Below are 144179 nucleotides of genomic sequence, written 5' to 3'. Positions count from 1 at the left end.
GGGAGGGCAGGCTTTATATGTGCTGAGCCAGCTGCTCAAGATGATGCCTTGGCAGACACCATATAACTCAGCTCAGTGGAAGAACCATGTACAGTGTTTTCGCTGACTAGATAGACAATAGACAATAGGTGCAGGAGGAGGCCATTCGGCCCTTCGAGCCAGCACCGCAATTCAATGTGATCATGGCTGATCATTCTCAATCAGTACCCCGTTCCTGCCTTCTCCCCATACCCCCTGACTCCGCTATCCTTAAGAGCTCTATCCAGCTCTCTCTTGAATGCATTCAGAGAATTGGCCTCCACTGCCTTCTAAGGCAGAGAATTCCACAGATTCACAACTCTCTGACTGAAAAAGTTTTTCCTCATCTCAGTTCTAACCGAGATAGCACACAACAAAAAAGCTTTTCACTGTACGTCGGTACATGTGACAATAATAAACTAAACTAAGCCCATCCTGGTCCATATCTATCTTAAACAATCTATGATTGTGCCTTCATGGTAGCCATATTTATCTGCTTAGCAGTCATGCTTTCTGTTTTAATTTTCAGTATGAAAATCAAGCAAAAGTAATGGGCCATTGGGGTACCAGTGGATTGCTGCAGCATCCGATGTATTCTGATGCGATGGGGAAAATGCGACTTTCAAAAAAAGCTTTCCACCCTCTGAAAGGCTGGCAATGGGATGGAAAGTGGACCATCGACCCAGAGCATTGGTATGTTGGTTTTTATCCCTAATGAGCTTTGCAGTTAGTGTAGAGCTTTGCAGATGATGTAGAAGTGAATCCCTCAAGGGCAGCAGATGGTGCTGCTGCCTTACAGCTCCAGCACAGCTGGTTCAGTCCTGACCTCTGGTGCTGTGTGGTGTTTGTGTGGATGTCCTCAAGGTGCTTCAATTTCAAATCTCATCCGAAAGATGTGCTGATAGTTGATTAATTGGCTTACAGTATGTGTCACCCTTAGTGTGGTACGTGGATGGAAATTGGGGTAGAGTGGATGATTACGATACCAACGTATCCTGTTGAGCAAATGGCCTCCGATATTGTAAAACTGAAGTATGAGTTTCAAATTATCCCACAAGGTTTTTTGAAAAAATTAAGTGAGCTGTGATTTCACCAAATTGTTCTTGATGCTGTGATCAAAATTGGCCCTCAATCATCACTTAAATATTGCAGCCACTCTTCATCACATTGCTCTTGGTAGGATCGTATTTTGTGCAAATAGATTGCTGTATTTCCTGTGTTTAAACTAATGACCATAGTTGCTTCACCCATGAACATCCTGAGCCCAGCAGTTGCTAACAAACACAATGCACCTTGTGCTCTTTCAAGTTACTTCATATGATTCCTTTTCCTGTTGAGTGAGTGCTCTGATGTTGCAAGTTAGAGTTAAATTGCAGCTCGGTGGTGACCATGAGCAAGTGACATGATGAATGTGAGGTGTGATTTACATGTGAGAAAACACTAGTTTATTCCTCTCTTTACAGCTTGCTGTTTGATTCTGATGCTGGGCACACTGAATTTATAGATGATGTTTATGAAAATGAAACTCATCTAGCTGGAGGAGACTGGAGCCCAGCTTTCGAACTGTTTACTGATGAGGTAGGTGTTTCACAAGTCATTTTGTATTGTTAAACATCAAATGTATGTCAAGATGTCCAGTTAGTTTTCTTATTAATTGGTCACCATTATAAATCAAAACTTGACTAATTGGGATGAAAATTAATCTTCTCAGAATCCTTTTACTTTCTAAATTATTTAGGCATATCAAATCTGTAAATCTTTACATGCAGATGCCACAATCTCAATGGTAAATGGCCAAAACAAAATTTGATTATATGTTGCTGAGTTTATGCAGAAAGTATCTCTGTGGCTTAGAGAAGTTTGCTAATCTGCTCCAAGATAGTTACAAACATTTTTCAGTTGTCGATATTTGATTTCAGACTTGCACACACAATCTCCATCCGACAAGTGCCTCAGACACGTCCTTCCAGGTCACTGCCAACTCAAAAAGATACTCCTACCAGTAGAAATAGAAAGGAGACTTGTATCTTTTCAACTTAGATATATAAGGGCAGGAAGCCCATGATTCCTGCACCTCAACCCTTGCCGTTTCAGTTGTTTCCTTGGATATGATGATCATTTTAGGAAGCATTATCTGTTCTGGAGTATGGCATAACTTTTTTTTCAGAAAGGGAATAGACACTTATCGATAGACGAGATTGAATGTCCTGAAGGATGGGAATGGAAGGAAGAATGGGATATAGATTTTTCTCGAGCAGTAGATGAAGATGGTAAGTTGGCACATGTCCTGTGAGACAGGCATGTTTTGCAAAGTTTTGTAATGTTCCCTTCTGTTTCGTAGTGTGTAGATCAGGTTAGATTAAAACTGCCCTCTCAGAACTCGCCCCTTGCTGTCAGAACCTTTCTAGTTTATCAGCGCTTCTTGCTTCAACCCTCTCCCAGCTTCTTTAGACTTTAGTTTAGTCTTTAGAGATACAGCACGGAAACAGGCCCACCGAGTCCGCGCTGATCAGCGGTCATCCCATACACTAGCACTATCCTACATTCTAGGGACCATTTTACCGAAGCCAATTAACCTACAAACCTGTACATCTTTAGAGTGTGGGATGAAATCAGAACACTTGGAGAAAACTCCAGATGATACTAAGTTGGGGGGTAGTGTGAATTGTGAGGAAGATGCAATAAGGCTGCAGGGTGACTTGGACAGGTTGTGTGAGTGGGCGGATACATGGCAGATGCAGTTTAATGTAGATAAGTGTGAGGTTATTCACTTTGGAAGTAAGAATAGAAAGGCAGATTATTATCTGAATGGTGTCAAGTTAGGAGGAGGGGGAGTTCAACGAGATCTGGGTGTCCTAGTGCATCAGTCAATGAAAGGAAGCATGCAGGTACAGCAGGCAGTGAAGAAAGCCAATGGAATGTTGGCCTTCGTAACAAGAGGAGTTGAGTATAGGAGCAAAGAGGTCCTTCTACAGTTGTACCGGACCCTGGTGAGACCGCACCTGGAGTACTGTGTGCAGTTTTGGTCTCCAAATTTGAGGAAGGATATCCTTGCTATGGAGGGCGTGCAGCGTAGGTTCACTAGGTTAATTCCCGGAATGTCGGGATTGTCGTATGTTGAAAGGCTGGAGCGATTGGGCTTGTATACACTGGAATTTAGAAGGATGAGGGGGGATCTTATTGAAACATATAAGATAATTAGGGGATTGGACACATTAGAGGCAGATAACATGTTCCCAATGTTGGGGGAGTCCAGAACAAGGGGCCACAGTTTAAGAATAAGGGGTAGGCCATTTAGAACGGAGATGAGGAAGAACTTTTTCAGTCAGAGAGTGGTGAAGGTGTGGAATTCTCTGCCTCAGAAGGCAGTGGAGGCCAGTTTGTTGGATGCTTTCAAGAGAGAGCTGGATAGAGCTCTTAAGGATAGCGGAGTGAGGGGGTATGGGGAGAAGGCAGGAACGGGATACTGATTGAGAGTGATCAGCCATGATCGCATTGAATGGCGGTGCTGGCTCGAAGGGCTGAATGGCCTACTCCTGCACCTATTGTCTATTGTCTATTGTCACAGGGAGAAAGTACAAATTCTGACTGTTCCATGAAGATTGGAAGTACACATTTTCTATTCCTCACTTCACAGTCATTTCACCATTAGAATAGCAGTATCTAGTCCAAATCCAAGTGCTCGAGTATGAGATTTAGCTTCCAAACGTGAGTGCAGTACTGAGGGAGAGCTTCACTGTTGGAGATGCTTCCTTTAAGTTGAAATGAGACATTTTTTCATCTATTGGAGCTAAGTTATCCCATGGCACCATTTCATACCCCAGGTATCTTGCTCACAATATTTATTCTTCTAACTTTAAGACAAATTACATGGTCATTCTGATGATGATTGTGTGGGAGCATGATATGAACAAATTGCATATCTCCTAGACTAGTTTTGATTTGGACGCCTTTAAGGGCATTGCAGAAATGCAAAAATGTTTGTTCTGAAAGACCCACTGTGTTGCTGCTGTAGCTCAAACTGCCTCTGGGCCTAAATACTATTTTTACCCCGCCCCTTCCTTTGCCTTCCCCAAAATTCTGGCTGTTTTGCAATCCAAACTTGACGTCTAACCAAGACTTCTTGATTCATCTCATGCTTTCCCATCTGTTGCATCTTCAGGAATCCCGTAACTGAAGTGCCAACAAAGATAATTTGCTGGATATTCTGTAACGTGTTTTCTGCCTCTTGAAGGATGGGAGTATGGAAGTGTTATTCCACCAGACAAGATGCCGAAGACGTGGAATCCCACTGAGAAAGCCTATCACACGCACAGACGTCGCAGGTGGATACGGAAGCGGGCCTTGAAGATCATCTTTCGTCCAGTTAAGGTGCAGGATCACCGGACTCGATATTAAAATTTAAAACTTATTCATTGCATTAATTATTGCATTAGTTCAGCATTGTGGGCCAGATGACCTGTTCCTGTGCTGTACTTTCCTGTGTTTTGTGACCCATGTACTCTAAAGTAGCATTGGGAATTTGGACTGGGGTTCCAGGCTTTTAGATTATAAGCTGAGACCCTGTCTGCACCCTCAGCTGAACACAAAATACTCCATAATACAACTTGAATATCCCAACACCATCCAAAGAAGGGCAAAGGAGTTGCCTCCCCAGTTATTAATCCCCCCCCCCCCCATCTTTAAAGTATTATTTGATTTCTGTTGGTGGGACATTACAGTATACAAATTGACTAATCTGTTTCCTGCAGTGCAACAGTATCGTGATATACTCGACAGTGAAGCATTTCGGAATGGCCTGATATTGAGTTTGATGATTCAGTCTTTCTCAGCATTACATCTGAGGCTGGATATTGTTCAATTCACCAGTGTAACATCTCCTTAATCTGGGACTCTTCTTTGCAACTTGATTTGGATTTGTGGAGTATTCAGTAGTCCTTGTATACTGAAATTTATTTTGGGGGGATCGTGTTTTTAATGGTTAGGGTTCCCGCTCCCCAGGAGACTGTCAGTGTCTACTACTTGTGATTTACTTGTAAAGCTCAAAATGCAACAACCATAAACATTTTCAGAAAATTTCCAAACACACAATTTATCTTTCTCCCTTTGCCTGTGTTGAGAAGAATTTCAAACAAAGATTGTTCTATCAGTTTATATAATGCTGCTTTTAATTCATTAGAGCACTAAAATCCAAGAGCTTATAATTTGAGGATCTGATGTATGACAGAAAGAAGACTTTGATCCTGATGGCTGGGAATATGCCCCTTTATTCGGTTGGAAGTTCCATGTGAAACCGAATAAGGGAGATATTTATCGTCGCAGGCGTTGGAGGAGGAAGATGGTCCCCATGGATCAAGTGGGCCCAGCAACTATTTTCAGACTGGAGGGCTCTTTGGTATGTTTATTTGCGTTTGTGTAATTTGAAAAATTTTCATGATGAAAAGGGAAGCTGACACTTGACTGCAGCAACAATAGTTGTGTGAGGCCAACCAAATATTTTGAGATTCATTGAGGGCTATCCAGAACTGAACATGGGGGCGGCGCAGTGGTGTAGCTGGTAGAGCCCTGCCTAATGGCGCCATAGGCCCAGGTTTGATCACGATTGTGTGGAATTTGCATGTTCTCTCTGTGACAGGGTGGGTTTCCTCTGGGTCCTCCACATGCCAAAGACATACAGGTTTGTAGATTAATTGGCCTCTGAAAATTGTTCCTGGTGTGTAACTAGAGGGCATAGGTTTAAGATGAGGGGGGGAAAGATTTAAAAGAGACTCGAAAGACAATTTCTTCATGCAGAAGGTGTTGCGAATATGAAACGAGCTGTCAGTGGAAGCATGGAAGTGATTAAAATAGTGACTGTTCAAGACATTTTGACAGGTGCAAAGGTAGGAAAAGTTTAGATATGGTCCAGACTCTAAAGGCAGGCAAATGGACTAATTCTAAAACTTGGTTGGCATGGATGAGTTGGGCCAAAGGGCCTATTTCCATGCAAGACGATTCATTGAATCTCTGGCTCTTTTTCTTTCAGTGTCATGAACCCCTGAATGTGGAGGAAGATGAGTTTGTGGTTAGAGAGAAGCCAAATGAAAAAAACAATCTTTATGGATCAACAGCGCCTTACGTAACATGTCTTCTGGACCGTGAGTTTAAACTAGTTCATATGTCAGCTATCATTATTCAGCAATTTTGCCGCTGGGTGACAAATTCAATCTCACACCGGAGATTTAAGCACAAAATTCCAATCAACTCTCCAGCACAGTACCACAGTGCTACCTTGAATGTGACACTACAGTTTTTCACTGTACCTCGGCACAAATGGCAAATTGAAAAGCTCACGACTTTGAACAATTTAGGAACACTATAAGCTCTCCCTGTCCAGTATTTACCCCACAACCAAGGCTGTCAAGACAGGTAACCTGGCCATTACTGCAGTGTGTAAAATGACTGCCATTTCCTGCACTGCATTTTTATATCGGTTTGTTGACTATGAAAAATGTTACCATAACTAGAGTTTGTAAAAGTAACTGTGGAAATGTAAATCATGTTCTTTTAAAAAATAAAAATAAATCTCTTGCCTATTTATCTCTTTGCTTGGGTCTGAAGCGTAGTTGTCCCCAAGGCTGACCCAAAGGCAGTGTGGAGAGGTGAGTTACTGAGGATTTCTTCGGCGGTGATGAAATTCCTTCTGTCTTGAAACAATACAAAAAAGCAGGGGCAGAGTTGGTCAAACATTAAGTTACATTTTTGCACAGATCTTTTTTAATTAATTGAGCAGAAATTGATAATTATTTGGAATTTTCTGCTTGGATTGGGTAACGAGTACATCACAAGCATTATTCAAAGGTTGAAGTAGTTTCCTCAAATTCAGTAGATTTTGAGGGTAGAAATGATTGCTTCATGGTGACAGGGAGAACCCAAATGACCCTCCTGACCGGTGTTATTTTCCGTCTTTTCTTGCAGCTCCCATGGCTTTCCAGTTACGTGGCTACATCTATCAGGCAAGAGGTTTGCTTCCCATGGACAGGAGCAGCCTTGCAGGTTAGGACATTAATACAGAGTATTAATGCACCGTAGCAACTATTGAATTGTAGGCGTAGGTATATCATTTGAGAGAGAGAGCATGCATGTGCGTGCCGTTTACCGTAACACAGGGAATTGTTTACTTTTTATGTTTTAACAGAACGTGTATCTTCAGGCACCTACCTCTCTGTGTGTGTTTTTAAAAAGAAAATGCCAGGCACATCTTCTTTAAACTTTCCCCCTCTCGTTGTCTAGCGAGGCCCCTTACTATTTGATATTTCCAACCTGGAAAGTAGACTCTGACTATCCACTCTACTGGGTTTGAATTTGAATTTTGTTTCAGATCCTTATATCCAGATGTCATTCTTGTACCAGAGCAGAAAGACTGATGTTATCAAAGGGACAGTGAATCCAACATGGGACCAAACGTTGATAGTTGAGGACATTGAAATCTATGGCAACATTAGAGACATTGCTGAAAACCCGCCATGTATAATGCTGGAGATGTTTGACAGCAATCATATGGTAAGTTACATTTTTATAAGAATTTGAAAATGTTTTTCTATATTTTGACTCAGCACGTCAGGCAGCATCCATGGAGAGGTGATGTTTCGGGTTGGAACCCTTCCTCAGTGTTGTCCTGTTGAGTTATTCCAGCATTTTGTGTCATTCCTTGGTAAACCAGCATCCTTGTGATAGGATGGAACTGCAGATGCTGGTTTATACCAAAGGTAGACACGTGGCGCTCGAGTAACTCAGTGGGTCTGGCAGCATCACTGGACCGAAGAAAGGTTCCAACCCGAAACGTCACCTGTCCTTTTTCTCCAGAGATGCTGCCTGACCCACTGAGTTACTCCAGCACTTTGTGTCTATCCACAGTTGCTTGTTTTTGTATCTTAACTGATGCTACTACTTTGGACCCCAGTTCCAATGGCTAGAAAAATCACCCCATTCACATGTGCTGACAGATCTCCTGCAGAGTGGCCTGCATCAGGTTGACAGATGCAATGCTGTGTAATGGCTGCAGAATCACACCAACCATAACAGATGAGCTAAAGGTAGACACTACCTGCAGTTGCATGAGGCACTCTGTAAATAGTACGGTGTTGACTGAGGATTTGAGTTAGTGTGTCTCAGTCTTCTGACTTCTTACTCCCTTGCACTAAATGTAATAAATGCTGATTGAAGCCAAATGATCAGCAAAATGGCTAATAAAGAAAAGTTCCCGAGTCATGCATTTGTGATTTGCCTCACCTATTGGGCATTTCAGATACATATGCTCACCGGCTGTGTAATACTAATGTATGTTCTTGCCAGTTGTGCAGTTCCAGTCGCGCAATGCAGTTACACAGCCAGATCCATGCCCAGTAATTGCAGCTTGCATGTCCATGTAATTTTATTAATTGACTATTCCTAACTGAGAAAAGTGGTAACTTCGCCCCTTCACCTCTGGAAAGAATAACTTAAGCTAATTATGACCCTCTGCTTATTGATGACTGCAGTCTTAACTTGGGTTTCTATTTGATTGGAATAACCTAACCTAACAGGAACTGAGCAACAAATTCCCTGAGGCAATCTGAAGCCATTTGCCCCAATGTGGCTGAACAAGCCCTTTGGCAGAGCAATCGGAGTTAATCTGTAATTTGTCTCTATCCCAGTTGGTGACTGATTTGTAATGTGCTTATCATTAAAGAGCTGTATTGATATTTGTTTGATTTTTCTCCAGAACAAGCATGAATATATGGGGGGTACCCTGTGCTACCCAACTGTGACGTTGGATTCTTCTTCGCAGTACGTTCCCATGCTACGATGGTACCCAGCCTACAAAGGAGCGAGGTTTAGTGGCGAACTCCTTCTTTCCTGCGAGCTATTTCTGAAACAGAAAGTAATTGGTGTTTTTGTGTTTACAAAAGTGCAAATATACTTCATGTAACATGTAACCTGAAAAGTTGCATGGAGAAGCTGAAACGGCTGAAACGTTTTCTTTGCACAGATAAGATAAAGGATTTAATAAAATTATCAGGACATCTGATAAATGAGATAGGATATTAAGTTTACTGCCGGCAGGGAATTGGTAAAGTAGGCGCAAGGTATTTGGGAGATTTTTAAAAGATGAGTTGTTATGATCGGAAATGCACTGCTTACAGGAATATTGGAATATATTTGACTGAGATCAAGGGGCATAGAGAGAGAGCATGGTGACGTGGTCTAATGTTGGGGATCAGTCACCACCATACTAAATGGCATTGTAGGCTCACTGGGCCAAATGCCACCTCCTATATTCTATGTTTGATTCCTAGATAACGTAATTTGATTAATACTTGAAGATGATAAAGCATTCACGTTTATCAGGAAACTCTGGAAATTGCTCTGCCTCAGAAGGCAGAGGAGGCCAATTCTCTGAATGCATTCAAGAGAGAGCTAGATAGAGCTCTTAAGGATAGCGGAGTCAGGGAGTATGGGGAGAAGGCAGGAACGGGGTACTGATTGAGAATGATCAGCCATGATCACATTGAATGGCGGTGCTGGCTCGAAGGGCCGAATGGCCTCCTCCTGCACCTATTGTCTATTGTCTATTGCTCCAAATGAAAGGCTCAGAGATCTGGCGTGCACACTGTTTCTTTTCAGTGTTTTTTTTAGTTTAGTTTTAGTTTAGAGATACTGTGTGTGAGAAAGCTGGTTGCAAAGTGAAATGGTGCACGGTGACTTAGAGCAATTTGAATGGCAGTGCACATGCAACAAGCTTTGGAATAGGTAGGTGATTCATTGAGCTGCTTCACCCTGCTTGGCTGTATACCTGTGGGATAGTGTGACGGAGATCCAACCAGCCTGTGGTAAGTTTAAGTTTGAAAGTAAACATCCTCACTGCCCCCAGAACTGATCAGGCACCAACCCCACAAGATTGCAGCTTTCAATGACGGGTACTGCATTGACCCTAGCTCTCTGGGGGAGCCCATCCCTCATTAATGCACAATCTCAAGCTGGTCCGCGAGATACTCACATCATTGCCTTCAACCTAAAAGAACTGAAACTACAGGGAACTGCAATATTGTGTTGTTGCCACCACTGTGACTCCATTTATGCCACACGCTACCACGGCAAGGCCAGCAGCATAATCTTGGATGAGTTGTACCCTGGCCACTCCCTCTTCTCCCCTCTCAGCCAAAAGGTATAGAAGTGTGAAAACGCATATCTCCAGATTCAGTTTCTTCCCAGCTGTTATCAGTCAACTGAAGGTATTTATTCACAAAATGCTGGAGTAACTCAGCAGGTCAGGCAGCATCTTGGGAGAGAAGGAATGGGTGACGTTTCGGGTCGAGACCCTTCTTCTGACTGAAGGATCTCGACCCGAAACGTCACCCATTCCTTCTCTCCTGAGATGCTGCCTGACCTGCTGAGTTACTCCAGCATTTTGTGAATAAATACCTTTGATTTGTACCAGCATCTGCAGTTATTTTCTTATATCAGTCAACTGAATCATCCTACCACAACCAGAGAGCAGTGCTGAACTACTATCTACCTCATTGTTGACCCTCGGACTATCCTTGATCAGTCTTTGCTGGCTTTACCTTCCATTAAATGTTATTCCCTTATTATATATCTATACACTATAAATGGCTCGATTATAATCATGTTCTGTCTTTCTGCTGACTGGTTAGCACGCAACAAAAGGTTTTCACTGAACCTCGGTGCACGTGACAATAAACTAAACGGAACAGTTCTTATTGGGCAGCCATTCCTAATATATAGTGAGCAGCTGATTCAACCATTTGGACAAGGAAATGATAACTTGAATAGAGGTTGCAGGAACTCAAAGTAGAGATCATTTGAAAGGCAAAAAAAAAATCTATAGATGCTGAAAGTCTGAATAAAATCGGAATACGTGTGGGTACTCGGTAGACCAGGGAATTTCTGTGGAGGGAGAAAAGTCATCAGTCCAATCCACAAACTCCTGTTTTCTCATCACTGATGCAGCCAAACCTGCTGAGCATCTGCAGCATGTTTTGTGGAGAGTTTAAGGTTGCAGTGGTTCTTGTGAGATTGGGATGTTTTCCTGTTGCAGGATGAGGACCAGGACGTGCCCCCGCGGCCGCCCTTGAAGGATTCTGACACGTATATGGTGCCTTATGGAATTCGACCACAGCTACAGTTGACCATGATTGAGGTGAGCTTGCCTAGCTTGTACCCATACGGTGGCGCAGCGCGTAGAGTTGCTGCCTTAGAGCGCCAGAGACCCGGGTTCGATCCTGACTATGGGTGCTTGTCTGTACTGAGTTTGTACGTTCTCCCCGTGACCTGTGTGGGTTTTCTCCAGGATCTCCGGTTTCCTCCCACACTCCAAAGACGTACAAACTTGTAGGTTAATTGGTGTGGTGTAATTGGGCGAGCCCTCCGGGCCCGGATTGGCCTCACCAGTCACTTCCGGACCCACAGTCACCAATCCTCCAACTGAAAGTGAAGTCATGGTCATCTTCGAACCCGAAGGACGAACAACAATTGTAAATTGATCCTAGTGTGTGTAGTATTAATGTGCGGGGAATCGCTGGTCGGCGTGGAATCGGTGGGGCAAAGGACATGTTTCCACACTGTTTCTCTAAACTACAAAAATAATTTTTTCCCAAAGCTACATATTAAATGCTCGTGGTCTCTATGCTGTGCTACTCCACACCTCTCCCACCCCAACTCAGCTTCTACCCACTTTATTCATCGTCCTCTAATCACACATCCCCTCCCAAAGCCAAGGATCTATGTCCCCCTTCCCCAGTTTACACCATACCCCGCAGCCCCATCTACCACACATAGAGGCTAAATGCCTCAATAGCATTTTGTGAAGAGTAGGTAATTCCTCTCAATTTCCTGGCCAGTATTCATCTCTCAACCAACATCAAATATTTAGTTTTCATCATTTATTTATAAGAGCTTGCAGTGTGCAGACATATTGCTGTTATTCATATGTTATAATAGAAACATTTAGTTGGCGGTAAAGTATTTTGGCACATGTTGAGATTGCACAAGTCTCCCTAGAACCTCTTCTGGTTTGTTGCTCAGGTTCTGGCTTGGGGACTCAGAAACCTGAAAAACTACAACATGCTGAGGGTGACGACTCCAAGCCTGGTGGTGGAGTGCAGCGGAGAAATGATCCAAACTCCACCCATCAAAAACTACAGGAAGAATCCAAACTTTCCCAGCTCCATCTTTTTCATCACAGTGGTTGGTCCAAGTGTTAATTCTCTTTCTGATGTTCCCAGCATAAAAACAACTCGATCAACTGCATATTTTGGATTTTTATATTGGCGTCTTATGATTACAATTAGTTTTTTTCACTGGTTTTAAATATAATTCTGCATACCCATGCCCACCTCCTCTCCCCTAAATTTGCAAACTCCATGTGCTGACTGCGCACTCTTTCACATCCGGGGGTGGGGGACCATGGCGAGTCCAATCCTGTCTTCACTTGAACTTCAGACAGAGTGATTTTGAGCAATATTTCCTGAGTGCTGGTCTTTAATTCTGGCAAGTTTACCCCTCCACTAACCCAGGGATCAACAGTTTGTGATCAGGAATAAGGATCCGTGCAAATCTTTATCAGCATGCATGAGATGGGCCGAAGGACCTGGTTTTTAACATTTCCAGTCATTTTCAAACCTTTCTTTGGCCTCTCTATCTCTGTCACCTTCTGCAACTGTTCAACCATGCACTCTTACCATTCCATCATTATCAGATGTACCTAAATATTAGAATTTCCATTTAAAAAATCTCCATCCCTCTGGCTTTTTTGTGTTCCAGTAATGGTGATTGTTACTTGTTCATAATGTCATGTTTCAACCAGTGTCACATAAGTTTCCATTAGTTTGGTAATAACCTGTGAAGGTACTTTCATTGGCACAGTAAAACGTATAACTGACAGCACCTGATAAAAGACTTTGCTAAGTTGAAAGTGTCAAAAGAGATGGGAAACTTTCTCAGATATCCCAACCTTTAAAGACTGACAGTAAACTTGCTGCCCAACCTCCAGCCTGCCAGCCTCTGCATGGGGATAACAAACCTGTCATAAGAGTAGTGACAAATAAAATGTTGGAAATAGCCAGGAGGTCAGGCCTCCGATCCGAAAGGTAACCTCTTGCTCTCTGCACAGTTGCTGTATTACCCTGAATTTTTACATCATTTTATGTTTTATTTTGGTTTCCAATGTCTGCAGTTGTTTGCGTTCTGACTACCAAAGGAGTAGCACAAATTACAGAGCCAGAGAATTATTAAGATGTTCTATGGCAAACTGGAACTTCTAGAGCTTCCTTATTGAGGGGCTGATATTCACAGCTTGAATTGGATGAACCTAGATCTCAAAATCTTAATCTGGTGAAGAGAAGACGTTTGAATTAGTGAGCTGCTTACTTACACACGTGTCACAAAACACTAAGCTAATTGGCCATTGCTAACTGCCCTCAAGAAACATCTTCTCTTCACCAGATGTTGATGAGCTGCCTCCTTAAATATCGCAGTCATGTGCTAAAAGTTCTTGCATGTTGCAGCTGGATAGTGATTTCCAATATTTAAATCCAGGAAAAGCGATGATACTTTTCCAAGTTAGGACAGTGCAACGCAGAGGGGAATCTGCAGTTGATAATTATTCCAAATGTGTACAACCATTGTCTTTCTAACTGGTAGACATCATAGGTTTGGGAGATACTGTCAAAGCAGTTCAGAAATAATTCAGAAGCGAAACTGTGATTTATGATCGTCACCTTGCCTCAGTTTCTACCTATAGATCCTTTCTTCAGTCCTCCCATTGTGATAAAAGTGATGGATTATCGACCATTTGGATACAGACCAGTGGTGGGACAGAGCATGGTGAAATCACTCAATGACTTCTTCTGTGACCCTTTTGCTGGGTCAGCCAACAGCGAAGGTAATACTTTATCCTCCACTTTCTCCATCCCCATTCAAGCTGTAGCAAACTACACAAACCAATATGATGATGTGCCTCATTTGAACCCATTCATTTGTCCCATCAAACTCCTTGCCTTGCAGAATTATCCTTTTTCTTGTTTATTCACTCCTGCCCTCTCAATTTTTTCTCATCCTTCTGCTTTTCCTGTCTCTGGATTTTATTAAAATTTGTTCAATCATAAGCAGGTCGAGAAAAAGGTCACTACTGAAATCCTTGTTTCTCCAGTGTTTTATATTTTTTGTACAAATTAATTACTTAGCTTGCTTCTTTCCCCCTTGATGTGGAAGCTGCTGACTTCTATGGCAACCTAGTCTTTAGTAATGTGATAATGGCAATATGTTCATTGATGGAACGTTCAGTGTTGTGGATGCTGCCTTCATGATGTGATGTAAAAGTGAAGTCTGTCTGTTCTTTCATGTGGCCATTAAAGATCCTGTGACATAATTTCTTGGATTGGAGCCCCATTGTGGATTGAGGGATAAAGGCAATTCTCATTTACCATTCCAAAAGTAGATCAATAAATTGTGTAATTACTTGGAATGTTTTAGGAGTTGTTGAGGTTGTGAAATATGCCAATTAAATTGGAGCTGTTTGTTTTTGTAAAGAGGCCATCTCTCTTATTAATAAACTAATAGCACTGATCCAGAAATGGAGACGCGTCATGTCAAGTTATGTTAAGCAATATAGCAGCATTAGTATGTGAGGAAGTGCGGTGTGATGAATAGTATGCAGTGTATGGAACCCAGATGCTCAGAATTATCTTGGGGGCACTACATTGCACTATATTCAATATTTCACCATGCACAGTTTCATAATATGATAGGGATAGAAAAAAAACAATGTGCTCAGGAACAGGCTCTTCCACCCATGAAGCCTGTGCTGAACATGATGTAAATTTAAACAAATCCACTGGATGGATTTAAGAGAGAGTTAGATAGAGCTAGTTAGATAGGGCTAGTGGAATCAAGGGATATGGGGAGAAGGCAGGCATGGGGTATTGATTGGGGACGATCAGCCATGATCACAATGAATGGCGGTGCTGGCTCGAAGGGCCGAATGGCCTCCTCCTGCACCTATTTTCTGTTTCCTAGCTGCATGTGATCCATATCCCTCCATTCCCTGTGTATTCATCTGCCGATCTAAAAGCCTCTTAAACACCTCACTTCTATCTGCTTCTACGTTACTCCTGACAGCGCATTCTAAACACCCCACCACTCCCTGTGTAAAAAAAACTTGCCCCGCACATCTCCCCTAAATTTTCCCCCTCTGACCTTGAGCCCTCTTTGAAATTTCTACCCTGGGAAGAAGTTTCTGATTGTCTACTCTATCCATTCCTCTCATGATTTATAGACTTTTATCAGGCCTGCCTTCAGCCTCTGATGTGCCAGAGAAACCAATCCAGGTTTTTCCAACCTCTCCTTATGGTTAATAGCCTCTAATTCAGCCATCATCCTGGTAAACCTCTCCTGCACCCTCTCCAAAGCCTATACATCCTTCCTGTAATGGGGTGACCAGAACTACACCCTATATTCCAAATACAAGGTTTAAGCAAGGTTTTATAAAGTTGCAACGTGACTTCCTGACTCTTACATTCAGTGCCCCGACTGATAAAGCAAGCATACTAAATATCTTATTTATTACTTTATCCACTCATGAAGCTGATTTCAAGGAGCTATGGATTTGAATCCCAAGATCCCTCTGTACTTCAGTGTTGCTAAGGGTCTGTCATTAACTGTGCATTTTCCCCATACATTTCAATTCCCAGAGTACAACCTGCTCCAAGTCCAAGAGGTACCATATCAAATTCACTGCCACAGGATATAGTTGCGGTAAGCAGTATTGATGAATTAACAAGGAAACGAGAGAAGCACAAGGTAGAAGAGAACATGAGGCTATATGATAGGAGTCTTGTTCATAACATACACATCAGCATAAGGCAGATGGACTAAATGGCCAATTTCTCCGCCAAGGACATGATGCTCCATGTATTTGTTGTGCATTTCCACTCTTTCCTATTTTGCCTGCCTTCCATCCCAATCCTGAAGACCTCCATTATTGGTGTTATGTCAGTCCCTACTTTCTCCAGCATTCTGCCAAGCATCCCCCTGTCACATGTAGAAGTGGGGAGTTTTCAATATGGTAAAGCACTTCACAAGATCTTTCTTTCTAACACCTTACACATTTGTGCTGTCATCACCAGAGGTCAGAATAGGTAACCCTGCTAAATGTCCTCCCATTAGTTCATTGACTGATTAAAATATACAGCATAGAAACAAGCCCTTCGGCCCACTGAGTTCACCCCAATAATCGATCACCCGTTCACACTAGTTCTATGTTATCCCATTTTCTCATCCACTCCCGACATACTAGGAGCAGTTTACAGAGATCATAGAGTGATACAGTGTGGAAACTGGCCTTTCGGCCCAACTCGTCCACACCGGCCAGCTACATTAGTTCCACTTGCATGTCCCAGCTACATTAGTTCCACTTGCCTGTGCTTGGTCCATTTCCCTCCAAACCTGTCCTATCGATGTTCCTATCCATAAGAAACTGTTCTCTAACTGTTTCTTAAACAATGGGATAGTACCAGCCTCAACTACCTCCTCTGGCAGCTTGTTCTATACATCCACCACCCTTTGTGTGAAAAAGTTACCCCTCGGATTCCTATTAAATCTTTTTCCCTTCACCTTGAACCTGTGTCCTCTGGTCCACGATTCCCCTACTCTGGGCAAAAGATCTACCCGATCTATTCCTCTCATGACTTTGTACACCTATATAAGATCTCCCCTCATCCTCCTGTGCTCTATGGAATAGTGACCCAGCCTACTCAACCTCTCCCTATAGCTCACACCCTCTAGTCCTGGCAACATCCTCGTAAGTCTTTTCTGAACCCTTTCAAGCTTGACAATATCTTGTAACACGGTGACCAGAACTGAACACAATATTCTAAATGTGGATCAATTAACCAACAAACCCACACGTCTTTGGGGTATGGGAAGAAAACAGAGCACCTAGAGGAAATTCACGGGGAATGTACAAACCCTAGACAGACAGCAACCGAGGTCAATATCGAACCCGGGTCTCCGGCACTGTGAGGCAGCAGCTTCACCAGCTGCAACACTGTGCTATCCACTTAGCCTTGGGAGAAGTGTGAAGATCAGTATCACAGTGGGCAGTGTAATACTCCAACAAACCACTGGGAGATGAAAACACACCATGTGTCCTGTGACCTTGAATTTAAAACTGAGTTATATATGTTTTAATAATGGAAACATCCTTTTCTTCCTAGATCCTACTGTAACTGCTACTGCAAGTTTTCATGTTGAAACACCTAACATTGAGGTAAGAAACTGTATTTACAAATACTGGAAACATAAGACCATAAGACAGGAGCAGAATTAGGTTATTTGGCCCATTGACCTACTCTGCCATTCAATCATGGCTGATCTATTTTTCTCTCTCAATCCCATTCCCCCGCCTTCTACCCGTACCCTTTGACACCCTTACCAAGCAAAAACCTATCAATCTCCACTTTAAAAATACCAATGTCTTCGCCTACACAGCTGTCTGTGGCAATGATTTCATAGGTTTACCAACCTCTGGCAGTTTTCGGTCATTTTCAATGAGATCCCCTCTCATTCTTCTAAACTCCAGCGAGCACAAGCCCAGAGCCTTCAAACGTTTCTCACACCCAATCTTCCCTGAGATCATTTTCGTAAACCTATGGACCCTCTCCAACGCCAGCACCTTCTTCTTCTTCAGATATGGCCCAATAGTCCAAATGTGGCATCACCAGCGTCTCATAAAACCTCAGCTTATGAATAATGGATAATTATTTAATGTCCAATTTTTCTAAATATCACAACTTTGATATAGAAAGAAGAGTTAATTGCTGGAAGTTCAACGGTTCTAAGGTGATAAAGGAAGGGGAAGAGCTGTGAAGACTTGTTGGAATTCGATATGGATAATTGGGAATATCACAATTTAAAAATGTGAAAATAATCAGATGCAGCCTGAAGTGCTTTGAGCAATTTGCACTTTTCTTTCAGATGCCCAATAGTTTACAGGATTTTTCTCATGTATTATATGATGTTATATGTTTCTTAATAGTGTGTAACTGATTATGTGTGTAGGATTGGGATTAAATGGAGGAGGGAAAATATCTTAATAAGAGTTCGAACAATAAAAATACAGCTCCACCACTGACCTTCTGGCAACAGATGGTCTGGCACCTCCTTTAATCTAGACAAAGTTACGAGAGCGCACTTGAAATACCCCCTAAAAAATTTGGTGTCTAGGCTGGGTGAGGCAGCCGATGTCTACCTTATCGGGACTTCCGTGGCCGATCAGCTGGTCGAATTTTCCCCCTGCTACCGGTCGGTGCTCTGGAACTCCAGCCCGGCCGGAGCCAGCGGAACCGCTCCCATATCCGACTTCCGAGGCCGACTTTGCGGGTCGGTATCTCGACCCGACGGCAGCCGAGGTGGACCCCATCGCATTTTTAACAGATTCGGCAAATTGAAGGCCAGTGGGGATGGTGCGGTAGTCTTGCTGGCAAAGTGATGCCTCGGCCCAGCGGGATGCCTCCGATCCAACCCTCACCGGGACTTCCAAGAGCAACTCGCTAACCGGCGCCCGGGCTGCCCATACTAAAGATGCAAGTTTTGCTGCAAATTTATTTTACATTTAATATTTGTTTTTAAGTTTCTCGCAGTGCATGATGCTTTAGAGAGACAGGAGGGGTATAATTACTGGGTTAGAGATGTATTGATGTATCATTATTATGTGACCTTTGTTGGTCCAGCAAGGCTCTGGAGCCGAGGGGGCCAGGAAATCGGTGGTGGACCTGTGCTATAGTGAGTTGGACGATAACATTGTCAGATGTGGCACGCACATTTTAATCTGAGTTGAAGCTGCACTGTCTTTCAGAGTTCAGAAACAGAGGAAGCAAATTTGGATCAGGAAGCCCCCGAAGGAGAATTGGTGAGTCTATAATAGAAATGTTGGCTGGTTTCTCCAGGGTAGGATCCTGCTGCTAAGAATATATTCACAGCTGCTTCCAGACCTTACACTAACTTTGGAACTCTTCTGGAGATCTTCCCATTCTTGAGATTTGAGTTGCTGCCTACATCTCCAGGACTTTTGCCAAGCGTCCATCAATAGGTCAATGTGATGAGACACCACTTCAGAAGCTCAATTTTCTAACACCTAACAGAATTGGCATTGTCACTAACAGAAACTTTACTTATTGGTCCTTATTAGCCAGAGCAAAATTGGAAGAGTAGTCCCATGGTGACACAAGTAACTGCAGATGCTGAAATCTTTTGAGCCAAACACAAAGTGCTGGAAGAACTCAGCGGGTCAGACAGCATCAGTGGAGGGAATAGAGAGTTGACATTTTGGGTCAGAGCCCTTCGTCAGTCTGATTTGAGCAATTTGTACTTACAGTTCAGATACTCACTAACTTATAGTATTTTGCTCGAGTATAACATGATGGTTTATATTTGTTAAGAATTCGTTACAAGATTGGAATTTAAATTTTGAAATTTATGACCGTAGAAGGGTCCTGAACCAAAATGTCATCTGACCATATCCCTCCACAGATGTGCCAGGGCTGCTGAGTTCCTCTAATACTTTGTGTTTCGCTCAAGATGAATACTGCATTCGGTAATACAATGCACTGACAAGCTAATTGGGCAGAGTGCTATCGTGAATAACACTGCTGTGTGAACGGACAGAAGTGACTTTTCCCCCGTTTGTTCCTATCAGTCAACATACGCTTTGAATTAGCCCATTTTATTTTCTTTGCATTATTTAGTTAATAGGCATTGCCAACATCTCAACAGAGATTCTGTGTTTGCGAATTTTGCCATTGAACTTTGGCAGCCTAATCTTTTGTGGAGGACGTTATTCCCTGAATTTCCAGGTGCACGTTCAGACCAATCATTCTGCAAACGTCAATTTTGCAAGCACTTTGTTGCAGGTTGTGCACTAATTGGACAAGAGCAAGAACAGCCCCACGTACACAATTCCTTGTAGTCTCACATACACCAACTTATGCAAGCACTCATCTATGCATACACTATGCTGCGTGAGTTCAGTGAGAACTGTGGATGACTGCTTTCATCAACATTAAGGTCCATCAGGTTAGCACACGTTACGGATGGATAATGGGATGGTGCTGGTTCTGGAGGTTAAGTGTGACAAAGTCCATTCACAACTGGAACATCTCTCGATGTAAACGTGATCACTCCAAGGTTATTAATTACGTGGATTGGCGAAGGTTGAGCGATTTAAATGCGAATGGTTCAGTAAAAGCATCTGTCCTGTCTCCCTGAACTAATCCTACCGTCGTGCATTCCAAATTCCCGCTCAAGTCTCTTGAGCGAAGTGGTTTCTTCGGAGTAATTTGAGGCGATTGGCTGAAGGTGAGATGCAGGATCACTGTTGTCCGGGAATTGCTGGAATGCATCATCTCAAAGGGTAGTGGGAACCAGTCGTCTCAAAATGGAGTTGTAGTTACTTGAAGTTATAGAAGTACTATCATATGTTGAAAGACTGGAGCGACTAGGCTTGTATATACTGGAATTTAGATGGATGAGAGGGGATCTTATCGAAACGTATAAGATTATTAAGGGGTTGGACACGTTAGAGGCAGGAAACATGTTCCCAATGTTGGAGTCCAGAACCAGGGGCCACAGTTTAAGAATAAGGGGTAGGCCATTTAGAACTGAGTTGAGGAAAAACTTTTTTAGTCAGAGTTGTAAATCTGTGGAATTCTCTGCCTCAGAAGGCAGTGGAGGCCAATTCTCTGAATGCATTCAAGAGAGAGCTAGATAGAGCTCTTAAGGATAGCGGAGTCAGGGGGTATGGGGAGAAGGCAGGAACGGGGTACTGATTGAGAATGATCAGCCATGATCACATTGAATGGCGGTGCTGGCTCGAAGGGCCGAATGGCCTCCTCCTGCACCTATTGTCTATTGAAGGAAAAGCTGCAATGATTTATGCAAGGAGATGAAATCGATTAATTGGGTAACCTCTTGCAAAGCACCTGTACAACTGCAATGGGCCAAGTGGCCTGCCGTGCATTGTATGAATCTGTGACTAGAATCTTATGGCTTTATAAGTATGAACTTTGGTCCAGCTTCAGAAATATTTTCCATAAAATCAATACTGATATTATATTTCTGTTTTGTATTTTCTCAAGGAAGATGACGCCATTGATTGGTGGTGTAAATTCTACGCCTCATCTGGGGAGCATAATGAGTATTTAGACTACCTACAACAGGGATACGATATATTAAAGGTAAAGTGCGGTACCCCTGGCTACTTTATTCCTGACCACCTGTCACTAGGCATTTAACATTGGTCGATTCACTTAACCACCTCCAATGCACCCCTCACTCTTGTATCTGCTGATCTACATGCCTCACAGTCCAGCAAAGCATCGACTTTGAGGGCGTGCAGCGTAGGTTCACTAGGTTGATTCCCGGAATGGCGGGACTGTCGTATGCTGAAAGGCTGGAGCAATTAGGCTTGTATACACTGGAATTTAGAAGGATGAGGGGGGATCTTATTGAAACATATAAGATAATTAGGGGATTGGACACATTAGAGGCAGGAAACATGTTCCCAATGTTGGGGGAGTCCAGAACAAGGGGCCACAGTTTAAGAATAAGGGGTAGGCCATTTAGAACGGAGATGAGGAAGAACTTTTTCAGTCAGAGAGTGGTGAAGGTGTGGAATTCTGCCTCAGAAGGCAGTGGAGGCTAGTTCGTTGGATGCATTCAAGAGAGAGCTAGATAGAGCTCTTAAGGATAGCGGGGTAAGGGGAGAAGGCAGGAACAGGGTACTGATTGAGAATGATCAGCCATGATCGCATTGAATGGCGGTGCTGGCTCGAAGGGCTGAATGGCCTCCTCCTGCACCTACCTATTGTCTATTTTGTCCTTGACAATATCTTTCCTATAACATGGTGCCCAGAACTGAACACTATATTCTATACAACTGCAACATGACCTCCCAAGTTCTATACTTAATACTCTGATGAAGGCCAAAGTGCCAAAAGCCTTTTTGACCACCTTATCTACCTGCGACTCGACCTTCAAGGAACCATGCACGTACTCCTAGATCCCTCTACTCTACCAAACTACCCTGTCCCTCCTCTCTTCCAGCTTTCTCCCTCCACCACAATCAGTCTGAAGGGTCCTAACCCGAAACATCACCTATCCATGTTCTCCAGAGATGCTGCCTGACTTGCTGAATTACTCCTACACTTAGGTTTTTTTTTGGTAAACCAGCATCTGGTGTTCCTTGTATTTCCATTAATTCCCCCCTTCCTCTTTCTCTGGCACAGGTGTATCCATTTGCACTGGAAGATGTACCTCAATTCCAGGGTCTTCAAGATTTCTGTAACACCTTCAAACTCTACCGGGTAAAAGGAAATGGTGATACAGAGGACCCGTTTATAGTGGGAGAATTTAAGGTAATTGACACAGGGCATCGATCTATTTAAGGTCGGTTTAGTCCAGAGCATTTTAGTCCCTCAGCTCTTCAGTTTTTCCATCAAATGTTTATTGCTTGTTCATAATTCATGTTTTTGTTTTTGCCATTCTGGTTTGACGTTTAACGTTTATTTTCAGGGTTCATTTCGAATTTACCCTCTTCCAGAAGACCTTTTAAAGCCTCAACCCCCACCCCAGTTCCGCCAGTTGCCTTCTAGTGAACCCCAAGTGTGTTTAGTGAGAGTTTACATCGTTCGAGGTCTCAGCCTCCAGCCAAAGGATCGGAATGGGATGGTATGTGTTTGCTGTTTTCAAAAATGAGGAAATTCTGGGAGTAGGTAAGAATTGGTAGAAATCTATAATGGGCCCATTAGCCCTTGAAAGAGGACATACTGATGAGCATTCTACATTGATATTGTTTTGTTTCACAATTGGCTGTGATCTAGATGGCACTGCCTGAAAGGGCAGTGTAAATACGCTCACTTCCACCTTCCAGAAGGAAATTGAATTAACTATTTGAAAGAATAATGTACAAGAATGGAGTAACGCCTATCTTATTTCCCTCCAACTCCACCTTGTTCTGGACTCCCAGCCTCAGGAAAGTGTCTGTCAACACCTAGGCGTCAGTTCTTGCGTGTCTTAATGAGATCATCTCTCATCTTTGAAACTCTTGCATATGGTGCTCAATTTCTCCTCGTAGGACAAACAACTTCAAGTATAAGCTAAAGCAAAATACTCCAGGCGCTGAAAATCTGTAGGAAGAAAATACTGGAAATATATCCTGAAAAAGTTTGTAGTTGGAGAAATAGTTAAGGTTGAAGGTGGAGAGAATTTGCAGAGGAATCTCGGTCATTGAGATGTACAATGCAGATACATATTCTTAGCCAACCAGGTCAATGTCGACCATTGAGTAACTATCTATCCAAATCCCATTTATCAGCACTCTTGTGTTTGATCATTCAATGGCTCGTATCTGAGTGTTCACAATTACAATAGGCAGGTACAATGATGCAGGTACCATACATAGTACGGAATGCGAATAGAAGTTATTGTTCATTGTTAGGATAATTGACTATAAAAGAGTGGGATAATAGAGGGCATTGGTGAAACATAGAAACATCGAAAAATAGAAGCAGGAGTAGGCTATTCAGCCCTTCAAGCCAGCACCACCACTCAATATAATCAGGGCTGATCATCTAAAATCAATACCCAGTTCCTGCTTTTTCCCCATATCCCTTGATTCCTTTAGTCCTACGAGCTAAATCTAACTACCTCTTGAAAACATCCAGTGAATTGGCGTCCACTGCTTTTGGTGGCAGATAATTCCACAGATTCACAACTCTCTGGGTGAAAAAGTTTTTCCTCATCTCAGCCCTAAATGCCCGACCCCTTACTCTTAAGACCCTGTCTGGACTACCATACACCGCATTAGTCTCTTTATGAAAGAATACTCCCGTTTTGGAAGCAGTTCAGAGGGTTTACGAGACGAATACTGGAATGGGAAGACTGCCTTATGAAGAAATATTGGGCGGGTTAGCCTTACAGCTGCTGCAGTTTAGGAAAGAGAACAGCAAGTTTGTTGAAATATGTATGAACCTTGAGACATCTCTGATAGATGGTTGTGGAGAGCATGTTCCTCTTGTACGAGAATCTAGAACTGGGGATCACGTTCAGGCCAAATGTTTGTTTCCCTGAGGCCATGTGTCTTTCGAGCTCTCTTCCACAAATGGCAATGGAAGCGGTCTTTGAATATTTCAATGGAAGAGGCAGATAGATTCCTGTAATAATGAGCTAAAAGGTTACTGTAATTGAATTTTCATTCAGAACAGCCATGACCTCATTTCATGGCAGAACAGACTTGAGAGACCAGGTGGCCTCCTACTGCTCCTAATTTGTAAATTTATAATTCATTTAACTTCCCTGCAAAATGTCCTGTGACACAAAACATCACCCATCCTGTTTCTCAAGAGATGCCTCATGACCCATTGAGTTCCTCCAGCACTTTGTGTCTATCTGCAAGATGTTACTGATGATTTTAAACCTTGCAGGTTCAAGTACTGGGAACTGTAGTAATGTGTATTAGTAGTTTAAGAAACTATTAAACATCAAGGCAGCACTTAGCACGAACAGGCCATCAGACGTATTGTTAGTTCATTGACTGGAGCTCTTCTTTTGATAGTGTGACTCCTACATTAAGATCTCAATTGGAAAAGTCTTAATTGATGATCGGGAGCATTATGTTCCGAACACCATCAACCCTGTGTTTGGCAGGTAAGCTGCTTCTTAGATTTAAATTTGGTGTAGTGTAGTAAATTTACTTTGAATAATCAAACTGGATAAGAAGCAATAATTTCTCCTCGAGACCCTTCTTCAGACTGGGTCTCGACCTGAAACGTCACCCATTCTTTCTCTCCAGAGATGCTGCCCGACTCGCTGAGTTACTCCAGCATTTTGTGATACCTTCGATTTGTACCAGCATGTGCAGTTATTTTCCTAAATAATTTCTCCTGTTATGTGCTATTTCTCCTCTTGTTTTACAACCTACCTTGCGAATGGCAGTATTATTTTAGTTTAGTTTATTGTTGGCAGATGTACCGAGGAACTGACCTGCAGGAAGAGGAAACACCTTGGGGTCAGGATATTCAAAAAAAATGTTTCCATTGGTATAATTTCTTTTCACAGAATGTTTCAACTTTATGCCACCATTCCACTGAATAAAGATCTCAAAGTTGAAGTGTATGACTACGATATGATCACTCAGGATGACAAAATTGGTGAGACGGTTATTGATTTGGAAAACAGGTTCCTGTCACATTACGGAGCACACTGTGGCCTGCCCCGAACATACTGCATGTAAGTCGATGCTAGCCTGGACACCTCGGGATAAATGTGATCTTTGCAGAATAATATTAACTCGGGCAGGATTTATTGATGGCACAGTGGGATCAAGGGGCTGGAAGGCCTCTTCGTGCTCCTTTTTGTTTCAATATTTTGTGTTATGGGAAGAACCTTAGTATTGTGCAATTGGGCCAAATGTCCTTGCATGCAGGGTTGATGCTAAGAGCTGACTTATGGTTAAGGAAGGTGGGGCCAATGTTTTGGGGTCTCAGAGACTGCTTTACCCTCAGTGAGCATGGAACATAGAACAGTTCAGCCCAGTAACAGGCCCTTTGGTCCAACATGTCTATGCCAAACATGATGCCGTTAAATTAATCTCCTCTGCCTGCAGGTGATCTGTTTTCCTCCATTCCCTGCATTTTCATGTGCCTATTTAAAAGCCTCTTAAATGCCACTATTGTATCTGCCATCACCACCAGCCCTGGCAGTGTGTTCCATGCACCCACCTGTGTGTGTGTGTGTGTATGTGCTTATGTCTGTGTGTTTGTGTTGTGTGTGTGTTGCCCCATGCATCTCCTTTACATTTTGTCTTTCTCACCTTTATAAGGTCATGTGATAGGAGCAGAATTAGGCCATTCGGCACATCAAGTCTACTCTGCCATTCAATCGTGGCTGATCTATCTCTCCCTCCTAACCTCATTCTCCTGCCTTCTCCCCAAAACCTCTGACACCCGTACTAATCACGAACCTATCTATCTCTGCCTTAAATATACCCACTGACTTGGCTTCCACTGCATTTAAACCACTTCCCTCTACTCTTTCATATTTGGGCCTTACTAAATTCTTACACAGGTGCAATATGACATATCGACTTGCACTTAATGAAGTGCACTTGCACTTGCACTTGCACTCGACCGATTGAAGACAAGCATACACATGCATTCTTTTCCACTTATCTATGTGTGTAACCACTTTCAGAGAGCAATGGTCTTTGACGCAAAGAACCCTCTCTCCATCAGTGCTGTTTAGCGTCTTTCCATTAACTCTATAATCTCCCCTTACATTTGATCTCTCAAAGTGCAACACCTCACATTTGCTGAGATTAAACTCCATCTGAGGGGAGGGACAGAAAGTTCTGGGGAGATTTATTTCTCTTCTCTGCCTGCTATGAAGTTGGTTGAGAGTGTAAACTGATTCTCAGTAACATGGAGAGTAACGGGACTGTATTTGGTATATTCCCCCGCAGAAGTGGCCCCACTCAATGGAGAGATCAGCTCAAACCAACAGAACTGCTGAACAACCTGAGCAAATTGAAGAACTACGAACTGCCTGTAATTAACAGCACAGGCAGGAAGGTTAATATTGGAGAGAAAGAGTTCATGCTGGAGGACTTTGGTAAGGTGCACGTACATGTGGATGTAGAATCCGGGGTTGTACATGTCTGGATAGGCTATGGGATGATGTGAACAATAATGACAGAACATACTCACCGGAGCTGAATGGCCAGTTCTGAAACTAATCCTTTGGCTATGGATGTTTCTTACTTTGACTTAATTGAATGATGCACAGGGAATTAGGTGATTTGACCCATGAGTTCTTGGGCAGAGCTAGCCAGCTGGTCCCATCTCCCTGGCAGTTTCCCCATTGTCCTATAAATATTTCCCTTTCTAGTATTTAAGTCCCATTTGAAAGTTACTGTTAAATCAGTTTCCTTTTCAGACTATATATTTCAGATCTAATTAATTTGCGACCTGATTATTTTTCCCTATGTTGCTTCTGCTTTTGTATTGTGAAATAGTAATCAGTGGTTCCTGTACCTTATTGGAGATAGTTTACCTGTGTTCACTCAGTCTAAACCCTTTGTGACTTTGAACATCTCTCTCAGATCTGTTTTATTTGAATCATCACAGCTACAGGGGAACAGTCCCGGTTTCTTTATCTTCGTGTTACTTTTTTTTTTGCCTCTGGTATCATTCTAGTTCATTCCAATTACAGCTCTCCATGGCTGATCTCTGAAGGTCTGGTACCCTGCATTTGTAGGGACCAACCCATTGTTTTAAAAAACCTGATCAATTAAAGAGTTATTGTCTGAAATGCGTCTAAACAACTTTGATAGCAGATTCCTCGCCTTCAAGATAGCACTTGGACAACAAGGATTGGTCTTGGATGAAACCATTCATTTAGGAGTGTGTTTCCAGACATTTACAAAATAATAAACTTGAAAGATTTCTATTGTCTAAAAGCAACCAGAAAAAGCTGCATGTGCTGGAAATCAGAATTTTAAAAAAATGAATAGTTGGGAATCATTAAATATCGCCAGACCAAATGTGATTTAGATTTTAGATTTAGAGATACAGCGCGGAAACAGGCCCTTCGGGTCCGCGCCGCCCAGCGATCCCCGCACATTAACACTATCCTACACACACTAGGGACAATTGTTTACATTTTACCCAGTCAATTAACCTACATACCTGTACGTCTTTGGAGTGTGGGAGGAAACCGAAGATCTCGGAGAAAACCCACACAGGTCACGGGGAGAATGTACAAACTCCGTACAGACGGCGCCCATAGTCAGGATCGAACCTGAGTCTCAGGCGCTGCATTTGCTGTAAGGCAGCAACTCTACCGCTGCGCCACCGTGCTGCCCTGTGGGGTTAGATGAAGCCTAAAGCTCCCACATAAGTGTAACATGTTTTTGTTTCCGAATGTCCAACGATGTTTCCCCATTTCTCTGGCTGCCCACCCTGCATTTTCTGAGTTATTGCATGGTGACAGATGTGATCTTTGCATCCATGTCTTTTAAACAGTTTTTTTATTATCAGCCTAAATTCTGGCATTTTCTCTGAACCATCAATTTAAAGTCTAGGTCTGTCCAAAATATCGGCCATTAATCCTTATCCTTGTGGAAACAGTTTGGCAGGTTTGCTGCTTAGGACATCAACAATTGAGTGGAAGTACAACGTACATCCCATTCAGCAGCTCCACCGTTCAATATGATGATGGCTGATGAAATCCTGTGCCTTGACTGCACTTTTCTTCTCCATCTCCGTATTCCTCGATTCCCAACGGTGCATTTTATTGTTACCTTCAGTTTCTAGGTTTGTCTCTTGCCCTAACTGATCGCACTCTTCTTTGTTGCTGTCCAGAAGTGAAGAAGGTTCCTTACACCTCCCTGGGCCCCCCACAAGAGCGTCTTGCGCTGCATATTCTGCGACTGCAGAATCTTGTGCCTGAACACGTGGAGACAAGGACTTTGTTCAGTAGCGCTCAGCCAGGAATCGAGCAGGTGAACTCCATGATGCCTGATGTTATAGGCATTCTTTCTGGTGCAATACTAAAGTTCTTGGGCCACTCCTTCTCTCAGATTCTCAGCAGAGTACAGGCCTTTGAAAATCTCATAGAATTTGTGAAATTTGGGACGTTGGGTCATACTTAGACAACTGTTGGGGCTCTGTGCCCAGTTCCGGCCTTTCAGTTATGGAAAGGATATAGTAGCACTGACAAAGATGTTGGGAGAAGTTCTACGGCGCTGCTACCAAAACTGAGTTTATTGCTATCAGGAAGAATTAAACAATCTAAGCCACTTTTCTGGGGAACAAAGGAAGTTTAGGGATGAGCTAATCGAGATCTTGAAGGCTAATCTAAAGCAAGGGAGGGATGTATGATTCTTAGATTATAATACAACGAGAAATCACATAGGACACGCTTAACTTAATTTCTTGTGCAGGGGAAATTACAGATGTGGATTGACATCTTTCCCAAAGATCTGGGGCCTCCCGGTCCAGCCTTTAACATCACCCCACGGGCTCCCATGAGGTGAGTGTAGATGCCATTCAGGTAATGTGTCAAACTTTCTGTATGAGCCAACTCATAAAATAATCCAAGAATAAACTTATAAATTAATTCCAAGACCCTGCATTTTCCGCTTTGTTTATTGCGGAGAACCCAGAAAGCTACATTACATCCCCTTATTTTAGTTTCAGTTTAGTTTATTGTCACGTGTAGCGAGGTACAGTGAAAAGCTTTTGTTGCGTGCTATCCAGTTAGCGGAAAGGCAGTACATGATTACACCTGCCTTCCATACTACCTTTACTTGGGTAATTTACTTTGCCACATACCTCACCACCTCCTCAATCTCCATCCCAAGCTTGGCCCTTTTCTCCCAACTTCATACCCACCTATCGTGATAGTGTCCAGATAAATGTTCTTGGAGTGACATCAAAAAACAAAACTCTAGATTCTGGAAATCTAAAATTAAACCAGAAAATGTTGGAAATATTCAGTAGATCAGGCTGTATCTGTGGGAAGAGAAACTGAGTTAATGTGTCAGGTTGAAAACCCTTGGTCAAATGGAGTTCTGATGCAAGACCTCGACCTGAAAATGTTTCCAGTGTTTCCAGCTTACCTGCTGAGTATTTCCAGTGTTCGTTTTTGTTTTAGATATTTTGGGGGGATTTGCTGTACTGGCAGCCAAGGAAAGCACTGGTGGTTCCAGGCATAGAGCTGGAGCAATTCAGTGGGTCTATTGTAGGTGGTCATATGAACCTGATTCAGTTTACTGCATCCTGCCCCATTTTCTCTCCTTCCTCAGTTTCTCTACATTTTGCATATGGGTCTAGGTACCTCATTTTGCTAGATTATTTTAGCCTTGCTGTCTGTAAGGCAAACGTGCAAAGCACTGGCTAGGATTGGAACTAGAAACCCATTCTTAAGCCCCATCTCTCCCTGCCCCTCACTCCACACTTGCTTTGCTCAGACTGCAATGTTATCTCAATAAAGTCATTGGAACCCCTCATTGATAGACTTGCTTAACCTTTATAATATATCCTGTGTCTTGTCCTTCTCAGCTTGGCCACATTGTCTGGACCTTTTCTAACAAATTTCCTTTGCCGTTTTCAGGTATGTCCTCCGCTGTATTGTCTGGAACACAAATGATGTAATTCTGGAGGAGACCAGTATCATGGGAGAGAAGATGAGTGACATCTATGTTAAAGGGTAAAAAGAATGTCCATTAGATAATATTTCCTTCTCACATTACACCGATGTCCTCTAGTTCTTGATTCCCCCATCCTTGGAGAAAGACTGAAGTCACCCTGTGTATGTGCCTCATGATTTATACACCTCAATAAGATCACCTCTCAGCCTCCTCCCTGCCAAAAAATGAAGCTTATCCTCGGTCTATAGCTTAGGCCCTTGAGTTCTGGCAACATCCTCGGAAATGCTCTATGCACTAAAAACACACAATAGGGGTGTTTTTCTAGAAAGGCAAATATTTTTCCCCCTCCCTCCCTCCCGTAACACTGGTGTAAGCTACAAAGCTACATATCACAACTATCTAAAGTGAGAATAATGATCACCTGCTGGATTTTTTCTTTCCCTAGCTGGATGGCTGGATTGGAGGATAACACGCAGAAAACTGATGTCCATTACAGGTCTCTGGATGGAGAGGGTAACTTTAACTGGAGATTTATTTTCCCTTTTGAATATATAAAAGTGGAACGAGTCCTTGTCATCAGCAAAAAGGTAGGGACTGAGTGATAGTAGAATAATTGTATGACCTTTAGATGCAGTATTAGGGGTTCTCAGAAGGCATTTGACAGCGTGTCACCTCAAAGGCCATTGCCAAGCTGGCAGTTCATGGGAATGTGTGTTAGCATGGGCTGGGAATATGTGTTAGCATGGGCTGAAGATTTGTTACTGCATGGAAACAGAGAATTGGATTAAATGCTCCTCTGGCTGGGAGGATGGAACTCCTGGAATGGCCTAACGCTCAGTTCTTGCCCATCAAATGTTTTTGGAAGGAAGAAGGAATTGAGATCTGTGGTGAACTGGCAGAGAAGAGGAGATGAAGCCTGAAGCAGATCAGATGTGATCATAGTAAATGGCATGGCAGACATGTGTAGCCTACTCCTATTTTCATGTGCTCTTGTGTCCCTTACAAGAATAATTCTACAGAAAATTTCATATGAGATATTATTATAAAGAATCTCAATGGATTATTCTTTCTTATCAGTCCTAATGTATAGGATTCCAATATGCCAAACTCTTTATTCATTCCATTGACACAAAATCTCAACAGATTAGACTTCTTCTCTTCTACTGCCAGTGCATAAATTCTAGTGAACTAAATTATTCTCATTCCACCTTTACCTGTTGATTTCCACTGTTCAACCAATGCTTCTATGACCAGTCCGTAGTACAAGTGGAGGATTTAAATGGGAAGAGTTAGTCCATTGAGACAGTGTTCTTTGTAATTGTAGTTAATTTTAGTACATTTTGGAGATGGGAAATTGATTACTGTCTCATTTAATGTATTTGAGTAAATCTCCTTTATTACATAGTCATAGAGTTGTAGAGTACTGAAACGGACCCTTCAGGCCTCCATGTCTATATGATGAAGATTATTGTAAAATTGGTGATTTTATTGAAATACTGAGTGATTTTATCCTGTTCATCAGATGCTGCACACCTACTTATTTCTGAATGTTTTAGTAAAGGATGGTTTTGAGGGAATTTTCTGCTTCTTTTAGAATTTTATTTGGAACCTGGATGAGATGGAAGTGAAAATACCTCCTAAACTCATCATCCAGCTCTGGGACAATGATAAGTTCTCCTTTGATGATTATTTAGGTAAAATTTCATAGATTCTATAGACGAAACAACTGTTTATATTAGTCATTTGCAGGATATGGCATAATTGATACGTTTAACATTTATTACTCATCCTTAATTGCCTTTGACTGTTGTGCGGTATTCTTTTTTGAACAACTGTAGTCCTATGTTGCTCTTAGTAAGAAAGTTCCAGTATTTAAACTCAGAAATTAAAGATTGATAAGATATTTCTAAATCAAAAGAGACTTGGAGGGTGTATGTTTCTTGAGTTTATCTTTCCCACCAGTAGAGGCATGGGTTTGGAACAATCAAAGTATACATGCATTAAAGGAGTGCCTGGTCCTGTCGAGAACATTTCTTTATGGTGCAGTGGAAGCATGGGTGTGCTGGGAATACTCTGAGATCCTGTACTCAGTGGGCCACTCGGTGGCCTCCTATCTCAAGAAAATATGAGAAATAAAGAGGACATAAGTTAAACAAGTGTAATGGAGGGTATGGGGTATGGGGAGAAGGCAGGAACGGGGTACTGATTGTGAATGATCAGCCATGATCACATTGAATGGCGGTGCTGGCTCGAAGGGCCAAATGGCATCCTCCTGCATCTATTGGCTTGGTACAGTGAGTTATACTGTCTTTGGAGTAATGCGACTGAACATAAATTGAATGTAAACTCAGCTCAGTTGAGTGGTCAATACTTTTTGATGCTTCCATCAACTGATCAATATTCCAAAGTTGAGCTTCAGATTAGTTTGTCATAGACACTAGGGTGCAATGAAATTCCTTATTTACATGCTCACAGAGTGCACAGTACACATACAACAATAAATATAATGACAAGTGCTAAACAACAGGATGGTGCAACATTTTAGCGCAATCCGAATAGTGCAAAAAAAATTCAAGTACAATAACTGAATGAGCTAAGAATAATGCCTGAAGGGCACTAGCATTGAGAGCCAGGGTGGAGGAAATATGACCAATTTGAAACAACAAAGATCTGATCAAGAGGTCTGGAAGCCAGTTGCAGATGGAGGCCCCAAGGCCAAGGACCAGGAGTTTAGCGATAAATGTATTCAGTATTACGATTTTGGAAGCTGAGCTATAGTCAATGAATAGTACATATAGGTGTGTATATGGTCCAGGTGATCCAGAACTGAATCTAGTACATTCGTCATGGCCCTATTTTTCCTGTACCCAAATCGCAGGAGGTTTAGATTGGCCACAAGACTGGCGCAGGTGATGGCCATTACCAATCTTTCAAATCACCTCATTATGGTCGATATTGGAGCTACTGGGCAGTAGTCCTTGAGACATGTTACTTTATTTGAAGGCTTCTTTGAAGCAAATGAAGATAGTAGACTGTTTAAGTGAGAGGATGAAGGATCTGTGACTCCCACAATATGGCAATGTGCTGTGAAGATGTTGGTGAAAACTGTGGCCAGTTGATTGGTGCACAATTGCAGAATCTTTCGTTTCGTTCCAAATGGCAGGGCCTTGCTTAATGTTGAAACATTGAATAATCTTGTTCTAACTGAGGGCAGTAAAATATTTTCCACGAATAACAGTTTCTTGGTGAAAGTAGGTGGTGGAATACCGTGCGGAATGGCAGACAGAGCCTTGTGTCCCGTCATTGTGTAGAGGGACCACGGATACAAATAGAGCCCAGTCCTGTTTACATCTGGATTTATCAAAGAGACAGACCCACTTTCCACCTCCATGTAGGGGAATTGTAGGCCGCTCCCCATTTCTGTGTGGAGATTGCGGATACAGATGCAAACCCATGTACCTCGCCATATTGTGGGATTCTCAGACCGACAAACCTTCACAGATTATAGGTGCTGACACATATGTTAGCATATTGACATATGACATATGACACACATATTGGGGAATCACAGGCACAGATTTGCATCCGAACATCATGTGAGGTAATTGCAGATGAAGCCTTGCCTCGCGTGGTTGCTCACGGAGTTTCATTGTGGATGTTGCCTCCACTACTTCAGCTATCCATGTTCTCCAGTAATGCTGCCTGACCTGCTGAGTTACTCCAGCACTTGTGTCCTTTTATGTATTGTAGGGAATTCTACTCTGGCTAGATTCAGCAAGGCCAGTATGTTTCCCCAGCTCAACATTTGTTCATAAGATCTCTGATCAGCTCTCTTATCTTGCCCTCTGTGGAATGAAGGCCTTAATTAATGAGTCCCTGTTCCAGATTTGATTGTTGTGTTGTCTTTTTTTGGCAGGTTATCTTGAGCTTAACCTCAATGCTTTACGAAGTCCAACAAAATGGGCGGATCATTGCACCTTAAACAGGTTCTTCAAGAAGGAAGGCTCTTCATCGCGCAACTTGCAAAAGCTGGTCTCACTGTTCAAGCAAAAACGTGTTAAAGGCTGGTGGCCATGCATTTCATACAAAGAAGGCAAACAAGTTTTAACAGTAAGATCAAGTTATTTCTTCAAGTCTGTCTGTACAAGTGCTCCTCAACTTACGATGCTTCGACTTACGATATTTCCACTTTGTGATGTTGCAAACGGTAGTGAGCCACAGCTCGCTTCCGGCCACGTGCACTTCGACTTACGATATTTTCGGTTTCCAATGGGTTTCTCAGAACGTAACCCCATGGTAAATTGAGGAGCACCTATATTCCTCCATGTAAAGATGTTGACATAGAATAGAATAGTGCCACACAGGACCAGACCCTTCAGCCCACAATATCTGTGCTAAACATGATGCCGAGTTAAACTAATCCCCTCTGCTTGAATATCATCCATTTTCCTCCATTCTCTGCGTATCCACGTGTCTTATTTAAAAGCCTCTTAAATGCCACTATTGTATCTGTCTCCACCTCTACTCCGAACAGAGTGTTCCAGGCTCCCACCACTCCCTGTGAAATAAAAAGTTGCTGCTCGCACCTCCTCTAAACTCTGTCCCTCCCACATTAAAACTCTGCTCTCTACACTCCGCAAGATGGAAATGTTGCCTATTTGGCACAGATCCAGCGCCGCCGCCTCCAGATACTTGAAAGATTCCAACGCACATTTCTGCTCTCCTCCACACAGTTCTCCATGTCAAAATCTAGGTGTGGCAAAATGTCAGAGCTGATAAAGCTGCTGCCTCTTAGCTCCATCAATCTGGGTTCAACCGTGCCCTCCGGCACAATCTGCATGGAGTTTGCGCATTGTCATTGCGATGGTGCGGGCTTTCCTTGGTCTTCTGACTTCTTTGTCCATCCCAAAGGCATGGAAGCTGGTGGGTCCATTGTCCCTGGTGCCTAGTGGTAGAATCTGTGTGTAGTTGATGGGAATATGGAGAGAATACAATGGAATAGGTGTAAATGGATGCTTGGTAGTCAGTAAAGACTCAACAGGCCTGAGGGTCTGATTCTATGCTGTACAACCCTGATTCTTTGACTATTAAGTCATTGATCTTGGATTTGAAATATCCTAACTTTCTCGCCCTCCTCCTCCTCACCATCTGCCACCCTTCCCCTTGCGCAATGTTTGTGTAATGAGAGCTAAAGTCTTTCTTCATTGAAAGTCAGCAATAGTAATTTTTTCCATCATTGACTCACCTGGTGTCAGAGGTGAATTCCTGGGTTGGTTCTTATTTTGTTTTCCCCTGCCCAGTGAGGTTCTGGCTCATCGTGATCTGGTGCTCTGATACATTCTGAATTGTGATTGTAATGCACGTCCGTTTTTCAGTTTGACATTTGGGCTTGAAACGTGGGCACGTGGTGCTCCCAACACCCTCCCGGGTGAGAGTACGCGTGGAGGGTTGTGGGTGCCTGTGGCCAGGGGTATTAAACTGCCCCAGTGAGCAGCGTGTGACATTCCTTCCGGCCTTTCACTGTGATTTGTTCTGCTTAGGGTAAAGTCGAGTTGACGTTGGAACTGTTGACAGAATTTGAAGCAGAGGAGCGGCCTGCTGGAAAAGGGAGAGAAGAACCCAATATGAACCCCAAACTGGACCCACCACTGTATGTTTGCAGAAATTAATTCACTCAAAAACTTATTCCGCTGCTTCTGATGTCAATTCTGCAAAATTTACACTTTCGCGAAAATATTCTTTGGCCAGTAACTTAATAAGATCAGAGCACAGATCTGAACAAACCAGGACACATAGATGAAGTTATTGTACAGGCAAAGTGCTACGTTTCACATTTTATTTGTTAATTAGTATTTTGTGCTTCCAGTTAGCTTTTGTAGCTCATTGTATTTCCATTTGGATGGATTTAGGCTAATCCTTAAATTCCAACTTGAATAAGTTAAAATTACAACCTGGGTATGTTGGAGAAAAGAGAAGATTCTTGGATGATAGCCAATGCATGATGGTGTCGCAATGACAGATTTGTAGAGGTCTGCTTGGGTATAAAGTTGGAACTAGGCCTGACCTAACCCGAGCCCGAGTTTCCCCCCAACGTGACTCCGTCATAACTTCACTCCATGCCAGCGCCTTACTTCTTTCTGCCGCTCTCTTGTTCTCAATTTTCCACTTCTCCTTCCCACGGTGCAGTTTCATCCAGCTCCCACTCCCTCTCATTCTTGCCGACATTCTCTCTCTTGCTTGTGCTTTTCTTCTCTGACTTTATCTTTTATTCAGTGCTTGCATATGAGCTGCACCTGACCCAAATGATTCAAGAGCATGTACAAGCAGTCCAAACCTGGCACCAGCAGTATGTCCTGTAGCGCACAGATGCGGTGATCGGGCTGTAAGGCGGCGTATGGTCAGTCAAGCTGCTTCATTCTAAATGACGATAGACACAAAATGCTGGAGTAACTCAGCGGGACAGGCAGCATCTCTGGAGAGAAGGAATGGGTGACGTTTCGGGTCGAGACCCTTCTTCAGACTGACGTTGAACTAATTGAATGTTATTGAACTTACATTTGATCAAGCAAATTTAAGATATTGATTACATTTCTCACAGGCATTGTCGTTGGTAATGTCATTGAATGTAAAAAAAAATGGTTAGACGCCTTCTCATTGTTGTCAGGACAATGATGTGCATATCAGTTACATGCAAATGTTTGCCCATTGTCCAGCTCACCCATTGTCCTTCTTCTGCAGCCGGCCAGACACGTCGTTCTTGTGGTTCCGGTCTCCAATGAAGGGGCTGAGGCATATTGTTTGGCGCAAGTACAAGTGGTGGGTTATCTGTGCATTGCTGTTGGCGGTGCCCATTATCTTCCTCGTGACTCTCCTCAATGCAATACCTGTGAGTATGCCACCGTTGCTATCTGAAGTTGCTACCTGTGTAAACTGAAAGCTCCCAACAAATAATGACCCACATAATGGTGGCATAGTGATGCAGTGGTAGAGTTGATGCCTTACAGCGCCAGAGACCTGGGTTCGATCCTGACCTCGGGTAGTGTCTGTACGGAGTTTGTATGTTCTCTCACTGACCACGTGGGTTTTCTCTGGGTGCTCTGGTTTCCTCCCACATCCCAAAGACGTGCGGCTTTGTAGCTTAATTGGCTTCTGTAAATTGTCCCTGGTGCGTCGGATAGAACTAGTTAGTGTACAGGTAATCACTGGTCAGCATGGATTCGGTAGGCTGAAGGGCCTGATTCCACGCCGTATATTACTCAACTCTCTAAATAATTAGCATTTAAACTATACTGAGGCATTCTAGAACTACCAACGCTTTGTCAAATATTTTAATTGATAAGTGTCTATTCCTTCGGTTCAGGAATGTGACTATCATGCGATCGCAATTTCTGATCACGCTCCCCATGAACTGAAGCTTAATCTACCAGCCACAAAACCTGTTTACAGGCCTTGGCGTCTCAACCCACTTTTACTTTCAGATAAAACATTTTCAGATTTTATCTCATCACAGATTGATCTCTTTCCAGAAATTAATCAAACACCAAATATGTCATCATCAACAGTATGGGAAGCACTTAAAGCATACTTAAGAGGTCAGATTATTTCTTACAACGCACAGTTACAAAAAAACAGAAATGCCCATACAAATGAATTGATGAATAAGATTAGTAACCATGATTCACGACTAGCAACATCCCCATCAGCTGATGACATTAAAGAACGCCTACTCCTCCAAAAAGAATTTGACCTACTAACCACACAAAAAGCAGAGAACCTCTTGGTTAGGTCCCGCTATACTTACTATGAGCATGGCGATAAAACAGGGCGGATCCTTGCACACCAACTTCGCCAAAAAGAAGCAAGTCAGGCAATCCCTGAGATCCAGGATGAATCTGGTATGATCTGTATGGATCATTCTGTCATCAACTCACGCTTTATGAGGTTTTACCGTAACTTGTATTCATCTGAATCGCTGAAGGATGATCAATTAATTAAATCATTTCTTGAAAGCGTTGAGATCCCTCACATAGACCCTGTGTCAGCAGCCGAGCTAGAGTCTCCGTTTTCAACAGGAGAAATTGAGAAGGCCATTAGGAGTATGCAGTGTGGAAAATCCCCTGGTCCAGACGGATATCCAACAGAATTCTTTAAGAAATTTTCTAATCAATTGGCTCCCATTTTAAAATCTGACTCCTTGTCAGTTGGCTCACTGCCTGAAACATTGTGACAAGCTACCATTTCACATATTCTGAAAAAGAGCACAAATTAACGGGGGGAATGTGGTTCCTATCGTCCTATCTCTTTGCTCAATGTGGACAGCAACATTTTTGCAAAAATGATCGTTCGCCGTCTTGAAAAAATCCTTCCAACAATAATCTCACCAGACCAGACGGGCTTCATAAAAAGACGGCAATCCTCCTCCTTCAACGTCAGGCGCCTGTATAACATAATTTATAGCCCTTCTCCACCCGACAGACCGGATTATACAGTGGTTATATCTCTAGATGCTGAAAAGGCTTTTGATCGGGTGGAGTGGGACTATTTATTTCATACTCTTGAGAGATTTGGATTTGGACCATTTTTTTATCATGGATCAAAATTCTATATAGCTCGCCAATGGCGGCTGTACGTACTAATAATAATATATTACCTTATTTTTCACTGACACAAGAACAAGACCGGGTTGTCCACTGTCCCCCCTCTTTTTTGCGATTACAATTGAGCCGTTGGCTATAGCCTTACGTAGCAATAAAGATATTAGTATTACAAGGGCAGGGTTGGAATATAAAGTCTCGCTTTATGCAGACGATATGTTACTTTACTTGTCTGATCCATCCTCATCTCTTCCTGCAGTTCTTAATCTCTTAAGTAAATTTGGCAAAATCTCTGGCTACAAATTGAATCCCTGTTTATACGTACGGTCCCATTTAACGTGTGCATGGACAAAATAAAATATCTTGGTATCTGGGCCACACGTAAATTTAATGATCTCAGCAAATTTTCCCCCTCTCCTGTCCTCTATTAAAGAGGATATTGAACGTTGGGATCTGTTACTTCTATCTCTGGCAGGTAGGATCAACACTATAAAAATGAACATATTGCCCATGCTTCTTTATATGTTTCAGTGTATACCAGTTTTCTTAATTAAAACGTTCTTCATTTCTCTGGATAGAAAGCTTTCTTCCTTTATTTGGAATAGAAAGAATCCACGTGTACGCAAAGCTATACTACAGAGACCTCACTCATCAGCAGGGAGGGCTTGCACTGCCAAACTTTCAGTTCTGCTTTTGGGCAGCAAATATTAAAAGTATTTCTTATTGGCTGGAAAGAAATGTGTTAACCACTGTACCTGACTGGCTAATTCTAGAGAGAGACTCTTGTAAGAACACCTCATTATTTGCCTTATTATGTTCAGGTCTGCCATATCCAGAGCCTATTACCAAATACACGTCTAACCCAGTTGTTATTAATTCTTTAAAAATATGTAAGATGGAAGCAATTCAGACAATCCTTTGACATCTGTAAATTCTCAGTGTAAAGAACCATGCATTCCTGCCACCTTCGACAGATGCTTCATTCAGTGCTTAGCTCAATCATGGGGTCTGTTCATTTAAAGACATGTTTATAAATGGTTTGTTTGCATCTTTTGCGCAGATTGTTCAGAAATTCAATATCTCGAGGTCACACTTCTTTAGGTATATGCAAAGCCACATCTTCATATCTTCTAATATCACTCAATTCCCTTCACAGCCCCCAGACACACTCCTAGACTCGATTAATGACATCACATCATTCAGAAAGGGAAAGATAGGTGACATATATTCTTTATTAACGAGAGAAAACATGACAAGTCTTAACTCCCTAAAAGAGCAGTGAGAAGGGGATCTGGGTATGAAAATGTCAGACTCCATCTGGTCAGAGATGATTTGGGGTATACACTCATCTTCCATATGCATGAAGCATACTGTTATGCAGTTTAAGATTTTCCACCGACTGCACTGGACCAAAGCTAAGCTCGCCCAATTCACACCCAAAGTGGACTCCATGTGTGACCGCTGCAGGCAGAACCAAGCCACTTTAATTCATATGTTTTGGGATTGTCCTAAGTTATCTAATTTTTGGCAATTAATATTCGATATGCTCTCCCAAACTACTAATGAATCCTTAGAACCATCAGCTCCCCTTGCTTTATTCGGTGTGGTAACACAAAATCTTGCATTAAATAATAATAAACTAAATCTTTTGTCTTTTGCCACGCTGGTGGCCAGACGACAAATCTTGATCAGATGGAAAGATTGTAACCCTCCAACATTTGCACAGTGGATTAGGGATATGTTGTATTTTATTAAATTGGAGAAGATTAGGTATACTGTTAGGGAATCAGCTGACAAGTTTACATTGATATGGCAACTTTTTCTTAGTTGTATTGATGCTATAGGCTCTGATAATTTTATGGTTGAGTACAGACTCCCATTTTAATTGGATCCTTTTACAGGATAAGAAACCAATATTGTGAATAATGGACCTTGATGCCAGTTTCTGCAGCTTTCAAGCAGCGCTGCAGTCTCTGCTCAAGTCTAATGACACGATCTCTCTAAAACTTTATTTTTCTTCTTGTCCATATACACCGATGAGCCAAAACATAATGACCACTGACAGGTGAAGTGAATAACATTATCTTGTTACAATGGCACCTGTCAAGGGGTGGGATATATTAGGCAGCAAGTGAATAGTCAGTTCTTGAAGTTGATGTGCGAGTACCTATCGACAGTGGTCTGAGGAGTGACAAACCACAAACCGGCGACAGGGTGTTGGGTGTCCAAGGCTCATCGATGTGTGAGGGCAAGAAAGCTATCCCGTCTGGTCCGAACCGACAGAAGGTCTACTGTGGCACAAGTCACAGAAAATGTTAATGGTGGTCACGGGAGGAATGTGACACAATACACAGTGCATCGCACCCTGCTGCATATGGGGCTGCGTTCTGCAGTGTGCCCATGATGACATAATGTTTTGGCTCATCAGTGTATGTGACCAAATATCTTTTAAAAGTCTTAGTTGTATCCTCTGTTATAGTTTCCTCTGGCAGCTCATTTTAAATAAGGGCTAACGTCTGAGTGAAAATGTTGTTCCTGAGGTCTCTCCTGAATCTCTCCTCTCTCACCTTAAGTCTGCCCTCTAAGTTTAGAATCTTCTACCCTGGGGAAGAAAGACGAGTGTTCACTTTATCTGTCCCCTTTGTAACTGTGATCATTTTGATAAGATCATCCCTCAGCCTCCTACACTCCAGAGAAAAAAGTATTTTCGATATTTTCCTTGTCTTGTCATATTATTCCTGTAGAGTGGTGACCAGAACTGTTACCACGAGTATTTTATACTTCTGGTCTGACATTTCCAGTTCTTATGATTTATTCCTCAGCCAAAAGAGGCAAGTGTGCTGTATATTGCCTTGACCACATGAACCTATTCTGCCATCTCTTGGGTTTTGTGTAGTTAGGTTTAGTATTGTCAAGTCTACTTAGGTACAGTGAATAATGTTATCTTGCATGCTATCCAATAAAACTAAACAATACTATACATAAATATAATCTAGCCAAATTTGAATACAATCAGTGGGGAGAAGGGAAAGGTACAGAGTGGAGAATATAGTTCTCAGCATTGTAGTGTATCAGTTCCATAGACAGTCTGATGGGGTAGAGGTGAATTGAACAGTACTCTAGCTTATGGAAGGACCGTTCTGAAGCCTGATAACAGAGGGAAAGAAGCTGTTTCAGAGTCTAGTGGCGGTACTGAACCCATGGCTTCCTCAACATTTTGAGTATCCCCTTGTTTACTGTGTACTCCTTAGCCTTGTTTTTCTTTTCAAGTGCATCACCTCACACTTATCCAGATTTGTTGTTTTTGTGCCCACAAACCACCCACCCCCTTGATGTCATCGTGAATTCTCTGACTTGTTTCCACACTGGCAGCTGCACTACTCATTTTGGTGCCATTAGCAAACTTCTAATTATTGCTCCACGTGTAAACGTGAATTATTTGGATGGTAGTAGGCTGTAGAGACAAAGTTGGGGTAAGAATAACAGGTTTCTTTGTTAAGGTACAGTGGCAATGGATTTTTCTGTAATTAATGAGTAGTTTTGTAAAGCCAGCTCATCAAGCTGTGATGAGGAGGTTTGAATTTACAGTCTCTGGAGCGTTATTCCTAAGATCAGTCTTCTAGAAATACAATCACCACAAGACCTTTATCGATCAATCGAAAGCTTTAGCTATTTTCTTTGCTTTCACAATGCTTTTCTTGAATAGGATATTGAAAGTCATGCTCTATTTAATCCTGCCAACTTTTTATGAGACTGTGCAGAAGGAGTTTTGACCTGTATCTTAACGATTTCTTCTTAATTTTAAAACAACCATAAAAATATCAAAATGAGTTTTGAAAGTTGTCCTCCTTGTTCAGGATGCACTCCAACCCCTGCAGTGCCCACAGGTCCCAGAGGGCTACCTGTCAGCTAGTGGACAGTGTGTAGTTGCCCATGAGAAGCCCCCTAGGCACAAGCATTACCCTGGAAAGGGGGTGGGGGATAGGCGGTCGGCATAGCTAGATTCCCCCCACCCTCGATGGCCTAACACCTGGACCTGCAAATGGCCACTGTGACCATGTCCAGAGGTCCCCTGACCGAATGATCCCCCTGCACCGACTGCCCAAAGATCAGAGTGAGGGGCCATGCTGCACCTTCTGAGTGTTTGACCGGAGAGTGCTGAAGGAGCATCACTCTGTTTCTAACCTATGCTGTCCATACGCTGGGGGGTTTTGATGCTTTAAAGGGAGGAACTTTAGTTCATTGACTCCTTAAAAATAAATTGTGCATGTATATGGCCAGGAGATGATTCATGCTCTATAAACATAGAACAATTCTTTTCCACTAACAATATTTTTCTTTGAGAACATTTACGGTTTCTAGTTTTGGCAATCAGACTGATTTAATTCAAAGAATGCTCATTGTTAAATTTGATGAGTTGTCTTTTCTGTTTTGTGATGCTTTATCTGAAAAGTTGAACTAACGATGTTATTACAAGTTGAAACTGAGGTGTGTGTGAAAGCAATTCTTTGATAGAAGAGCTCTCACTAACAGTGTTAAACTTTATTACATGGTCTTAGTTTGTTGACTCTCCACTTTTATTGACGTTTCGTAAATGAAATGCCTGGTCCCTGCTTATACCAATCAGGGCACAATAATTGGTCAGAGTGCTCCTGGGAGAGGGAGGGTTGAGGGAAAAGGACTGGAGGTCCACAAATTCCTGATGACTTTCCAATAGTTGGAAAGTTCATCGTGAATGCCATCCCATTCATCTTTGCATATCACACTCCTCGGTTTTGAAGGGCTACCCATACTGATGGGACATCAGGAACTGTGGTAGCGAGAGTTCAAGGGGAGCTAAACTAGAAAACAAATTCAGGGATGTTCCTGCTGATTACTGTGGAGAACCACGACTTACAGCTGATCTGGCCAAGACAGAGAACCAGTTAGATGATCAGTCTGTAGAGGTTCATCTCATCCTTCTTGCAGTCAGTTCATTGCTTAAACAGGTGAATGAAGCAAACACTACCACCATGTAATAAACTGGGGTTCATTTTTTTTTTTTTTCCTTGAATTTGTTTTTTTAGAACGCTTTAGCAAACTTTTTGTTGCAGTCTACTAGATTTCATGGAAAGAAAAAGTGACAAGGAGGCACGCAGGGCAGAAGGCAGCCAGTCACGGGGTGAGCGGCTGGGCGTGGAGGGAGCAATAACCCAGCAGGATGCCTCCAGCGTGATACTTGCCTTCATTACTTTTGCTGGTGGCCATGGCTGGAAAAAACGGTTGGGTGTGTATGTGTGTGTGTGTGTGTGTAGGAGACAGAACCTGAGGGAGCAATGAGGGTTCAGTCTAAACCCTCGTTTGTGAAGATTTCAACGGGAATCGTCACCCAGCTGAGGTCAGGATATTGCTCCCTCCAAGGCCGATACCAGACTACCTGCTGAAGAGTTCGATTACAGCACTTGTAACACCTGTTCCATCACTTCATATTGCAAATGTTTCCACTTGCCAGCACTTTCCAGAAATGCTCCATTTACTTGCAACATTTGTGCAAAAAATGTTTGTAAAAGGGGACTTTTGTCCCCCAAAGCCTTTGAACAATTTACCTATAATTTATTTTGTATTGTTAAATATATATTCAGCCAGTGTAAATAAACCCCAAATGTACTCTGCTTAATATTGGTTTTATTTGCAACGGTAAAGGAGAGATTAGAGGGGAGACTAGAATCTGATTGAGGGCTTTGAAAATTCTCTCCAGTTGTGGGAGTGTTAGACGATGGGTCCTAATGGAGGAGTTGTGTCTCTAATGAACAACACTTGCTGTAATTTGGTGCCCAACAAAGGAAGAATGGTTTATAAGAATGATCATTAAAGATTAGATATTTGGTCTTTAATTGCCTTTTTGTAATGTCCTTTTATGTGATGTGACTAATAACAAAATCTGTGATCCAAATTTGCCATCCGGATGTTGAAGCCCCAAAAAAAGCAAGTTTGTGCTATAGTTCACGATCCTGTGTCAATTAGGATTCAGTGTCAGCACTCGTATCTTGAGTCAGAAGGTGGTGGCCAAGTTGCTGCTCAGTGATGAGCCCAAAATCCACACCGTCAATACTGAGACGGTGCTAAACTGACAGGTGCTGAGTTTCAGAAGAGATGCCGGAGAATCCTGAAGATAGACACAAAATGCTGGAATAACTCAGCGGGACAGGCAGCATCTCCGGAAAGAAGGAATGGGTGACATTTCATCTTCTACCCAGCTAGATACAAAATGCTTGTTGATATTATTCAAAGAGAAAGCAGGTGTTATTCTAGTTTGTCAGTAAATAAACTGCAGGTGCTGGTTAAAATCGAAGGTAGACACCAAATGCTGGAGTAACTCAGCAGGTCAGGCAGCATCTCTGGGGAGAAGGAATGTGTGACGTTTCGGGTCGAGACCCTGCTTCAGACAGATGAAGTAGGATGTAGTTTGTAGGATTGTGCTGGTGATCACTGGTTGGCATAGCCTTCCTTGGTAGGTCCAAGGGCCCATTTCTGCGTTGTATCTCTAAAGTCTAAAAGTGAAGTCTAAATTACTTTCAATCTTACTAACAATAAAGTGGAATTAAAGGTGGGGAGTTCTGCCGAATCAATGGTTTTGATTTTTTGTCTTTCTGTTTAAGAGGCTTCTAGATAAGCACACTGAAGTGCAGAGAATGGAGGGATGTGTATCATGTGCAGGTAGATGAGATCAGTTCAGCTAGGCATCAAAAGGCCAAATGGCCTCCTCCTGCACCTATTGTCTATTGCATCGTGTCTGGCATTGTCCATCACTGTGGGCTGAAGGGCCTGTTCTGCTGTATGTGGTGCTTAACTTTATTCGCAAAACTCTTATCCCCCCCTTATCCAGCCCCTGTGGTACACACGAGTCCCAGAAAGCCTCCAGTGGGCACAGTATGCTGCCACCCTGCCAGACGCATAAGCTTGGGACAGGGCCAGGTATTGGTTTAGCTTCCAAACCTGTGAATGGCCACCTTGATGGAGCAAACTGATTGCAGCTGTCCTGATGACATTCTATATGACAGCAGAGGGAGTCTGACTCATCATAACCTTTTCTATACCAGACCAGAGCGAGTCTAATGTGAAGGACCAGGTCCTTTCCATGTAGATGTGTCTTCAGCAACATCCCGAACCCCAATCTGTGTGAAATTAAACTTAATAAAATTAAACAGCTAATAAATAAACAAATGGATAAAACAAACTTTGGCTTTATATCAATTTCCACATGTTCTGTTTAATTATATTTAAACAGCAGTCTTACAAATAGTGCTGTTAATTAGGACAATAATCAGCATTTCAACACACCATCTGTGAGTGTTTCCACAGATGTTGCCTGAAATGCTGAGTGTTTCCAGCATGTTCTGTTTTAGTTTCTCGTGTGCAGTCTTTTAAAAAAAGCCTTTAATTCTGAACAAGCTCCTAACCAGATACCATAAAGGTAGTAAGGACACAGAGTGCTGGAGTAACTCAGCAGGTCAGGCAGCATCTCTGGAGAACATGGATAGGTGACGTTTTGTGTAGAGACCGAGTCTGAAGAAGGGTCTGGACCCAAAAGATCAACTATCCATGTTCTCCAGGAATACTGTGTAATGTGCTGATTTACTCCAGCACTCTTGTCCTTTTGTGCATTAACCATCATCTGCAGTTCTTTGCTTCTACATCCTAAAGGCAGTAGATGGGCTTTGTGCAAGTATTTTCCAATTTCATGTGCACCATTTAACTGAGTCATGCTGTGTGAACAAGGACTGCTAACACCTCTGATATGATGCACACACTTTTCAATCAAAGGATATACAAACAAAATTAACCATTGAAACTTTTCTGAAGTTCAGTAGTATAAACACTTTGGGAGAGCTATTCTTCCCTAATACATGGTACTTTCTGCATAACTTTTAATAATTTAACATTACCACTAAAAGTGAACATAAATAAATTTCATATCTACACTCTGCTCTTACTTTGTTAAAACACATAGGCAGAGCCAGGGACACAGTAACAGCTTTGTACATTCTCCAGTGCATCTCCATCTGCAACTCCAATCAACACTCACCAATTGGGCACTCAGTAACTAAGCTGCTCACAGATACCACTGAATAATGGGAGCGGTTATCTGCAGTGACTTTGGCAGGTGGGATTGGAAGATCAAGGTGGACCATGTCCAATTTGTCGCCTGTCACAGAACTTAAGATGATCAGAACACAAAAGACAGTTTGACTTCAAGGACAACCACCTCCATGGAATTTTACCCATGCACTCTCAGGTTTGTATAGTTTGAGATTTTCTTTGCAGGCGAGGACCAGAGATGCCACTCTTTATCTATGATTGCAGTCTAAATTACGGTGGGCTCCTGGAGTGGGACAGAATCTAAACTTCAAGACCCACGGTATGATTGGGGAACATTTCCGGTTGCCCTGCTAATTAGCACAACACAGTGTAAACTGGCTCCTGCATCAAGTGCCACATGAGATTACTTGGCCATGATTACATTGTTAGTTTTCGGAGCTTTCTTACACAACTGTCATTACATTCCAAGGTACTTCACGGAGTGAAAGGTGCTATATAAATGCAAGTCTTAACTATAAAGCGCCACCCATGGTCAAGAGAGGGAGAGGACGATTGGAACCTTGTGGATTATAGCAGCAAGCCCCTTTAAAATCACAGCAAGATTGAATTTGAAATGGAGTGTTGGAATATAGTATAAACCAACAGATAAAGTCTTACTACTTTTGTAATCTCTAGAGTTATTATGTCTCCATGCCACACGCTCAGACTATTTCACAGACAAATTTTTTTTTTGGACCAATATTGTGAAATGCTTCATTCCATTGTTAAATTACTATCAGTTATAGTGTGTGAAAATATCTGTATGTTAAGAGTGGAGGGGAGTGTAATGCAGCCAAACACTGGGACAATGGTGCTGGCAGAGTATAAAAATCTGGAATAAGAGGACAATGACAAATCAGTCATTGCCAGTGTGTTAAATGTGGCAGCTGAGTGCTTAAGGCGTAATTTAGTCTTTAACCCTATTCCAGCACTGATGTCAACTGCCATACTGTGCACTGTTGATTTACTCATGCAAGTGATTTCTTACTGTTGTAGAATCATAGTCATACAGCGTGGAAACAGGCCCTTTGGCCCAACTTTTCCATGCCGAACAACATGCCCCATCTACACCAATGCAACCTGCTCATGCTTGGCCCCGTAACCCTCTAAACCTGTCTTATCCATGTACCAGTCTATTGTACCCATATGCTTGCTCTCCAGATGATGTGCTGGTTGCACTGGTTTAGATGAGCAGCCACTTAAATGTCAACCACGCCAGGCAAATGGTCATGTTTTCTGTGCTACCATTCCCAAAATACAAACATGGTTAATACATCGGGAAGCAGGGACCAGCAAACTGCCCAGTGCTCTCTGTAACTCAGTAGTGGCAAGAGTAGTAGTACTCAGTAATAGCACTGCCCTCAATACAAACAGCAGGCTGGGGTAGAGATGGGGTTTCAAAGTGCCAAGCACAGTGAAAGCAGCCACAGTAAGACCTAAATACATCCCCTCAGCAGTGTACCTCACCCTTCACTGTGCAAGGAGGTAACACGGGAAGCAAACACTTGTACCAAAAGGAGCTGGTCGCCAGTTCCGCCTACCTTCCAACTTCCAGCTGATGCTTTTTATTCTGATGCATTATCAAAACAGAAATCTTATTTCCATCACAGGGAAACGTTTAAATCACCAGCACAAAACATTAGACTGCCCCATCCCCCACACACTTTTTAAAAATGTCTAATTTTAACATTGATCATGAAACATTTCAAGTGCCTCTTCTCACTTTCCTGTAAAATAAACACAGCTGAAAGTAAATAAACTCACACTGCAAGGCACGGCAGTATCTACTCCGCATAGTACATGTCCTTTTGGGTCTGAAGAAAAAGAGGAAGTCACAAAATGACCTTCCTCATTTCAGTTTTCCTTGTGATTGCTGGCAGTGGTTTGTTTATCAACTCAAAAGATCCTTGCAGAGCACAATATGCCTCTTCAATATGCCTCTTCAATATGCCTCTTCTGTGGTGATTAGAGGAGGTCAGTAATCCCAATATTCCATTAACAACTTGCAACAGTGTGAACTTGTTCAGCGAGTGACGGATGTTGTAAAAACTCTTCCTTCCCCTTTGTCCTCCAATGGGGTTATTTTTCTGCAGTGCCTTCACCTAGATGTGATGGAAGTCTTCACTATCTCTTCCAAACCATACAATTGCCTTGTGCAAGTGGGGACGAACTGCCCAGGTGCATCAACAAGGCCCAGTAGTTAGCTGTGCACAAGAGTAACATTGAAGAGCCAAGTTGGTGCAGATGCCAGTGGAAACAATCGTCCCCGTTGAGGGAAAGTCAACCCAAGCCCTGTGGTTCCCAGCGGTGGCCACGGTCCCCTTCTCCACAAGGGCCTCAGTAGAAGCGTTTACGGCTGTGCTCCTGCCACTTCTGGAAGACGATGATTCCAATCACCCCAAGCACCATGAGACCCACGAGCGAGAAAAAGCTGATGAAGAACAACGTCACGCCACTCATCGGCTCAGATTCCAGATCATCTGCTCAAATCAATGATCAAATTAGCAGCATTCTCCACCTCAGACATTGGTGACACATCACACTAGAAAAGTTGGGTTGCAAACATCCCTGCCAAACAATGTCATTTTATAATCTCTTTGCAAATTCTCCTGTATATTCCCACTGCCAGCCTTAGAGATGCTTGCCCCAGGTGAGAAATCTAGAACTAGGGGGTGTAGTGCAAGGGTTAAACTGACAATTTCAGCCCAAAATGCAAAATGGAGTTATCAGCTAAGTTGGCAGCCCTAAATTCCATCGCCTTTCGAAAACAAGTTTCAAGACACGTTATCTGCGATCATTGCCTGGGAACACAGTCTTCAAGGCCATTCTATGGGAAAGCGTATCGTTGGCAAACAACACAACAGCAATAGTTGGGTCGACCACCCGCACCTCCTGCCGCTAGTAGCACAGAAACACTGCAGACAGGGGGGGGGAGGCTTATGATTGGCTTGGGGAGGGGGCTGCTCTGATAAGGATAGTGTTAGGCGCCCTTCTGGAGAAAGAACCTCAGCCTTCGGCCGTGTCGCGAATGGTGCCAAAAACAGAAGCTAAAATCTAATGCTTGTATAACCAGGCATCGATCATCTGCTAACCATTCTGCTTAAACTCAATCCCTGCTTTACTGTGATTGGTATTGGCTTATTATTGTCATGCGTACCAAGATACAGCGAAAAACTGTGTTGTCAAGGTAAATCGTATACATAGGCCAAAATCAAAGACCTTTCCCACCCCAGTATTCCTCCTCCCTCAAGGGATTTGCAGACACTAATGTGGGTGGTATTGTAGATAGTGAAGATGGTTGTCATAAATTGCAGCAGGGTCAGTAGGGCTGAAGAATGGTTGATGGAATTTAATGCAGAGAAATACGAGGTGTTGCAATTTGGGAAGATTAACATGAGCAGGACAAAAGTTGGGAGGTCATGTTGCACAGTTATATGAGACGTTGGTGAGGGTGCATTTAGAATACTGTGTTCAGTTCTGGGCACCATGTTATGGGAAAGATGTCAAGCTGGAAAGGGTGCAGAGAAACTTTAAGAGAGTGTTGCCAGGACTCGAGCACCTGAGCTATGGGGAGTGCTTGAGTAGGCTGGTACTCTTCCTTGGAGCACAGGAGGATGAAGGGTGATCTTACATGAGAGGAATAGATCGGGTAGACGAACAGAGTCTCTTGCACAGAGTCGGGGAAATCGAGAACCAGAGGACATAGGTATAAGGTGAGAGGGGAAAGATTTAATAGGAACCTGAGGGGTGACCTTTTCACTAGAGGGTGGTGGGAGTATGCGACGAGCTGCCAGAGGGGTTAGTCGTGGCAGGTAGTATCACAACGTTAATGAAACATATGGACAGGTACATGGATAGGACAGGTTTAGAGGGATATAGGCCAAACGCAGGCAGGTGGGACATGTTGGTCGATGTGGGCATTTTGGGTTGAAGGGCCTGTTTCCACACTGTATGACTAATCTGGATAACATGCAGAACCAAGCTTTTCACTGTATCACGGTACATGTAGCAATAATAAACCTGAACATTAAGGTAGTTATTGCACGCGAGAAAAAGAAACAGAATGCAGACGCTTCACTTTTGTGTTAATCACAATATGTGGCAGCACTTTTTTGGTCTGTCTGGATCTGTTCATGCACCACAGGTGTATTTACATTTGTCCAAAGATGTCAACTTCAACGTACAGGGGAGTGAGTGATGGCACAGCTGTGAGCATTTCAGTCGCTCCCTGTCACTGCGACAGGGGCACTGCAAAGGCAGAGGGAAAATTCTTCTCATTACAGAGTCCCTCGTTTAGTACACTGATCAGTGCTCACTTTGCAATTTAAAAGACTTCCTTAAAATGAAGAATTTTCTGCACCACTACACAAGGTTGACTGTCACTTAAATTTAAGCAACAACATTATTTCACAACATAAGTTAATGTAGCATAACTGAAGCTGTGACCAACTGTTTCAGGTTCTACTGGTGGGTTCTGCTACGCACTCACTGTTAAACATAGAAAATAGGTGCAGGAGGAGGCCATTCAGCCCTTTGAGCCAGCACCGTCATTCATTGTGATCATGGCTGATCATTCACAATCAGTAACCTGTGCCCAACTTCTCCCCAGATCCCTTGATTCCACTTGCCCCCAGAGCTCTATCTAACTCTCTCTTAAATTCATCCAGTGATTTGGCCTCAACTGCCCTCTGCGGCAGAGAATTCCACAAATTCACAACTCTCTGGGTGAAAAAGTTTTTTCTCACCTCAGTTTTAAATGGCCTGCCCTTTATTCTAAGACTGTGGCCCCTGGTTCTGGACTCGCCCAACATTGGGAACATTTTTATTTATTCACAAAATGCTGGAGTTACTCAGCAGGTCAGGCAGCATCTCGGGAGAGAAGGAATGGGTGACGTTTCGGGTCGAGACCCTTCTTCAGACTGAGGACATTTTTCCTGCATCCAGCTTGCCCAGTCCCTTTATAATTTTAATGGGAAATTGGGGTGTTTTGACTTACCTCCTAGCAAGCTGAAGTTGTCCACACTGGGGATCAACACCTCCTCATCCTCTTCCTCCTCGTCAGGCAATTTTTCCACCGTTAGCTGATAGACCTTTACTGATATAATATCGTGATTATCTGCAAAGTTCAAATCACGGGTTAGAGGCTATCACTTCCAACGGCGACTTAACATCCAAAGTCCACAGGAGGGATTAGATAACAACCCTCCCATCACATTACTCTATGAGTCAATGGGTAGCACAGCTTCTCATAGGGTCACCAACCGTCCCGTATTAGCCGGGGCATCTCGTATTTTGGGCTAAATTATCCCGTACGGGACCGCCCTTGTCCCGTTTTAGTATGGTTGCCAACTTCCTCACTCCCAAATAAGGGACAAAGAGTGACGTCACCGCCCCACGTGACCTCACCCAGCCAGCGGCCACGTGCTCCCGCTCCACCAATGGCAGCCGCCATTGGTGGAGCGGGAGCACGTGGCCGCTGGCTGGGTGAGTTCACGTGGGGCGCGGGGCAGTGACATCACCTTGTCCTGTATTTAGGAGTGAGGAAGTTGGCAACCCTAACTACTCAAGAGATTGTGGTTTCAGGTGTCCCACACCACAGGCCAGCACAGTGGCACAACTGGTAGAGCTGCTGCCTCACTGCCCCAGCTACAGGTTTGATTCTGACCTTGGGTGATGCCTGTGTGGAGTCTCCCCTTTTTCCCTGTGACAGCCGGTTTCCTCCCACATCCAAACTACAAAAGCTGCGTCGTTGAATATAAAGTTGTTTTTTTTTGAGATGTCACAAGAGCAAAGACTCCACAGAGACCATCAGTCACCCTTTCTTTCTCAAGCAATTCCCAAAATATGAAGATGAGGGAAAGGAGGAAAGAAACAGACCTGTCAAGTCTCCAGTGGCCGAAGAAGCACCAAAATAATAACCCATTGGCAGCCTGATGCCAGCGATATCAATGCAGTCTTTCCACTCATTCTTGCCGTCAATATCAATCATTACCTGCAAATGAAAAACATCCATCAATGGGCTATAATGTTTTCTGCAGAGCCTGGCCACAGTCAAGGTTAAACTCCCCGTAACAGAACGGCTTCCATCTAAACCTGGGGTGAATGGCAAAGTGAAAAGCCGAGACGGGGGCTAATTATCGGCATCACATCCATGTGTGGGAATGAACTGCAGATGCCGTTTTTAACCCGAAAGTAGAGAAAGTGAAGAACCTTTTATGCCCAGGGTAGAAATATCAAATATTAGAGGGAGTAGCTTCAAGGGGAGACGGGCAAAGTTTATAGATGTGCAGGGCAAGGTTTTTCTTTTAAAAACCCAGAGGGGGCTGGACACCTGGAACACCTTGCCGGGGTGGTGGTAGAGACAGATACGATTAAGAGACTTTTGGATAGGCCCATAGATATGGAGGGAATGGGGGGGGATATGGATCATGTGCAGGAAGATAACAGTTGGTCTTGGCATCATGTTTGGCACGGACATTGTGGGCCAAAAGGACAGTTCCTGTGCTGTACTGTTTTTTGTTAAAGTTTAGAGATTCAGCGCGTAAACAGGCCCTTCGGCCCACCGAGTCCACGCTGACAGCGATCCCCGCACATTAACTTGATCCTGTACGCAGGGACAATTTTTTAACATTTATATCAGGCCAATTAACCTACAAACCTGTACGTCTTTTGGAGTATGGGAGGAAACCGGAGAAAACCCACACAGGTCACGGGGAGAACGTACAAACTCCGTACAGTCAGCACCCGTAGTCAGGATGGAACCAGAGTGCTGTAAGGCAGCATCTCTACCGCTGCGCCACCGCAGTGGATGTTCTATTTGTTTCTGGAAGAGTTGCAAACAGCTGGAGGCCGGGATTCCTTGCTCGCACTCACCGTGAGTCTTCTCTTCAGGTAACGGATCACAACAAAGGTGTCGTGGTTGAGATTTCTCACAAGGGCCGTGCATCCTCCGATGGTCGTGGGCCTGCCGTCCCGCGAGTGATCGTAAGACAAGCTCCCGTTGTTCACCATTGCCGAAATATACGGGAAGATTCGCTATGAAGCCAAAATCAGAATGTTAAACGCAAAAGTCCTCAATTACACCCAGTAATTAGCACACACACCCAACACACACACACACACATTGCTTCATTGCTTCTACTCTGGGGCTGTAGAGAGCATCCTGTCCGGCAACATTACAGTCTGGTTTGGGAACAGCTCTGCCCAGGACAGGATGGCCCTGCAGAGAGTAGTGCGTTCGGCAGAACGCACCATGGGAACTACACTCGTCCCCCTGCAGGACCTATACATCAGGAGGTGCAGATCCAGAGCAAGCAAGATCATGAGGGACCCCTGCCACCCCAGTAACGGACTGTTCCAGATGCTACGGTCAGGCAAACGCCTCCGCTGTCACGCTGTGAAAACGGAGAGGATGAGACGGAGCTTCTTCCCACAGGCCATCAGGACTGTCAACTTTTATAACCCCAGAGACTAAATTTTTGTCGACACTAATAGTAACTTATTAACTTTAATTTAAATGCTGTAACTGTAACTGTAATTCTTTTTGTGCACAACCCGCAGGCATTGCCACTTTCATTTCACTGCACATCGTGTATGTGTATGTGACAAATAAATTTGACTTGACTTGACTTGACAACACACACACACACACAACACACAAACACAACACACACACACACACACACCCAACACACACAAAACTAAAGGTAAATCCTGGAGCACAGGTTCCAGTTTTACTTAAGGAATATTTAAACAATGTAATGCTTGAACGCAATGTATTTTAATGTAACATTCTTCCTCTCCAGATCCCACCCCACGGTGTGCCTATGTCCTCTCTCTGAGTAACAGACTCTGTCCACTATTCCCCATGATTTTATAAATCCCTACGATCAAAGACCCAAATTTCTCAAAGCAGAGCGTGGAACTCCTCCGGAATTGCTCTCTCTAGACACTGGAATGACAAGAGAATTTTGCACAGCAAAACAAAAACAAAGCTTAGAAACCTGGATGATTTAAGAAAACAATTATAGATGAAACACAGGCAAAAAACACACATTCACTCGTTGGCAAAGAAGAAATTAACATATGCAATGGAGCATGAAGATTGGAAACTGGAACACAAAACTACCTGAGTAGAAGGCGTATATCTCCTCTTCTTAGACTGCACATCCCAGGAATAATGGCAAACAGTAGCAACGTGAGATAAAACAGGTATTTCAATAACTTATCATCACTTTCAAACTAGCATGCATTTCCTGCAAATAGCCAACTGCCTCTTTGGGACTAGCTGTGCGTTTACAGGCAGTGAATATGCAGACAGATTTCTCAGATCAATCCCTGAAGGTTGACCAAGGGTTCCATTTTCTGGCAAGGAATTACAGTAATTGATCACAAGTGTGACTTCATGCAGTGACTATTAATTTTAAATCATGCAAGTCAGAAAATTGATAATTTACATTAAACAGCACATATTCAAATTGTTAATTTCTAACTGTTCCTATAATCACTTTCAAGGGTAAATCCTGGTCACATTCAGGACTGAAACAGGATTGAGCAAACAAAATGATTCTGTTGAAACACACCTGGAGTGCTGGTCAGATCCACTCCAGCCACTAAACCCAGTTATAGCCATCAAAGAGCAACAGTGACAATCGCCTTGGAAGCACAGCAAAGAGGAATCATAGGACCAATCCCTCTGACAGTTGGAGTTGCGACTTTTATGGGGGGTTTGTTATTAGGAAAGGAAATGTCGGAGCATGACCTTATAAATATTTTTCAAATGGACCATGGAATGGAAAAGGTGTCCAAAAACAATTCAAACTCAAGAAAGTCAACAGTGTTTAAATTGTCATATTTACCGAAACAGAACAATGAACCATGCACTTGCAGCAGTATCTCCTTCCTTGATTATTAGTTGAGTTTAATGTTATTATCAGGGCTGTACAGTGGTGCAGCTGGTAGAGCTGCTGCCTTACCGAGCCAGAGACCCGGGTGCGATCGGGCTGCTACAATTTCCTTCCACATCCCAGAGGTGTGGGTTTGTAGGTAAATTGGCACTAGTGTGCAGGGAGTGGATGAGAAAGTGGGATAACATAGAACTAGTGTGAACAGGTGATCGATGGTCAGCGCGGACTCGGTGAGTTTGTTTCCATGCTGAATCTCTGTTATAAACTACCATCACGTGTACAGAGATACAACGATGTGCTTGTCAGCAAGCTATCCAGTCAAATCACACTGTACTGTTTACGAGTACATAGACCGTCTTCTGGATCAGCAAGCAGAGACTGACAAAGCTCATGCATGCACCAGCTACACTTGGTGTTAGTTTGCTCCATCATCCTTTACACATGCACATTGCATGCAACGTTTAATGCACTACGGATGTACACCGATCAGCCAAAACATTATGACCCGATGAGCCAAAACATTATAACCACCTGCCTAATATGCTGTTGGTCCTCCGTGTGCAGCCCCAGACGCAGCAGGGTGCAACGCACTGTGTATTGTGACACATTCCTCCCGTGACCACTATTAAAATTTTCTATGACTTGTGCCACAGTCGACCTTCTGTCGGTTCGGACCAGACGGGATAGCCTTTGCTGCCCTCGAGCATCGATGAGCCTTGGGCGCCCAACACCCTGTCTGTCGCCGGTTTGTGGTTTGTCCCTCCTCGGACCAGTCGGTTGGTACTCACCACTGCTGACCGGGAGCACCCCACAATCCTTGCCGTTTCAGAGATGCTCTGACCCAGTCGTCTGGCCATAAGAATTTGGCCCTTGTCAAAGTCGCTCAGGTCTTTACTCCTGCCCATTTCTCCTGCATCCAACACATCAACTTCAAGAACTGACTGTTCACTTGCCGCCTAATATATCCCACCCCTTGACAGGTGCCATTGCAACAAGATAATCAATGTTATTCACTTCGCCTGTCAATGGTCATAATGTTTTAGCTGATTGGTGTATTATCCACTGCCAAAACCCAATGTCCAGGTCACATTCACTCAGGTTGTCGGTACTGCAAACACAGGTATGAGGAGACCAGGACAGAGAACAAGTCCTATAACTATAAACAGTCAAAAACAACCACACTCTCCTTCTGAAGAATTATATTCCTTTCATTCTGCACAAGCTCAAATGACACTGATGGAAAGCAATTCACGATATGGAGTGCTTAGCTGTTTCCCCAATAGAAAACTGTCCTTCCTCCAATTCTGTGCCATTCTCTCTCCTCCCCAACTTATTTGTATTAGGAAGTACACCCTGCCACCAGTATTCTTCATTGTACTTAAAATCAACAATGTGACTTTTCACCTTAGACCTTCTCAGCGTCTCAAAGCCACTAGGTCTCGTCTCACTCGTTTCCACTCTTCACCCCGAATTACAAGTGAATAACCTCAAGTCCAGATGTGTAGGAAGGAACTGCAGATGCTGGTTTAAATCACAGATGGACACAAAATGCTGGAGTAATTCAGCAGGACAGGCAGGAATTCCTTCTCTCCAGAGATGCTGCCTGTCCCACTGAGTTACTCCAGCATTTTGTGTCTAACCTCAAGCCTAGTTCAGGACTGGAGCTGGGAAACTACACCGACTGCTTGCACTGGGGGAATGTTGCACAGTAGAAATCCGAGGTGAAAATAACTTCTATTGGCAAAAGACTAACCTATAGTCCCAGCTAGTCTCTCCCCATGATGAAATGGTGCACCTCACATCTGTTTGTCTACGTGCACATCAATGTCTGTAAGCTATCTACTTGACCTATAAAGCATTTCAAAATGTCATCAATTATGCAGGAATGTGATGATCTCAGAGATGGGATCAATGCATGTTTATCTTTCTTCAGGGATTTTAAATGCAAAATGTTGTTATTTAATGGACCTTGCTGATTAACTTATGTACATTTATGGTTGCATTTTTACTGATTTGCGCATAGGTTTCTAACCATAAAGTTCTAAAAATGTAGGTTTATCAAAAGTTCTTAAGAACTAAAAAGTTATTTATACACTGCAGATACATTTTACTTTGCCGACTGGCATGGTGGCACAGCGGTGGAGTTGCTGCCTTACATCACCAGAGACACGGGTTCGATCCTGACTATGGGTGCTGTCTGTATGGAGTTTGTGCATTCTGCCCGTGACCTGCGTGGGTTTTCTCCTGGATCTCCAGTTCCCTCCCACACTCCAAAGATGTACAGGTTTGTAGGTTAATTGGCTTGATATAATTGTAAATTGTCCCTAGCGTTTGTAGGGTAGTGTTAGTGTTCAGGGATCGCTGATTGGCACGGACTCGGTGGGCCAAAGGGCCTGTTTGTGCGCTGTGACTCTAAACTAAACTAAAAACTAAACTAGACTGTTATAGCACAACTCAGAAGCAACTGGTCACATCATACAGGTAGGTGTGCATTAAAGAAGCTCACAACAGAGGGAAGCCATTCAGCCATTAGGGTCCAGGCAAGCCCTAAAATTAGTTGTTTAAGCAACAGCACTCTCACTCAGGTGGTTATTAACAAGAAGGGTAAAGGTTTATACCTCCACCACTCATGTGCGAGTGCTAGCAAGCTCGTTCCCCTGCTTAATTTCTGAATTCATGACAAATGCTTCCGAATCTGATTCTCACCATCGCTGCCGTGTTTAAAGCCGTTTTAACAGGAAAAACATTTTTTTAATTTCTCAGCGAGGCAATTACTGCTTGAACGTTTTATTATGACAAACACCTGGGGGGGGGGGGGTTTAAAAGGAGCTTAAATGCAAGGGCAGAAGAGAGACCGTGTTATTTGTGGGGGGCACATGTCCCGTAGAACACATCACGTTACGTGATCATGAATGTTGATCCAGTACACACCTCGTGCTGTTTCTCCTCATTTGGGTAGGTATCCAAGAATATTCCGAGTCCGGAAAAGAGATCCTTACTTCCAAAAACTGAACCTGGAGAAGGAAATTTGAACCATCTGTTATCTTTCCCCATCGCCTCTCCTAGAACATAAAGTGCCTTTCCCCAACCTTGCCTCGATGGCACTGACTGTTGCAAGACAACAGGTAGTTCTCAATCAACAGCCTGCCCAAGATCCTCAGTACAACTGACAATCGCTTTCAGCATTGGGGGGACCATTAACGGCCAGAGGAGACAGGAGAACCTTGCTCACGACACAGGGCTCCTCTTGTTGATCAACTCACCCATTCCAAATGAACAAAGCCAGCTGTGGCATCGAAACAGGGACTTTGGGGGTCTAGAAGAACGATTCCTGGGATACGGTTGGGAAGGGGGTGGGGGGTATGTGTATTAGAAGGAGAAATTAAGCAGACCACATCTGACACATGAGAGTTTGGAAGAATGAGAGGTGGGTTATTTGAGAAAGGAGGAGATAGGAGGAACATCTAACCTGTTAGCCCAAGCATAACAGGTAATGCAAAGTGTAAAATGCCAGGTGCAGAATATAGTGCAACAGTCGACACAGAATGCTGGAGTAACTCAGAGGGACAGGCAGCATCCCTGGAGAGAAGGAATAGGTGATGTTTCGGGTCAAGACCTTCTTCAGACTGATGTCAGGGGAGTGGGCGGGACAGAGATAGAACGTAGTCGGAGACAGTACGACTGGTGGGAGAACTGGGAAGGGGGAGGGGATGGAGAGAGAGGGAAAGCAAGGGCACCCAAATAGCCAGAGATGCTGCCTGTCCCGCTGAGTTACTCCAGCATTTTGTGTCTACCTTCGATTTAAACCAGCATCTGCAGTTCTTTCCTACACATAGAGTGCTACAGTCTTCTGCATTACTGTTACAGAACAAGTACAGATTTTTAAAAACACATAGACCACGATGAGGTAGGCTGGGAGGTCTGGACTGCCCTCAAGCTTATGAGAGGAGAATTAAGTAGTCTGATGGCCATCCACTCTGGTGCAGAAAACAGGAAGAGTATAGGTATAGTTTGTCACGTGTACCGAGGTACCGTGAAAAGCTTTGTTTTGCCCGCTATCCAATCAGATAATACTGTACCTAAATACAATCAAGTCAAACTCAAGTACAATAGACAGAGCAAAATGCACCAGTTTCAGAGACAAAGTCCAATGTCTGCTGAACAGTAGAGGTGAATCGATCACTACCCTAGCTTATGGAAGGACCATTCAGAAGCCTGATAACAGAGGCGAAGAAGCTGTTCCCGAGTCTGGTGGTGTGCCATTTTCAGCTTCTGCATCTTTTGCCGGAAGGGAGCAGGAAGAAGGAGGAATGTGACATGGGGTGGGACGTCTTTGATTATATCGAGTGCTTTTCTGAGGCAGAGTGAAGTGCAGATGATTGACCTTTGATTTGGTGATCTTTTTTCTCCTGCCTTTACATTGCAGCTATCGAAGTCAGTGCAAGGTTTGGAGGAGCGGCAGGTTCCCTCCTAGTTTCGACACTGTACCTGGTTGCATGCGATCTTTGGTGTACCACACTGCAATCCCATCACCGTTCAGATTCTTCTTTCCTTGCCCATGGATTTTGAAGTGTACCTGCACCTCCCAGTCTCGCATCAAGCAAGCCTGCAGAGAGACAGAGAATCATATGCAGGCTTTGGAGACAGTAAACGGTGAACACAGCCCAAGGAAGAACAGTACACCCCGGAAGAAAAGTACACCGACCTTCAAGTACTGAGCACTGCAGGTATCCTTTCCCCAGTTCCACAGTCTAATCAAAGCCACAGGTAGCTTGATGAGACATCTTAGAGGTAGCATTATCCCATATCGAACTATCCTGGGAGTTTTTGGCAAGACATTGCAGACAGAACTTAACTGTTTATTTGAACCGCACAGTACTTGTTCTGTTGCATCCGCTGCTCCAGATGTCAACTTATTTACATCGGCGAAACCAAGCGCAGGCTCGGCGATCGCTTCGCTCAACACCTACGCTCGGTCTGCGTTGGCCAAACTGGTCTCCCGGTGGCCAAGCACTTCAACTCCCATTCCCAGTCTGACCTATCTGTCATGGGCCTCCTCCAGTGCCATAGTGAGCCTCACCGGAAATTGGAGGAACAGCACCTCATATTTCGCCTGGGCAGCTTGCAGCCCAGTGGTATGAACATCGACTTCTCCAACTTTAGATAGTTCCTCTGTCCCTCTCTTCCCCTCCCCCATCCCAGATCTCCCTCTATCATCCTGTCTCCACCTATATCCTTCCTTTGTCCCGCCCCCCTGACATCAGTCTGAAGAAGGGTCTCGACCCGAAAAGTCACCCATTCCTTCTCTCCTGAGATACTGCCTGACCTGCTGAGTTACTCCAGCATTTTGTGAATAAACACCTTCGATTTGTACCAGCATCTGCAGTTATTTTCTTATAGTACTTGTCCCAAGATCTTTTGATGAGACAGTGTGGAGGGAGCATGACTGCGCCTATTGGTTATTCTGATTCTAACCCATGCCCTGCGAGTGTTTATTGGGACAACATTGGGGGGAGGCATCCTCTCCTTCATGCCCTGGTCCAGTGTGCAGGGGGAAGCTTTTCTTTACACCTAACCCATGCTCAAGCTGAACAGGAGCATTTGACGCCATCAGTTATCCATGCATTTCATTTTCCACCCCTCTAAAAGTGTAATCAAAATCAACTCTTACTATGCGGTTCCAGATGGCTCCCTGTTTACTCTGCAGGTCGGGGGTGAGCCGTACATAATGAGCGGTCACCATTGTGTTTCCACTCATGTCCCAGAAAGTACCGGAACTTGAAGCTCCCAAACCTAAAAGGAAAGAAAGCATAAGTGTTTAAGCAACTGAGTACACAACAGCTTTCTTCAAGTCAGCCTCTTGAACACATCCCACTGGAGCCTCAAGCTGCCAAGTGGAGGTGGGTATTTACAAGTAGACACAAAAAGCTGGAGTAACTCAGCGGGTCCGACAGCATCTCTGGAGAGAAGGAATGGGTGATGTTTCGGGTCGAGACCCTTCTTCAGACTGGTTAGGGATAAGGGAAACGAGAAATATAGACGATGATGTAGAGATATGGAATAATGAATAAAAGATAAGACAATGGTGGGTATTTTTACAAACTTTTTTGAGCTAAGGAGTCAAAAATAGATTACATGGGTCTCAGTTACATCAGGGAGGGGAGAACATAGGGACACACGCTTGGCTATTGGCTAATGCAAAGGTTTTAAGTGACACTGGCTACATTTTGGACATTGAAGGAGAGAACATTTTTAGACACGAAATTCAGCTAGACTTTGCCCAAAAGTCCATCTCCACCAGCAACATTTAAAACTTGCACACACTAAACTTTATACAAAGCTAGGTAATTATTAACAGGATAACAAACTTTATGCATGAAAGAGAAATCACGTTTCCTGCAAATTAATGACAGATGCTTTGGGCAATCGCATGGAGTAGGATTGGATCTGGGATCGTCACTCACAATCACAATGCTTTTGATGACTATAGTCGCTCATGTGAATCATTTTAATAAAAGATGACTACATAATAAGTAAAAGAACATGAATAATTTTCCACAGCAAAAGGTGCACAGTTTATGTGGAATTTTCTTTTTTTAAAGATCAATTTTCTCACAAATTGCCTGGCTAAACATAATTTTGGTATGACTGTAAACCTGTTTTTTTATTACAGCCTCTCCAAAGCTCAGGTACAACACAGGGACAGGCCCTTCAACCCACAATGTCTGTGCCAAACATGATGCCAAGTTAACCTAATCTCCACTGCCTGCACAATCCATATCCCTGTGTATTCATGTGCCTATCTAAAAGCCTCTTAAACTCCATAATTGTATCTGCCTTCACCACCTGACAGCATGTTCCAGGCACCCACAACTCTGGTGAAAAACCTGCCCTGCATATCTTCTTTAAACTTTGCCCCTCACCTTCAAACTATACCCACTAATCTTTTACATTTCCATCTGTTAAATAGATTCTGACTGCCTATCATATCTCTCTCATAATGTTATATACCTATCAGATAACCCCTCAAACGTCTGAGAAAACAATCCAGATTTGTCCAACCTCTCCTTAATGTCATGATATTGGTTTAAGGGGAAGGATTTAATTGGAACCCAAGGGACATCGTTTTCCACACGGAAGCTGGGGTCTGTATATGGAACAAGTTGCCACAGGAGGTTGTCGAGGTAGTACGATAACAACAATTAAAGGACATTTGGACAGGTACATGGATAGAAAAGCTTTAGAGGGAAAAAAAGGACACAAAATGCTGGAGTAACTCAGCGGGTAAAACAGCAGCTCTGGAGAACATGGATAGTTGATGTTTCAATAGTTCAATGGTACTTTATTGTCACTGAGGTACAGTGAAATTTCTTTTTTGCGTACAGCTCAGTAAATGTAGTACTATAAACAGAATCTTAGTTAAGTACAAGTACAGGAATAGTACACTAAGACAGTATATAAGAGTCGGCATGCTTTGTTTAGTTTAGTTTATTATTGTGACATACACCAATCAGCCAAAACATTATGACCACTGACAGGTGAAGTGAATAACATTGGTTGTCTTGTTACAATGGCACCTGTCAAGGTGTGGGATATATTAGGCAGCAAGTGAACAGTCAGTTCTTGAAGTTGATGTGTTGGATGCAGGAGAAATGGGCAGGAGTAAAGACCTGGGCGACTTTGACAAGGGCCAAATTAGTATGGCCAGATGACTGGGTCAGAGCATCTCTGAAACGGCAAGGCTTGTGGGGTGCTCCCGGTCAGCCGTGGTGAGTACCTACCGACAGTGGTCCGAGGAGGGACAAACCACAAACCGGCGACGGTGTGTTGGGCACCCAAGGCTCATCGATGCGCGAGGGCAAAGAAGGCTATCCCGTCTGGTCCGAACCAACAGAAGGTCTACAGTGGCACAAGTCACAGAAGATTTTAATGGTGGTCACAGGAGGAACGTGTCATAATACACCGTGCATCGCACCCTGCTGCGTATGAGGCTGCACACGGAGTACCAACAGCATATTAGGCTGGTGGTCATAATGTTTTGGCTCATCAGGTCGTAATGTTTTGGCTGATCGGTGTATACCAAGGTACAGTGAAAAGGTTTTTGTTGTGCTACCCAGTCAAAAAAAAGACTATGCATGATTACAATCGAGCCATCCACAGTCTACAGATACAGGATAAAAGCTACAGCATTTAGTGTATAGTCCAATTAAAGATAGTCAAAAGGTCTCCAATGAGATAGATATGGGAAGGACAGGACTGCACTCTGCCTGATAACAGCTGGAAAGAAACAAATCTTTGCACTATTTTCCAAGATTAAAGTCTGCAACTGAAGGTGGGGAACTATGTGCATATTACGCATCTGCATGATGTTTGTGAATTAGTTAAAACCTGAATTTTCCTCCAGGGCAGATTTGCTGGTGACACCCGCTGGAAACAATGGTGGCAGTATATTGGGAGTATCAATTTGGGACACAAGTCTCGACAGGCTATCTGGCTCCTGTTAGATGGAAAGACAAAACGTGTGAGTGTGGTACTGTTCCTTCAGTTTGTGAGGGGGCCTCACTCTGACAACAGTGGCAGCCCAGGATAGAAAGGTCTGTTTGGGTATAGGAAGGAGAGTTAAAATGTTTAGCAACCTGGGCGTTGGCAGACTGTTCGATAAAACAGTCACCTAGTCCACACTTGGTCTTACCAATGTACAGGAGGCCACATCAGGAACATTGAATACAGTAGATAAGATTAGAGGAAGTTCATGTGAACCTGTGTCTCACCTGGAAAGGCTGTCGAGGTCCCTGAATGGATACAAGGGAGCGACAGGTATAGAGACAGGTGTTACATCTCCTGTGGTTGCAGGAGAAAGTGCCATGGGAGATGGTGGTTTGCACCAGCACTCTATCTTTTGTTGCAAACCAGCATCTGCAGTTCCTCTGTGTCTGGGGTTTTTAAGAGGGATGTGGACCAAACGTGGGAAAAGACGCACTAACTTAGATGGGACACCTCAGATGGCATGAACAAGTTGGACCAAATGGCCTTTTTCTCATGCTGTATAACTCTTAACATGCACCGATCCCAGCAGCATCGTGGTAAAAGTGAGATATAAAGAACTGCAGATGCTGGTTTCTTGGTAAAACATGTTCTGCACCCACTCCAAATCCTGCATATTCTTAATGATAAGTGGCAACTCGAACAGTACACAGTACTCCAAATAGCATAAGAAAATAACTGCAGATGCTGGTACAAATCGAAGGTATTTATTCACAAAATGCTGGAGTAACTCAGCAGGTCGGGCAGCATCTCAGGAGAGAAGGAATGGGTGACGTTTCGGGTCGAGACCCTTAAACAGTACTCCAAATGCTCAGTGTTTTTGTACATCAGAATCCATGGCGGTGTGACCTAACCAAGTTTCCATGCTATAGGCAAGCGAACCTGTGTTGACTGGTGTTCCCCAGTGATTGCTCCAGAGCCAACACACACCAACTGAAAATTGGGCAGCAATTTATCGGATTTGCTGACAGTAAAGTGCACGAGAGGAGCTCTTACCCTGGTAGGGCTTCGTCAGGCTGTGTTCCCGCTTCAAGTACTCCTCCGTCCCCGAGTGAGTGTGGCCCCGACTGCAGAAAGCCAGCCATAGTAAAGCCATCACCACAGCACAGAGTCCCCATGTCGGCGCCATCTTGTTTCAATGGAGGGGCGGTCGAAAGGAGGGGGGGCGGGACAATTTCTCAGCCCGCCGCACATGATTGGCCGCTGGCTGGCCCGCCCCGACAATCTTGCGAGCGGACTGGTCCGCCGCACCGTCCATCACTCCACTTATGTCCCGCCCCGGAAACACCGCTGGGGGATGGGTCAGCTGCCCCGTCCATCACCTCCCAGGTCCCGCCCACTCCGGCAATCCTGTACGACGATTGGTTCTTTTCCCCCGTCCAACATCTGACCCCCATGTCCCGCCTACTTATTTCCCGACCAATCAGCGCCATCGTCACATTTGGAGGGGTTTGTTTTGTTTTTAAGACGCTGCCGGCGATTGGCTGCGAGCGACGACAGCCAGACGCCTACAGGCTGTTGGAAGCCTCAGGTGGACAGGTTGTTGGAAGCCTCAGGTGGACAGGTTGTTGGAAGCCTCAGGTGGGCAGGTTGGAGAACTGGGAAGATGAACACAAAGTGCTGGGGTAACTCAGCAGGACAGGCAGCATCTCTGGAGAACATGGAATAGAAAGAATTGGGTCGAGACCCTTCTTCAGACTGAGAGTCAGGGGAGAGGGAGACTAGAGATATTGAAGGGTAAGGTGTGAAAAGGACAGATCAAAGCAGACGGTGATCAAGGAAATGTAGAATGGTTCATTGTTCATAAGTTCATCAGTCATAGGAGTGGAAGTTGGCCATTCAATCATGACTGATCTATCTTTCCCTCACAACCCCATTCTCCTGCCTGCTCTACACAACCTTTGATACCCGTACTAATCAAGAATCTGTCAATCTCCATCTTAAAAATACCTAATCACCTATTCCTTTTCTCCAGAGATGCTGCCTAACCCGCTGAGTTACTCCAGCATCTTATTACTATCTTCAGTGTAAACAAGAAATCCCTCCATACCCATATACCTAGACAAAAACCTCTTAAAAGCTACCATCATATCTGGCTCCACCTGGCAGCTCATCACCCTCTGCGTGAATTTTTTTTTTACCCGCACATCTCTTTTAACATTTGGCCATCCAACCTTAAACCTATGCCCTCTAGTTTTTCATGTATTGCCTTAACAGTACTTTCCACCTTGTTATTTGACCATCCCCATCGACATCACAGTTAAAAGTGGTTCTACAATCTCCCTTTATCCACAACCAGACATTATTGAATTTGACACACAGTCTTGGTGATGTGTTCAGAAAATTAATTTGGGATGAAGTATATCATTGAACACACAGACCAATAGGGTTGCCTTGAGAGATCAGCTAAAGCAACACAAAATCGGGATTTAATTAGTGACCTAGTTGATCTAATACAACATTGGGAAATGAGGTTAAAATGAGCATCACATTATGTGAGAAATGTTTCAAAATTAAATAGTAACATCTCCACATCTTGAATTTTTATTACACAAAGTCTGAAGTAATGGGTCAAATTAAACCCACTTAAATAATTTCTAGTGTTGAAGAACATGCTCTCTTTAATTATGTTTAATAACTACATGGAACACACAGTTTTGCTTCTAACTTGATTTCTACAGTTAAATGTTATCTATCCAATAGTATTTAGGATGTGACACTGTAATAAAGTTGCTTGTGCAGATACTGTACTTTTAAATGGAATTAGAGAGAAAGAAGAACTAACTGGGTTGAAGAGCTTTGAACATGGTGGAAGAGTTATTTTCTGAGTGGCTAGTTAGAGATTATTATTTGTTGTGGGTAATAAGGTTATTTTAAATATAAGGATGCTTATAATGGTTCTTTTGAAAATCGTTTCTCATAATGAAATGCATTTTTTTAACAAATCCATAACTCCAACCACCTTTTCCGTTCCAAAGTCATTGAAAGCCTGCTGCATCTCCCGGTTGCTAATCATTTTAACTCCTCTTCGCATTCCCATACTGCCCTTTCTGAACTGGGCCCCCTCCAATGCCAGTGAAGCCACAGTCAAACTGGAAGATCAATGCCTCATATTCTGCTTACAACCTTACGGTATGAACTTTGAATTTTCCAATTTTTGGTAACTACATACAAACAGCCCCCCTTTCCCCACCCACCCCCCTCTTCCTTATGCCCCACCTGGACTCACACCCATTCTCCCCACTCCCTCCCCATCCATCTTACTTTTTTCCTCTGGCTTCATAATTTGTACCTCTCGGCAATTTCGGACTGCAATAGACAATAGACAATAGGTGCAGGAGGAGGCCATTTGGCCCTTCGAGCCAGCACCGCCATTCAATGTGATCATGGCTGATCATTCTCAATCAGTTCCTGCCTTCTCCCCAGGGGGAGGGGGAAAACATTCTTCCCATAGAAGATGGTGAATGTTGGGAGTTATGTGCTCCAGAGGTTCAGCCAACGAGTACATCCAACACAGAGGCTGATAGATTTCTGGATATTAAGTTCATCAAGGTATATGAAGGAGAATTGTGCTCAGGGTGACGATCTGCCCTGATCATTGGCTGGCAGAGCAGGATCTAAGGGCAACATGGCCTTATCCTATTTCTAATTCTTATGTTTTTATATTCTTACTGTATTCTTAGGTATTAGGTTATGATCTTCAAATTACCAATTTCCTTAGACTCTTTTAAGATGTTTCTTAAAGCGAGCAACATTTTGGTCATCCTTTCTAATATCTTCTATGTAGCTCCATATGAAATGTTACTTCATTGCTCTCCTTTGGTTAAAGGCCTCATATTAAAGCTGTGGTTACAACAAACTTTAATCATTGTTTTCCATTTCTATTTTTATAACCAACAAGTAAAGAAACTAACAGAGAAGCTGGTTTCAAACAAGTTTTGTGATTTTAGGTAATTAAAAAAGATTATCCGTTATCTCATTGTTATTTTTAGAATGCACATTGCAGGCCTCTTTTACATTAGAAAGGAAACCAGAAAGTAATTAATAGGCTGGAATACGTTATAATTTTTATTTCTAAAGAAAAATATATATTGCAGAATTATATGTCATATTTATGAGAAATAGATGGAATATTCAGTTTTGATCATTCAATTAACCTTTCCTTATTCTTGAAAAGGAGAAAGCTTTGAATATTAAACACACACACACACACACACACACACACACATAAACACCTTCTCCAGTGTTTTACAAATAGACAATAGACAAGAGACAATAGGTGCAGGAGTAGGCCATTCGGCCCTTTGAGCCAGCACCGCCATTCACTGTGATTATGGCTGATCATCCACTATCAGTTCCCCGTTCCTGCCTTCTCCCCATACCCCTTGACTCCGCTCTCTTTAAGAGCTCGATCTATTTTGTTGCAGTTCATTCTTCATTGCATATGCCGCCACACCTTCAAGGCATCTTTCCACTTCAATAAGTTGAATTTGCATTCTAAAGTAGTTATGTAGTAGTTTTATGTAATTGTGTGCCTTGTTGCTTTTTCTAGTATGACTGTGTGGTAAATTGAGTTTCACTATACCTTAATTGGTACACGTGACAATAAAATACCTTTGAACTTTTAAAGATAACCGGTTTATTCAATAATAATGTCATTATTCACTAATGGCAGTGTATTGCTCAAGTCTCAGACTGGACAAGACCATCAAATGAAGTTGTTTCTACTTTTAATTCATATACAAAACAGTTTGCCCCAAGGTATGCATGAGTCACTCACTCAGGCTGGGTGTAGTTAATGTAGGCAACTGATTGAGCTGAGTTTGTTCTGGAGCTACTGGATCGGGCACCCAGGATCATGATAGGAATAGATGCACAGTCGTTTACCCAGAGTAGGGGAACCAAGCACCAGAGGACATAGATTTAAGGTTTTGTGTTCAGGTGTGGCTGTCTCGTCGAACCTCTGTTCTCCCTGCACCTGGAATACCTTGCGGTGAAGTACCGCTTCTTCTACCTCCCGAGTGAATTCACCTCCATCATCGTGACCGCAGTCTACATCCCATCCCAGGCAGACGTTGCTCTGTAACTGGAGGAGGTGTACACCGTGGTCAACAAGCACCAGCCGGCATGCCCCAATGCCTTTCTCATCTTAGCTGGGGACTTCAACAAGGCCAACTTGAAGAAATCATTCCCAAACTGCCACCAGCATGTGGCCTGTAACACCAGAGGGTCAAACACCCTCTACCACTGCTATTCCACCATCAAAGATGCTGACACGCCATCTGTTGCTCTCACTTTGGGAAATCCAACCACTTGGCTGTGCTCTTTCTTCCTGCGTATAGACAGCGACTGCAGAATGCACCACCAGAGGTGAGGACTGCACAGAGCTGGTCAGGGGAGGCAGAAGAACAACTCTCGGATTGTTTAGAGTCGGTTGACTGGATGATGTTCAAAGTCTTGGCGATGGAACTGAACAAATATGCCATGGTTGAAGATAGACACAAAATGCTGGAGTAACTCAACGGGACAGGCAGCATCTCTGGAGAAAAGGAATGGGTGACGTTTTGGATCGAGACCCTTCATCAGACTGAGTCAGGGGAAAGGAAAAGGAGAGAAATGGATGGTGATGTAGAGAGATATTGTCTTCCTGCTGACTGGTTAGCACATAACAAAAAGCTTTTTGCTGTACCTCGGTACACGTGACAATAAACAAAATTAAGATATAGACAAATGAATGAATATTAAAAAATATTCAATACTCCAACTTTTTGTGTTTTTGTGTCTTTCTTCGGTTTAAACCAGCATCTGCAGTTCCTTCCTACACACCCCGTAGTATTGACACTGCCAATAGTCTCCATTATAGACAATAGACGATAGGTGGAGTAGGCCATTCGGCCCTTCGAGCCAGCACCGCCATTCAATGTGATCATGGCTGATCATCTAAAATCAGTACCCCATTCCTGCTTTATCCCCATATCTCTTGATTCAGCCCTAAGAGCTAAATCTAACTAAATCAGATTAGTACAGGTATCAGAGGTTATGAGAAGGCAGGAGAATGGGGTTAGGAGGGAGAGATAGATCTACTTCTTCTTCTTAGGCCCCCATCGGTCATGGCTGACCATGGGTGATGCATCCTAGTTGGCTGCTTGCTCTACACCTCAGCTAGAGCAGCGTCGCTTGTGGCTGAAGAGACCAATGCGGGAGTGACAGTCTCTGTCACAAAGGTCACATTTGTGTGTGGTGATAGATAGATCAGCCATGATTGAATGGCGGAGTAGACTTGATGGGCCGAATGGTCTAATTCTCATCACATTTGGTCCTCATCACATATGACCTTGTATGAATGCCAATGACCCATGAGGAGGAGGAAGGCGGGGCATGATCGGAGGGGGCGGGGCATGATCGGAGGGGGCGGGGCATGATCGGAGGGGGCGGGAAGTCGGAACGTCCGGACGCTGATTGGTGGCTGGTTTGTTTACCGCCCGCCTCCGCCTCTATGGACAGCGTGCTAGACCAATGGATGAGAGGGCTTGACCGAAGTGCGGTTTGGATTGGTGGAGAGGAGGTGGGCGGGATTAGTGGGTGGGGGCGGGATGTCGGTGAGTGGCGGGCGGACGAGCCAATGGAAGGGCGGGTTAGGTGGGAACGGGCCAATGGGCGTGTTTGGAGTTTGAGCGACGTGGGGCGAGGCCAATGGGAGGGGTGGAGGGCGGGGTTGGCGGGGGCGGCCGTCCGTCCGCCGTGGGCGGCGGCGGCGGGGGGGAGCGATGCTGCCGAGCGGCACAACATGGCGAGGCTGAGGCGGGGTTGCTGCTACCTACTGGCGGTCTTGCTTCACTCGGCGGTGCGCCGGGCCGGCGCCGGCATCATCTCGGGTCTGAGGCTGGAGAACGCGGCGGGGATGGCGGAGCCGCAGAACTCGGTGGCCAAGGCGGCGGCCTTGTCGGAGCCCAGCGCGCTACAGGTGACCGAGGGCAGTGAGGTGAGGCTGCGGCTCTTCGGCACCGCAATGGACGGCCGCACCTGGAGCACGCTGGCGTTCGCCGAGGTGGAGGCCGGCGCCGACAGCAACGACACAGCGACGTTGGAGGACAGCGCCGAGCTGTGCAAGCACCGCTCCAAGGACATCGAGGTGATGAGGCATGTGGAAGTCAACCGCGACACCTCGGCCGTCGTCGAGCTGCGGGTCCGGCCGCTGCGCAAGAACGAGAAGTCCAAGCTGTTCGTCCTGTGCACCCGGAACGGCTCGGAGTGGGCGCTGCACCCGGGCAGGGACACCCGCATCGTGGTGCTGGAGCAGAAGGAGTCGCTGCTGCCGCTCTGGCTGCAGATCATCCTCACCATCCTGCTGCTCGCACTCTCGGGCATGTTCAGCGGCCTCAACCTGGGCCTCATGGCTCTGGACCCCATGGAGCTGAGGATCGTGCAGAACTGTGGCACCGACTCCGAGCGCCGCTACGCCAAGTGCATCGAGCCCGTCCGCCGGCTGGGCAACTACCTGCTGTGTTCCTTGCTGCTGGGCAACGTGCTGGTCAACACCACCCTCACCGTGTTGCTAGACGAGCTGGTGGGCTCCGGCTGGGTCACCGTGGTGACTTCCACCATCGGCATCGTCATCCTGGGTGAGATTGTCCCCCAGGCGCTGTGCTCCAGACACGCCCTGGCGGTGGGAGCCAAGACCATAAACCTAACCAAGTTCTTCATGATCGTCACTTTCCCCCTGTCCTTCCCCATCAGCAAGTTGCTGGACCTTATCCTAGGGCAGGAGATCGGCAAGGTGTACAGCCGCGAGAAGATCCTGGAGATGTTGAAGGTGACTGGGCCTTACAATGGGCTGGATAAGGAAGAGTTAAACATGATCCAGGGGGCTTTGGAGTTGAGGACCAAAACCGTGGAGGATGTCATGACCCCCATTCGCGACTGTTTCGTGGTGAGCAAGAATGCCATCCTGGATTTTAGTACTATGTCTGAGATCATGGAGACGGGTTATACCAGGATCCCCGTGTACGAGTACGAGAAATCCAACATTGTTGACATCCTGTACGTGAAAGATTTGGCTTTTGTCGACCCTGATGACTGTGTCCCTCTTCAGACAATCACTAAGTTCTACAACCACTCTTTACATTTTGTTTTCTATGACACCAAATTGGATACAATGTTGGGAGAGTTCAAACAAGGTGAGAGTTTTAATGTTGCCCTGAGACTGGTTTAATAGCTAATTTTAAGACGTTGTGCTGCATTTTATACTCGTTCCCCTTATGTTTTGTGGGTTCTGGAGAACTTCCTCCTTGCTCTTTGATCCTGCGACTGGTAAGTGTGTTGGCTTGGGTTGTTTTTAGTCACTAAACAACGAGGGCATAAACAAGGAACTGCCGATGCTGGATCAGCCAGCGTTTCTGGAGACAATGGATATGTGACTTTTCATGTTGGGATAGACACAAAATGCTGGAATAACTCGGCGGGCCAGGCAGCTTCTCTGGAGAAGATGTATAGGTGAGGTTTCGGGGTCAAACCCGATTGCAATGGGGGGGGGCCTGAAAAGAAGCGAGGCAGGACCAGGCCACTGATAGGTAAATATGGGTGGGGCGGTTAATAAGGCATCATAGAGTGGTACAGCGTGGGACCAGGCACCTCAGCCCAACTTGCCATAGCTGACCTACATCCCTCAACTACAGTTCCAACTGCCTGCATTTGTCTCATATCCCTCTAAGCTTATCCTGTCCATGTACCTTTCCAAATGTTTCTTGAATGTTGTGGCAATACCTGCCTCAACTACTTCCTTCGGCGACTCCTTTCATATACCTACCACCTGTTGTGTAAAACGGGTGGTAGGTATATCACTGGCTGCAAGCTGAGAACTGATAAGAGCAAAGAGACTGCATACACTGACTAGCTGTTTCTACCAACACGAGTTACCAGGGTGTTTTATAAAGAACTGCAGATGCTGGTTTAAATCAAAGGTGGACACAAAATGCTGGAGTAACTGCGGGACAGGCAGCATCTCTGGAGAGAAGGAATGGGTGACGTTACTCCAGCATTTTGTGTCTACCTGTGAGTTACCAGGGACTTGGTACTGGTGGACTGTGCTGCAAAGAAATCACTAACACCTTTAGGACAGGAGTGATATTGGGTCAGTAATTAATATCTGATGATTGGGTCATAGCTGTCAGAAACTAGACTCAAGAGAGAGTTAAGAGTGTTTAATAATTATAAATATTGACAATGGAACAATGCAATTCTTATTTGCAGCAGCATAACAGGACTGTGAACGTGATATATAATAAACAAAAATTCAATAAATTAATAACGGCAATACCAGTGCAAAAAAACCCTCCCAATGTCCCTCATGCAACCAAGGATAGTCTATAGTTCATAGTTGAGGATAGTGTTCAAGAGCCCGAAGGGGGTTGGGACGAAGCTATTCTTGAATCGGGTGATCGTGGTTTTCAGACTACTCTACCTTCTCTCCGATGATATGAGTGAAATGAGAGCCTGGCCAAGGTGGCGTGCGTTTTTGGTACCGACTGGAGCGCTTCATTTGTGCTTAAATTCTTAAGTTTTCTGCACGATCTTTCTGGGGCATTTTTAATAAGCTGTGCTCAAAATCTCTGATCACCTTTAGTGTTGTGACATACCCAAGCCCGTCAGGTTGCTGTTTTCGACAACATGACAGAAGCTGTAATCTCTGGAGCCCATCGCCCTCCTCCCTTGTTATCATCTTGCGCAACCTCAGTTTCCCATTTGAGCATTTGCGCTTTCTCACCAAGACAGGATGCCTTTCTACCTCTATCTACAGCGTATCGTGATGACTCTTTCCTCTGTTCATTTGGTGCTACTCCTTCAATCTGTGTACCTACCCATCTTCTGATCTTCCGGTCTCCATGAGTTAGAGGCGTAGAGTTTGAGATCTCCAGGTCCATTCGCTGGGGTTTCCTGTGTTTGTTGACCTGTCTTGCATTTGGCCCAGCAACTAAGCAATTTTTAAGAAAAGCTTAAGAAAAGCAAGTTCTTCGATCTCTCAGCCGCACACACTGCTTTTCTCTGTCACTTCGTTCTGAGGGAAAACCTCTTGAAATCCATGTGTTCCTTTGTGTGGCCGCTTGAACATTTTTCTGATCTTTAATCACTAATTCCCCCAGAATAGGGGAATCAAGAAACAGTGGTTTAGATGAAGGGGGAGATATTTAATAGGAACCTGAGGGGCATCATTTTTTCACACAGAGGGTAGAGTGTACCTAGAATGAGCTGCCAGAGAAGGTAATTGAAGCAGGTACATCTAAAAGTCATTTGGGCAGGTACATGGGTGGGGAAGGCTTGGGGGGATATGGGCCAAGCATGGGCAGGTGGGACTAGCGTGGATGGGGCATCTTGGTCGGCATGGGCAAGTTGGGCCCAATGGCCTGTTTCCCTGCTGTGTGACGCCATTGGCAGTCATGCAGTCAGCTGGCTTGGGTCTTGGCCAAGGATCCGATGCTGTGAGCTGCATCTGGCTGACCAGATCTATGTCGTTGTCAGGCCCTGAAATCTCTGAATCAGAAAGAAAGGGCAAGGGAATGGTCCTTCATGTCTACTTTGCAGGAGTTCTACGGTTTCATTTGGTCAAATCCATGGTCTCTAATTCTTCTGAAACAATCTGCTTGCTAAATTGTACAAGGTTTAGAAAACCTTCCTGACACAACCAAGGCTTTGCTGAGATTGAGTTCAATGCTGAAATCTTGAACAAAACACAAAGTGCTGGAGGAATTCAGTGGGTCAGGCAGTATCTAATGGAGGAAATAGATAGATAATGTTTTGGGTTGGAACCCCTCTTCTGACTGAAGTGCTTGTAAAATGAGTTTTGTTTTCCCAGTAACTTGAATTTGAAGACTGGGAACATGGCTTTTTGTTTGGTGTGGTCAGATAGCAGACTTGCCCAGATCAAAATAAATGTAACATTGAGTGCTGAGAAGTTTGGGAGCTACAGCATTATTTCATAGATCAATTTCTTTCGGAGTTTTAATGTGCATTTACTTTGCTGCAAAATATGAAGTATCTTTTTCATTGAAACAAAGTTTTAAAGTTAATTAATAGCCAGTGATTGTCCCTGTAAATAGATTGCAGTCCTTGCAAATTCCATTCTGGTTCTGAATGAAAGAAATAAAACCAAGAAGTATGAGTATTTTAAAGTTTCCCAGGCACATCAAGATTTTTAAAAAGTATATAGTTGTAAATATATTGAGCTCATTCCTTGAAATAAAGTTAATCCTAACTCAAATGATGAGCTAGATAATTATTTGGTGAAGACACTGCTGGCTAAATAGAAGGGTCCTGTCCCGAAACGTCCCCTGTCTATTCCCTCCACAGATGCTGCCCGACCCACTGAGTTCCTCCAGCACTTTGTGTTTTGCTCAAGATTCCAGCATCTGTAGTTGCTTGTGTCTATAATTTAGAGTTGAGGTAAGGAGATAAAACTTGATGGTTATAAATGATGAAATTAAAGCCAAACTTTTCAAATGAATGTTAATTTTAAAACATGGACTGCATTAAAACCTTTGATGGGACATTGATAGAATTGGAAATCCAGGCTGCAGTCAAGTCTGCAAGAACTATATATATGATTTCAGACAATTTGTGCTGTCAAACTGTCAAAGAACATATATTTATAAAGAAACCATGACTGACTAAATGTCTGGTAAAAAATTGAATATGGTTTATAATTAAAAGATTAGCATGGAAACAGACCTTTTGTCCCACCAAGTCCACGTTGACCATCGATCACTGGTTCACACTGATTTTATGTTCCCCACTTTCACATCCACACCCTACATATACTCGGAGCAGTTTACAGAGGCCAATCAGCCTGCACATCTTTGGGATGTGGGAGGAAACCCACGCAGTCATAGGGAGAACATCCAAACTCCACACAGAGGTCATGATCGAGCCTGGATCTCTGGTGCTGTGATGCAGCAGCTCTACCAGTTGTTGTTCATACTTTTTTACCAATTTTGCCTTCATGCACGTGACTAAAAATATCAATATTCATTTATTCAAAGTTACAATAAAACCCAAGTGGGCAGGATCTGTGGGAAGCGAGGTGTCAGCCGAGGAACACCTTCCATACATCTCCCCACAATCGGAATACATTTTAAAACCTGTTTCTTTAACCACGTTTTTGCTCTGCTGATTCATTGCCAAATTCTCGCTACCTGCAACCCTGTGCTGCACCTTAGGGTGTATCCCAGAGTTAAATGTAGTTGGTAAATGCACCTTCTTGCTCAAGTCATAACCACACGGGTTATGTGATGTAAGCACAGCTTTGTTTCCATTCCTTTATTTTGCATTTCCCCATAAAGTTCATTCTTAGTACAATTGCTGGTTTGCGTTGTGGGTAGAGACACTCCACTCGATGCCGTGCTGATTCTTGGCTATGTTTGATACCGTGCATCCTGGTGATTCAGATGCCCCAGCAGAAGCATTTGGAACTGCTGATGCTGGCTTATGGAAAAAAGGCACAAAGTGCTGGAGTGCCTCAACATGTCAGACAGCCTCTCTGTAGAACATGGATTTGTGACGTTTCGGGTTGAGACACTTCTTCAGACTGATTCTGGGGGGTGGTGGGGGGGGGGGGGGAGGAGAAGAGGGGGAAAGCTCGTAGAGAGGAGGGGCAGGACGTAGCCTGGAGAGTGATGGGTGAAACGGGTAAGGTGAGGCATTTGATTATTTGTTGTCCTTGGGGAGGGCGCAGCGGTAGAGTTGCTGCCTTACAGCGAATGCAGCGCCGGAGACTCGGGTTCGATCCGGACTACGGGCACCGTCTGTACGGAGTTTGCACGTTCTCCCCGTGACCTGCATGGGTTTTCTCCGAGATCTTCGGTTTCCTCCCACACTCCAAAGACGTACAGGTATGTAGGTTAATTGACTGGGTAACATGTAAAAACTCTCCCTGGTGTGTGTAGGATAGTGTGCGGGGATCGCTGGGCGGCGCGGTCTCGGTGGGCCGAAGGGCCTGTTTCCGCGCTGTATCTCTAAATCTAAATCTAAAATAAAGTTCTGATAATCCAGCATGCTCGGGACATTGATGATGCAGAACTATTGGATGTCATTTCTTTTAGCAAGTGAAAAAGACTGAGCAGGGTATATAAGGGAGTCCTGTTGCAGTGTTTCTGTCGGCAGACTGATGTGCTATTCATTGTGGTGGAAAGTAGATTTGTAGAGTGCTGATGCACTCCAAAGAGTCAGCAATTTTTGAGTAGCAATTTGTGAAATCTGTAAGGGCAAATTTTCATAAAACATTGTTGCCTGTAGTTCTTTCAGCTTTGGTGTGGGGGCTGTTTCTTTGATTGCAGCTCTGCACACCATTTTGGTGTATTTCTGATTTAAACATCAATGCCCGCCCTCGTTCACATCGCAACTTACTTCATCCAGTTATCGAAGTAATGGAGACGTGCGGCTCCACTGCTCACTGAGCAGAATATGATGGTGAAAAGTGGTGCCTCTGCCAGTAAGCTGCATAATTCATGCAGAGGTCGGTGTGAGACCGCGTGCTGTAACCATTCTCAAATTTCCCCCAGTCTTTTTCCAGCGACTTAGACGCCAGCAGGGATGACTTATACAAGCTTTCTTGCACTCATTTCTTCCTTGTGTGATTGGCTAATTGAATCTCTTGTTATTTTACCCGTACCATCCACTGGGCTCCCTGTGTCTTCCTTAAGACAAGGAATGACATAGTGGTTACAGGTTTAAGCTGAGAGGGGAAAGTTTTAATAGAACCCTAAGGGGCACCATTTTCACACAGAGTGGTGGGAATATGGAACGAGCTGCTAGAGAAGGTAGTTGAGGCAGATACTATAACAACATTTAAAATATATTTGGACAGGTACATGGATAAGATCGATTTAGAGGGATATGGGCCAAAAGCAACCAAATGGGACTAGCATAGATGGGGCATCTTGGATGGCATGGGCAGGTTGGGGCAATAGACAATAGGTGCAGGAGTAGCCCTTCGATCCAGCACCTCCATTCAATGCGATCATGGCTGATCACTCTCAATCAGTACCCCGTTCCTGCCTTCTCCCCATACCCCCTCACTCCGCTATCCTTAAGAGCTCTATCCAGCTCTCTCTTGAAAGCATCCAACGAACTGGCCTCCACTGCCTTCTGAGGCAGAGAATTCCACACCTTCACCACTCTCTGACTGAAAAAGTTCTTCCTCATCTCCGTTCTAAATGGCCTACCCCTTATTCTTAAACTGTGGCCCCTTGTTCTGGACTCCCCCAACATTGGGAACATGTTTCCTGCCTCTAATGTGTCCAATCCCCTAATTATCCTATATGTTTCAATAAGATCCCCCCTCATCCTTCTAAATTCCAGTGTATACAAGCCTAATTGCTCCAGCCTTTCAACATACGACAGTCCCGCCATTCCGGGAATTAACCTAGTGAACCTACGCTGCACGCCCTCAATAGCAAGAATATCCTTCCTCAAATTTGGAGACCAAAACTGCACACAGTACTCCAGGTGCGGTCTCACCAGGGCCCGGTACAACTGTAGAAGGATCTCTTTGCTCCTATACTCAACTCCTCTTGTTATGAAGGCCAACATTCCATTGGCTTTCTTCACTGCCTGCTGTACCTGCATGCTTCCTTTCAGACTGATGCACTAGGACACCCAGATCTCGTTGAACATCCCCTCTTCCTAACTTGACACCATTCAGATAATAATCTGCCTTTCTATTCTTACTTCCAAAGTGAATAACCTCACACTTATCTACATTAAACTGCATCTGCCATGTATCCGCCCACTCACACAACCTGTCCAAGTCACCCTGCAGCCTTATTGCATCTTCCTCACAATTCACACTACCCCCCAGCTTAGTATCATCTGCAAATTTGCTAATGGTACTTTTAATCCCTTCATCTAAGTCATTAATGTATATCGTAAATAGCTGGGGCCCCAGCACCGAAGCTTGCGGTACCCCACTGGTCACTGCCTGCCATTCCGAAAGGGACCCATTTATCCCCACTCTTTGCTTTCTGTCTGTCAACCAATTTTCTATCCATGTCAGTACCCTACCCCCAATACCATGTGCTCTAATTTTGCCCACTAATCTCCTATGTGGGACCTTGTCGAAGGCTTTCTGAAAGTCGAGGTACACCACATCCACTGACTTTCCCCTGTCAATTTTCCTAGTTACATCCTCAAAAAATTCCAGTGGATTTGTCAAGCATGATTTCCCCTTCGTAAATCCATGCTGACTCGGAATGATCCTGTTACTGCTATCCAAATGCTCAGCAATTTCGTCTTTTATAATTGACTCCAGCATCTTCCCCGCCACTGATGTCAGACTAACTGGTCTATAATTACCCGTTTTCTCTCTCCCTCCTTTCTTAAAAAGTGGGATAACATTTGCTATCCTCCAATCCACAGGAACTGATCCTGAATCTATAGAACATTGAAAAATGATCTCCAATGCTTCCACTATTTCTAGAGCCACCTCCTTAAATACCCTGGGATGCAGACCATCAGGCCCTGGGGATTTATCAACCTTCAGTCCCATCAGTCTACCCAAAACAATTTCCTGCCTAATGTGGATTTCCTTCAGTTCCTCCATCACCCTAGGTTCTCCGGCCCCTAGAACATTTGGGAGATTGTGTGTATCTTCCTCAGTGAAGACAGATCCAAAGTAACGGTTTAACTCGTCTGCCATTTCTTTGTTCCCCATAATGAATTCCCCTGCTTCTGAAGGGCCTGTTTCCATGCTGTATCAGACTATGTATATCTCTATGAATGATCAAGTCTGTGATTTCAAATCTTCCCGGAGTCTTTGATACACCTTGAATGTTGCAGCCACTGGGTTTGTATGGAGAGTTTAAAATGAACAAGTGTAGTTGTCTATTTGCTGTTCAGATCCTCACGTCTAGGAAAGTAAAGGACACATTTTGTCCTCCAGCCTCTGCTGTGAATGGACAAAGGATTTGAGATGTTACGATAGAGTTGAGGAAATTGCATTGACCTGAGTTGTCGATTCTGCTTGTCTCACCACAGACAGAGTTTCAAGCACTTTTATTTATAGCATGTGCAGTTTTCTTTATTTTTAATTGTCTCAGATTTCTGCTTATTGCTGTGTATTACCTGGGGAAAAGGCTAAGTCTAATGGTAGATGTGCTAAATGTATCACAACTTTCTGACCCTGTCTCTCCTTCCAATTGGGAAATTCTGTAAATCACACAACATGCTGCACTTGAATTGTCCAGAGTATACATCCCATATATTTGGCCTGCTTTCCTTGGTTAGCTGACAGCATCTAGAACAAGTGAGCTCCATTTTACACTCTCAGTGGGTCTTGCAACAAGTCTTGCACCTTATCTTGCTCTAAACATTACACCCTTTATCCTGTGTCTGTACAGGATTCATGTATCATCTACATGTATAGTTTTTCCACTGCCTGATAGCATGCAACAAAAAAGCTTTTCACAGTCTTTGGTACACCTGACAATAATTAACTGTCTTTTTTTGTTCTTAAGTGAGCAGTGAAGGTCTTTGTTGAGAGTTTGTCATAAACTGGGTGAATGGAATATTCCTGGATTACATTCCGTAGGAATTTTCCTCACCTCAGGTTATCGTCAGCTACTGTACAACCAGTTGAGCACCGTTAAAGCGTGGACACTTGTAACAAAACACAACAAAGCATGCTTCCACATCAGAAATTTAATCATGGGCAAACCTGCCCTACATGTAATAGTTTTCCAAAGTAGCAGGGAGATCTTCACCGCACTTAAGAATAGCGATGGGAGATTATCAGACGTCATGTTTTGATGGAAGTGTGCGTTACATGTGCAAAGAACTTTGTGTGAGAATACAAAAGATAAAAATGTGCATTTGTAAAGGGCAGTGTCAGGCAGCAGATTCCCAAAGCCCTGAGGGGGCAACAAGGTAGCACAATGGCAGAGACCCAGCTTCCATCCTGACCTCTGGTGCTGTCTGTGGGGAGTTTGCACGTTCTACCGTGGTTCCTACTGATGCTCCAGTCTCTGAAGCCGAGAGGCAGCGACGACTCCAACTGCAACTTTGTCTAATGTTTTTATCGTGGAAAGTTTATGTTTAAGATTGCATTTGGTGGCAAAAGCCAAATGGGTCAATGAGGAGAGTTGATAGGAATGTGTTTGTGTGTGTGGGGAGGGGGGGGGGGGGTAGTCCTCTGTTTCCATAGACCGAGAGAATTTGCAATGCTTGAACTGTTGGTGGAAATATCACGTATCTTATACAAGTGTCAGGTAGGTTTATTATTATTATTCATTTTGGGAGGTGGGAAACTCTGTGCGTTTGATGCTTCTAAGCATTGTTTGTGAATTAGGTAAAACCTGAATTTTCCACCAGGGCCAGGTTTGCTGATGACAGCCATTCCCACCTGTTGGAAACAGTGGTGGCAGTATAATGGGAGTAACAATTTGGGACACAAGTTTTGACAGGCTACCTGGCTCCAGGGCGATTGTGGCTTTATTGGATCCTTGTCACTCCAGGCTGGGTATAGGAGTGAATAATAATATACTCTGCATTAACCTTGGGTGCAGTGAAGAGGAACGGTGATTTACAATAGCCCAGACACTTAATGTTGCTGCTCTGCACAGCTTGGGTTTAGATTTATTATCAGCAGGTATAGAAGAGTTTGCCAGGCAAGAAGAGGAATGGATTCAAGGGGTTTATTCATTGGAGCGCAGGAGGATGAAGGGTGATGATAAGATCAACCCTCAATCTCCTGCATTCCAAGGAATAAAGTCCTAGCCTGCCGAACCTCTCCCTATAGCTCAGCCATTCGAGTCCTGGCAACATCCTCATGTCTTTTCTGCACTAACTTCAGCTTAAAGACACCTCACGTACAGCAGAGTGACCAAAACTGAACATAGTACTCCTAGTGTGGTCTCACCAACATTCTGTACGTCTTGTACTGTAACATAACATTACAACTTCTACACTCCATACCCTGACTGATGGAGGCCAATGTACCAATTGCTTTCGGGACCACTGCGTATACTGTGATGCAATTTGGGGGGGAAATTGGAGACAGAACACTTGGGATGGTGTTGAGAAGCTAGAGACCGTGCTTTGGGCTCATACAGTGAGTGATAGAAGGTACAAGTCGCCTCGTCAATCAACCACCCACTCACCCTGTTACCAACACCTACCCTAACTGTAGTTTGCACAGTTGGCCAGCTCACAACCCACAAAACAGGAGTGGATGCAAGTTGTTCTCCTGAATATGAAGAACTCTTGGAGGTGGAAATCTGTCCTTCTATGGTTTCTGAACCACAGTGAAGTGGTTGCTTCTCGACAGCTGATGCTGGAGGACAGAAACAAGCCTGTTAGACGACCTTTCAAAGGTTATTGAGTTAAGTAGGTATTTATATTCCCCCCCTCCCACATGCATTTGTACCCTGTGGATAAACAAGTATAATTATCCACAATATCAATGCCTGGTGAGCAATGAGTCGTGACTACTAGCTGCTATCTGGGCTGTGGACGTGAATGCTCACAAGGTAATTAAGAAAATGAAAGGCTTTGTGCAGTGTTTCTCATGACTTCAGGATATCCCTGAGCCAATGAAGTATTGCAATGTAGGAAATTACCCAGTCCTGTCTCACCAAATATCTCTTGCCCCGTTTGTGGCAGAACCGACAGTTGCAACCTTGGTCTCTTCAGTCACCTCTCTCTCTCTCTCTGATTGTTGTTTCTCGGGCGGCACAATGGCACGTCTGGTTCAATCCTGACTACAGGTGCTGCCTGTGCGGAGTTTGTACATTCTCCCTGTGACTGCGTGGGTTTCCTCCAGGTGCTCCGGTTTCCAACAATATTCCAGGATGTGCAGGTTTGCAGGGTAATTGGTGTTTGTGGATTGCCCCTAATGTGTAGGATGCAAAAAGTGAGATAACATGGAACTAGTGTACAGGTGATCGATGGCTGGTGTGGACTTGATGGGCTGAAGGGCCTGTGACCAGGCTGTATCTCTTAACTAAATTAAACTAAATCGCGGAAGAAAGCAAGTTGTCCTCTATCCTGGAGGCCTGCCGCAAGTGGTAATATGTTCTTTGTGATGATTTGGGGTCACAATTTAGATGACCTGACCTGCTGAGTTCAGCATCTGCAGTTTCTTGTGTCTCCACAATTAAATTCTTGCTTGCTGCAGCTTTACAGGCCCATTAATGCAATAGTGCACAATAAATATACAATAATCAATAATATAGTTTAGCTTTAGATTAGAGATACAACATGGCATTAGGCCCTTTGGCCCTCCGAATCCGTGCCGACTAATGATCACCCATGTACAAGTTCTATCCTATACCGTAGGTTCAATTTATAGAAGCCAACTGATCTACAAATCTGCACGTCTTTGGAATGTTGGAGGAAACCGGAGCAACTGGAGAAAATCCACGCAGTCACGGGGAGAACGTACAAACTCCTTGTGGCCAGCGCCCATGGTCAGAATCGAACCCAGGTCTCTGACGCTGTAAAGCAGCAACTCTGCCGCTGCCCCACTGTGCCCATAAATCTCACTTTATGTTGAACATCAAACATTCCTGGTCCAGACAGTTTGGCTGGGATGGGATAAACAGAATGCAGACTAAAGCTCCCTCTACACCTTCTCTCAGGTATAGGTGTGCGTAATCATGTACACTTCAACCTGCCAGTAGACAGGAGCACTGTGTGTAGGAAAGAATTGCAGATGCTGGTTTAAATCGAAGGTAGACACAAAATGCTGGAGTAACTCAGTGGGTCAGGCAGCATCTCTGGAGAGAAGCATCTTTCCAGAGATGCTGCCTGACCTGCTGAGTTACTCCAGTATTTTGTGTCTACCTTTGACAGGAGCACTGTTCTGTAATAGCCCCAACATTTATAAGTAAGTGTCTCGTGACGCTGCATGGGGACCAGTATCCTCTGTCTCGGATTTCCTTCCTATGAGAAAAGAACCACAGTTAATTTAGAAGGCATCTAACCATCTTCAATCACTACACAGATTCTTAGACAGTACTGAGACACTTGCCATGTCAGTGGTAATTAGCACTGGAATAGACCCAAAGTGGCTTTTGTTGTTCAGACTGATGTATGTGCTCCTGACTCCAGCTCTGAATCAAATGAAACAGAGGATGTCTCTGTTACTGCGAGATCAATATGATATCTATTTCACAAAATGCTGGAGTAACTCAGCAGGTCAGGCAGCATCTCAGGAGAGAAGGAATGGGTGACGTTTCGGGTCGAGACCCTTCTTCAGACTGATGTCAGGGGGGCGGGACAAAGGAAGGATATAGGTGGAGACAGGAAGATAGAGGGAGAACTGGGAAGGGGGAGGGGAAGAGAGGGACAAAGGAACTATCTAAAGTTGGAGAAGTCAATGTTCATACCGCTGGGCTGCAAGCTGCCCAAGCGAAATGAGGTGCTGTTCCTCCAATTTCCGGTGGGCCTCACTATGGCACTGGAGGAGGCCCATGACAGAAAGGTCAGACTGGGAGTGGGAGGGGGAGTTGAAGTGCTCAGCCACCGGGAGATCAGGTTGGTTAAGGCGGACTGAGCGAAGGTGTTGAGCGAAACGAACGCCGAGCCTGCGTTTGGTTTCGCCAATGTAAAGAAGTTGACATCTAGAGCAGCAGATACAATAGACGAGGTTGGGGGAGGTGCAGGTGAACCTCTGTCTCACCTGGAAAGACTGTTTGGGTCCTTGGATGGAGTTGAGGGGGGAGGTAAAGGGACAGGTGTTGCATCTCCTGCGGTTGCAGGGGAAAGTGCCCGGGGATGGGGTGCATGTTATGGAAAGTTACATGAAGTTCATTTAAAAAAATGCTTTGAATGTGATCCCTCTGTATTAATGCAAACAGAATTTCTCCTTGTATGGTAACATTAAAAATGTATACTTAAAATTGGATTTTCAGGTTAAGTCATTTATCTGTAATACTTTAAGCTGTTGATGGATTGGATTTCACTGCTGATTTTTGACTGGAAAAGTATGCACAGGTCAATACTAGTCACTTAGACTGTCTGGCAAAGTGTTTAATATCAAGTCATAGAAATATGCCATTTCACCCATCATCCCTGAGCATCCCTTGAAAAATACAATAATCTTGGCATTCATAGCGAGGGGATTTGAGTATAGGAGCAGGGAGGTTCTGCTGCAGTTGTACAGGGCATTGGTGAGACCACACCTGGAGTATTGCGTACAGTTTTGGTCTCCTAATTTGAGGAAAGACATTCTTGCCATAGAGGGAGAACAGAGAAGGTTCACCAGATTGATTCCTGGGATGGCAGGACTTTCATATGAAGAAAGACTGGATAGACTCGGCTTGTACTCGCTGGAATTTAGAAGATTGATGGGGGATCTTACAGAAACTTACAAAATTCTTAAGGGGTTGGACAGGCTAGATGCAGGAAGATTGTTCCCGATGTTGGGGAAGTCCAGAACAAGGGGTCACAGTTTAAGGATAAGGGGAAGTCTTTTAGGACCAAGATGAGAAGTTTTCTTTCACACAGAGAGTGGTGAATCTGTGGAATTCTCTGCCAAAGAAGGTAGTTGAGGCCAGTTCATTGGCTATATTTAAGAGGGAGTTAGATGTGGCCCTTGTGGATAAAGGGATCAGGGGGTATGGAGAGAAGGCAGGTACGGGATACTGAGTTGGATGATCAGCCATGATCATATTGAATGGTGGTGCAGGCTCAAAGGGCCGAATGGCCTACTCCTGCACCTATTTTCTATGTTTCTCCTTCCCCGAAGCACTGTAAATTATTCCTTTGCATGTTTCCCTTTTGAATGTCTAAGGCCATTATTTCTATTTCTCTGATGCAGGGCATATCATTTGCAAACCAAATACTTATGTTTGCTGAAAACATTCCATTGCATTTCAGTTTCATTTTCAGGGAAAAATGTATCTCGCAGTGCTCTTGGTTTGTTTACATGTGGTGCCATCTGGCATTCCGTTCCTCTCCAATTACAAATCTGATATGATTCAGCGTTAGATTGCAAAACTACTACGTTGACTGTACAGCCAAAAACAAATGAACTTTGGACTTTGTACAACAAAAAGCAGGGAAACTGTCTGTGTTCTCTCGTTTGGAGACAGCAACTTCTGTCCCTTGTGTCTCTATCCCCACTGGGAATCTGACCCAGTACCATTCACTACAGAGAATGAGCTTTTGGATTGAATGGGGAACAACGAGCCATTAAGGCCAGGTTAAGACTATATTTTTAAGAACTTTGAATCTTGAAGATAATTTGTAGCAGGCCCAACACAGGACGGGGCAAAGCTGGATCTACTCTTAGAAAATTGGTTACATGGATTTAAGGCAGTGTATAAAGACATAAAAAGATCAGATGAGAGGTAAAACGAGTAAAAAACAACCTAGTTTTTGTGCATGATCGTCCAGTGAGATGTGGAGGCAGATGGTATTTGTTGTATGCGAACACTGTTATTTAAGGTTTAAATTTAGGACTGAGGTCCAACAGTGTATCAAGCTGGCTTATGGCAACAACACAAGTTGCATTTTTAATTTGGCGTCCATGAGCCGATCCTCGTGGTCCATGAGGTCACCAATTTTTCCAATTAATTGCAGACACATACACTTTTGTAATAAGTCTGTATTCAACAACAACGTGTAATTGAGTTCTTAAAAAAGAAGTTATGTGGGAATGAAATCGTTTTGATTGGAAACTAGCAATCTGCCGTTATTGCAGAATGTGAAACTGGGGCCAAAGGATGATTTAGGCTATCATAACCATTGGTGAGAGATTAGAGACCGGAGAAGCAGGGTGTTTTCTTTGGAGACGGGGATAGTTAAAGGAGACTTAATATAAATAGTTATGATGATAAGGAGAAACTGTTCCCTCTGGCAAGTGGGTCAATAACCAGAAGGTACCAATTTAAGATAATTGGCATGAACCAGTAGCAAGTTGAGATATTTTGATGTGCCAATCTGTTGTGATCTCGAGTGCAGGGTGGGGGAAGCAGATTCAGTGGTAACTTTAATTTAAAGTAATTGAGCACAGTAGGGAGAGTGCAGAGGGATGGAAGAAAATGGATAGCTGCTTTGCCAGAGTGAGATGGCAGTCCCATCCCTGAGTTGGGGGAGCTACAGATATATTCTGCTGATCCATCAACTTGTTCAGGGAATAGCAAACAGAATCCCCATCCCAGCACCATATGGTGAAACTGCAACTAAAAGGGAGCTTTACTCTTGTATCTAGAGTCATACAGAGTAGAAATAGGCAACACTTGAACCTACTAAGTCTGTGCCAACAATAAAACTGTTCACACTAGTTTAGTTTAGAGACACAATGTGGAAACAGGCTCTTCGGCCCACTGAGTCCCGGCGACCAACTGTCACCCATACACTTGTTCTGTCCTACACACTAGGGACAATTTACAAAAGCCAACTAACTTACAAACCGGCACGTCTTTGGAAGGTGGAAGGAAACGGGAGCACCTAGAGAAAACCCACATTGTCATAGCACGTACAAACTCCGTACAGAGAGCACCCCAGGTCATTATTGAGCCCGGGTCTCTGGCGCTGTAAAGCAGCAACTCTATCGCTGCGCCACTGTGCCGTCCTACACATTTCTCCACACGCTCCTATCAACTTCTCCCCAACCCGGATTATCATTCATCGACACATTAAGGGCAGGATGCTGAAGCTGTGAATTACAGAACAGCATGGAAGCAGGCCAACATGTCTGTGCTGACCAAAATGTTCTATCCAAGCTAGTTCCATTTATATGTTTGACCCATATCCCTCTAAATCTTTCCGATCAAAGTACCTGTCCTAGTGTCCTTCAAATGTACCTGCTTCAACCATGCCCTCTGGTAGCTTGTTCCATTGATCCACCATCCTTTGTGTGAAAAAGGTGCTCCTTTGCTTCCTATGAAATCTTTTCCCCTCTCACGTTAAACCTATATTCCCTAATGCATGATTTCCCCTACCATGGAGCAAAAGAAACTATTTCCCTGGGATAGGGGAATGCATTCAACCTGCCTATTCCCCTCATGATTTTATACCCCTCTATAAGATCACCCCTCAGCCTCCTGAGGCAGCAGCTCCATTAGTTGTGATACAGCACTGTCCTCTAAACAGGGCTTTGCTTGAGAACGGTGTGTTTAAGAAAATTAACGAAAGCTTTCCTTTGCAAATGACGGAATTGACAATAGACAATAGGTGCAGGAGGAGGCCATTCGGCCCTTCGAGCCAGCACCGCCATGCAATGTGATCATGGCTGATCATTCTCAATCAGTACCCCGTTCCTGCCTTCTCCCCATACCCCCTGACTCCGCTATCATTAAGAGCTCTATCTAGCTCTCTCTTGAATGCATTCAGAGAATTGGCCTCCACTGCCTTCTGAGGCAGAGAATTCCACAGATTCACAACTCTCTGACTGAAAAGGTTTTTCCTCATCTCAGTTCTAAATGGCATGCCCCTTATTCTTAAACTGTGGCCCCTGGTTCTGGACTCCCCCAACATTGGGAACATGTTTCCTGCCTCTAACGTGTCCAACCCCTTAATAATCTTATACGTTTTGATAAGATCCCCTCTCATCCTTCTAAATTCCAGTGTATACAAGCCCAGTCGCTCCAGTCTTTTATACAAGCCCAGTCGCTCCAGTCTTCCAATTGAGATTGATGTTATCTGTTGTAATGTTCCTTTTCTGTTTCGATGTATTTTTTAATGATTTGTGCTTATTTTTAATGATGTCTGTTCTCAGGTAAATCACACCTGTCGATTGTACAGAAAGTGAACAGCGAGGGTGAGGGAGATCCCTTCTACGAGGTGCTGGGACTTGTTACTCTCGAGGATGTTATTGAAGAGATCATCAAATCAGAGATTCTGGATGAATCAGATTTATACAGTGAGTTGCTTTGATACATATTAGAATGCAGCAAAGGCGGCACAATCCGACGTTCAGTTGGAAGTCCTACAGTTTCTTAACTCTATCCATACCACTTTATTCCAAAATCCTATTAACTCGCATGGAAATTGTTCAGTCTCGGATTTGAGGTGGCTGATCTGGCACTCTGGTGTCAGGACAATAGCCTCCTCTTGAATGTCACTAAAACAAAGGAGCTGATTGTGGACTTCAGAAGGGCTAAACATCCAAGGATGTACACGCCACTGGAGATAAATGGGTCTACTGTGGATAGGGTGAGCAGTTTTAAATACTTGGGAGTCCGCATCACAGAGGATCTGACGTGGGCAACGCACATTGCCACACTGGTGGGTAAGGCTAAGCAGCGCCTTTACCACCTTAGACAACTGAGGAAATTCAGAGTGTCTCTGAGGATCCTTCATTGCTTCTACTCTGGGGCTGTAGAGAGCATCCTGTCCGGCAACATTACAGTCTGGTTTGGGAACAGCTCTGCCCAGGACAGGATGGCCCTGCAGAGAGTAGTGCTTTGGCAGAACGCACCATGGGAACTACACTCGTCCCCCTGCAGGACCTATACATCAGGAGGTGCAGATCCAGAGCAAGCAAGATCATGAGGGACCCCTACCACCCCAGTAACGGACTGTTCCAGATGCTACGATCAGGCAAACGCCTCCGCTGTCACGCTGCGAAAACGGAGAGGATGAGACGGAGCTTCTTCCCACAGGCCATCAGGACTGTCAACTTTTATAACCCCAGAGACTAAATTTTTGTCGACACTAATAGTAACTTATTAACTTTATTTATATGCTGTAACTGTAATTCTTTTTTGTGCACAACCCGCAGGCATTGCCACTTTCATTTCACTGCACATCGTGTATGTGTATGTGACAAATAAATTTGACTTGACTTGACTTGATATTTTCAGACCTCCCAGGCCTAAAGAACTATATGGAGACGGACCTTCTGATTTCCACTAACCTCTGTCGGCCATTCTCTGACTGAAAATGTTTTTCCTCATCTCAGTTCTAAATGGCCTACCCCTTATTCTTAAATAGGGGTAGCCCAAGTTGACATATTGGGCTAATCTAATGTAAGAAAATAACTGCAGATGCTGGTACAAATCGAAAGTATTTATTCACAAAATGCTGGAGTAACTCAGCAGGTCAGGCAGCATCTCGGGAGAGAAGGAATGGGCTAATCTTATCTGTCTTCATTTGGCCCATAGCCCTCTAAACCTTTCCTATCTAAACTAAACTAGTCGTATATCTATTCAAATGACTTTTAAAAGTTATACTTTGATCTGCTTCTATAGCTTTCTCTGACAGCTTTTGCCAGATACAGACTACCCTCTGAGTGGAAAAAAAAACATGAGGTCCCATTAAATAGGTATGATAGTGGAATTTAAGAGTCTTGGCTAGCATATGGCAATGCAGGGAATGGAGGGATGTGAATTATATTCAGGCAGATAAAAGTTGATCTTGGCATCATGTTTGGCACAGACATAGTGGGCCAAAGGGCCTGTACTGTTAGGAACAGGAATGTTTGGTGAAGTCGTTTTTAGTTGTGCATGTTCTCTGGGATGGCAGAGTGGCCCAGCTGGTATAGCTGCTGCCTCACTGCGCCAGAGATTGCACCAGGGTTTGATCCCGACCTCGGGTGCTGTCGCTGTGAAGTTTGCACGTTCTCCGTGTGGGTTTAATTGGCCTCCGTAAATTACCCCGAGTGTGTAGGGAGTGGACACGAAAGTGGAATAACAGAACTAGTGTGAATATGTGATCAATGGTTGGCATGGAATCAGTGGGCACAGGAGCATCTGTAGATTAAACTAAACTCTGTTGTTTTCAGCTGACAATCGATCAAAAATGAAGACGGTTCACTACAGCAACAAAAGGGACTTCTCTGCCTTCAAGCCAACTGTTGCTGAGGTGCAAATCAAGGTGTCCCCTCAGCTGCTCCTTGCTGCTCATCGCTTCCTATCCACAGGTGAGAGGTTGTTTCTTTGTGCCAAGATTGCTGGCTTTCTCTTGCACTAAACGCTATTCACGTTATTCCCTTTATAATGTATACACTGTGGATGATTCGATTGTAATCACGTATTGTCTTTCCGCTGACTGGATAGCATGCAACAAAAGCTTTTCACTGTGCCTCGGTACACATGACAATAATGAGTATACACTGGAATTTAGAAGGATAAGAGGGGATCTTATCGAAACGTATAAGATTATTAAGGGGTTGGACACATTAGAGGCAGGAAACATGTCCCAATGTTGGGGGAGTCCAGAACAAGGGGCCATAGTTTAAGAATAAGGGGTAGGCCACTTAGAACTGAGATGAGGAAAATCTTTTTCAGTCAGAGAGTTGTGAATCTGTGGAATTCTCTGCCTCAGAAGGCAGTGGAGGCCAATTCTCTGAATGCATTCAAGAGAGAGTTAGATAGAGCTCTTAAGGATAGCGGAGTCAGGGGGTATGGGGAGAAGGCAGGAATGGGGTACTGATTGAGAATGATCAGCCATGATCACATTGAATGGCAGTGCTGGCTCGAAGGGCCTAATGGCCTCCTCCTGCACCTATTGTCCATTGTCTATAAACTGAACTCAAACTCAAGTTTCTGCCCTTTAGAAACATAGAAAATAGGTGCAGGAGTAGGCCATTCAGAACACAATACCAAGTTTGACATAGACGTGGGTTTGTTCTTGTGCAATACTGTTCTATGACTGAAGGAGATTGAGATGGAGAGATATGAGAAGAAGATAGGTGAACAGAACAGTACAGCAAAGTGCAGAGTCATGCATTTTGGTAATAAGAGTCAAGAGTGTTTTATTGCTATATGTCCCAGATAGAACAATGAAATTCTTACTTGCTGTTGCATGACAGAATGTGCAAACATGGTACACTGTAAACAATATAATAAAGGAGAGAGAAAAAATAGTTCAGTGTGTATATATACACACACTCACAAGAGAACACATGCGCGCATGCGTGTGCGCGCACACACACACACACACACACGTGTGGTTTTAATAGCCTGATGGCTGTAGGAAAGAAGCTGCTCCTGAACCTGGAGTTACAGTTTTCAGACTCCTGTACCTTCTTCCCGATGGCAGGAGTGAAATGAGAGCGTGGCCAGGGTGGTGTGGGTTTCTGCTTTTTGAGGCAGTGACTCCGATAAATCCCTTCAATGGTGGGGAGGTCAGAGCTGGTGATGGACCGGGCAGTGTTCACAACGTTTTGCGGTCTTTTCCGCTCCTGGGCGTTCACGTTGCCGAACCAGGCCGTGATGCAACCAGTCAATATCCTCTCTACTGTACACCTGCAGAAGTTCAAGTGAATCCTCTCTGACATACCGAATCTCTGTAATCTTCTCAGGAAGTAGAGGCGTTGATGTGCTTTCTTTATAATTGCATCAGTGTGCTGGGTCCAGGAAAGATCTTCAGAAATATGCACGCCCAGGAATTTGAAGTTTTTGACCCTCTCCACCATCGTCCAGTCGATATCATATCATATCATATCATATATATACAGCCGGAAACAGGCCTTTTCGGCCCTCCAAGTCCGTGCCGCCCAGCGATCCCCGTACATTAACACTATCCTACACCCCACTACGGACAATTTTTACATTTTACCCAGCCAATTAACCTACATACCTGTACGTCTTTGGAGTGTGGGAGGAAACCGAAGATCTCGGAGAAAACCCACGCAGGTCACGGGGAGAACGTACAAACTCCTTACAGTGCAGCACCCGTAGTCAGGATCGAACCTGAGTCTCCGGCGCTGCATTCGCTGTAAAGCAGCAACTCTACCACTGCGCTACCGTAGATATAAACAGGATTGTGGGCCCTCATCCTTCCTCTTCCAAAGTCCACAATCAGTTCATTGGTTTTACTGTTATTGAGAGCCAGGTTGTTGTGCTGGCACCATTTGTCAAGTCAAGTCGTTTATTTGTCACATACACATACACAATGTGCAGTGAAATGAAAGTGGCAATGCCTGCGGATTGTGCAAAAAAAGAATTACAGTTACAGCATATAAATTAAAGTTAATACAGGGAAGACAAAATAAGAATAAAGGCATAGATTTTTTTCTAAATGGAGAGTGAATCCAGAAATCAGAGGTGCAAAGGGACTTGGAAGTGCTGGTGCAGGACTCCCAAAAAGTGCATTTGCAAGTCGAATTGGTAGTAAGGAAGGCAAATTCAATGCTAGCATTTATATCGAGTGGAGTGGCATACAAAACCAGAGATGTAATGCTGAGACTCTATAAGGCGCTGGGAAGGCTGCATTTGGAGTTCTGTGAGCAAATCTGAGCCCCATATCTGAGGAAGAATGTGCTGTTTCTGGAGAGGGTCCAGAGGAGGTTTACAAGAGTGATTCCAGGAATGAGTAGGCCCTTTGACAGCACTGGGCCTATGCCAGTTGGGTTTAGAAGGTTGAGGGGAGACCTCGTTGAAACTTACAGAATAATGAAGGGACTGGATATAGTGGATGTGGAAAGGATGTTTCCACTGGTGGGAGAGTCTAGGACCAGAGGTCATAACCTCAGGATTAAAGGGCGCTCTTTTAGAAAGGAAGTGAAGAGGAACTTCTTTAGTCAGAGGGTACTTAATCTGTGGAACTTATTGCCACAGAGGGCTGTGGAGGCCAAGTCAGTGGATATTTTTAAAGCAGACATAGACAAATTCTTGATTAGAATGGGTGTCAAGCGTTATGGGGAGAAGGCAGTAAAATGGAATTAGGAGGCAGAGATCAGCCATGATTGAATGGCGGAGTAGACTTTATGGGCCGAATGGCCTAATTCTACTCCTATAACTTGTGAACAACAGTGAGAATTTTAAATTTGAGGTGGGTTTGGACCAGATGATGTGAACCAAACTCCTGCTGTGAATGACTTTGTTTTAGTTGTCAGCCCTGGCCCCTAGCTATGAAAAGCACATCTTGGGTGGTGACATGTTAGTTAGATAGATGGGTTCACTGAACGCAGACAGCCGCAAGTCACCCTGTAATTCTTAATTACAGGGAGCCAGTTAATTACCCATCTTGTCTGTCTCGAACTGTGGAGGGGAAGAAATAGCACAATTGCTGCCTTGGGATTTAGCTTGTAACTTGCATGAGTTAAAGATTTTGTTTATAAAACAAGTTGTCGTTTTTGTTGCTGTCACATTTTCTCTGCTGTGCATGTGCTGCCATCAATGGGGTGTATCGGAAACGGCGCAGGTTTTGCAAGCTTCGTGTTATTCGCTGGCTAATTACTCCCTTTTTTGCCTGCACATGATCCATATCCCTCCAGTCCCTGCATATACATGTGCCTTTCTAAAGACGATTAAACGCCACTATTGTATCTGCCTCCACCACCACTGCTGGGAATGTTTTTCAGGCATCTACCACTCTCTGTGTTAAAAAAAAAAAAATCTTGCCCGCACATCTGCTTTCAATTTCCCCCCTCCCAACTTCCAGCTATGCCCTTTAGTATTTTGAGATTTCCATCCCCGGGAGAAAGATTCTGACTGCCTGCATGTGATCCACATCCATCTGCCTAAGTAAAAGCCTCTCAAGTGCCCTATTGTATCAGTCTCTAGTAGCATGTTCCAAGCACTCACCACTCTGTGTTTAAAACAAAAACTTGCCTCGTACATCTTTAAACTTTGCCCCTCTCACCTTAAAACAATGGCCTTTAGCCTGTGACACTTTCCACCCTGGAGAAAAAGGTTCTAACTGTATCCTATCTCTGTGTCTCATAGTTGTATATATTTCTATCAGGTCTCCCCTCAACCTACAACACTCCAGAGAAACCAATCCAGGTCTGTCCAACCTCTCCTTGTAACTAATACCCTCCAATACAGGCAACATATTGGTAAACCTCATGCACCTTCTCCAATACCTCTAGATCCTCTGGTAATGGGACAACCAGAACTGTATGTAGTACTCCAAATGTAGCCTAACCAAAGTTCTATACAGCTGCAACATGACTTGCTAACTTTTGTACTCAGTGCCTCTACCGATGAAGGCAAGCATACCATGTGTTTTCTTTACCGCTCTATCTACTTATACTGCTGCAGCCAGGCGTTCTGTAAATCACCCTAGTGATTCCTCGTGGGAAGTTGTTGGGAGGGCACTAAGTCAGCCACACTGCAACTCGAGTAGAATAGGCTCCCGACACCCAGTGGAATATAGAGCATGGGAGCAGCCTCTGGGCTAATGGAGCCACAACCAAGGTGGCACATTGGCGCAGTGATAGAGCTACTGTTTCACAGCGCCAGAGACCTTGGGCGCTGTCTGTGTGGAGTTCGCACATTCTCCCTGTGATTGAGTAGGGTTTTTTTCCGGTTGCACGGTTTCCTCACAATCCTAAAGATGTGTGGGTTTGTAGGTTAATTGGCCCTCTGTAACCTGATCCTGGTGGGGAGGATAGAACTAGTGTGAACGGGTGATTGCTGGTTGGTGCAGACTCGATGGTCTGAAGGGCCTGTTTCCAAATTGTTTCTCTAAACCAGGATGGCGTGATGGGGAGGTGGAGCTGTGGTGAACCTTGAAGAGAGTGCTCAGAAGATATTGGTATCCTGTTGGGGACTATTGTTGAAGACTTGAGTAAGAATAGATGATTATCCTACTGGTCTCATGGCAATGATGAGTCAGCACCAAGCCTACTTATTTATGGACTTGTTTACCATCAAGATCACAAGACTGAAACAAAACTGGTCAAAAGAGTAGCGGAAACCAAAGGCAACAGAAGGCGTGTGGTCATTGTGGAAAGGGAATGATACAAACTGCATCATGGGGTTGGACGGTTCGTTCAGTGTGTGGTGACTGTTGCCCTGTGATCCCACCCTAACCAGCTGGGAGAGGTGGTGAGTGATAGCTGTTCAGCCCATCTCCCAGGGGGAGAGAAAGGGGCTGAACAGCTATCCAACCAGTTAGCTGGACACTGCTGCACCGTCTGTCCTTCGTGGAAACGTTCTTCAGGACTAACACCATTGATCACAAGTCCATCAGGCAGTGGTCGGCAAGGAATATCCTGCAAGCACTGCAGGACAAGGACTCGATTGGTCCTGTGGCATGGTTCCCCGAGCAGACTGCCCAGGTTGTCTGGAGGAACGCCTCGGTCAGAACTCGCCACCAAGCACCAAGACCTCGCTTGGCTGGGGGTGAGGGGGACCTTCTCAGTCAGATCCTTCCTGCACCGCTGGAATCTTGTTACCTGTGCAGGCTGCCCGTGGGGTGGTTGCTACGGAGAGGAGACAGTTGACCACAACTTCGCAGAGTGTGGATTTTCCAAGTGAGTCTGGAGAATGTCAACCATCCCATACCTCCCAATAGGAAAGGCGAGAACCCAATCAGTCCAGCCCAGCAAGTGGGGTGGAGGGACAGGTAGCATGATCCCTTTTGTGCAGCATGTGCCACAAGGATTAACCCCCCCGCACCGGAACCCCTGGGGGGGAGTTGGTGGTGATATCATTCTTTCCTGTCCCACTCTGGGGGGGGGGGGGGACGACTCCAACTGTACCCCACCCCCCAGAGGAAGGCTGGTGAATCCCACTCTAGTACCACACATTGAAAGCTTGGATCGAGGGTGCAGAGATACATGGAGCGTGGGCTTCTATACTTCAAGTATTTGTGATGCACACTGCAACCACGCCCCAATGGTTTACTCCAACTAATCACTTCTGCTCTCCTCCTCCTCAGAGATCACCCATTTTACTGCTGCATATATTTCGGAGAAGATTCTACTGCGCCTCCTTAAACATCCCGACGTCATTAACGAGATCAAATATGACGAGGACAACAAGCATGCTCCTGACCACTATCTCTACACGCGAGGCAAATCTGTTGACTACTTTGTCCTTATTTTACAGGTAAGGGTTCCTTTCCTGAAGTACCTCCCAGTTCACAATCTGCAGCAGCCGACTGCTTTACTTGAGTGCTCACTTGAACCAGAAACACCTATTCAGTCAGATATGATTCTGAGACCAATGACTCACTGACTTTGTTCCTCCAATGCCTTGTGTAGATATTGTGACTGTGAAGCATCTCGGGCTATCTCATGCTTTTTAAGGTGCTGTGGGAAACAAGTGTTTGTCGCGGCTGATAGAGCTAGATTCAGCTCCCCCTCCCCATGGCAATTACTGGGGGCAATTACTAGGTCCAATGGGCCAAGGGAGTTGGAAAATAGGTTAAGCAATGTTCCCAAGTGCATACTGGAAATTCTGTAATTAAATTATTAAAATATTTTAAACTCTTTAAAAAATGACCAAAAACACTGGTACTAAAATTAATTTCATTTTTTAAGTGAGCAAAAAAAAAGTAACATTCTCACTCTTGTCTTTTGGTGGTGACTCCTCATTTGAAGCAACATCAGGTATAACTAATGTAGGTATGCAGAGAGGAGCTGCTGCCCCCCCTACCCAGCCTCCTTGATTAGTACAAATGTCAAAGGTTCTGGGGAGAAGGCAGGAGAAGGGGCCACAGTTTAAGAATAAGGGGTAGACCATTTGGAACGGAGATGAGGATAAACTTTTTCAGTCAGAGAGTTGTGAATCTGTGGAATTCTCTGCCTCAGAAGGCAGTGGAGGCCAATTCTCTGAATGCATTCAAGAGAGAGCTAGATAGAGCTCTTAAGGATAGTGGAGTCAGGCGGTATGGGGAGAAGGCAGGAACGGGGTACTGATTGAGAATGATCAGCCATGATCACATTCAATGGTGGTGCTGGCTCGAAGGGCCGAATGGCCTACTCCTGCACCTATTGTCTAGAATGGGGTTGAGAAGGAAAGATAGATCAGCCATGACTGAACAGCAGAATAGATTTGATGGGCCGAATGGCCTAATTCTGTTCCTATGCGCTTCTCTTCCACTGACTTCTCTTGCTTTTTTGCTCCTGGGAGAAAGGCAAGCCAACGGCTTCCAATGGAGGGGTGTGAGGAGGGAGATGGTCGTCAATAGGTCCAACAACCGTTCCCATCAACGGGCGACGCAAAAGGCTTGTTCATCACAGGTGCTGGGTATGTGCTGTCCCCCTGGCGAGACACACAACTGCAGAGGAGGTGGTGCCCCGGAATGCCAGTGGGATGGGATCATCTTGGGAGTCTGCGGTGTTTCTCTGAACACCATGATGTCTAATAGCATTCGGTTAAACTTGGACCATGGTTCCAGTGATGTAGTGTGATCCATCCAGTTTAATGTGTCCTGTTTAACGGTTCCCTCCTGCTCCATAGGGCAAGGTGGAGACGGAGGCTGGGAAGGAAGACATGAAGTTTGAGACCGGACCTTTCTCCTATTATGGCACCATGGCTCTCGGCAGCTCTCTCCCAGGTAAGAATGTTCTCTTTGCAAGATGCTAACATTTCACAGAAGGTTGCAAGAGATTCAAGAGAGTTGAAGGAATGAGCAGAGGATTAACGCTCATCCCACCATTCCACGAGAACACAATAGGTTTTAGATCAGTCTGAAGAAGGGTCTCATCCCGAAACGTCACCCATTCCTTCTCTCCCGAGATGCTGCCTGACCTGCTAAGTTACTCCAGCATTTTGTGAATAAATACCATAGGTTTAAGATAAGTTGTCTCTTGTCTTGGTTCTCCAACCTTCCATTCTCCAGCTCAACAAATTCCTGTATTGATATAAATCTGAGTATTGCATTTGCCAGTTGACCACAACATTTCAGAAAGAAAGTTCTAAAATTCTTGACATGGCCTCAGTTAGGGATGATTTTGTCTCTTGCTTGCTCCAAGACTCCACCTGCTCCATTAGTGGTGCCTCAGTCCTGTGCTACTTCCTCCAAAGACATGGGGAGTGTTGTATCCGAGATGATGGTGCATCCGAGACATTAATCCCAAGCCTCACCAGATTTCCTGACTGGATGTGAAAGATCCCAAGTGGGATCCTGGCCAATAAATTTCCCTCAATCAACGTTATGAAAACAGATTATTCAAACATCTGTTTTTATTTGGAAACTGTGTTCCATACAACCTTGGCCACACTTTGGAAGTTCTCTGTTCTGTGCAACATAATTTAGGACATAGAGAGGTGAGAGTTGCTTTAGAAATGCTCCCCCCCCCCCTTTCTGAGCATCGATGCAATCCTGAAGATGCGGGAAATAATGGGGACAATTGCAGCATCTGCAAGATCTGCAGAGAGAATTGTTTCGGGTAGACAACCTTTCATCAGGATGAGGGAAAGTTAAGAGCAAGTGTATTTTAAATTGGTGAGAAGAGGAAAGGATGGGAAGAACAAAGAGAAGGTATGTAGTAGGATGGAAACCAAAAGTTTAGTTTAGAGGATACGGCAGGGAAACAGGCCCTTGGCCCACCAAGTCTACACTGACCATCGAACTCTCGTTATCTCACTTTATCATCCACTCCCTCGACACTGGGGACAATTTGCTGATTAACCTACAAACCCACGCGTCTTTTTGATGTGGTTGGAAACCCACACGATCACAGAGAGAATGTGCAAAATCTACACAGACCGCACCCGAGGTCAGGATGGAACCTGGGTCTCTGTCACTGAGCGCAATGGCTCTACCAGTGGCGTCACTGTGTCTGGCCTAGAAAAACAATGACGGAGGGGGACATGAATGAATGAGACAAAAGGTGACAGCGCTGGCTGAGGGTGAGCTGATGTATCTGGCGGAGGTGAACACTTGCTGCTCTTGTTCTGTGCTGTTTAATCTTGTTCTCTCTCTGTTGCTCCATCTCTATCTCCCAGTTCCTATCTCCAGGCTCCGCACTTGCAGCCTCAAAGCAGTTTCTCTAACTCCTTGGTTCCAAGGTAAATCATGCATGGGTCTGCACGGTTTTTACATTCCAAACCCTTACTATGATGTATTTGTGAGGTTGAAGTGAGCAAGGGTTTTGGTGTGAAGAAGTCTGTGGCTCTTGGACTTCCTCTAACAAGCATGTGACTCCTGTCCCTGCCTTGGAGCTGAATGCCGAGTCTGGGGATTGATTGAAAGATGCAGCATGGAATCAGACTCTTCAATCCACCGAGCCCGTCCATCGATCTCCCGTTCACACTAGTTATCCCACTTTCACATCCATCCCGACACATCAGAAACAGTTTATAAAAGCCAATTAAACCACGTCTTTTGGATGTGGGTGGAAACCAGTGGACCCAGAGGAAACCCACGCGGTCACAGGGAGAACGTGCATAAACCACACACCCGAGGCCAGGATCGAACCCGGGTCTCTGGCGCTGAGAGTCGGTGCAGGGGAGGGCATATCAGGGGAGGCAAACGTGAGCTAAAGTGTCCTCAACCGAGACAGCGCTGCCGTTACTCCTGCAGACCCTTGAGTGCGGCATCCGAATAGGCTATGCCGAAGCTCAGTGGCTGATTTCACTGAGACCGTGTGCCGTTGTGGTGAGACCTGCGGGGATCACTGGTACATTTACAGCACTTGGAACAGTACAGCGCAAAAAAGGCCCCTCTGTGCTGAACATGCTGTTAAATTATACGCCACTATCCTGCTTCCACTATCACACCCGGCAGCACATTCCAGGTCCCCACCACTCTCTTTAAACAAAACTTGCCCTGTGCAACTCCTTTAATCTTTCCCTCTCTCATCTTAAAGCTATTCCTAATATTTGAGACTTCCATCCTTGGAAACAGATTCTGACAGTCTATCCTATCTACGCCTCTCATGATTTTTGTAAACTTTTAGCTGGTCTCTCCTCAACCTCTGACGCTTCAGAAAAAACAATCCAAGTTTGTCTATCCTCTCCTTATATATAGTACCTTCTAATCCAGGCAGCAATATTTGTTGAAGCTCTTCTGCACTCTTTCCAAAGCCTCCGCATTCTTCCTCTAATGGGGTGACCAGAACTGCACACAATATCCAAACCGAAGGTGGACACAAAATGCTGGAGTAACTCAGTGGGTCAGGCAGCATCTCGGAAGAGAAGGAATGGGTGACGTTTCGGGTCGAGACCTTTCTTCGGATTGATCAGTCTGACGAAGGGTGTCGGCCCGAAACGTCACCCATTCCTTCTCTCCTGAGATGCTGCCTGACCCGCTGAGTTACTCCAGCATTTTGTGTCTACCTTCAAATTGAACAAGCATCCGCAGTTATTTTCCTACAATATCCAGGCCAACTGTTTATATGTTTTATTGAGTTGCAATTCGATCTCTCTCCTGTTCAGATACCCGCTCGTCCTCTCGCAACAGTGAGATGAATCGTTCTGCGTCCCTACATCAAGCTGACCGATCGGAGTCCGCAGCATCCATGGTACCAAGCGTCACGGGTATTTCCACACATCAATACATTCCTGATTTCTCTGTCAGGGCAGTGATGGACCTACAGTTTGTGAAGGTGAGAAAGCACAAGGTGTATTTGGCCCACTGCCGGAACCTTTTTTTTGTAGGAGCATCGAAAGGCTTTGTGACACTGCCTTCTCCTTTCTCCATTCCCCATGATTGTTTTAACGACAAGATATATAATAATAATAATAATAATAATGCATTACATTTATATAGCGCTTTTCATATACTCAAAGACGCTTTACAGGGATTTAGAGAATGTTCCATTTAATAAACTGTGACTAATTCTGCTTCCATCAGGGCAGAGAGTTCCAGTCACAGTCGTTCTCTGGTGAGAATAATCATATTGAGGCTGTTACCGTATCTTTAAAAAATTGGAGGCCAGCATTTCATCAACTGATGCAAGAACTGCAGATGTAGAAACAAGGAACTGCAGATGTTGGTTTACAAAGAAAGGCACAAAGTGCTGGAGTAACACGTCCCGACCCAAAACGTCATCTATGTCCTCCAGAAATGCTGAGTTACTCCAGCACTTTGTGCCTTTCAGGAACTGCAGATGCTGGAAATCAGAGATTTTTAAAAAAAATGCTGGGGCCAGCAATGAAGCCATAACTATTTCTCTCTCCACAGGTGCTGCTTGACCTGCTCAGGAACCCTAGCACTTTGTCTTTATTTTACCAACTGATTTTCAGCTCACCATTCCTTGTGTGTTTCTATTTTGCCCAGAAAACAACATCTATTCTTGCTTGTGCCAAATTTCAATCCATATTCCTTCAGTTTCCACAGTCGGATTAACTTGTGTAGATGGGACATGTTGGCCGGTGTGGGCAAGTTGGGCGGAAGGGCCTGTTTCCACACTGTATCACTCTATGACTATGAGTCTATAACTGAAATGACATTACTATGTGTTTACAATTAATTGTTTGGAAATTTATGACTAAAATAGTTTCCTTCCAATTAAATCTTGTGCAGGACCAATATTATTTGCAACGTTCTGTGTTAACAATTAGATGTCAGGTCTTTTCCCGGTTACGACAGAGAACTGTTTGTAATCCAAACAGTCCACATCAGAAATGCAGCTTCCCACCAATATATTTAAATAAAAATATAGGCAACTGAGGGCAACGTGTGGTTAAACCAGAGAAGTCACAGAGTGCTGGAGCACGTCAGGCAACATCTCAGGAGAACATGGACTCTGACCAGTTCGACTGTCCTGATTAAATGTTATCTTTGTATGCCTCGTTGACACCTTCCCCTAGCTAACAATGTTCTATTCTACATCTTCCTCGATCCTTGTCCCCATTGATCCCTTGTTTTCACACTTTACCCTTCCATATTTGTGTCTTCCTCTCCCCTCTCTCTCAGTCTGAAGAAGGGTCTCGACCCCAAAACGCCACCCATTCTTTCTATCCAGAGATGCTGCCTGTCCCACTGAGTTACTTCAGCATTTTGTGTCTATCTTCGGTGTAAAGCAGCATCTGCAGTTCCCTCCTACACATGGCTAGGTAATGTTTCAGGGCGGGACTCTTGCCTCTCACCCCCAACAACTTATCATATCATATCATATATATACAGCCGGAAACAGGCCTTTTCGGCCCTCCAAGTCCGTGCCGCCCAGCAATCCCCGTACATTAACACTATCCTACACCCACTAGGGACAATTTTTACATTTACCCAGCCAATTAACCTACATACCTGTACGTCTTTGGAGTGTGGGAGGAAACGGAAGATCTCGGAGAAAACCCACGCAGGTCACGGGGAGAACGTACAAACTCCTTACAGTGCAGCACCCGTAGTCAGGATCGAACCTGAGTGTCCGGCGCTGCATTCGCTGTAAAGCAGCAACTCTACCGCTGCGCTACCGTGCCGCCCACTTCTCCTTTGATTCCTCTCGGGGAAGGGTCCTGACCTGAAACGTCACCTATCTATGTTCTCCTAAGATGCTGCCTGATCCGTTAAGTTACTCCAGCACTTTGTGTCCTCTTTCGTAAACCAGAATCCTCAGTTCCTTGTTTCTGTGGTTAAAGAGGTGTGTCTAAATTCAACCATTTGCATTTCTCTGCAAGGTGCAATGATATTGCCACGAATATTGCTGAGTTCCCACACGGCAGAAGATGCCTGCAGCCTCACAGCAGCTAACAAATCCATCCTGGTGCTCTCTCGTACACTTACATGGAGGAGCTGTCATTTAATCAGTCTATGGGAACCTTTAATAGGTTGGACTGCAGTACCATTCAACGCCACTAAATGGCGCTGTTATCTGCACCATATTGGCTTCTAAGTCCAGTGCCCTTGACAAAACAAAGAACTGCAGTTACTGGTTTTACTAAAAATGACAAAGTGCTGGAGTAACTGAGCGAGTCGGGCAGCATCGCTGGAGAACATAGATAGGTGATGCCTCGGGTCCGGACCTTCTCCATGTGTCTTGAATATGGTGTGCTGGTAGCGGCCATTCCCAGAGTATGAACACCCAACTTATGGATGCCCCTACATGCGAGCGAGCTGCCTCTGGAATGCAACCAACTATAATCAAGGACCACTCACACCTCGGTCATTCCCTCTTCTCTCTCTCTCCCCTGACGGGCAGTAGACACAAAAGCCAGAAAGCACATACCACCAGATTCAAGAACGGCTTCTCCTCTGTTGTTATCAGACTTTTGTTCAAGCTAAGTATGGGTTTCGGGTCCCGACCCTTCTTCAGACTGATGTCAGGGGAGGGGGCAGGACAAAGTCTGAAAAGACAAAGAAGTGTCTCGACCCGAAACATCACCCATTCCTTCTCTCCAGAGATGCTGACTGACCCACTGAATTGCTCCAGCACTTTGTGTCTACCTTCGATTTAAACCAGCATCGGCAGTTTTCTTTCCTAATGGGACAGACATTTTTTTTCATTCAGACTGTGGTGGGTTTATGGGATGAGCTGTCAGAGGAGGTAGTGTGGCAGCTACTGTAACAGCATCTAAAGACTCTTGGACAGGTATATAGATAGAAAAGGTTTAGAGGGATGTGGGACAAATGCAGGCAAAGATGTGGTGTCCTGGGTGGTATGGACGAGTCAGACCGAAGGGCTTGTTTCCGTGCTGTGTGACTCCATGACTGTCATTGGCTGTTGCCCCATCTTATAGATTCAGACTGGGGATAGATCACATTTTATTGGCAGTAAAGCCCTTTAGGGTATTTGGTGGTTTAAAAGAGGCTGTATCAAAGCGGAGCGGCACGGTGGCACAGCGGTAGAGTTGCTGCCTTTCAGCGAATGCAGCGCCGGAGACCCAGGTTCGATCCCGACCATGGGTGCTGTCTGTACGGAGTTTGTACGTTCTCCCCGTGACTTGCGTGGGTTTTCTCCAAGATCTTCGGTTTTCTCGCACACTCCAAAGACGTACAGGTTTGTAGGTTAATTGGCATGGTAAATGTAAAAATTGTCTCTAGTGTGTGTAGGATAGTGTTAATATGCAGGGATCGATGGTCGTCGCGAACCCGGTGGGCCAAAGGGCCTGTTTCCACGCTATATCTCTAAACTAAATGAAACTAAAAGCTGTTGTTACTTCCCTATTTTTATTCCATTCTTTTCATTTCTCCTCACTCCTCTTCCTTTTATTTTAACAGATCACATGGCAGCAATATCAAAATGGACTTCTGGCTTCAAAACTGGACAGCATCCCGCAATCCCCAGAGAATCTGCACACAAAAATAGACATGAGTGCATCGGACAAAACCCAGAGTATAATGGATGAGACCACAAACCTGCTGAATGAGCAGAACTCTTCGAACCGTAAATCTAATCACACTTCAATAGACAACAATATTTGACCTCCCTCCAAGGTCTGGCACTTCACATTGGGCATTAAAAACAGGTCACGATGCAACTTCAATACTGTTTGAGGGCAAAGAGAAGAACCATGTGGAACCAGATGGGTGCATCCGTACCTTGTGCTGTTCTCCGGAGAGTGTGGAACGAGAGGAGTGCTGCTTTGTGTTTATCTAACCAGCTACGGTGGGTGGGTGGTGGGGGCGTTCGGCTTTGGAAACCGTGCAGAAGAAAGTTGAGATAAGGTTTGATCTCCAAAGAAGTGATTCCTTGCCAAAGAAGTGATCCTCCGATGGCCTTTTCTTCCTTTCTGCTGATGAGATGGATGTCGAGGCCTTGCGCTCGCCATTGTCTGCCGTGAACACCGTCCAGATGTCCAGGGCCCAGGCCTGCTGGCCGCCACGTTAAGTGGTGCCTGGGGTTAAAGTTCAGAAGCCTTCCCAGGATTCCCAGCTCATTGTCAACTGTTCTTACCTCTGTTCGGTCGTGATGGCAACTGCAGGATGTCTGTTCTCACCCCAGAACAACTTCTGTGCTCCCTTTCCCCCCTCCTCCTCAACACTCCCTCCTCCTTAATACTTTCTTCCTTCCTCCCCTTCTCCCCCAAGCTTTCTCTGCTTCCCCCTTCCTCACTATTGCACACCTCCTTCCCCAAACCCCCCCCCCGGCACTTAACTCCCCTCCCCCTCCCATCCCTGATGTTTGTCTCTTTCCCTGATTTTCCCCATCCTGACACACTTCTTTACTCCTTCCTTGACGTTCACCTCCTAGCCTGTTCCCTCCCTCGCCTCCTGGTCTGTTCCCTTCCTCTCCCTCATTTTCATATAACCCTGGGGCAATGCCTTGTATGGTCCAATATTGCCAACTTCCCTCCTTAGGTTGATCAGAATTTCTGATCAGCTTCCGGCCAGGGTTACAGATAACATGGTCCTTCATCTGCACTTGTCTGTACAGCAAAGTATTAGCAAAGCTGACCGAGGACTTCTCTCATTTGCCCACCGGAGCCTAGTTAGCAGATTGCAAAAATCCCATTCATTGTTCCAGATCTTCATCTGATCTACACCCCTATCCCATACTTCCCCCACGTGAAATTCAAAATTCAACCTCACTGACAATTGAACCAGTTATTCCCTGGTTAATTTTATTCCATTAATAGGTATTAGGGCAGTATTAGGAAAGTAGTGCAGAGGTAGAGTTGCTGCCTCACTGCGCCAGAGAACCTGGTTCAATCCTGACTACGGGTGCTGTCTGTGTGAGGTTTTGCACGTTTCCCCTGTGACCATGTGGGTTTTGTCCGGCTGCTCCTGTTTCCTCCTACATTCCAGAGACATACAGGTTTGTAAGTTAATTGGCTTCTGTAAATTCTCCGCAGTGTGTAGGATAGAACTAGTGTGAATGGGTGATCGCTGGTCGGCGCAGACCTGTTGGGCTGAAGGCCTGTTTCCACGCTGTATCTCTAAGTTATACTAAAGTCCCTTGGCTAGCTGTATGGGGGTGAAAATCGAGGTGAAATTTTATAAATTTGTTTTAATGGTTGACGGTACAATGTAGTAACCTCTGGGTGACACTGGACCAATTCATCTCTTGGATTTGGTGTTTTTTCCTCCTGTGGATTTTGAAGTATTGACCGGATCCGTGCACTCTCAGCAGCTATCAAAATGAAGTCATACGTGTTTGACTCTTTAAAAATGGCTTGTTTCAGGGAGGCACAGACAAGCCTGTGTTTTCTTGTACTCCCCGTGTGTCCAGGTGCATGCCAGTCATGACCACCTTGAGGACACCCTGTGCTTCTGACTCAAACCCAACACCAAAGCTGCTTTCTGCCTAAGAATCCATCACTACAGATCGGAAAATGAATTCAACACTTTTCTGAGAAAGTCCCAAGACTGCGCATAATGTGCATCCTACGTAAAGGCATCTTTAAAGAAACTGCCCTCATTTTAAGCTGAACATTCGGAAGAAGCAAATGTTTTCAGTAATATTCTGAAGGGGGGGGGGGGGGAGAAGAGTGTATATGTAGTAACATTTCCTGGCTGTCTGAAAAATATTAAATCGTTTGGGGCATTTTTGTTATTACCGTAAGCATGGTACATTTACGGTTTATTTCCAGAGTACAGTGTTCTGGTGTAAATTAAATTGCTGACACATGAGGAAGCTGATGCTGAAATCTTTTGCAAACCACAAAGTGCTGGAGGAACTCAGTGGATCAGGCAGAATCTGTGGAGGGAATGGACAGGCGTCATTTTGGGTCAGAATGAAATTGCTGGTTTGAGGCAACACTTGTAAGACAATTGTAAGACAATTTAACTTACGTGCACCACTCCCCCTCTCCCCCCTCGTTCTCTCTCTCTCTCTGGCTCTCAGCTGTGGTTCGGTACGCAGTGCCGATTGCAGGATGGCTTTTTATTTTCAGGCATCGTTAAGATATAAATGAACACAAATACACCGGTCAGTTTTGCAAGTCATGACTTCTCTGACTAATGTAAAGTCTTGTCAACATATTCTCAGGAATGACTTGCAGAATAATCATTGCTATTGATTTATTTACACTAAACTTTTCAGGTTTCCTCATGTCTTCCAGTTTGCGCTCCAGGCTGACTTTTTGATGAAACATTTGTATTCTTGGGGATGAAGTTTTAACTGTTTAGTATTTGGTTGCAGAATACTGACCAAGACAACTCACTTGAGCAATTGTGTTGGCCAGTCTGTAAGCCACTCCTTTTACCAGTTAAATTGAGAATGGGTAAGGTTGGCCCCTTAACAGAACAAACTTGTTATTATATGTGATGATTTAAGAGGGGGGAGGGGGTCTTATTCTGGTCTGATGTCTTTTCTTGCATCCTCATACTTCGTCATGTTGACTGCCATGAACCTGGTGGTTCTGTTTGGGAAACTCATAAGTGGGATTCTTTCTACCAGTTTAACTGTCGGTCTTAGCAACCAAAGTGCTTGCAAGCAACATTAGGTGGGGACAGGGTTGGGTATGGCTGTAATGCCCACTGAGGTCATAGCCTAAAGTGGGCTGTCGTAAAGTTGCCCTCTATCAGACATGCATAAGACCCTCCACCTAGCGGACGAGTCAAAACCTGCAAGGTTAAAGGGAGCTCTTTTTTACAAATAAAATATTTGTGGCTTATAAATAGAATGGCTCCCTCAAACACATGCCATGAAATCGAGTTTTCTTATTTATTTCCATTGAATCCCATCAAATCTTACCCCCACTTGGGTCCTTGCCTTAGTTTAATGTCCTGTTGAGGTTACAAAGCTTTAAAAATTGTTCTTCCTCATCAACTGGGAGTGGTGGGGCAAAGGATGAAAATGTTGCAGAATAAAGTGTGCACTAAGAAAGGGCAATCATTTTTCAAAGAATAGTTTTTAGATTTCCTTTTATATCTATATATAAATAAAGCTATATACTAAAGTAAATGTTTTGGACACTTGCAATAAACAAACTTTGATAACTATATTGGCCAATGAAGGGTGGAGAGAGCAAAGGAGGAACATAGAACAGTACAGCACAGGAACAGGCCCTTTGGCCCACATTTCTGTGCCGAAAAAGGGAGATGTGCAGTTTTCATCTCTTGGCTACTTCGAGAATCGAGAAAAGGTCCATGTGTGTGCAAAACACTAGCAATCTTGAATGTAATCCAGGTACCGATGCACTTCCAATCCAACTTCCTGACTTCTTTCCGGGTAACATTCCTCTGGTTCCACGTATTCAGGAGACAGTTGAATTAAGAAACCTAGTTGATCCTCAATGGGTGGTGCTAGGTGTAATATTTATTTTGTAATGAGGCTTTAATTTGTACATTTTTGTGATTTTTCTCGTTTCATGGACTGTTTGCATTGATGTATTCTGTCTTTTTAAATGGTTTTTTTTTCCACACAAAATGCTGAACCATTATGTACAATTCCATTGCATTGACTTGAACGATTCCCTGTTTTTGGGTTGTGCACTTTCTGCCATTTTTAATAGATGTTAAGCATATTCCTCTGACTGGTTTATTGCACACTTTGCCAATGGAAACTCAATTTGTTTCTGAGATTAGCAAGTCTTTTTTTTGTCTACTTCCAAAGAGATGTGTCAAAGTTTTTGATCTGAAACATGTTAGAGTTTTTGTAAGCGGGGAGTGTTAATCTAGTTTTCTTATTCTCGTGGTATATGCATGCTATGAGAATTTGTGGGTAATGCAATTTCTGCTAAATGAGGTAAAAATTTGTGTTGTGAGTGTATTATATATTTCTCAATTAAAAAGGATTTTAATCTTTGGATATTTTAAAATGTTTTCTCTATGCAAAGGCTTTTGCAATGTGAAAGACTTATGTAGAATATTCTGGTCTCCACTTCTACTGCTGAACCCTCAACCCCCTTTTGGAAACTGCATCTATTGAGCTCCTTCTGACTGGCTTTTCTATTGCATGTAAATGTTTTGGCTATTGAGTCCACTGATTGCCACATTGATGATGCATACTGAAAACCATTCAAGATGTGGAAGAAATTAGGTTTTTTTCCATAATTTTTCTGATTGTTGAGGGTCTCCACCTCAAATCATTGTTCAGGTTGCCTCCAGACATATAAACAAACAAAGACCCATTGAGCTTGTACTCATGGTTTTATCAATGGAAATTGACCCAGCTTGTCCATGCCAACCAAGTTGGCATTCTGGGCTAGTCCCATTTAGCCCCTATCCATTGTTACCATTATTATTTGCTTGCATTTGACTCAGCCATTATTACCTTTCACCCATTTTCACACCATGGGACAGGCAGAAGGAATATATCAGAGAAAAGCCACATGATCAGTGTGGTAAATCCCTCTTGCCTTTCCTTGGTTAATTGAAACCATTCCAGATATTACATGGATCAAGTCTCATCTGTTATTTGACATCTGTAGAATATAGCCCAGCTCAGTTATAACTTTGAGTCAACACTTACCACACCTGCTAAATCCATTGGCTTCCTATTGCTCAGGTGCTGATATCTGTTGACTAATAGGAAACGAGCTACTGAAAAGCAATGGTTGAGGTTTAACGCAACCATTTGGTTCAAGGATGAAATCTCCCTTTCCAAGGGAAATCTTAGCTGCAGAGTCTGTATGGAGTTGGAGGCACACCACATGTGATTTCCTAAAATATAACTTTGGAATAGGGAGAGAGGACGTTATGGCTCACAAAGTAATCGTTCTTATTGTACACAGAGGTAATTGCTTACTGTACCTACACTCAGGCAAGTGTAGAAACTATTCTGACTTTCAAAAGGACTGGACTCTAAAGTGACAGTTTGAAGGCACTTGCTTTATGGAGTTCCAAGAGCACAGGGACATGGAGCTAATGACGGGAAAGGGGTTGTCAAATATACAGCCCATGAGCTTGGTGAAGATTCCAAGAGTAGGAAGGGAAATGGAGGTAGCTCTGTAAATGTTTCTGGCTGGATTGGACGGGAACAGAGAACTTTGACGATGAAAATGTGAACAAAAATACGCTTGTTTCCAGAACATCAATTTTAAAATGCCCAGAGAACAGAATTTGTTTGGTACCGAAATGCTGGAGCAACTCAGCGGGTCTGGCAGCATCTCTGGAGAGGAATGGGTGACGGTTCGGGTCGGGGTCTGAAGAAGGGTCTCGACCCAAAACATCACCCATTCCTTCTGTCCAGAGATGCCGCCTATTACCCCAGCACTTTGTGTCTATCTTCTGTGTAAACCAGTGTCTGCAGTTCCTTCCTACATAGAATATGCTTGGTATGCAGCTTCAATGGATATCATGGGGCACATGGATTGGGGTTAAATCACCTAATATAAATGAGTTTATGAGCAATAGAGGTCCTTCTGCAGTTGTACAGGGCCCTGGTAAGACCGCACCTGGAGTACTGTGTGCAGTTTTGGTCTCCAAATTTGAGGAAGGATATTCTTGCTATTGAGGGTGTGCAGCGTAGGTTTACTAGGTTAATTCCCGGAATGGCGGGACTGTCATCTGTTGAAAGACTGGAGCGACTAGGCTTGTATACACTGGAATTTAGAAGGATGAGAGGGGATCTTATCGAAACATAAAAGATTATTAAGGGGTTGGACACGTTAGAGGCAGGAAACATGTTCCCAATGTTGGGGGAGTCCAGAACCAGGGGCCACATTTTAAGAATAAGGGGTAGGCCATTTAGAACGGAGATGAGGAAAAACGTTTTCAGTCAGAGAGTTGTGAATCTGTGGAATTCTCTGCCTCAGAAGGCAGTGGAGGCCAATCCTCTGAATGCATTCAAGAGAGAGTTAGATAGAGCTCTTAAGGATAGCGGAGTCAGGGGGTATGGGGAGAAGGCAGGAACGGGGTACTGATTGAGAATGATCACATTGAATGGTGGTGCTGGCTCGAAGGGCCGAATGGCCTCCTCCTGCACCTATTAGAAACATAGAAAATAGGTGCAGGAGTAGGCCATTCAATGTGATCATGGCTGATCATCCAACTCAGTATCCTGTACCTGCCTTCTCTCCATACCCCCTGATCCCTTTAGCCACAAGGACCATTGAGTTGGAACTGTCGTGCATTAATGGAGCATTTTTTCCTTCCTCTGAACCCTTCCAGCAACAGAAGGTGTGATGTTCCCCTCATGTACAGCTGAGCGCTGCAGCTTCGCCCCTTTAAGAGCGGCAGCATTGTACATGTTTACCGCGCGCTCTCAACCGCACTTGCTCGGGGTCTATGTCCCGCCCCCCTCGGCCCGATTGGGCGGTTGCGGTGATCTTGGTTTCCATTCGGTGGATGTCCTGTCAATCTGGCGGCAGGGGCGGGGCGCGGCCGACCAGCAGGTTTGGTGGTGCCGGCCCGCGTCACGTGACCCAGGGGGGGAGGGAGGAGGGCAGCTTCAAGATGGCGCCGGGAGCGCGGAGCTTGTGGGTGTTGATCGTCCTGTGCGGCCTGGCGCTCGGTCGGGCGGCCTCACGGGGGGCCCAGGTCCGCGGGACCAGGCTGGAGAGCGGCGCCGGCCACGTCTACATGGACGCCGGAGTGATTAAAGCGAGTCCCAGGGCCCGCTTCGACCTGAGGGTCTTCGGCTCGGAGCTGGAGCGGGCCGTGTGGCCTTGGCTGGGCTTCAGCCGCGGCCTGAGCTGCGACAACCGCAGCCTGGAGAGCGGGTGGCTGCGGCTGGTGGCGGAGGACAAGCAGCGGGCTAACAGCTCGGTGTTGGTGAGGGTCCATGCCGGCCAGGCCAGTGCCGCCGGCGTGTATTACCTGTGCGCCCTGGGCTCCGGGGGGCTGTGGACGTCGCTGGGGGACTGGCAGACGCGGCTGGAGATCCAGCCCCAGCCCGCCGCGGGTATTCTGGCCGTGTGGGGCCAGATCCTGCTGCTGGCCGTCCTGCTTTTGTCCTCGGCCCTTTTTAACCTGCTCCACCTCAGCGTCCTGTGGCTGGACCCTCTGGAGTTGCACATCATCCGCCATTGTGGCTCTGAGAGGGAGAAGAGAAGTGCAAAGTCCCTGGAGCCCATTAGGAAAAGGGGCAATTTGGTTCTCTCTTCCCTGGTGCTGGGCAGTGTCTTGGCGAACTCAGCCCTGGGTGTCTTATTCTATCTGGCATTTGATGCCATCCTGCCTGCTATATTTGTCTGTGCAGCTCTAATGTTCCTGATTTGTGAGATCCTTCCTTATACCATCTGCTCGCGCTATGGTTTTGCCATTGCTTCCAGGACTTCCTGGCTGACTTGCCTTTTCATAATCATCACTTTCCCCATTTCCTTGCCAGTGGCCCTGGTACTTGACTTAGCCTTGCGCCAGGATATCAGCACCTGTTACATCCGAGAAAAGATCCTGGATATGCTGAGGTCTAGCGATCCGTACAGGGAATTTGTTAAGGAAGAGTTCAGTAGAGGAGCACTGAGGACTAAAGTGGTGGAGGACATCATGACCAACCTGAAGGATTGTTTCATGCTTAGTGCAGGAGCTATTCTAGATTTCAATACCATGTCTGAAATCATGCAGTGTGGCCATACGCGTATCCCAGTGTATGAAGACGAGAAGTCCAACATTGTGGACATAGTATATGTGAAGGATCTGGCAATGGTGGACCCTGAAGACTGCACACCTTTGAATACTATCACCAAATTCTACAACCACCCTTTGCATTTTGTGTTTAATGACACCAAGTTGGATGCAGTCCTGGAAGAGTTTAAGAAAGGTGAATATGCGTTTGTGATAGCGGGGACAAATTCTTCTGCTAAGAATGAGTTTCCCGCACGAACATGAATTGCAATGTCCTGGTTTATTATGAAAAGTCATTGTCAACAATTAATTAAGTATCAAAAAATAGTTTCAAGGTCATCCAGATACTTCATTCTGTTCTGTATCAGAAGGTTGTGTTTGTGTCAGGTCCTCATAGTAATAAATTCACTCCTCATGGGCATTGTACATTATGTTTGGATAAGAGGAGTGGTTCTAAAATGTTGGTACCTAATGTCGCTTCTTTGATTATTTAATGAGCATTTCTGCCTGAAGTATGGAGTTGCTATGACTTCCCCTTTCTAAAGGTCTGGGTCTATCTTGCTCAACATCACAATAATCAGGGGCAAAATTCTGGTCTGTTTCTTTGTAGGATTACCAGTTTAAGAAGCTACTTTATTAAGCATTCACAGCATGTCTTTATTTTTTTTTAATCGTGCATCATTAATTCTTCATTGGCCAGGTTTCTAACACGGTAGGCAATGAGTGCTTCAAATCTTTTAATAATTGCTTCCAACACCATGTGATGAATTCCACTTGAGGATTAAGCACCCTTTCCTGGCTGAGTCCAATGAAAAATTAAAATATCCTGTCAATACCAGTGAAGAACTGGAACCAGAGGACTTCAGAGGCATTTCAGTAAAGTTAGAAAATTGTGGCAGGGTTTGTAAGAGAACCTATGGGTACTGAGTGTTGGTGCTGAATGATTTGTTGAAAACTGGTCAGGAGTTAAAAGCATCTGTGGAGTTAATCGTTGGTTTGAGATAAATCATTCGCTTGTCCTCAATTGGAACTTTGTCTTGCATAACGAATGCAGGACCTTGGCATAACACAGAGGCTGTTTACCAGAATTATGCCAGCATTAAATGAAATAAACTATAAAGAGGCGGAAAAAAGCTGAGGTTACACTCCTCAGAGCAAACTTTTTATGGCCCAATGTAAATAAAACAATGGTCGTAATAAATAAGAGGCTGTGATTTGATGCCTCTTCGATAACTAATTAACAATAAAACCAAGGAGAGCAAGAAGTGTATTTGCATTGTAAAGGGTGAACTGGCAATCAGATCAACCTAATTCAAGTGGAACCATTCAGCACGAGAACTGGATAAATGCTTTTGATGTAATCGTAATGATGTAGTGAAAGAGTAGGGTTTAGTTTATTGTCACGTGTACATTGAAAAGCTTTTGCATGCTAACCAGTCAGCGGAAAGAAAATACAATAGAGCCATTCACAGTGTGCAGGTACATGATAAAGGGAATAACGTGAATAACATTTTGGATGAATCGGATTGTGTCTAAGAACTGACGCAGGTTTAAGTGACCAAAGAGCCTTATTATTCCATGATTTCTTCAAAGCAGTTTTGATTTAAAAGTTAAAATATTGAAGTTGAAACAATGTGTAGCTGATTCATAGCTTAAGTGAACATTATGCTTCCATTTGATTTATATATACAAGATCAGAACGTATGGCCAGGTCCTAGATATTGAATAGTTTTAACAAAATATCAAGAGGGAGATAGAGAAAGTTAAACTTTTCTCCGTGTTGACCCCAGTCACTTTAACTTTGTTTAGCTTTACCTTTTGCAGTATTTTATAACAGTTTTCCATACATGTTTTATGTTCTGAGGCAAGTCACACATGGCTATGGTCCAGAAAGTGAACAATGAGGGGGATGGTGACCCTTTCTACGAGGTGATGGGTTTGGTGACGCTGGGAGATGTTATCGAAGAAATCATCAAATCGGAAATCCTCGATGAATCAGATGATGGTAAGTTTAAACATTGGGGCATTTCAGTAAATCCATATCCAATAAGATTCACTCCAATAAGATTACATGCATTTGCACCACTCAAACTATCCAAGAAAAATTTAAAAAATATGCAGATGCTAGAACTGTGAAATAAAAATTGGAAGGGCTGGAAACACTCATCAGGTCAGACAGTATCTGAGGAAAGAGAAGCAGAGTTAATGTTTCAGATCTTGGGGTCTTGAGACTGAAACATTTACTCTTTCTCTTTTCCAAGGTGCTGTATGACCTAAATGTTTGTAGCAATTATGTCTTTATTACATAAACTAGTGACTTGGCCTAAAGGATATCTGCCGCTATTTATGCTGTAGGTAACCTTGGTCATTGTGTCATAGCGTGGAAACAACTTTCGGCACAACTTGCCCTTTCCTAGGTTACTTAAGACTGTCAATATATTGCTATTAATTGCATTCATGCTCTGTCTCAGTTACTCCTTTGTGGTGGGAGTTCCAGTTTATAATGATGCTCTGAGTTTCTTCCTTAATCCCTTTTTGATTTACTGCCGACTATTTTATATTTTTGATCTTTGCACTCTTGTCTGTATGGGACCACATTTTTTCCACACTTGCCCAAACAACATTTAAACCTCTATTTAACTGCTACTTCTGAGAGCTTTATTTTTTCTCTTGGGAGAAACATGTTCTTTTCCATTTCCTATGCCCCTGGCATTGTGTTCAAATTAAATATTGATAAGACGCATGTGGCACTAAGGGTGAATGCCACGTTATGTACATTATCCCCGGACAGTTCCCAGTCTGAGAGTCATTTGATTTTCCATTCTGTGGTGGTGCAAAGGTCCTGCTCCAACTGGCCTCTGTCCTTAGGGGGAAGGTAATCAGCCTTGGCTATTGTTCCGATTGCTTTTGCTATAACGTGGAAGACCAGCTTGCTGCCTTTGCAAAAGAATGAATGATGTACTGTTTGATGTCTGATGCTTGTACAGATCTGGTAGAAGTTTGAGTGCAAGGGCTTGAGAGAAACATAATTGGCCAATTTTTATTTTTCCGCAGCAGAAATCAAAGTGAAAAAAAACCCTGCTCCTGTCAGCTTTCCTATCGAGCGCAAGAAAGAAGACTTTTCTTTTTTTAAGGTGCCTGATACCGACCTAAAGGTCAAGATTTCACCTCAGCTTTTATTAGCAACTCAGCGCTTCTTATCCAGAGGTAGGGAGGCAGTTACCTCTCTTGGAGCTAGAGAATTTTCTCTGGCTTCCAAAAATGAAACAATATACAGGATTTATTGCAAAATGAATTGTAAGAGGGAGAAGAGTTGGCACCAAGGGGCAAGAAAGCTCTCAGACGGCCAGGCTTTTGATCTGGTTTAAAGAAGAGTATAGTATTGTTGCAAAGGCAACAGGTCTGCCCAGGTGTAAAATTAAGAGGGAGACGCAAGAAAATGCAGATGCTGAAATGTTGAGCAAAGCTCACAGTGCTGGAGTAACTCAACGAGTCCGCCAGCATCTCTAGAGAACATGGATGTGATGTCTGAAAAAGGGTCCTGACGTGCAATGTTGCCTATTCCATGTCCTGTTGAGATGCTGCCTGATCCAATGAGTTACTTTGTAAAATGGAGACCTGACCACGATCTGAGTATTTACAGTATTTTTCATGCCACCCCTGATTGTTGCCATAAATGTGGCAATCTTAAATAGGCTGTTTATCTGTTGGATGAAATACTAAATATTAACCAGAACAGACGAACACATGCAGTATTGAGCAAATCATCCTGAACTGAACCTGAACTTGGCAGGTAAACCTGATCCCAAGGTATTGTTGTGTCCTGTGTGGCTTGGATTGGTTAGGCAGCCTCTAAATGAATACCTGACTTGGATTTAACACTGAGAGGAGCCCCGCAATATTTCCGAGGCAAGTACTGGCAAAACTTGAACAGAGAACAATAAACTGGGAGTGAGTTACACATGAGGACAGGATTGAATTGTGGGAGCTGCCAGAGGGGATAAATTAAACATTTCGCAAGAACTGAACTGCACTGCATTAAAAAGTTTTATCTGGTTCCACTCCTATTAGAAGATCTGGTTTTAGTGAACTTAAGAAATAAATGTGCAGATAGAAACATAGAAAATAGGTGCAGGAGTAGGCCATTCGGCCCTTCGAGCCTGCACCGCCATTCATGGCTGATCATCCAACTCAGTATCCCGTACCTGCCTTCTCTCCATACCCCCTGATCCCTTTAGCCACAAGGGCCACATCTAACTCCCTCTTAAATATAGCCAATGATCTGGCCTCAACTACCTTCTGTGGCAGAGAATTCCACAGATTCACCACTCTCTGTGTGAAAAAAAAACTCTCATCTCGGTCCTAAAAGACTTCCCCCTTATCCTTAAACTGTGACCCCTTGTTCTAGACTTCCCCAACATCAGGAACAATCTTCCTGCATCTAGCCTGTCCAACCCCTTAAGAATTTTGTAAGTCTCTATAAGATCCCCCCTCAATCTTCTAAATGGAGTCCTGCTATAACGTGTGTTTCCGTCACACAAATTTGATATAATACAGTTCATGGCTTGGGGGGGGGGGGGGGGGGAACTATTGTCATTATGCTGGACGAATTCTTTATAACTCAACATCAATCGGGAATAAGAACCACTTAAAAGTTATTTTGTAATTTGACAAGCAGATTAAAAGCTGTGTGTGTGTGTTGGTTTTTAAATAAAGGCTCTAGGGGGGAAATAAACTGTTTCCATCTATCCTCCTCGCATTAATCAAACGCTGTTGTCTTTTAAGAACGCAACTGCTAGTTTCACCACAGGGGCCGTTGAAACGAACAAGCTACTTTACTTCCCTTGATGCTTGTGCATGATGCTCTAGTGAACAATGTAACATGCAGCTTTTGTTTTTTTTTTGCCTGCAGTCACAAAATAGATTTGTGTTTTTGAAAATTCTGTGGGGGGAAAAGTAACTCTATTGAAAGTCTAAACACTCTAGCCCCCTAACCCTCTTTTCGCCATTGAAACATTCCCCATTTATAATGCAATTTGCTATGTGTTTCATAGGAATACCACTATTCTGCCAAATAGCAGAACTGCCTGTACCTACTTTGGCCCAGTTCATGGTGGTCAATGGACAGCGACATAGTCTGGGATGATATAAAAAATCTGAACGGAGAGCGGTTTGATGCCACAAACTCAACTGTTGAAATATTCCAAAGTTTGTTGTCTGTGTGTGATTAAAATTAGAAAAGAATCTCTCCTTTTTCAAGAATCCCTGCTGCTTGGTGTATAAATGTATTAGACACTCCAAATTGTGACGCTAATTAGAATACTGCAAATAAAGCTGGAAATCGCCGCTATAATGACTGCAGGCTGTCTTCACAGAGGTGGAGCTCTTCAACCCCTCGAAGGTCTCTGAGAGCGCTCTTCTTCATCTGCTCAAGCATTCCAGCGTCAACCAGGAGGTGAAGTTTGATGAAAACGATAAGCTGTCTCCAGGGCACTACTTATACCAACGGAATCAGCCAGTTGATTACTTCATTCTTGTGCTACAGGTGGGTTTAATTCCTGCTCTCTGCTCTTCAAGGCAAAGCACAGATCTAACATTCATACCAAATTGCTTGCACTTGGATAACCCTGATTTGGGTCTTTCACGAGTACCTTTCTAGGCTTTCAATTATATCTAGATAAGTTGGGAAGATGAGCCAAGGAATGGCGAGTTGAATTGAATTTTAAAATTAACTTTAAACTTTTATAACTTTAACTGTAAAGTGGTGTATTTTGACATGTCGCAGTCTCCAGGGTAGGACTGACACAGTAAATGGTAGAGGGTGGTGGAACAGAGATCTGGGAGTACAGGTGCACGGATCTCTGAAAGCGGTGAGAAGGGTGGACAGGGTGATGAGGAGGGCGTTTGGCACACTTGCTTTTATTGAGAAGGCTATTGAGAGCAAAAGTTAGGACATCATGCTCTAGTTATTGGTGAGATCATACTTGGAATAATCTGTGCAGTTCTAGTCTCCCAGCTATAGAAAGGATGTAATTAAGTTGGAAAGGATGCAGAAGAGATTTATCAGGATGGTGGGGTTGTGTTATAGGGAGAGATTGGATAGACTGTGACTCTTCTTTGGAGCGTAGAAGTCTGGGGTGCAGAAGATCATGAGGGGCATGGATAAAGTGAATTATCAGTCTTTTTCTAGGGTAGAGGATTCTAAAACCAGAGAGCATAGGCTTAAGGTGATAGGGAAGAAAATGTTGAGGGACCTCTGGCTGTAACTTTTTCACTGAGGTAATCTGTATTTGGAATTAGCTGCCAGAGGGAGCTGATGAAGAGGATACAATTGGACTTTAAAAGACATTTGATCAGATTTATGGATAGAAAGGGAGGAAGCATCAAGCTTGCATGTTAAAGCCGAGGGTGTAGATGATATATGGGAGGCTGTTGTTACAGCAATAGGTGAGCTTGAGAATACAAGCAAGAAGATCAATATAATAGTTTGTGTTATGCTTCTGACATGAATTTTAAAATTGAATGTGAGGGACAAGAGAAGCTTGGCATTCCAGTGGCCATTGTTCTCTTGCTCTTGGGGCTTAAGATCATGAGCTTTGATATTCCTGTTTGTGGCAGCTTGTGGGGAACGTGCAAAATGCATGCAGTTGTCACCTATTCCCGCAACAAGAACAGCCCATCACATGCACATGTGGGGGATGACAGACAACCCTGCCTGCGACTGCGGATATCCAGACCAGACCATCCCACACATGGTAAATGACTGCTCACTAAGGCTTTTCCTTGGTGGCATCAAGGCCATCCACCCAGCAACTGATGCTGCCCTGGTCTGGATGTCTACCCTTGACCTACAACTTTAGGCTGTGCACGCCATACCCAAGAAGAAGTAGAAGAAGCAGCAGCAAGATGCATGTGTCACCCTCTATATCTCTGCATATTTGAGTACTAAAATCCAGACAGACTGTTCAGTGCAGCATTAATTTTGCAGTGGTCTTGGTAAATCAACATAATTTGAATTTAATTTTTGTCCATGAGTTTTGTACGTTTGTTGTCATTCAAATGCGGCCTATTCATGTAAACTAGTTGCTATTGCTTTATGTTGCACTGGTATTAAGCATGATAATAAAGTGGACCACCTTGTTTCATGAGCAGGGACGCGTGGAGGTGGAGATTGGCAAGGAGGGTCTGAAGTTTGAAAATGGAGCCTTCACTTACTATGGTGTCTCTGCACTAACTGTCCCATCGTCCGGTAAGACTTCAATATGTGCTTCTATTTTGGAGTAAGGTGGGGGGTGCCAATGTTCAAATAACTGGTAATATGTGAGAGAGGAATCTCAATGAGTGGTTAGTTAGCGGGAGTGCTTTATGCTTCACCTTTACTGACATGCACTGGTTTGGGCATCCTACGAAGTTCTTTTTCAGAGGGAAGAGGATGGGTTGTTAGAAGTTATGTGATGTTAAAATCTTTCCGTAAAAATTCTGTGGTTCAGTACAGAAAGGGTATAGGCTACAATGGTATGTGGCTTTGATGTAAAACATTCTTTCACTTATACTGGTATTAGAAATGGAATTTCACAGTTATGAAACCAAGTGAGCAGAAATCAATTCCAGTTTGATTGAGCAGAGTTTTCTTTTTGAAATAATTTTATGGTAGTGGTGCTAAATTCACTGATGCTAAATTAATGAAGATTCAAAATCATTCTGATGTTAGCCAGGCTTGTGTAATAGAAGGTTAGACTTAAAGCACTGAGATTTTGAGGGAGGGGGGGGGGGCGCTTTGTACTGTGTCAAACCCATGCTGAGGCTGCCCTATGAATATTTGAATGCACACTGTAGGGGAATTGAATGATTGACATGTCCAGTGATGTGAATCATCACCTGCTCCTGTGTGTTTAGAGCACATTCTCCAGGCACATTATAATTGTGGAAACAAGGAACTACACTGCTGGTTTACAAAAAAGGACATAAACTGCTGGAGTAATTCAGCGGCTCAGGCAGTATCTCTGGAGAACATGGATTGGGGACGTTTCGGGTCGGGATCCTTTAGTCTGATTGAAGATGGGTCCTGACCTGAACTGTCTCCTAATCCATGTTCTCCAGAGATGCTGCCTGACTCGCTGAGTTACTCAAATTGCATGGCATCTTAACATTCATTTGCAAAAAGAGAAAATGTCATTACTGGACTAATTATGTGGCATTTTCTCATGTTCCACTTAATTTACCAGTACAGAATGCCCCAATGGTGCACTTCTACGCAGTGTCCTTTAGGTGTAAGAGAAAGCACTGCAACCTGACCAATGCTGGCATGGAGTACAGTGCGAGCAGGGCTATCTTTAGTTGTGGGAGTGATGCACATAATTTAAGGGTTAAGTTAATGAGGCAAAATTTTAAGTGGTTAATTGAGGCTGTACTTAAGTCTTTTTAAAATTATATATGCGCTGTGCAATTAGCAGCACTCTAGTCATTTAGCTCTCATTTTTTATATAGTTCACCAATCACCATCCACTAACAATAAGTGGAGTCAACGAGACCCATTCTCCAGAGACCTGTTGGAAAGTGGAGAGAATGCAAGCCTATCAATGTACTGCCCTGACTACACTGTAAGAGCACTTAATGACCTACAGGTTCTAAAGGTAAGATTGTAGTAAGGATAAAACGAAGAACTAGTTCAAACGAGCAAACATGTCAGAGTCGCATAATGGCGTTGGCCATCTCCTAGAAGGTAAAATGTTGAGTTGGCTATTCGTGGAATTTTTCGTTATTCTCCTTCATATACTCTCCCATTGGTTATGCAATTCCAGCAGTGTTTGTTGTTCTTGCATATTTGATAAAACTTTGAGGGATAGAGGAGAGGTGAAGTGAACTTCATTACGCTATTTGTGAAAATAGGTTTAAAAAATGTCCTGTATTACAGCACTGACAATTCCCCTCTGACGTGGTGCCTTCTGAGTTGGTGTGGATTTGAGTCCTGTTCTAGAGATACGAGTGCTTGTGTATTACTGCACAGTTGAGTTGCTACATTGACTGCCCTTTGTAAAAACTCCCACATTACTACTTTGAAGAGCAATGGACTTTTCAGTGTTTTGGGCTAATACTGAAAACTAAACTAACATCAATGTATTATACAGTAACATTGTATTTCTGATTATGGCATCTTGCTGCACGTAAATTAGCTGCCTACTTTCATGCTTAAATCAGTGATAAGATTTGAAAATAAAACTTAAAGCTAAGGATGAATGAATGATATTCCAATTTACCTTGTTGTGGCCCTTGCACTCTTTATCTGCACTTTCATTGTATTTGTAACACCATGTCCCCCACTCTCCTCTCTTTCTCCATAAAGAATTTATATTTTGCCTTACCTGTTGTACTTGTATGGTATGATCTGCCTGGATGGCTAGCAAAACATAGCTTTTCACAGTATCTTGATATACACTACAATAATAAACTTTTCTATTTATCTATAAAGTACATATGTCCTGGCAATAAGAATGCAGTGAAATAAGTCAGTCCCTTTTATTCATCTTAACATTAGAGTGTCTCTCGCTCACTGGTTTATATCATGGAAATGTCCAGATAGTCGCTAGTAGACCAGGAAAGTTCTGGGTGCAACCTCTGGTCTTTGAGTGGCTTCATTTGGAAGATAGAAGAGGGCATAAAGTTGACCACTGGATTGAGAATGGCATAATAAACCAATGTTGTGTACCTGACCTCTGTTACTGCAAGTACCTGCACGTTGAATGGGGATAGAATAAGATAAGTTCAGCACAACCTTGAATCTCCCATCTGAAGGAAGGTCGTGGCGCAGTGGTAGAGTTGCTGCCTTACAGCACTTGCAGCACCAGAGACCCGGGTTTGATCTCGACTACGGGTGCTGTCTGTACGGAGTTTGTACGTTCTCGCTGTGACCTGCGTGAGTTTTCTCCGAGATCTTCGGTTTCCTCCCACACTCCAAAGACGTGCAGGTTTGTAGGTTAATTGGCTTGGTAAATGTAAAAATTGTCCCTAGTGTGTGTAGGTAGGATGGTGTTAATGTGCGGGGATTGCTGGTCAGCACGGACCCGATTGGGCCGAAGGGCCTGTTTCTGCACTGTATCTCTAAACTAAACTAAACCACTTGAATAATGTGGAAATGGTGGCAGTTTCATTTTTTTACAACAGTATGCCAAGGGAATTTAGTGCTGTTGTAGTGATAGATGTCATCGGGCCATGGGATGGATGGTGATTGTGATGCCCTTAAGACCAATAATGGTTTATTGTGCCTAACTGATATACCAGCTTGTGTCACTTGTTGTATGCTGCTGTTCAAAGGGGAGTTGCAACTATTGCTGCTTCAGATTCATTGTGTGTACTTCTTCCTTAGGTTACCCGATTGCAATATTTAAATGCACTTATGGCGTCAAAAATACAGAACTCTTCACCGTCACCAGAGACCTTTGAACTGAAGGTGATGCCCACTAGCCAGGCAAAGTTGCTCAATAAGCAGAATTCTTCCACATGTGAGTTTTGTTGTTTATGCACAGGTTTTGTCAATGGATTGTTGCAGTTGGCGATGATATTTTAAATTCTTGTGATCTGCTGGGGTTGAATCAAAACTAAGTTAAAATATCTTGGCGTTGAAACCGAAGCTGGCCACTGAGGTGTTTGGGTGGAGAACATTCTCCAGGTTGTTCAGAAGCGGGTACAATTAGAAGTCTTTTCCCAAACATATTTTCCGTGACTGTGACCAAAGATATAAATCATATACTGGCTAAAGATCAACTTCACTCAACTGAGAATAACAAGACCAAGAACCATGAAAGTAAGACTTTCCCCAATTAAGGTGGAGTCCATGGAAAAGGCAATACCAAAGGAACCATTTAATGTTCTCTTATTAAAAATGGTCACCACCACAATGATATTTTGGTCTTCCATTCTGTTATGAAAAATAATGAAATTAATTATTAATTAGAAGGAAACGACTTGAGAAACAGCTGTTGACTTGGATTCAGTTGAGGAAGTGTACTGCCTCACCAGTTTCCATGACAACTGAAGGAATAATAATCTAACTGGCCTGCAGATCAATGGCGTGGATCCAGTTTTCCTCAAGTGATCTTGTCAAAATTCCCTTCGAAAGCCTATTGCTTCAACTCGAGTTATAGAAATTTGAATGTAAAACTTTGGTGACTGTAGGGGGGTATATAACTGGTACCTAAGAAAGACACAAAATACTGGAGTAACTCATGGGTCATGCAGCATCTCAAGAGAACATGGATAGGACCCTTCTTCAAACTGTTCAGCCCCAAAACGTCATCTATCTACTATGTTCTCTACCAATGCTGCCTGACCCACTGAGTTACTTCAGCATTTTGTCTGCCTTTGGTATAAACGAACATCTGCAGTTCCTTGTTACTACAGAACAACTGATACCTATTAGAGTGGCTATATTGGGCTAAAGAGAACAATTGGGGGAGTTTGCGGTCCAAGCTCGGTATTGGGGGCACAAATGTTTTTGGTTAGGGAATTCAATCTAGTGCAAACTGGTCAAGATGAAAATGATTTGCAGTGGACTCCAAGGAGGCATGGAGTAAGTTGAACAAAATCCATCAGTGGTGGAAGAAGGACTGATAAAATTTAATACAGCAAAATATAAAGAGGCAAAAAATGGACGGTGTGCATCATCCACAAAAACTGCTGCAATGTAACTGAAAATGAGTAAGAATGTGAGCGAATTTGTTGACAAAATGTTTCACAACTCCAAGAAGAAATTGGTACACCTCTAAAGTTGCTGAGGGTTGAACAGCATAATTAGTGCAAAACAGTGCGAATTAGTGCAGCAGAGACCCCAAGACATTCATTGGCTGCAGGTGCAGCAGAGTAGATTGCATTGGTTGAACATGGTCTTCAGAGTCTTAAGTTAAAAGGAAGAAATGGAGATTTGTTTTTTTAGCTAGGAGTTGTATTGTCCGAAGGGTGATGTTATTAATGATGTACAGATTTTGGCTGGAATGGAAAAACCAAGCAAAAAAATCCATTTATATCAGTCCATCCTAGTTCTTTCAGGATAGCCCAAAGTTACAGCCAATGAAGTCACTTTGCAACATATTCACTGTTCAATTAACTGCAAGAATGAGACAAATGAGCAGAAGGTAGGTGGTAGCAGATTTTAGACTGATGGCAAGGAACCTTTCAGAGCAAGAGAGATGGATGTGTGGAATATACTTCGAGTGTAGAGTATTTATTTGTTATATAATTTGTTGGAACAATTGAATTATTTCTTGCTGCAGCTTTGCAATCACCTGAGATACAATAAATTGATGGTTATTCTGAGTGAACTAGATCATAGTACAAAAACCAAAGTATGTAGAACAATGATAATAGTGTAAAGTCTGTAGTGGTTTGATGTGGTTGAGGTAGGGTTGTGGTTAGGATTGGACCGGGTAGTTGAAGAATCTGCTGGTTGAGAAGAAGCTGTTCTTGAACCAGATGTAATGGTTCTTGGGCTCCTGTACCCTCCCGATGGTAGCAGTGAGAAGAGAATGTGACCGGTGTGTGCATCTTTGATATTAGCTGCTTGTGGCAACACTTCCTATAGATCCCTTCGATGGTGGCGAGGTCAGTATCCGTGATGGCAATGTCCACCACATTCTGCAGCCTCCATTTGTGAACCAGGCTCTAATTTGTGAACCAGTCAGAATGTTCTCCACTGTACACTTGGAAGTTCAATAGAATATTCGGCAACGTGCTAAATCTCCTCACACTTCTAAGGAAGTAGAGGTGTTGAATCAGATGGAGCAGTTGGGTGAGTAAGGTACTTCTGGGAAACAATTGTTACTTCAGTTGAGATTTTTAGTATCTTCCCGTTGAATGAATTACTGTCGGCTGTCATTTAATTTGTAATCTTGTAATCATTTCTTTACTGCAGTTGATTCTGCTTTGAACAGTCAATGCAAACTTGAATGGTAGACTGGTACATCAACCACCACAAAACTTCATTTCTTTGACCTGCTTCCATGGCTGTCTTCCATTTTTTCTTCACAAAGGTGTATACCAATTTCCATTGCCAGATTGATTCTGAAGACCAGGAAGTGAAAACAAGAGAGGAGAGAAGGAATGGTTGTTCACATTCTCGATGGGCGGGGTACCTGATGGAGGCTTCTGCTTGCTTTTACTCAAGTTTATGCATTTTGGCTTTGAGTGCATGTCATAGACACGTGGCATTCAACCTGGTAGTGCGCCTCCGATGACTAAAGAAATTAACTTTAATGCACTTTTTTCCCTCTTCAATATCATCATCAGGCACTAGCAGAAGTAAATCGCAAACTAGCGAGGAAGACAGCCCAGAGAGGAATGCTGGTGTCTAGTGAAGGAAAGCAACAGCGGGTGCTGAGTTCTCTCTGCCCAAAGCCACACGACTTCATTAAGCTGTGTACGTACTGTCTTAGCACTGGCTGGAGCTGGTGCCAACCATTTTGTTGGAAAGACTCCATGCATTTGCTGTTACAACACAGGAGTATGGAGAAAGAAGAGGACTTATTTTTGTAGATATTGTGCGCAGTGAAAAGACAGTGGAGTGTGTTATACTAAAAAACTAAGGTGACTTATTCCTCATAGAACTGGTATCGGTGATTTTAGACTTCCAAGATTATAATCAATATTAATCAATTGCATATAATGGATAAAAAGATTCATCTTGACTTTTATACCCCTGGTCTGCGGGTTCCTGTGCAGTTACTTGAAGACTACAGCAATAACAAAATTAAATGTTGTTTCTTTTAATGTTACGGTGGTGATATTATGGTAAAACCTAGATTTGTTAATGCTTTGAATTCCTTGCCAATTGCTTGCAAGCTTTTCACTTCTCACAGTAACTCCATTTAAGAAGGAAGAAGCGCCATTAACAGCCTTGGGTTCCAAAATGCTTCATAGTCATTTAACTACATTTGAAGTCACATCACTGTTCCAGAGTGGGAAAATGCAGCAGCATTGATGCAGTGCTTCGGAAACCTGTAGATTGAGATATAAACTGGTGTGGATGCTCGGAAGTATTGTCGGTCCCATGTGATCTTTTAAAGGATTGACAGAGCCTCTGGTTAACTTCTCATCTGAAAGGTGATCCACTCTTCTAGGCATATCAACCAAGATTATGTGGAAACATCTGGGTGGTACCTGATGTGTTTTAGTTGGTGTGCAACCAAACAATACATGATGAGAAGGGCCTGCATGTATTTTTAAAGCCCTGTTAATCTCACCAATGCTGAGATATAATTGACTTGAGTAAATAACAATTAAAAGTAGGAGCAAGTCTCTCGGCCCGCTCCAGTTTGCCCCACCATGAAGAGCATTGTTGATCATTTGTCTTAATGGTCTATTTTGGACCTGGATTCCCCATAATCTGTATTGGTCTTAGAGCTCATATACTCTTTGCATCCACAGGGTATGCAGGGGGAATAAACCAGTAAAGGTTCCCAGTTTTAAAAAGTTTCCTCCTGCCATTTGTAGCTTTTGAATGAGAACAGAATAGGGTTCTTTGTGATGTCCTCTGCAGTAAGAGGCACACCATCGAGGCCCGCACAAAAATAGTCCCTTGAGTCGAGTACTACATGGACGCTGCCTCCTGAAAGAGTCAATGGCTTGAGGAAACCTGCAGCTTTGATGTTACATTCCTTGAAACCCAAGAAGTTTGCTGTTAACCACGCAGTACACATTCCAGTGGTTTTATTTGGTAATTTAGCAGTCTTTGGCCCCGAGTAATTCCCATGAAATCTGATTTTAACTTCTAAATGGTCGCTATAGAGATCTCAAGCTGCAAGTAATATCAAGCATATGATAAGGTCTATTGGTGCACTGTTCTCCCCATCCCATACAAGATCTAGCACACAGTCCATCTTGTGCACCTCTTGTACTTAGCTGTCCTTTCTTCACTTGGTCAGTTAACCCTAACTGCATATCTGAGAGACTACCTGTGACTGCAGCACCCTGACCACTGGCATTCTAGATAATCGGGCTCAAATCATTTGTGATTTGAATCCATAACCTGCTGTTCTCGTGCACTATTTTCAGTTGGCAACGAGCTTTTGAAAGGACTCGCTATAATGCTTTCGGACAAGAATTCTCATGAAGCTAACTATCCTGTATGATGGAAAAAGTCGAAGAAGCACTCAGCTCATCGTATTAGGATTTATCTTGTTATTGGGTTGCAATATGATGCTGAAGAAATACTGTGCTACTGGTTAGCACTGGAAGTCATACTGGATTCTCAGGCAAAAGATCCTGATAGACCATATGCTTAGATCAAACGGGAGCAAATTGTGAAATTTAAGTCGATAAATCTGGCAATGTTTGCAATGACACCATGGTTGAATTTAGAATATTTAAGGTTGGGTTATCACTAACTGCCCTAGTTGAAAATGTCTGCAATTGCTTGGAATTGACTAGGAAGCCATTTATCAAACAACAAAAAAAGAAATAGATAAACAAGACAGGAGTAAATGAAAAAGGACAAAGTGCTGGAGTAACTCAGCGAGGCAGGCAGCAGATCTAGAGAACATGGATTGGTGATGTTTTGGATCGGCACCCTTCTTCAGATAGATGTCATTGGCAACTATTTTGAATTTGGGAAATTTGTGGGAAACTATAACAAATTGCTGACCTTTTGACTTCCCTATTGACAATATTAAAACAAATCCCAGCAATTCTTTATCAGAAATAAATGTTGGTTCGATTGAAGTAGGTGTGGTTCAGTGTGGATGAAAAAAGCAAGTGAGAACCCTGTCTGAAGAAGGGTCCATACCCGAAATGTCATCTATCCATGTTCTCCAGTGATGCTGCCTGACCCATTGTGCTACTCCAGCATTTTGTCTTTTTTTCGTGAGAACACAGCCATTTTGGCATTTTCACAGGTGAAAGAGGGTTATGGTTCATGTTAGCACTAATGGCAATTCTTTCATTTGGGCTCTGATATAGTGCCGCTCCACTGTGCGTGTGTGTAGAGGAGAACTGAATTTGCCCTGTGTCTTCTTCCTGTAGATTTACCCAGAACATAATGATTAGTTGCCCCTCCGTCCCTGGCTGAGTTCATCCAGAAAGAGAGAATGACAGATATTATTTTTAATTGCCATGTTTTAATTAAAAACTTGAAGCTCCAGTTTTACTGGAAAGGTAGTGCTTTAGGAATGATGAGATGACTAGCCCATTTACCTGGATCCCTTTTACAGAAAACTTGTATGAGACCCAAGTATTTCCTTTTTTTGCACAGGTATGTTGCTTCCATGTTGAGAATGACAAGGTCACTATAACCTTCAGAGCAAGCAAACATGGATGCTTGAATAAGACTGACTACCTCTTAAATGAAGAGAATGGTTACAACTTGTCGTTATTTATGTTTCACAGCTACTATTCTGCTACATTCTCTGTTCCTGGGGCATGTTTTCCGCAGAGCTATAATTGTCCACAAACTAAACTTTGTTCATTTGCTGTAAAGTGATCGTGAGAAACTACATGTAGAGTAAGAAAATAACAGCAGATGCTGGTACAAATCGAAGGTATTTATTCACAAAATGCTGGAGTAACTCAGCAGGTCAGGCAGCATCTCAGGAGAGAAGGAATGGGTGACGTTTTGGGTCGAGACCCTTCTTCAGACTGATGGCTGAATGAGGTGATTTATTTGTACATACCAAAACTGTCTGGTGATCTCTAATCTTTAACCTTTTTATTGCGCTTTCCTGCAGATTATGGATACATACGGAATGTGAATTGAAATTCTGGATAGATTGTGTTTTCAATGGCTTGCAGAGCTCCACGTGGTCAGCTGACCTACATGGCAAGAAAGTCCTTTCTTTGGTTTAAAAAAAAAAAGTCCTTTTATATTAAGAAGTCTGATCTTGGGAAAAGTTGATAGAAAATGGTTGATGCATTTGGCCTTAGTTTTCTGAGAATTCCTCAGAGTGGGGAATTCATTCAAGGTTTGCTTCTCTTGACTGCTGCCATTAGAACGCCTGAGTGCTTAGAAGAGGCTGAGGATATGATCTGACTCTACGGTAATGGCCTTGCCAAGGAATGAGAAACTGGAACAGGGTCAGTAAGTGTCAGTTTAGTTAATTGATGGTGACCACATTATGCAGAAAGGACATGGTGCAGAAAATTAAGTTGCTGGGTGAAGAAAGGGATCCTGGCTGTCTCGGTCTAAAGCAAATTCTCAACATGAGGAGGCACCTCCACCTAACTCTTTTTTTCTCTCTAAGATTTCATTTGCTCACACTAAGAAGCACACTATTCAAGATTACCATTTTTTTTCACAAAACAGAAATAATTTTAAAATAAAATTGATAATTCTGTAGTTTTACCAAAGAGTTTAGAGCAAAATGTAAGTGCCAATAATTCAGCCAAAGTTACATTTTGTTGTCATTTTAAACTCTGTATTCAATATTTCTAGGAGCTTCTGTATTGAGAAGTAATCATCAGGTTTCATTTATTGATTTTCTGGGTTATTTTACCCGTCTACATTTTATATGCAAGCAAATGTATTAAAATCATGTAAGTTCCGGTACATATTTTAAATTACATTCCAGGTAAATATTTTTTAATCATTGCAATTAAAATGTTATTTGTATGTACATTTTTATTGTGACATTGCAGATATATATTTAAAGAGAAATGGGTCTGTACTGTGTTTTATTGTACTGATAAGTTGAAGTCTGTTGCATTAGGTTGCAGGTCAGTTTAATAAATTGGAACACAAAAGCTCCTTTAAATGCACTTTAACAATTGCGATATATTGTGGAGTAACCACCTTGTAGCCTGAATCCCTCCCTCAAATTATACTCGTCTTTGAGTTCAGTATCTCAAAAGAACTAGATGCCAAAAGCCTTGCATGCCTCATGAACTGTAAACTTTCTACCTGTGCTGTTTAGATGGCCACATATCTGCATAATTTAGCCAATTTCTTTTTTTGAGAATGATTGCTATGTGAGTTAGAACAGTGTATGTGGAGAAAGGTAATTTTCCACAATGAGCATGTATTTCTATCATTGCTCTGTCCAATTATGTCTTGGTCCTGATACAGCATGGAAACAGGCCCTCAGCCCATGTTGTCCATGCCGGCCCTTTTGCCCAACTTGCACATGCTGACTAAGGACAGTTCAATCTCGACTCCATAAGTCTATCCATCTTTTTAATGCTACATTTTCAACATGAAAGACTGCTTATGGGGTATTGGAGAGCATTCATTTCCTGTACTGGTGAGGTCTACGGAGATTTGAGGTTTACTTCGCAGAACACATTTGCTATTAACAAAAAAGAAATTTGATAATGAATGGAAAAGTGAAATTCTTGTTTTGAGGAGAGAGCTTGGCTGAAACTAACCATAAATGAATGTCAAAAGGAATTATCAACGATCGGTAATGGATTGTTAGATAGATGAACATTAATACCACCAATTTGACTGAACTCTGTCTACTCTCAGTACACTTATTTTAGTTGAGGGTTGAAAACATATTTGTAGAAATTAATACATTTCAGAAAAGTAGATTCCGTAAAAGTAAGACTAATTCACAAAAAAAGTGCCCTGATCAGGATTTTTTCTGAAGAGGAATATTTGGTCTTCCTGTATTTAGCACCTCAGTCTTGGCCTCTGCTTCACAGAGGAAAATTTACTTTCTGAATACTGAAAGACTGCAAATAATTTATAACTTATTAAAATCATTTTGTTTTCATTATTTTTTGTTTCGTTTTTACATTACCTGTTAAATTTTCCCCATCTTATTTCCTGGTCCTTGCATCCTCCTCCTCTGGTGCTTTTAAAATTAATTTTGGGCCTAGTGTGCTGCTGAATTCTGTCATGACATTTGTCAAAAATCTTTCTTCCTTTTTTCTTCATAATTTGGGGTAATTTCAGTATCCAGTTCTTGGCTCCAGGAATCACAGAAATTGGCGCTTATTCAATTATATTCCCCTTTCTAATTACTCATTGCCCAGTTCCTTAATTGCTTAAACTATGTTATATTCACTGCTACCCAGACGATCTCCCATTTCAACACACCCCTGTTAACCAAGTTAATTCACCAGGACTATATTAGCATTCCTTAGTTCCTAGTCATCTATCCTGTACACCATTCGCAAAGTTTATTTTGTCTGCAAGATTGAAATTATGCTGTTTGGATCCAAGGGCAACAAGATGAGGAATGGTTCCAAACCAACTCCTGTGGTCTCCACGGCATGTTTTTCACCAGTTGGGAAAATATCCAATGATACTAGCTTCTACTTGCTTGTCATCAGCTAATCATATCCTAAATTACTACCAGAGCTTTAATGATGTGTTCTAATATTTATTATTTAAGCCTGTTAAATGCATCTCAACAAAGCTCTGGATTTAATGCAGGGAGCTCTCCTCACTCCCCACTGCACTCCAGTCCCTAGTTTATAAAAGCCAACATCAGTTGCCCCCCTAACTGTCTGCATTCCCGCTCAGTAATTAGCAGAAGACTGGCCGCTTTTACTTCAACGATTCCCAATGTGTCGTCATTTTTTTTGAAAAAGAAAATGTTTTTACGTACCAAAATGGAGAACCTCGTTTTTTTTCAGGTTCCATTCCATCCACCTTGTGTCTTCCTTCTCACTTGGACCTATATTCTCTCAGGCTGTTACATCCTCCTAATTTGCACAACCTTGTTTTGTATCATGAACAAACTTTCAAATATGGCATCTGTACTCCCAGTTAAATTATTGCTGTATTCTGGGAATGGCACTAATCACACCCTGACAAACCTGAGGTGGAGGGGAGAACTGTTCTTACTCTGCTTTCTGTCCATGAACCAATTCCCAATATATACAAGTACATTGTCTAAATTCACTTGCTCTAATTTAGTCGACCAATTTCCCATAATAAACCTTAAGGAAAGTTGAAAATTTAAATACATTTCATCCACTAGTTTCTCATTATTCTACTAGTCACACCCTTGGAGAATTCCAGTTGATAAATCATGCATGATTTCCATTTCTTAAGTCCATCACTGCTCCATCAATTTATAATTTTCTAGGTTTCATCTTCCTTTCTTAAAAGGTGGTGTTACATTTTCCACCCTTCACTTACAGTACAAGATCAACTGTACTACCTTTGTCAAATCTCTTCATTAGAGCATGCCGTTAAATCAGATATGATTTGCCTTTGCTGGCTGGCTGTTTCTTATTCTGCTTCAAGTGAGAAGACTTATAAATATTCTGAAAAGGGAAACTCAGGATATATTAATCTTTGTCTTTTTAATTCCTCATCCTTTTGTAGAACAGTTATAGTTCTTTTCGTTGCTGTTATTTTTTCATTTCTAAAACATTGCCAATGAATTTCCTCCTCCATTTCATTCTCTATACCAAGGACTGTATTGACCTCCCCACCATGGAAGGGATTTACAGGAGGCACTGCCTCATAAAGGCAGCTAATATCATCAAAGATTCACCCTACCCACTACTCTACATCTCTCTGCAGCCATCGGGAAGAAGATACGGGAGCCTGAGAACTGATCTCCAGGTTCAAGAACAGCTTCTTCCAAAGTAACCGTCAGGCTCCTAAACCAAAGATAGACACAAAATTTCTCACACACGGTTCTTACACAGGCTCTTAAACCACACTGCATAACCATAACCTTACCTCAGCAACGATCCACTGTGGACTTTGGTTGTTTTTGCACTGGTTACCTAGTATTACTGATTAATTCATTGTATTATTGATCATTTTATATTTGTTGTTACTGTGTTAATGAGTCTATAGAAGCTGCAGCAAGTAAGAATTTCATTGCTCTGTTCCAAGAACATATAACGGTTACACACAACTCTCTTGATTCTTAAGCTAACAAAATAGATTGTCCTTTATCAGTCTTTAGAACTGTTATCCTTGAAGAAGGGTCTCGATCCACAACTCTTGAGTTATTCCAGCTTTTTGTGTCTATCTTACACATCCTTGATCAAAACTCTTTTTTCCTCTATTCTCTTTTCTTATCTCTTGAAACATTGTAGCACAGCAAGAAGCCACTTGGCATATCCAATCTATTCTATTTCTTCGTTATCCAACTAGTTTGTTCTCTACCAAAGTTAGCCACAAAATGCTGGAATAACCCAATGGGTCAGGCAGCATCTCTGGAGAAAATAGATGGGTGATGTTTCAGATTGGGACCCTCCTATCCATTTTCCCCAGGGATGCTGCCTGACCCGCTGAGTTACCCCTAGCATTTTCTGTTTATCTTTGGTATAAACAAGCATCTGCAGTTCTTTTTTAATTATATTATAGTTTGGTCTCTACTGTGGTCGTGTAAATATATGAATCAAGTATTTATCCAATTCTCTTGACTCCTGAATCATCTTCCATTTGTAGAGGCATTTAATTCGGGATCATTAAAGGAAAGAGTATTGTCGTCTTTATTCCCAATGATCTAAAATCTATCCATGAAGTACCCAGTCTCCTGCCAACTGAATTATTTGGCCCTTTAATTCCTTCCAAACCATTGTCATTGTCGCAAAGGATGTAACGAGACAAAAATTTGCTCCTACAATCACTAATACAATACAGATCTGAAAGCCTGGCTTTTTGATTTGACATTGGACTTTGGGACTTTAAGAGAATTGAGGGATAGTGGGATCAGGGAATAAAGTGCTCCTAAAGGATAAGATTTTATTGAATGGACAGGTCATGTTCTGGAGCAATATTCTACCACTTCATATGTTTAATGTGATAGCAATTAAGAAAGGCTACAGTAACTTGAGCTTTGTAAATTGAGTAATGGAGAACAAGGAAATGTATAGGAAGGATCTGCAGATCCTTGTTTAAACCAAAGATGGAAACAAAAGGCTGGAGTGAATCCGCAGGCCAGGCAGCACCTCTGGAGAAAAGGAATAGATGACGTCTCGGGTCGAGACCCTTCCTCACACTATGCATGTTAGGCCTCAGCGAGAGCGTTGTATACACTTTTGGACTTCACACTTTAGCAACCAAGTCAAAGCCGTAGTGATACCGAAGTGACTTGATAGGATGATACCAAGGTGAGGACCCCACGGGGAGGCTGGAGTAGTGGCTGTTGTCATCTGAGCAGAAATGGTGAAGAAGACACAGGTGCATATGAATTAAAGGAAGAATCTTTTCACAGATAGGCGGGTTGAACAACCAGTGGGCAAAGAACATAAAGAAAAGAGATGGAGAGCACTGGTAAAATATAGTCTCCGTGCTGCTCTGATGAATGAATAAGTTTATTGGCCAAGCATGTACACATACAAGGAATGTGTCTTGGTGCTCATTTAGAACTGTGAACATTTCAATGAATCCATGAGTTGATTATTGCGATCAGCTGATGGTAGTCAGCTTTGCTGCTTGGTTATTTTCCAAAAAATTAAGGTCAAGTACACAGCAATGAAGTATCAACAGCTAATCACTATCCACTGGTGTTATTTTCAATGTCCTGACTGGTTGCATCTTACGGCAATTCCAAAAGCAAAGGACTGCAGGAGGCTGCAGAGAGTGGTAAGCTCGGCCTGGTCTACCATGGGCACAGCCGCCCTCCTCATCAGTGGAAAGTATCCACATAGGCACTGCCTCAAGAAAGTGCCATCTATCATCAAGGATCTCCACATCCAGTATGCCCTCATTTGCTGTTACCATGGGGCAGGAGGTACAGAAGCCAGGAGTTCTTCACCAGCTACTTTCCTACAACTGTTAGCGTCTTGAATCAACACCCACAACCCGAATTCCACCTCAACAACAACAGAACATTGCGGGACATCTCTTGATTACCATGTTTACACGTTTAACCATGTTTAAATTGTAGTTTACACTGAGCTTGTTTTAGTGCAGTTTTGTTTCTCCTTCACTGTCTTATATAACTTATGTTTTGTGTGTTGTCGGAGTTTACTGTTGCAAGTTTTTCTTGAACCGAAACCTCACCATGTGACAGAAACTCAACTAAGGTCACTATGTGGTAGAGAAATATGGCAGTGAGTTCTTCAGAGGACGTTCGTATGACATCTTGAGGACATGTTAATGTTACGAAATCGAGGACTAATGTGCTCCAGAGCTAGTAAATGTTAATTGAGTCAAACTACCGCTTTAGTTCTCAATGACTAATGTGTTGTTATCTACACTGTTGCAAAGGACATTGCTATTCCAGCAAATAGGACAGAGTGCACATCTGCTGTTACCAAACATGCTACAATTGCAGAACGTTAATGTGCAAGATGCTTTGAGTTATGTCATCTGCCAGGAAAGAAATAACAGCAGGAACTTTGGGAATCATCACAGAATGCCGTACAGAGCGTGCACTGGTTGAGTCATTCCACATGTATTTATGTGTAGGAAGGAACTGCAGATGCTGGTTTACACCGAAGATAGACCCAAAATGCTGGAGTAACTCAGCGGGACAGGCAGCATCTCTGGAGAGAAGGAATGGGTGATGTTTCGGGTTGAGACCCTTCTTCGCAGAGACCAGTCTCTGAAGACCTGAAAAGGGTCTTAACCCGAAACATCATTTATTCCTTCTATCCAAAGATGCTGCCTGTCCCGCTGAGTTACTCCAGCATTTTGTGTCTATCCACACTTTTTAATTAATTTTATTTAAATTTTAACAAAACACATACATGTTACAGCTCTTCGTACCCAATGATACCTACATTATAAATTCGATTATACATTATAAATTCGATTATACATGTATTGTTATGTATTATCTCCCCCCCCCCCCCCCCACAACCCCCCCCCCCCCCACCCCCCAGTTAGAAAAAAGAGGAAAGAAAGGAAGAAAGAAGGAAACCTGGAGACAAGAAGGAAACACTTCCGGCTAATTTCTTATTAAATTCTTTTTAAGGGTATCAAAACAATCCTGAAATTAAATATTTCCAATTCTTAATCCTAGTTTTAAAGTGAATGGGTTCCAAAGTTTCAAAAAGAAATCATATCTATTTCTCAGATTATAAGTAGCTTTTTCTAATGGGATACAACTACGCATTTCTGCATACCATCTTTCAATTCTTATTTCCTTATGATCTTTCCAAGTGACCGCTACACATTTTTTTGCTATTGCTATTGCTATTTTGAGAAATCTTTCCTGATATTTATCTAAAATTAATCTTGGTAATATTCCTTTAGTATCTCCCAGTAAAAACAACCTTGAATCCAATGGTATGGTCTTATTCATCAATTGTTCCAAAAAGTTTTTTAGATCCTTCCAAAAAGGAGTTACCTTCGGACATGCCCATGTGGAGTGTAAAAAAGTACCCACATCCTGGTTGCATCTAAAACAAATGTCAGGTAAATTTGGATTTAAATTGTTTAATTTTTTCGGAGTTAAATATAATTGATGTAAAAAATTATATTGTACTAAACTATATCTCACATTAATAGTATTTTTCATACTTTCTAAACACAATCTTTCCCAACTTGGTTCATCAATGCTAATATTCAGATCTGTTTCCCATCTTTGTCTTGATTTTTGAATTCCTGTCTTTGGACTAGATTTTTGTAATAATTTATACATTGAAGATATAATTTTTTTAGTTCCCTTGCCCTGAATCAGGGATTCAATTCCTCTAATTTGAAATAAAAACATTGAATTACCTAACTTTTCCCTTAAAAAAGATTGTAGTTGATAATAGAAAAAAATACTGTTCCCCTGGAATTTGATATTTGTTTCTCAATTGAGAAAATGTCAAAAAATTATTTCCTTCATAGCAATTTCCTATATGTTTAATACCATTCTGTTCCCAGACTTGTAATATTTGATTATTCCAAGCAAACGGCAGTAATCTATTTTTTACTAATGGAGTTTTAGCTGTTAGAAAGAATCTTTTATCATTAGCTTTAACTGTTTTCAACAATATATTAATTAAATGTTTTAGCAAAGGTGACTCCTGATCCTTAACTAATAGCTTCGCTTCCCATTTATAGATAAATTCTTCTGGGCATAGTTCTTTTATTTTACCCATTTCAATTTTAACCCATGCTGTTTTTCCATCCTCTTGATAAAAGGATGAAATAAAACTCATTTGTGCTGCCAGATAGTAATTTTTAAAATTTGGTAATTGCAGTCCACCTAATTCAAATTTCCATGTTAATTTTTCCATAGACACTCTTGGCATTTTACCTTTCCAAAGAAAATTTCTCACAATTTTATTCAATTCTTGAAAAAAAATATTTGGTAAAGGTATAGGCAGTGTTTGGAATAAATACTGTATCCTCGGAAAAATATTCATCTTAATACAGTTCACTCTCCCTAGCAATGTAATTGGAAGATTCATCCATTTCTTCAAGTCCTCATCTATTTTTTTAATTAGTGGTTTATAATTTAGTTTATACAGATTATTTGACTTATTATCTACTTTAACCCCAAGGTACTTCATTCCTTCTTTTTTGCCATTTAAACTGACTTTCTCTTTTACTTTGATCATAATTACCTTCAAAAAGAGGCATTATTTCAGTTTTATCTTTATTAATTTTGTATCCTGATACTTTCCCATATTCTTCCAGTCTGAAATATAATTTTCTTAAGGATTCCAATGGTCTAGTAAGACAAATGAAAACATCATCTGCAAATAAAGTAATTTTGTGATTTTCCTGATTCACTTTAAATCCTTCAATGTCTAAATCTGACCTTATTAGCTCTGCCAGAGGTTCAATAGCCAATACAAATAAAGCCGGTGACAAGGGACATCCCTGTCTACTAGATCTTTCCAAATTAAATGATTGAGAAGATTGGCCATTTGTCACCACTTTGGCTTTAGGTTGTTTATAAAGAGCTTTTACCCAGTTAATGAAACCATTTCCCAATCCGTACTTCTCTAATACTTTAAATAAAAAATCCCATTCTAACCTGTCAAACGCCTTTTCAGCATCTAAAGCAACTGCTACGCTCAATTCCTTTCTTTTCTGTGCTAAATGAAAAATACTTATAAATCTTGCTACATTATCAGATATTTTCCTTTTTTTGACAAATCCAGTTTGGTCCTCTTTAACCAGCTTCGGTAAATATTCTGCCAATCTCTATCCACACTTAATGAACTAATTTGAGTGAAGGATGTGAGATTTGGTAAGTGTAATGAGACACTAGATGAACTTTGGAGATACAAGGTGCTAGAATACTGAGCAAAACACACAGTGCTGGAGGAACTTGGGGCAGGCACCATCGGGAGGGAACGGACAGACGACAGATGCCGTTTTCGGTCAAAACCCTTCCAATGAGAAATGTTGCCTGTCCATTTTCTCTTCAGATGCTGCCTGATCCGTTGAGTTCCTTCAGCAGTTTGTGTTTTAGCAGGAACCTTCTATGTTAACTGCCAATGAGAGAAACATCCAAAGTCAATATACTTATTGTAAAGGGCTGTAAACAAAACTCATTGCCCGCCTCAATAAGTGTCTTTACAATAGACAATGGGTGCAGGAGTAGGCCATTCGGCCCTTCGAGCCAGCACCGCCATTCAATGTGATCATGGCTGATCATTCACAATCGGTACCCCGTTCCTGCCATCTCCCCATACCCCCTGACTCCGCTATCATTAAGAGCTTTATCTCGCTCTCTCTTGAAAGCATCCAGACAATTGGCCTCCACTGCCTTCTGAGGCAGAGAATTCCACAGATTTACAACTCTCTGAGTGAAAAAGTCTTTATTAGAATAGCAAAGAATGTAGGGACCTTCATTAATAAATCTTTGCAGTATTTATAAGCATCTTTCATTATTTTTCATCTTTAATTTGTCTGGGATTTATGATTGGTTGGAATACCAATTTTCCATTTAGATCGATATTTTCCACTTCGCTCTTCAGGAAGAGATACTGGAAAACCATAAATAGAAAGGTTGGAAAAACACCAATGGCTGATAAGATCATAAGTGATAAGGGCAGAATTAGGCCATCAAGTGTACTCCGCCATTCAATCATCAAGTCAAGCCAAGTTTATTTGTCACATGCACATACACGATGTGCAGTGAAATGAAAGTGGCAATGCCTGCGGATTGTGCACAAAAAATAATTACAGTTACAGCATATAAATAAAGTTAATACAGTTAATACAGAGAAGACAAAATTTAGTCCCTGGAGTTATAAAAGTTAACAGTCCTGATGTCCGGTGGGAAGAAACTCCGTCTTATCCTCTCCGTTTTCACAGCGTGACAGCGGAGGCGTTTGCCTGACCGTAGCATCTGGAACAGTCCGTTGCTGGGGTGGCAGGGGTCCCTCATAATCTTGCTTGCTCTCGATCTGCACCTCCTAATGTATAGGTCCTGCAGGGGGGCGTGTGTAGTTCCCATGGATGATTTATCCCTCCTAACCCCATTCTCCTGCCTTCTCCCCATCATCTGACAATTGTACTAATCAAGAAACATGGGTTAGTTGATATTTGAAAGAAAAAGAAAGGTGAAGACATTAATTAATATTAATGGGAATTACCCTTGGACAGGATGTGGAAACCTATTTGCAGCCATGAACACAATTGGAGGCGAGTCTTTACACCCTTGGTCAGAACTCAACTGTTGAATTAATTAATTGATTGATTGATTAATTAATTAATTAATTAATTCAACAGTGGAGTTCTGACCAAGAATGCAAGGGGTCACATCCAATTGTGTTCACGGCTGCAAATAGTTTTCCCACATCCCACATCCTGTCCAATTCCCATCAATATTATCCGGGCTTCGTGACTCGCCCTGCTTGACACCCACGTCATCGTGTTAATGCGGGTTGGGGGAGAAGCAGGAGAGATAATGTTGTTTACCTGGCATTGTTCCACACTGTTCTCCCTGGGGTGAGTGTGGCTGGATTGGCAAAGAGAGCGATTAGATTTCTCAGCGTTGTTTCCATTAACAGGAGAGAGATTAGATAAAGTCGAGGTTTTTAACAACCTGAAGGAATGGATAATCTCTTGGAAACAAGTAAATTAATTTAGATGCAAATGGGCAACTGGTACAGAGAAGAATAATAATCAGCCTCAGTGAAGAGCAGAGGGCTCTGGTAGAGGGCATTGCCAGAAAAAGCAGTTAAAGTGGAATTTTCATGCACATATTAAAAATATTTACCTGAGCATAGATTAGGGTATCACAGGGAATGGGTCTGAAGAAGGGTCTCAAGACCTATTTCATAAAAATTATTAAGGGATTGGACAAGCTAGATGCAGGAAACATGTTTCCGATGTTGGGGGAGTCCAGAACCAGAGGCCACATTTTAAGAATAAGGGGTAGGCCATTTAGACCTGAGATGAGGAAAAACCTTTTCACCCAGAGGGTTGTGAATTTCTGGAATTCTCTGCCTCAGAAGGCAGTGGAGGCCGATTCACTGGATGCATTCAAAAGAGAGATAGATTTAGCTCTTAGGGCTAGCGGAATCAAGGGATGTGGGGAGAAAACAGGAACGGGGAACTGATTGTGGATGATCACTCATGATCACATTGAAAGGTGGTGCTAGCTCAAAGGGCCGAATGGCCTATTCCTGCACCTATTTTCTATGTTTCTATGACCCAAAACGTCATCTACTCCTTTTCTCCTGAGATGCTGTCTGACCCACTGAGTTACCCCAGCTTTTTGTGTCTATCTCTGGGTTAAACCAGCATCTGCAGTTCTTTCCTACATACTGTATGTCATAGAAAATAGCTACACAGAGAGACAAAGGTAACTTGCATTTGTATAGAATTGTTTCTTGCTCAGGACAACAAAACGTGAGGACTCTTTGGGTGTTGATCCAGAACAGAATCCACTATTGTCCACCACAATTGTCCCACTCTGTTACTTGTGCATGATTGTACTCCTAGTATGAAATGACTGGATAGCATGCAAAACGAAGCTTTTCTCTGTATCTCAATACACATGACAATAATTTTCATTGGAGCCAATGAAATACACCCATGACTGCAAGAAGCCCTGTGATAATCTATATTACCGTTACAATATTGCTTGGGGGATAAGTATTAGCCAGGATATTGTTCACACAACAGTTTAGTAAAACACAAAGTGCTGCAGCAACTCAACGGGTCAGGCGGCATCTGGATAGGTGATGTTTTGGGTTGGGACCCTTCTTCAGACTAGTGGGTGGTAGGATTGGGGAGGGGCGGGAAACAATACTTGGCAAGTGTGGTTGCAGGTGAGAGGTGCATTGATGGACAACGAACGGCAAGAAGGAGACAAAAGGTTGTTGGTTAAGGAAGGGTCTCGACCCGAAATGCCATCAGAAAGGAGCTGCTTCTTTGCTCTCCCACCTCAGATACCACCTGATGCGCTGAAATCCTCCAGCAATCCGTGCTCTGCTCAAGATTGCAATATCTGCAATTTCTTCTGTCTACAATTTATTTCCCGCTACTGAAGATATGTCAGTGTACAGCAGCAACTAGCTATGGATAAATAGTATAAGATTAGAAATTAAAATAGGCACAAAATGCTGGAATAACTCAGTGGGTCAGCAGCATCTCTGGAGAGAAGGAATGGGTGACGTTTTGGGTTGAGACGTCACCCATTCCTTCTCTCCAGAGATGCTGCCTGTCCTGCTGAGTTACTCCAGCTTTTTGTGGCTATTTTTAGTTTAAACCAGCATCTGCAGTTCCTTGCTACACAATAATATAAGATTAATCTGATTTCTATGAATTTCATCTTTGGCATTAATTCTTAGAGCTTTAAGTAAGCTGGATGAAGCCCAGAATGAACTTTGCACTGTATAGTCAGTCCAATGACCTTTCAATGTCTTCTTAACTTTGAGTGCCCTGATTTTGTGTAAGATTGTGTGATTAATTTGTTGATGCGCTGGTGTATTGCGATCGTTCTTTGGCACGCACTGCGTAAGAAGAGATATTGTTTATTGAACTTATTTGACTGTTCTGCTCTGTTGACTGACTGAACAAGGGGTTTGATTCATCAATGCCAGGAGTTTTGCCACACACTTAAGTGCCACAATGCAAATGCAATGAAAATGTAACACTACAATGAAAAACACATACGTTTTGGAATGGCGGGACTATCATATGTTGAAAGACTGGAGCGACTAGGCTTGTATACACTGGAATTTAGAAGGATGAGAGGAGATCTTATCGAAACGTATAAGATTATTAAGGGATGGACACGTTAGAGGCAGGAAACATGTTCCCAATGTTGGGGGAGTCCAGAACAAGGGGCCACAGTTTAAGAATAAGGGGTAGGCCATTTAGAACTGAGATGAGGAAAAACTTTTTCAGTCAGAGAGTTGTGAATCTGTGGAATTCTCTGCCTCAGAAGGCAGTGGAGGCCAATTCTCTGAATGCATTCAAGAGAGAGCTGGATAGAGCTCTTAAGGATAGCGGAGTATCCCATTAGAAAAAGCTACTTATAATCTGAGAAATAAATATGATTTCTTTTTGAAACTTTGGAACCCATTCACTTTAAAACTAGGATTAAGAATTGGAAATATTTAATTTCAGGATTGTTTTGATACCCCTAAAAAGAATTTAATAAGAAATTAGCCGGAAGTGTTTTCTTCTTGTTTCCAGGTTTCCTTCTTTCTTCTTTCTTTCTTTCCTTTTTTAAAATTTTTTAAATTTATTTTTAAATCTTTCTTCTTCTCCTTTTTCCTCTTTTTTTCTAACTGGGGGGTGGGGGGGAGGGGGGTTGTGGGTGGGGAGATAATACAGAACAATACAAGTATAATCGAATTTAAAATGTATAATCAAATTGATAATGTAGGTACCATCGCGTACTATGAGTTCATACATGTATTTGTTTTGTTAAAATTTAAATAAAATTAAAAAAAAAAAAAAAAGGATAGCGGAGTCAGGGGGTATGGGGAGAAGGCAGGAACGGGGTACTGATTGAGAATGATCAGCCATGATCACATTGAATGGCGGTGCTGGCTCGAAGGGCCGAATGGCCTCCTCCTGCACCAATTGTCCATTGTTTTTCTACAGTAAGAGCT

General features: G+C 43.4%; 4 protein-coding genes across 11 annotated transcripts in view; 3 read left to right on the top strand and 1 right to left on the bottom strand.

Moving 5' to 3' along the window:
• LOC144610401 (myoferlin-like) overlaps window positions 1–44358 on the top strand; it is an 82965-nt gene extending 38607 nt beyond the window's left edge. The window contains exons 25-53 of the mRNA XM_078429034.1: window positions 548–711; window positions 1482–1596; window positions 2186–2288; window positions 4253–4389; window positions 5246–5413; window positions 6044–6155; window positions 6976–7053; window positions 7379–7560; window positions 8762–8920; window positions 11099–11200; window positions 12085–12246; window positions 13789–13942; window positions 17274–17326; window positions 18914–18967; window positions 21192–21290; window positions 22341–22469; window positions 22627–22782; window positions 24668–24759; window positions 25171–25341; window positions 26573–26721; window positions 28473–28612; window positions 29054–29142; window positions 30226–30321; window positions 30708–30849; window positions 31857–31956; window positions 34179–34372; window positions 35803–35912; window positions 37001–37148; window positions 43923–44358. Of these exons, the coding sequence (XP_078285160.1) occupies window positions 548–711; window positions 1482–1596; window positions 2186–2288; window positions 4253–4389; window positions 5246–5413; window positions 6044–6155; window positions 6976–7053; window positions 7379–7560; window positions 8762–8920; window positions 11099–11200; window positions 12085–12246; window positions 13789–13942; window positions 17274–17326; window positions 18914–18967; window positions 21192–21290; window positions 22341–22469; window positions 22627–22782; window positions 24668–24759; window positions 25171–25341; window positions 26573–26721; window positions 28473–28612; window positions 29054–29142; window positions 30226–30321; window positions 30708–30849; window positions 31857–31956; window positions 34179–34372; window positions 35803–35912; window positions 37001–37148; window positions 43923–43979 (3615 nt within the window). The 3' untranslated portion in view covers window positions 43980–44358. The remainder of the gene's footprint in view (window positions 1–547; window positions 712–1481; window positions 1597–2185; window positions 2289–4252; window positions 4390–5245; window positions 5414–6043; window positions 6156–6975; window positions 7054–7378; window positions 7561–8761; window positions 8921–11098; window positions 11201–12084; window positions 12247–13788; window positions 13943–17273; window positions 17327–18913; window positions 18968–21191; window positions 21291–22340; window positions 22470–22626; window positions 22783–24667; window positions 24760–25170; window positions 25342–26572; window positions 26722–28472; window positions 28613–29053; window positions 29143–30225; window positions 30322–30707; window positions 30850–31856; window positions 31957–34178; window positions 34373–35802; window positions 35913–37000; window positions 37149–43922) is intronic.
• A 1731-nt stretch (window positions 44359–46089) lies between these two features.
• Window positions 46090–65553, bottom strand: lman2la (lectin, mannose-binding 2-like a). Of its 2 annotated transcripts, XM_078428939.1 has the most exons (9): window positions 65421–65553; window positions 61552–61673; window positions 60369–60486; window positions 58812–58894; window positions 55103–55135; window positions 53848–54009; window positions 52852–52966; window positions 51971–52090; window positions 46090–49454 (listed from the first exon to the last, which is right to left on the bottom strand). In XM_078428939.1, the coding sequence occupies exons 1-9, from the start codon at window positions 65551–65553 to the stop codon at window positions 49312–49314; spliced, it is 1029 nt and encodes a 342-aa protein (XP_078285065.1). In that variant the 3' UTR covers window positions 46090–49311. The 2 variants fall into 2 exon arrangements, with proteins under 2 accessions (XP_078285065.1, XP_078285066.1); XM_078428940.1 differs by lacking the exon at window positions 55103–55135 and having other exon boundaries at window positions 65421–65550.
• Window positions 65554–71205: 5652 nt separating this feature from the next.
• LOC144610220 (metal transporter CNNM2-like) lies at window positions 71206–109614 on the top strand. Of its 2 annotated transcripts, XM_078428810.1 has the most exons (7): window positions 71206–72601; window positions 89134–89277; window positions 91141–91278; window positions 96972–97141; window positions 98498–98594; window positions 101420–101589; window positions 105144–109614. In XM_078428810.1, the coding sequence occupies exons 1-7, from the start codon at window positions 71212–71214 to the stop codon at window positions 105345–105347; spliced, it is 2313 nt and encodes a 770-aa protein (XP_078284936.1). In that variant the 5' UTR covers window positions 71206–71211; the 3' UTR covers window positions 105348–109614. The 2 variants fall into 2 exon arrangements, with proteins under 2 accessions (XP_078284936.1, XP_078284937.1); XM_078428811.1 differs by lacking the exon at window positions 101420–101589.
• A 2579-nt stretch (window positions 109615–112193) lies between these two features.
• cnnm3 (cyclin and CBS domain divalent metal cation transport mediator 3) lies at window positions 112194–131965 on the top strand. Of its 6 annotated transcripts, none has more exons than XM_078428813.1 (8): window positions 112194–113511; window positions 115180–115320; window positions 116373–116522; window positions 118691–118860; window positions 120468–120564; window positions 121803–121948; window positions 123679–123814; window positions 126594–131965. In XM_078428813.1, exons 1-8 carry the CDS (start codon window positions 112206–112208, stop codon window positions 126656–126658), a joined length of 2211 nt encoding a protein of 736 aa, XP_078284939.1. In that variant the 5' UTR covers window positions 112194–112205; the 3' UTR covers window positions 126659–131965. The 6 variants fall into 6 exon arrangements, with proteins under 6 accessions (XP_078284939.1, XP_078284943.1, XP_078284938.1 ...); XM_078428817.1 differs by having other exon boundaries at window positions 116370–116449; window positions 118678–118860; XM_078428812.1 differs by having other exon boundaries at window positions 116370–116522.
• The last annotated feature ends 12214 nt before the right edge of the window (window positions 131966–144179 follow it).

The sequence above is a fragment of the Rhinoraja longicauda genome, chromosome 36 (genome assembly GCF_053455715.1).
Source record: "Rhinoraja longicauda isolate Sanriku21f chromosome 36, sRhiLon1.1, whole genome shotgun sequence".
Classification (NCBI taxonomy): domain Eukaryota; kingdom Metazoa; phylum Chordata; class Chondrichthyes; order Rajiformes; family Arhynchobatidae; genus Rhinoraja; species Rhinoraja longicauda.
This window is presented reverse-complemented; position numbering and strand designations above follow the sequence as displayed.

Coding starts and splice junctions, on each gene's coding strand:
- lman2la (XM_078428939.1), bottom strand. CDS start 65,553: ATGGCGCCGACATGGGGACTCTGTGCTGTGGTGATGGCTTTACTATGG. Junction 58,895..60,368: donor CAAAGATCGCATGCAACCAG/GTACAGTGTCGA, acceptor TTCCTTCTCCAG/GTTCAGTTTTTGGAAGTAAG. Junction 55,136..58,811: donor ATGAGGAGAAACAGCACGAG/GTGTGTACTGGA, acceptor TGGGATGTGCAG/TCTAAGAAGAGGAGATATAC.
- LOC144610220 (XM_078428810.1), top strand. CDS start 71,212: ATGGCGAGGCTGAGGCGGGGTTGCTGCTACCTACTGGCGGTCTTGCTT. Junction 89,278..91,140: donor GGATGAATCAGATTTATACA/GTGAGTTGCTTT, acceptor TGTTGTTTTCAG/CTGACAATCGATCAAAAATG. Junction 91,279..96,971: donor TCATCGCTTCCTATCCACAG/GTGAGAGGTTGT, acceptor CCTCCTCCTCAG/AGATCACCCATTTTACTGCT.
- cnnm3 (XM_078428812.1), top strand. CDS start 112,206: ATGGCGCCGGGAGCGCGGAGCTTGTGGGTGTTGATCGTCCTGTGCGGC. Junction 113,512..115,179: donor CCTGGAAGAGTTTAAGAAAG/GTGAATATGCGT, acceptor TTATGTTCTGAG/GCAAGTCACACATGGCTATG. Junction 120,565..121,802: donor ACTAACTGTCCCATCGTCCG/GTAAGACTTCAA, acceptor TTTTTTATATAG/TTCACCAATCACCATCCACT.